We start from the raw sequence: 140,529 nt of genomic DNA, 5'->3' as shown, positions 1-140,529 counted from the left end.
GATGAGGAATGGGGAGCAGGGAGGGGGAATGGGGAGCAGGGATGAGGAATGGGGAGCAGGGAGGGGGAATGGGGAGCAGGGATGAGGAATGGGGAGCAGGGATGAGGAATGGGGAGCAGGGAGGGGGAATGGGGAGCAGGGAGGGGGAATGGGGAGCAGGGAGGGGGAATGGGGAGCAGGGATGAGGAATGGGGAGCAGGGATGAGGAATGGGGAGCAGGGATGAGGAATGGGGAGCAGGGAGGGGGAATGGGGAGCAGGGAGGGGGAATGGGGAGCAGGGAGGGGGAATGGGGAGCAGGGATGAGGAATGGGGAGCAGGGAAGGGGAATGGGGTGCAGGGAGGGGGAATGGGGAGCAGGGAGGGGGAATGGGGAGCAGGGAAGGGGAATGGGGAGCAGGGAGGGGGAATGGGGAGCAGGGATGAGGAATGGGGAGCAGGGAGGGGGAATGGGGAGCAGGGGGGGGGAATGGGGAGCAGGGATGAGGAATGGGGAGCAGGGATGAGGAATGGGGAGCAGGGGGGGGGGAATGGGGAGCAGGGGGGGAATGGGGAGCAGGGAGCAGGGAGGGGGAATGGGGAGCAGGGATGAGGAATGGGGAGCAGGGATGAGGAATGGGGAGCAGGGATGAGGAATGGGGAGCAGGGATGAGGAATGGGGAGCAGGGAGGGGGAATGGGGAGCAGGGATGAGGAATGGGGAGCAGGGATGAGGAATGGGGAGCAGGGAGGGGGAATGGGGAGCAGGGATGAGGAATGGGGAGCAGGGAGGGGGAATGGGGTGCAGGAATGGGGAGCAGGAAAGGGTAGGGGGCCCACACTGTCCCACTGTCCCCAAGCTTGGGCCACTGCACTGTTCCACTCAGGCCTTTGGCTGCCTCAATGACCCGAGCAAGAATTCGGGATTGAGGCCTGATGATGACTCAGGTGAGCCTCAGGGCAAAGGCAGGGAGGAGCAGAAAGGTCTTTCCATGGTGGCAGATCCATTTAGGACACAAATGTGCCTGGTCTGGAGCTGCTGGAGTTGATTTAATGCCCAGGGTGAGGAGGAGGAGGAGGAGCAGGAACTCACCCCAGTCCTGTAGTCCCGAGTGCTGAACTGCAGGTAATACTTGTGGCCAGACTCTGGGATGTTCTGGAAGAGAGAAGAGGGAGACAGCAGTGGAATTAAATCCTTCTGTGCTGCAAGGAGCTCTGAGGAGGGAAGGTCCCTTCTAAAATTCCCTGGTTTTGAGTGCAACATCACTGATTTTCAGTCTTTCTTGGTGTTTAAGTAAAATTCTGGCAGTTTGCAGGGCCCAAAACAAACTTTTGTGTGTTATTTATCTAACCCTGAGCCTTCCTGTTCCCAGCACACTTTTCCCAGGAAATTTTTAATGGTTTAAGGTGAGAGGAGTTTCATATCCACAGCAGATCCTCAGCTCAGCACCTGCCTGTGGTACCTACTCATAGCTGCAAAATACAGGTAAAAAATTGCTTTAGTCACTCTATTTTTATAAAATCTCCTCCTGGAGCTTTGGGATGAGGCAAGTCCAGTGTGGAGCCAGATCTCCCCATGAAAGAGATGCAGGAAACAGAGAGGATGAGCTCAGATCTTTTGATAATTTATTTCTTCTCTGCATCCTCCTTCTCCCCTTCTGCCCTTTTTGTGTACTGCCTCAAGTATCATCCTCAAAGTGACAGTGGGACATGGGCAGAGTAGTGAAAACTGACTTTGAAATGCAGGATGCAATGAAATTAAGTTTCAAAGGGCCTCAACTTGTGCAATAACCACATTGAAGTCTAAGATTCTAACTGTTGTAAAGCCACCCAAAATATGTTACTGCTATGGTTTACAACACCCCTAATCTGATTAAATTTGGGGGTTTTTGCAGTGACCCAGGATTACTCCTGTATGTCATCAATCCTGCAGGTGAGAGAAGCTGAAATAGTCAGCAGGACTTTTAAAAGAGCACAGAATTCTGGGTTTTGAAGCAGAGATTCCCTCCTGATTTGCAAGAACTCCCCCATAGTACTGCTAGTAGGTACTACCACCCTACTACTGCTGCCTAGACAGCTTTCAAATGATGCTACACAGCTAAAACAAATACTTAGTCTGGTGTGAACACCTGAGGCTTCCTGAGCTCACCAGGGAGAAGGGAGAAGCTCCATTTGACATGAAATAATTGTACAATAGTCTTTGTAGTCCCGAAGGAAAACTTTAATTTCCACTATTTTTCCCACTCTCATCCCAAAATGCCATTACCCAATCCCAGAGTGTGAGCTGAGCAGATGTCTGGCAAGCCCCAGGGAAGCAGCCAAAGATAAAAGTGTCCAAAAAGAGCAGAAAACAAGTGAGTAATTCATTTTTCCATTCAATATCTGGGTCACGGGATTCTTTTACTTCTGGGCTCCAAAGTACTGCAACTTTCCTGACAGATTTTTAGTCCTGGGAAGATCAAAAGAGCAATTTCAGAGCAGCTTCACTGCAGGTCCCCAAGGAAGCAGTTTCCAGTCAGTTTCCAATCGGTTTCCATCAGTTTCCACTTCCCTCACTCCCCATGGGCACGGAAAGGGAGGATTCCTCTCTCCCCACGCCCTGAGGAGGTTCCCATCTCTTCCCCTCTGTTTTCCCAGCAGGATTTTTCCCCTGGGATCAGTTTTTGCCTGGATCACTGAGCAGGGAGAAGCTGGGAAAAGGAGTCACAGCTGCCCCTGCCACAGATTCTGCCTTTCCCACCAAACATGGGGCTCTGACTGTTGGAAATTAATAGAACATTTTTAATTGGCTTCTAATATTAGGGAGCAGAGCTGTGGTGTTGCACTGTTTGTGTCCAGGTGAGGCTGTGAAATGTCCACCTGGATATGTGAAAATTGGATTTTCTAGTCCAATTTAAGCAAATGTTGCACGAGGTCACTTGGCTCCTCCCTTTCCCCTGCTCTTGAATTAGGATTTCCAGGACAGTTTGGGATGGGGAATTGCTCCCAAAAGCTTCCCTTTAAATTCTGGGATCTTCAGCTGGCAAAAACTAATGCTTTATTATCAAAAGTGTATTTTAAAGTGTAGAACAACAACTCCAGGAGCTGCTGTTTCCTAGAAGCTCCTCACTCAAGAGAAAAGAAGGGACAACAAAAATATCTGCATCCAACAGCAAGGTAAGGATTATTCCAGGTTTGGTATTTTGTTGACAGGAAAGAAAATCTCATTTTACCTGAACTTGAAAGATTTTTCTCCTCTAAGAGAGTTCCCAGTCCTGTTTCCAATTATCAGTTTCACCAGCTCGTGGGCTAATAAAGTTACTATTAAATTACAATGCTCGTTATTAAATTTCATTTTAAAATTATCCTGATTTTACAAAATCCACTAATAGAGTAACCAATAGGAAATTAGCTCACTTTCAAAAATAATTAAAAACCAGACAACCCTAAAAAAAACCCCAAAAAACCACCAATCCAAACATTTCTGCCTCTTGCCTTCACGAAATACAACAAATTCCTTCCAGGAAATTCTTTTCATTTTTTTCCAGGGGAGGACAGGAAAGAAGGAAGTGCCCACTTTTAGTGCATTTCTCCTCTTGTTTTCACAGAGTGTGCAAAAAAAAAAAAAAAAAAAAAAAGGGAAATAAACTGCAGAAAGTGATTCCAGGGAGCTCCTACAGCACACTGTGAGGAAATAAGGAACAATTTCACTTCTCTATAATGAGGCAATTATTTCCCTTCCTGTATCAGGAGGCAGGTGGCTGATAGAGTGTGGAAAAACCCCTTTCCCTCCCCACAAATATTTACTTATTCTTCAGGCGGGCACAGGTGTTTATATATGGAAATATTTACATGTAGACATATGCAAAGTGCCCAGGAAATACAGAAGGAGAGCGTGTGCTTTTGGAGAGCATAAAATAACACAGAGAATTCCTGTCATAGGTGTTTGTAGCAATTTCACAGGAAAACTTAAATATCCCAGGAGTGTGTGTCCATGCTCAGCACCCAGTGATCTCTGTAATACAAGGGCTGCATTAATTAGTGCATCTGAAAGATTTCTGGCTGGTTTGGAATATCTTTTTTGAACGGGAGGGATTTAACACTACACCCTCTGACTCAGTTTTAGGAGTTGTACAGGACGAGTGATGGAAGATCTCCAGATCCTGGAAAGGATCCAGTGGAATCCAACGCTGCCTTTGGCACCTCAGACTGGGAAGGGAGAACAAGCAGCCCTTGCTCTCAGGAGCTGCCCAGCAGAATCCAGGATCCAGAATTTGTTGTTCTGGGAAGGCAGAACAAGCAGCCCTTGCTCTCAGGAGCTGCCCAGCAGAATCCAGGATCCAGAATTTGTTGTTCTGGGAAGGCAGAACAAGCAGCCCTTGCTCTCAGGAGCTGCCCAGCAGCGGGAGCACAGGGCTGGATTTAAATCCCATCCCTCGGCTCTCCAGGAAGGTGATGCATTCCTTCCAGGATCTACAGCCCGGGACAAACATTCCCCAGAAGTTTTTGCCTGATCCTGTACTTTCAGAAACTGAATAAGCTGTAAAAAAAACCCCAGACCTGGAGGAGGAGAAGGACTGTACCCCGAGCACCACCTCGAGCATCCCCGGCAAGCTCCCCATGACGAGAAGGCTCTGTCCCCGTAGCTGCTCCTCTCTGGGACTCCTGTCCTGTTCTGTCACCTCAATTCGACGAGATTTTTGGAAGATGAAGGTGTGTTTTCTGGTGGGAACTGCATCGCCTTTAGCTGAAGCTCATGGTATGAGGGAAGGATGCGGGACAGCAACTCCTGAGGAGAGCCTGGGGTCCCACGAGAGACTTTGGGACAGCGGTCCCTGAGGACACCCGGGTGTCCCTGAGGAAGGCACAGATGGACAGCGGTCCCTGAGGACACCTGGATGTCCCCGAGGAAGGCAGAGATGGACAGCGGTCCCTGAGGACACCTGGATGTCCCCGAGGAAGGCAGAGATGGACAGCGGTCCCTGAGGACACCCGGGTGTCCCTGAGGATGGGGCAGCGGCTCTGGAGGGACGCGGGAAGGCGCCCGCTGCCCAGCGTGGGAGGGAACGCGCTAAACTCACTTATATATAGCAACACTAATGTAATAATTACTGTTAATTACACTTTCCCAGCGTCCCTGGACACCCCGCCGGCTCCCCGCTCACCTTCAGCGTAGCCTTGCGGACCTGCCTGAGCGTCCTGAGCCCGCCGAGGGATCCCGCCTGGAAGTTGTGGTACTGCAGGGCCACCCCCGCCGCCGTCAGGGCCGAGCGGCTGCCGGGCTCCAGCTGCTGCACGGCAGGAGCGGGACTGCCACCGGGAAAGACGAAGGCGAGGAGCAGCAGGAAGGCGGGCGGTGAGGCTCGGAGCCCCGGCATGGTGCGGGCAGCGGCGGGCACTGGGGCGGGCTCGGCCCCGCTCCCGTACAAATAGCGGGGCCCGGCCCGCTGCTCCCGCCCGCCCTCCGCCCGCTGGCAGCGCCCGCCGGAGAGCCCGGCCCGGCGGCGACTCCCCTTCCCTCATCAGCCCTCCCACCCCAGGGCTTCCACGGGCCGGGGGCTGAGGGGAACTGCGGGCTGAGAGGAGCCGAGGGGCTTGAAGGGAGCCGGGACGTTATGGGGACCCGGAGATTTAAAGATGCTGGGGGGATTTGAGAGGAGACGAGGGGATTTGAGAGGAGCCCGGGTATTGAGGGGACACAGGGGGATTTGAGGGGCTCTGAGGGGAGCCAGGGGGATTTGAGGGGAGCCAGGGGGATTTGAGGAGCTCTGAGGGGAGCCAGGGGGATTTGAGGGGCTCTCAGGGAACCCAGGGGGATTTGAGGGGATTTGAGGGGCTCTCAGGGGACCCAGGGGAAGCTGAGGTGTGCCGGGTACTGAGGGGAGCCAAGGGCACTTGATGAGAACCAGGGGTTCTGAGAGGAACCAGGAGGATTTGAGGGGGACTGAGGACTTGGGGAGCAGCCAGGGGACTTCAGAGAGACCAAGGATGTTAAGGGGAGCCAGAGAGAACTGAAGGGAGCCTGAGGGGGACCAGGGGATCTGGGGGGGTCAGAGAGGTTTGAGGGGTGCCAGGGTCCTAAGGGAAGCCAGGGGGACTCAAGGGGGACCAGGGGTTCCGAGTGGAGATGAGGGGTTCTGGGGGTACTCGAGGAGGGCTGGGAGCCACGGGGACTTGAAAGATGCTGGAACTCGAGCAGGTCTGGGGGTTCTGAGGGGAGCCAGGGACATTGAGGGTCACAGGATTTGTGTGAAGGGATCCTGCAGCTCGAGCCAGATGTGTAATCCTGACACTGATCAGAGCAAACGCAGGTAATGGCTGGAAAAACGCAGTTTGCTCCTTCTCAGCGTTACCACAACTCAACACCTCCCAAAACTCCAGAGCCTCGCTCAGACCGTGACACACTTTGCCTGGGACGCAGGTGAAATACTCCAAATATAATGCACAAGAAGCATTCATCTCTGGAATAAATCTCACTTAGTGAAGTTTTTGGAACCAGTACAGTCATGTCTTGGTAATGTTAAGAAAATTGACAGAGAAAGCAGCCAGATTCCCTTACAATGAATTTTGGGACACAAGTGGGCTTGTTGCCTTGCTCCTCCTGGAAGCATCTCTTTTGGAGATACTGAATGTGGTAAAATGCAGTGCTGCAGCACTTCCTGTGTTAAAAAAAGCTGATTTTTAATGACCTGCTGTATTACCATCCGAGCAGACAGGGGTTTGTATGTGCAGCTGGGAATCTGTTTTTGTGCTCTGCATGAGTATTGGGGCAGGTTTCTGGGCTGGGCCTCAGAGAAATAAATCAAAACTAAACCAAATCTCTGGTTAAGGCCTCAAACTGTCTCCTGTGGGGCTTTAAGTCTCTCTTTATTACTGGAATGCTTTTTCACAGAACTGGAAGTTCAGTATTTCTGAGGCTTTCCTAAGTGAGGGAAAGAATTATTGCAGTAGAGGTCTATCATTCTTTATTACAGTTTTTTTAATACCACCCAGCTAATTTTCCTGAATTTGTTCATTATGATTTTCCCTCCTGAAATAGATTCTGTAATTAACAGTTTGTATCTTTACATTCACGTTTCCCACAGGCCAGGCTGGAGGGGGCTTGGAGCAAGCTGGACTCGTGGAAGGTGTCCCCGCCTGGTGTCCAGGTTAGCTGGAGGATGATTTTTATCTTGTCGGGACGCGTGCCACGTTTGTCTCCAATATTTTTCTGGAAGAAATCAAACTTTTCTGGTTTATCCTCGCAGCGGTGACAGCGCTGATGTCCCTTTCAGACTGAAATCCGCAGGCTGATTGCCCTCGGCTGGCACTGGCGGGGTTTGGGCAGTGCCAGCTGTGTCCTGCTGTCCCCTTCCTGCCCTTCCAGCAACACCCTGGGCGTGGGATGAGCGCCGAGGATGCCGTGGGAGCGCAGGAAGCGCAGATCCGTGGCGAGGCGAGGTGGAGCAGGGATGGGAGCTGAGATTTGTGTTCAGGATGTCGGGCAGGGTGGGAGCGGCTTCTCCTGCTCGCACTGCTCAGGGAAGGAGTGAAACCCACCCTGCGCAGGGCTTGCACACTCACAGCTTCCGTGTCTTTGACTGTGGGGCTGTTTCTTAAAAAGAGGTGAAAGCCTCTAAATTGTCACAAAAAGCCTGCCAGGCTCAGAGCCCAGCCCTGAGACGCTGCCCCCATCCCTGACTTTGGATGCACTTCCTTTTCCCTCGCGTTCTCCTCCTTTTCCTGCTGTCCCAGTGACAGGGCAGTTTCCTTCCTCCCGAGAGCAAGCAGGAGGCTGTGAGTAAGCGAGAGTCGGTGTGACAAGGGCACTGAACCCCCGTGACAAAGCAGAGACAATCCCAGGGCTGCTTCCTACACTTCTGCAGAGATCATGTGCTGTTGATCTGAATTTACAAAACAATTTGACTTGGGGAAAAACAAAAGTTCAGATGCTGAACAGGTCCAGGTCAAGGCTGGGGGATGTTTGTAAATGTGTACAAACACGAGGTATTGTGCTTCCACAACATTTAGGAAATGTATTTGTTTTAAGCTCCGAGGGTTTTGGACCCTCAAAAGCTGGAAGTGCATCCTCTGCAGTGTCAGAGCTGAACCAAAGGAGCTGCAGTGAATTACCTGGCCTGAAGAGATGTGTCACTGCTGGAGTGAGGGGAGCACCAGGATGATCAGAGGGACGGAGCAGCTCTGCTGGGAGGAAAGGCTGGAGAATTGGGATTGCTCAGCTTGGAGAAGCTTTGGGGTGACCTCACTGTGGCGTCATCTGAAGGGGCTGCAAGAAGGATGGAGGGGGACTATTGACAAGAGATGGAGGGACAGGACACAGGGAATTGCTTCCCAGTGTCAGAGGACAGGGAGAGATGGGATATTGGGATGGAATTCCTGGCTGGGAGGGTGGGCAGTGCCTGGCACAGGTGCCCAGAGCAGCTGTGGCTGCCCCTGGATCCCTGGCAGTGCCCAAGGCCAGGCTGGACACTGGGGCTTGGATCTACCTGGGACAGTGGGAGGTGTCCCTGCCATGGCAGGGGTGGGATGGGGTGGGATTTAAGGTCCTTTCCAACCCAAACCATTCCATAATTCCATGATTCTGTATATTCTGGTTAATTAGAATGCGGTGCAGGGAGGTTTTGTCCTTTACAGTATTTTTCCCTCTCATCCCACACAATTTGCTCCAGCCCCAGAGAGGATGGTGCTGGTGTCAGTTCCATCTCCCACAGCCTCTCTCCTTCTCCCATTCTCTGTTCTCCTTTAGGAACCAGGACATTCTGGGAAGCTTCCCAAGGTGGTTTGCATCACACTTTTGTCACAGCTGACTTGGACCCTTTGGAACTGGAAACGAGGCTTGGTTCGGGCAGTGCCTCTAAAAAGCATTCTGAGGTTTGCATTGTCCTTTTTCATACATCAAGTGCTTGTTTAGAGGCCAATTTTTCTGAATTTGTTTTGTATTTGGAGGCTTTTGCTATATCCCTGTACACCCCAGACCTCACTGGCTCACAATCATTACCAGCTGACTGTAATTTAATACAGTGAATTTGGACAAAATTCACTTTATTTGGTTGTGCAACTTTCCCAGTTTCAACTTCACCATCTTGCTGTAGTTAAGAACAAGTTCTGATATTTGATTTTATCTGATGTGGGATTTATTCTCAATAATTAATCCCAAGAATTTATTTTCAATTAGCCTCCAGATATTTTGCTGGGTAAATCAAGAACTGGTCACCTTTTAATACATTTCTGGGCTGACCTTACCTACAGGAATAAAATATGGGTATTGCTTTAGTGTGGCTCATTTTTTCCAGGAAAATTTGGGTTTGAAGGCTTCTGATTATTTTAAAATCAGGGATAGGATTTATTTTTTTATTTTATTATTTTGTGCATTCTTATGCTGGGTTTGAAATGTGTGCCAAGATCCCATACAATTGAAATGGCATCAGGAGGTTTCAGAGCTCTCTTAGCTGCTGTTCCTGCTTTTCCAGTGAATTATCCATGAGCACTTCTGCTCCTGTTGCTTGGAGGCTCCTCCAGCCTGAAGGTTGATGGTGTAAAGTCACCTTCAATGCCCCATTTCATTTGATTTGGTGTTTTTACTGATGTATTGGTTTATATTGAATCAATAATTTTGCAGTGTTGGACATTCCCACACAGAAAAGTCCCCTTGTGAACCCAGTGAAACAGAGAAGCACAGAAACTCCCAAGCACGTGAGCATTTACAGGATCCTCTTTTATTGCACTTCCCCAAATGCTGTTTTGCAAGGAAATGGGAATAAATCTGCCATGACCTAATCCCAGGAAAGTGAAAGGACGTGGATTATAAACAGGGAGTCAATCATTGCAGATGATCACTGCGATTCTGACATTGGAGAGACACAGAGCATTTGGCAAACCTCTTTTGGATCATTTCATTCTGGAGCTGCTATGGAACAGAGAAACCTCTCCATACAAACAAATCCCTTCCATGCCCAGTGAGATCCCATCACCCAGAGCCAGGAATAAACAGGGGCAGTAAATAATCCCTGTTAATAACCTGAAATCACCCTGCTGCCTCGGGAAACTGTAACAAATGCATGTGGGATCATGCTCAGGCCTGTTTAAAAACAAACAGTAATTAAAGCAGCCCTTTGGAGCTGAGCTGCTGAGGGGAATATTTGCTTTTTGGAGTGCTTGATGGCTGTCACAGGGGAGCTCAGCTGGGATGTTTGGTTGTTGGGCAGCTCTTGCAGCTGTTCTGTCTCTCCAGAGATGTTTGGGCAGATCCCTAAAAGATGGGAATCTGAAATGAAGCCTCTAAAGCACGGTTCAAATGGAATTCCTGGCAGATCATGGATGTGGAGGCACAACCCCTCACCCCATAAATCTTTAATTTGTTTGAGGCTAACATTTACTTACCTGATAGCAATAAAAATCCCCTTGTAATGCTGACTTTTTGACACTGATTCTGTCAAGATTCAGTGCATGTCCCTGTGAAACGAGGGTTGCAACAGCACAGCACCTTGGGAGGTGTTTTGGTTGCACAATGTTTGGAGAAGGCATTAAATATTTGCACAACAAGGGGGTGATGGCTCAGGGATGTTTGAAATAAGGTGAGGACAGGAGAGGGATTCTCACCGAAATTCCTCAGTGTTGTCTCACCTCTCTGCAAGGTGAGAGTGGGCCCTCAGAGAGGAAGCAATTTTGCATGTCCTGCTCACTGGGTCCCCTCTCTGTCCCTTTGCAGTGCTCTTTTCCAGGAGCTGGGATGCTGAGCTCTGGGGTTCCTTTTATCAAAAGCCAAAAGGGACAGAAACCCCTGTGGGGACAGCCCTGCACTGACACTGCTCTGGGCACACCTCAAAGGTGATCCTGACATTCTTTATTTCATCATTTTCATCATTATTTCATCTCTTAGACAAAAACACAAAAACATTCCTCATTGAGACCTTCCTTGAGTAATGGGGATGTTATTTGGAGTGGAAAACAAGTGGAATTTATTGTTAATTCTGTTCTAAGAATTTGTGTTGCAGAGATTAATTAATTTAAATGTGGCATTTTTTTCTTCACATATGAATTTTGTACTCAGGTTTTTTAAAGCTTTGCTCCAAGTTACACACTTATAGCCTGTATTATGTCAGTAGATACATTAATTACTCATGGAATTATTCATTGAACTTGATGGTGTGGGGATCTTTTCTAGCCTTAATGATTCTGGGATTCTATCACTCAATTTTCAGCCCACCCTATAAAATGTGTGGTGACAATTTGCAGGTTTTTAGTTTTACTCTTCTGCAGGATTCCCAGTAACCAGGTGATTGAAGCAGATTCAGCACCCTGACAGCAGGAAAGGACAGCTTACTCTTCAGGAACCCCTACAGTTATTTCAAAGAACAAATCAAAATCCACACTGTGGTTTGTTTGTATTGCAAAGTTCATATTTGATTATTGTAGGCACCACTTCGGGGACTTCAAAATCAACTAGGATTACATTTTAACCTGAGTATTAGATGGACATGGAATTAAAACATCAGAGTAGCTATGTCCAGTTCTTTAAGTAGTTAATGTATAGAAAATCTCATTTCCATACTGATGAACGGTTTGGTTTCTCTCACCTCTCACTGATCAGTGAATTATCTCACAATAATCTTGTTTTGCTTGGTTGTGATTAGCAATAACTCCTCCTTTGTTCTTTTCTGCATCACTGTGTGTTCCCAGAACTTGTGAGAAAACGATCTTTTTCCCCTGGATTAGTCACGGTGTTTTGACAAACATGGCCTTGTTTCCTCATGAAATGTATCAGCACCACTCTGTTTATTTCTCCAGTCTTAACCAGCAGGAGGATGGGGGAGTCCAGCTGAACATTTAGATGAAAAAATCTGGTGAAATTAGAGTTTTTACAAAGTTCAGTGTGGTGCTTTTCATGAGTATTGCAGTGCCTAACCAGTGTTTATCCTGTAAAAACTCCAAGGGACAGGCGAGAGCTGTGAGCTCAGCGTGGCTTTGATCCAGTCATCAACTGCCCAAAGGACTTCCAAACATTCTGAGCTCAAGGAACAGTTTGTGAGGAGCAGGAGAGGGGCACAGTCATTCCCAGCAGCTTGAATTCCACTTGGAGGGACTACAAGGAGAAAGCTCTTCCACCCCTGGGGAAGGGGAGGGAGGTTGTGTGATCAAACACATCAACAACCCCATCCCAGAGAGGGAGTGACCATGGCTGTGCTCACCATTCCTGTGTTCCACTGGGAAATGGATCAGAAATGCTGGAATGGGCACTAATGTTCAGTGGTTTTCCTGTAGATTGAGAGTTTTCAGGAGAAACAGCAAATGAAAGTTGGGGAAGTTTCATGTCTAAATGTCTATTTAATGTCTAAATGATGCTTCTGGCTTGGAAAACCAAGCCTTGGGTACCTCCAAATGTTCACAGAATCATGGAGTTCCAGACTGGATGGGTTGGAAGGGACTTTAAATCTCTCATTAAACTATCCCAGGCTGCTCCAGCCTGGCCTGGCACACTTCCAGGGATCCAGGGACAGCCACAGCTTCTCTGGGAATTCCATCCCAGCTCCTCCCCACCCTCCCAGGGAGGGATTTGGATTATAACATTTGGGTTTGGCTTAGAATATAAAACCATGGCCAGGATGGGTTTGTTAATTTTTTATTTTTTTTTTTTCCAAAGAAAAAAATGCCTTCAGAGCTGTGGGATTTTATTCTTCCTGGTATTGGTGCTATAGAATGTGCTGAACTATTTGTATGGATGAAATGAATTAAATTATCCCAGATCAAAGAATTTGCTGCCAGCTAAAAGCCTGGTGCTATAATTTTTTATTAAGTATAGATCTCTTTAGATTGGCCATGTGTTCCCAAACAACACAGTGCCACATCCATATAAATTATAAATAGTTATGTGTACATAGTGAGAGAGATGTAACCCATGATTGAAGTGATGCTGTGGCTGAATCCCTGATACCATCCACCTTTCCCTCTGAAAGGATTTCTAATTGAGTATTTAATTGTCCAAACAAATACAGAAAGTTTAGGGGAAATTCTTACATGCAGGAAAAAGGGAGAACTTTCCCTTTTTTTTTCTGTGTAAGCTGTTGCAGAGTTTCTCTGCAGAAAGCTCCAGCCTGTATTGACATTTTGGTTTCCTTTTTTTCCCCTAATCCTGGCTGCCCTCGATTCCAGAGGAGAACAATGGGAGGGGAGTGAGTGCTGAGGGTATTTAAAGCACAATCATGGGAAATGCTCCCATCACCACAGAGCCCTTTTCCTTCCCCTGGCAAATCCTCTGGCCATGCTGCAGCCTCTGGATGCACGAGCCTGTTCCCTAAGGGAATTGTTAACAACATGGAAAACTCTTCTATTCCAGTGGCAGCGTCAGAAGGGCACAAGGGGACCTCATCCAAGGCCCCAGATCCACCTTCCTGGTGCATTCAGAAGGTGCTGCTGGGGGAGTTAACACTGATTTTAAACCTCTAAAGGTCAGAGATTTATTTTTAATGAATTATTTTTCCCAGGCTTCTTAAATCTAATGATCAACTGTCCATATTTGTAGTGATTGCAAGGTTTGAGAGGCAGCAGAGTAAATCTGGTGTAGGTATAAATTGTCTTTTTTTGGCAATTTATACCTCCTTGGAAGGGAGGGGAGTGACATTAATATTTCATGTGGTTGGGAGAGGAAATGCCTGGCAGTCCCAGGGGAAGAGTCACAGCACCTGTGCTGAGCTCACCCAGGTTTTTTGGCAGGAATGATCTGATTGCTCATCATGAATGGAACAGAAAATAATTCTGACACGAAGCAAGAGGAGCCTGGCTCAGGAGGTGCCATCGCTGCAATCAGAGCGGGTTTCAGTGAGCTGGAGAAGGTAACAGAAATAGCTTGTGTGTTAAAATAAATGTGAGGGGGTACAAGATCAGTACCAAAAATCAAACCAAATTAATTCTTCCTTCTTTCATTTTTGCTGTGTTTCCATCTTTCCATTTGCTGTGTTTCCTTTGCAAAGCAAGGAAGGGACAGGAGTTTAGGAGAGTCTGGTTCAGGTCAGTCTTGCTGATAAAGCAATTTGGGTTTCCCTGATCAATCTGTTTCATTAACTAAAAATGCAGAATTGAAGAAGTTGTTGGATATTTTTGCATTTTTCTGCAGTTGGCTGCAGGAGACTTTTCTCAGACTGTTGGCTGAGGGTTGTCCAGCCTGGAGAAGAGAAAGTTCTGGGGAGATTTAAATGGGGCCTTCCAAGACCTAAAGGGAGCCTGAAAGAGCTGGAGAGGGACCTTGGAGTGCCAGGACAAGGGGAAATGCCTTTAAACTAAAGGGGGAGAAACTTAGATGGGATCTTGGGAAGGAATCCCTCCCTCTGAGGGTGGGGAGGGGCTGGGATGGAATTCCCAGAGCAGCTCTGGATGTTCTTGGATCCCTGGCAGTGCCCAAGGCCAGCTTGGATCAGCCTGGCATAGTGGAAGGTGTCCCTGCCCATGGCAGGGGTGGGGCTGGATGAGCTTTAAAGTCCTTCTATCCCAAAGCATTCCATGATTCCAACCCAAAGATAACCTGGTTATGGAGCCAGCAGTGTCTGGGGGCTAAAGCACCTTCCCAGCTGTCGATCAGAACAGGAATTTGACATCTTATCCCTGTTTCTTCTTGCTTATCCCTTAGCTGAGAGGTGATGGGAACAAGCAGCAGGAGCATCTCCAAGCCCTGGGAGTGGGACCCTTTGGGAGGGGAGTGGGACACTTTGGGAGGGGAGTGGGACACTTTGGGAGTGGGACACTTTGGGAGTGGCACTTTCATAACCATTCTTGGCTTTGTGGCTTATCCTGAGCCAACAGAAGCAACAAGAAATTGTCACTTCAGGGCCAGGATTTGGTGCCAGCTCAGAGAAAAGCAGGATGGCTGTGGCAGGTATTAAACATCCCCAATAAATCCTGGAGGAGGATCCCAGGGTAACAATGCCTGCTTGCCAAATCTGTTTGCAGAGTGCACAAAGCAATGAGAAAAGCATTGCAACAGCACAAAGGTTTTCTGACAGATCCACCACAGGCTGCTGTGTCAGCAGAGCTGTGTGTTGGTGCTTTTCTTCCAGCCCCAAACTGGGATTGAGCCAGGTGCTGCATCCATGGGGATTGGGATGCTGTGGCTGTAGGATAACCCCCAATCGAGGCCCCCAGGGTGTCAGTTGTGCTGTTTGGAACCCATTTATTTTCCCTCATTTCCTTGGAGATGTGTGTGGGGAGCAGTGATTCATCCAGGCCCTCTTCCCAGTCCCATGGGATGTGTTTCTTTCCCATTTCCTGGAAGGACTTGGTGTTTAGGGAAGGTTGCTTGGCCACGAGGAGCTGCTGGACACCATCCACAGCCACTATCAGGCATTTTCTGCTGGGTGGAACTCCCTGAAAATCCCAGCCCTTCAGCCTTGTAGGGAAATCACTTTTCCAGGGGAGCACACAGGGTGTGAGGCTGGCTCTGGGAAATATTCCCAGGGAAGAAAGGCTGGGAATGTGCTGACAGCAGCACTGCTCTTTCAGGTGTCAGTGTAAGAAGCTTATAAAAAGCTCCTTCTTGCTTGGTGAGCAGAAAGTGCAGGAAAATGGGCTGGGAATGTGTGGACTAGAAGCTGAAATGATGTTGGGACAGCTCGGGCTGGAGGCAGGAATGCTAAACAAATTCTAGACAAAAAAAAATGATACAAAGCTGATGAATTATGACCAATTTGCAGCGTGACTTTGGTGAAGTGACTTTGGAAAAGAAGGGTCTGGACTGCTGAGGATGCAGATTTGGGAGCCCTGACTATGAGAGCTGCGATCTGGGTTTTGGTGGTGGTGCCATCCCTCCTGCCCAGCACCACCAGAGCAGGGCTCAGATGTGCCTCGTCCCACCCCTTATCTCCAGCACATCTGCTGGCTCCAATTCCCTGCAAGAATCAGATTTTAAGCAGTTAGAAAAGCCCTCATCAGTTGTTTCCCCTCTTTTGGTGGGGATGTAAACTCAGAGAAGCCAAGCAAAACACCCCAGTGGTTACCAGGGCTCGGACAGAGCCCGAGGGGTGCATTCCCAAGGGAATGAGGAGTCCGTTCCCCCACAGGCTGGGTGGAAATTGGATCCAGGGAATTCAGCTGGAGATCCTGGAGCCAAGACCTGCCCCAAAGCACTTCTTGTTGGAGTGGAACATAAGAAGTGTGAGTTCATAGTTTGCCAGCAAACTTGAACAAGGAAGCAAACACTCCAGCTGCAGGATGGGATGTTCTTACTTGGCATGGCTCTCTAAAGCAGGATTTTTATCTGTTCCCTTTCCTGAGTTCAGTTTTCTCTCCCCATTTTCCATTCCCTATCGCTTTCCAGAGCCTTGCCCTTGGCACTTGTTGTCAGATGTCAGATATTTGAACTTGGAGTTGCATTTTCTATGAATGCTTTGTGGTTGTGGAGCTCAAATTTCCAGGAAAAAAAGAAAAAAAAAAAAAAGGCAGCTGTATTTGCCTTCCAGATAGAGAAAAAAGAAACTTTATTTATTTTCTCTTCAATTTCTTATAATCTGACTTCATCTTCTGGTTACCATGCAGAGAGTGGTGGAGTCCCCATCCCTGGAAGTGTTTAAAAATCCCGAGGATGTGGTGTAGGGCTGGGTTAACAGCTGGACTGATGGTCCTGGAGGTTTTTTCCAGCTTCAGGGATTCTGGGATGGTTCTAAAAGGACAAAGAAGTTGTGGCTCAAAAGGGTTTCAGCTCCTCTGAGTGTTACCAAATCAGATTCCACAGGAGATGTCCATGGCCAGGTCAGCATGGAGGGATTTCCTTCCCCATCCAAGGAGAAATTGGTTTATATGTGCAATTACAGTCATTTAAATATTAATATCATTGGGAATGTTATTCCCAATGGGAGCAGGGAGAGGTAAAATCCCATGTGGCCTTCCCATATCTCTGGGATCCATTCCTTGTGCTGGTAGTAAGGGGTGGATGGAATTCAGGATTTGCCTAAATGGAAGAGGTAAATACAGAAATAAACCAAGCTGTGAGGGAAAGGTTCTTCAAGCACAGCACAATTTCCACTAAAACAATCTGAGAGCTTGCTTTACTCATTTCCTTCTGCTCCAACAAGGTTATTTTCAAAGAATTCTGTTCTTTTCCTACTTTTCAAGGAACATGTGGAGCCCAGGAGCAGCTCTGAGGATTTGTCCTGCCTCGTGGGAAGAAGGTGAGTCCTGGAGGTCCCCTAAGAAATTACAAAATTTTCCAAAATTTTCCAATCTGGAATGACCTTTCCTTGACACTCTGGCCTAGGGAAAATTCCCTTCACATTTCCTGAGTGGGGATGAGCTGGCTGTGGTGCCAGGAAAGGTGAGGGGAATATTTCAGACACTCACCTGTAGGACTTGTATTTATTCACTTGTCATTTATGGGGAACAAGGTGAACCCACTCGTTTCCTTCTCTCAGGCCATGAATAATATTGAGGAAATTGTTTGTACTTAGAAACCACAAGGTGGGGAGCTCAGGGTTATAAAAATGCAAAGAATTGTAATCTGTGAGTGAAACTGGGAAATCAAGTGTTGAGCAAGGTGCTTCTAAAGGAAATGATATATTTTCAGAATTAGATCACAATTTTTTTTTTCTGTGCAAAATAATTTCTCATTCACTCTTTGAAAGAAATAAAAAAGAAAATTGCATTTTATCTCCCTCTCCAACCCTTTAACAAATACTTAGGTAGAACTTCTTGTCCTCTAATTTGAATTATCAGTTTGTGAAATGGTTTTCCCTCCCTTCTCCAGCTTGTTTCCAGTTCTTTGCCTATAAGGAAATAATTATTCTCCCCCTTTCCCACCCTTTTCTCCTGTCCTTGAGCTTTTTGTAATTTTTTCCCCATGGTATCACTTTCTTGGGTTATGAAGCAAAGTCCCATACTCTGAGACAGAGCTGGGTGTGTGGAGATGACTCAGGATTATTGAAATAATTGTGATTTTTCATTTCTGGTTTTATTTTAAACGATGTCAACCCAATGAGAATATTTAACATAACCACGTCAACTACAAAGACAGAATTTAATCGAGTTTCCTCAGATCCAAGGTCTGGGAGAGCTGGTGAGAAGGAATTCCACAGAGGGGAGGAATTAACTTGAAAGTGAGGGATCAGGTGTAGCAGCAAAGGAATTAAAGTTCAGGGAACAACGGGACCACTGAACCAAACTGTTTGCTTGGAAAGTTCTCCAGGCTGCAGCAGGGAGAAGGAAATAAATCCACCCCACTTTAGCCGGGTCTTGGAAAGTCTCCAGCAAAGTTCAGCCCCTGGAGGGCAGAGGAAATGCCTGAGGAGGAACTGCTGGATGTGCAGAAAATGCTCAGCCTCGGGCAGGGGGAAAGCAGGAGGGACAGGAGATCTGCCTTTGGAATGAAGGAGCAGAGGGAGAGAACTCGGAGCTGAGAGGGGAAGGCAGGAGGCTGGAATGAGGAGGTGCTGCCGGATCCGTGGAGTGCCAGGTGCTGGGAGCAGCCCTGGCTTTGGGAACAGGATGATTTCTGTGCTTACAGGGGATGGATGTACAAGGGGATGCTGCAGCCCTGCCATGCAGCCAGGGAGAAGCAGTTCCCTCTCCCATCCATTTCTGGGCTTCCATCACTCCCATTCCCAGAGGATGAGGAGCCCTGGGGACAATGAGCTCTCTTGGCCTTCAGCCAGAGGAGGGAAGCACAGCTCTTGTCCAGGGTGGGAACTTCCTTCATTCCCAGGGCACTGAGGCTGGGTGGCACCAACCTCCAGCACCTGATTCAGGATCAAAGCTTCCTCCTGAAATTCCAGGGTTAGCCATGAAATCCTTCATGTCTGTCCTGCTGGATGAAACAGGAGAGTTTTATGAAGTTTAAATGTTCTGAGAATGCATCTTTTCAAAGATGATCTCTCCAGGAAATGCTTTGCTTCAGTGGCTCTCAGGCAGCCGTAGCTGTTCAGTATTTCCACCAAATCACCTGGGGATTTTTAAAACTTAGCACTGTTAAGATCCACCAGGAATTTGTGTATCCTGAGGAAAACAGGGACAAAGTTGTGCATGGAGCCAGGTTCAAGTGTTACCTAGGAATTCAATTCTAGTCCCCACAGCCTGAAGCTCTGAAATCCCAGAATCCCAGACTGGTTTGGGTGGGAAGGGACCTTAAAATCATCTCATACCACACCTTCCACTGGGCCAGCCTGCTCCAGGCCCTGGCCAGCCTGGCCTGGAACATCCAAAAAATCCTCCTGAAAGTCCTGGCTTGGCTGAGAAGCTGCACATCATTAATGTGCAAAACACTCTCCTGGGAGGTGTTTTCACTCCATTACCTGAGCTGGCTGTTGGAGAAGGAGCCTTGGGAAGAGCTGTGAATTTCAGGAAGGATGCAGACCAACATTCAACAGTGTGGAACAAGGAGCCACAAACCCACCCCACTCAGTGCTCGTGTGACTCAGCAGAGGCAGGAGCTGTTTGCTTTGGCACAGGATCCCTCCCAGCCACAGGAGCTTCCTCAGGCCAGGATCTTTGCTCTCAGAGAGATTTATGGGGCAGAAAAACTTCCTCAGCCTCTTCCCAGCACTTTGAAGAAATCACATTTGAAGAAATCACGCTCATCTTGGGATGCTGCAGAAACTCCCAATAACATTTGAGTGAGACAGAAGTTTGTAATCACCCATTCCTCAGCACAAGGAGTGATTAAAAACTGTTTGTGTGCCTGTGTATGACAGATCCTTCATCCCTTGGGAGGAAACCATGAGATTTTTCCTTCAGAAGATGGACAATGGGGTAATGATGGTGGAGTCAGTTTTACCATGTGAAATACAGCTCCTGCTTCATTGCAGTGTTGAAGCACCTTCCCAAAGCCAGCAATAACGCTGAGGAGCTGAGCCCTGAAACTCATCTTCATTTCCTGGGAATATTTACTGTCCTGAGTGCTCCCTGCATCTGATTGATCCAGGCAGTGCAAGGAGAGGAGGCCACAAGGATTTTATGGCCCCTATAAAGTCCTGTACACAGCTTTTCCTCCATCTGCTGCTGTTAAACACAGCATTTGGGATCATGTGGCACTTTAAGTGCTCTGATTTATGGGGAGGCAGCATCTGTAATAAAAATGCTAAAGCCTGAATTTTAGAGCAATCCACTGTATTTATCTTGGACATGAACACTTCCGTGGCTGAACCCACAGGAACATCACAGCCACGAGCCTCAGGCACAGCAAGGTCACAGCCAAGGTGAAGGTGGAAGTGATGGGGAAGAAAAGCAAATATTGGGAATTAGCAAGTGGAAAACTTGTCTTTTTCACTTGTTAAATATTCTGGATACATGGCTGTAATTTCTTACACTCTGATAATTACTCTGATGTTACACAGGACAAGAGAAATACAACCCCAGGCTCAATCTAGCTTTGCTTTCCAAAGTTATCCATTCTAGCTGTGGATAGAAAAGGTCTCCCTGGAATTAGGAAACTCCAGGTAGCTCTGCAAAGTCAATTAGCTTTGAGCTCCCTCAAGTGGCAATAAAATCTTGGAATTTGTTACTGGAATCCTCGAGTTTGTCACTGGAACCCTCAAGTTTGTCACTGGAATCCTCAAGTTTGATACAGAAACCCTTGAGTTTTTTACTAAACCCCTTGAGTTTGTCACTAAATCCTCAAGTTTGTCACTGGAATCCTCGAGTTTTTTACAAAAACCCTGGCATTTGTCATAGAAACTCTGGAGTTTGTCATAGAAATCCTCAAGTTTGTCACTGGAATCCTCAAGTTTGATACAGAAACCCTTGAGTTTTTTACAAAAGCCCTTGAGTTTGTCACTGAAACTCTCGAATTTTTCACAAAAACACCAGAGTTTGTCACTGAAATCCTTGAGTTTGTCACTGAAACTCTCCAATTTGTTGCACAACTGCTTTTCCACCGAAGCCTTGTAATTTAAGACCATGTTTTTCACAGGCACTGTAGTAAACTGAGATGCTCGGGTTTCAAGGAATCTAAACCAGTTCAGAGCAGTTGAAGATGATTCATTTAATAACACATTTCTCTTTTGGCAGGTCTCTGAAAAGACATGTACCAAGTGCAGTGAAGCGTTTCACGTCCAAGAGGGGTTTGCAGCTGATGCACAACACGATACCTGCATGTTTGGAGGAGTTGTTTTGACTTTCTTTTACGGTTCCTTAGCAAATTCATGACAGAGCAGCTGGAATGTCTTGTTCAGCATCTCTGGTAAAACTCAGCACTTTGCTTTCTACAACTTGGAAAGGTAAATAAATCCTTTGGCTTAAATCACAAGTGGTTTTGCCTCATTAAGAGCAAATTTTGTTCAAAAAGAGCATCTTTTAATCAGAGAGCAATTGATGATGTGCACCAGGATTCAGGTCATTTTTGGTGCAAGATTAAATTTGATGGAAGACTGGAGGTTTTTACAGTTAAAAAGTAGCTTTTTCAAGGATTTGTCTAATATGGCAGGAACCCTTTGGAGCAAACAGCTCAAGAAAAATGACTTTGGAGAAGAGAAGCCTTCCAGTGTTTGGAGCTGGGAAAGGTCCCTTCTAACCCAAACCTGCAATTCCATGATCCCATGACTTTAACACCCAAAACAAGGCCAGTGGAGCGATTTTATAAACTGTACAATTTCCCTGGATGCTTATTGTGGGCTGGTGGCAGCCTGGCCTGCAAACACACATTTACATTTACTCTTACACTTACATTTACAATTACATTTATTCTTACATTTACATTTACACTTACATTTACTCTTACAATTACTTTTACTCTTACACTTAGATTTACATTTACACTTCCATTTACACTTCCATTTACACTTCCATTTACAATTACACTTCCATTTACACTTAGATTTACATTTACTCTTACATTTACACTTACTCTTACATTTACACTTCCATTTACACTTAGATTTACGCTTCCATTTACGCTTCCATTTACACTTCCATTTACAATTACACTTACAATTACACTTACATTTACATTTGCTCTTACATTTACACTTACTCTTACATTTACAATTACACTTACAATTACACTTACATTTACATTTGCTCTTACATTTACACTTCCACTTCCATTTACAATTAAGCTTACATTTACACTTCCATTTGCACTTACACTTACATTTACTCTTACATTTACATGTACTCTTACACTTAGATTTGCATTTACAATTTCTATATTTATTTGATGTTCCTGTTTCCCAGGGCCCCCCGGCAGGCCTCAGGGGGCGCTGCCATGGCAACGGGGTCACGTGCCTGGGGGGCGCCACGCGCGGGGCGAGTCACGTGCTGACGGTCACGTGTGTGGCGATCACGTGTGTGCGGGTCACGTGGCGGGCCCTCACGTGAGGCGGGCGCGATGGCGGAGGAGGAGCGGGCGCTGCTGGGCTCCGATGGCGGCGATGGCGGCGGCTCCCCGGGCCCTCCCCGCGCCCTGCCCGCCGCCTGCGACCCCCGCCGCCTCCCGCACCGCCTGCTCGTCCTGGCCCTCATGTGCTTCCTGGGATTCGGTGCGGGCCGGGGGGCTGCGTGAGGGGGGTTCGGGGTGTGGGTGGCGGGCCAGAGCCCTGAGCCGTGCCCTTCTCCCTGCAGGCAGCTACTTCTGCTACGATAACCCGGCCGCGCTGCAGACACAGGTTCAGCGGGTGAGTTCTGCCGGGGGGCTGGGAAATGCAGGACACTGAGGGAATACCCGGGCAGAGCGGGAGGTGGGAAATGGGCAGGAATTGTTCCCTGGGCACTGCGGGGCCGGAGGAGCTGCGGCTGCCCCGGGATCCCTGGCAGTGCCCAGGGTCATCTGGAGCAACCCGGGATAGTGGGAGGTGGGCTCGGAACTGTTATAGATATATATTATATTGTTGGGTTTTCGAAAATATTAAAATGAGTGTTATATGTATAAAGTTAGAAAACTTCATTATATTAATATAATAACCTTCTATTTCTGTTATTGGTGAAACCTAGAAATAGTTGTATAATATACATATATGTTGAGCTATGGAATAGTATTAAAATAAAAACTACTTTTGTTCGTATAACCCAAAGACTGAAAAAGATAATTAGAGACCCCCTTCCATTCTTAGATTATCTTATCCAGATGAAGACAGTAGTGACCAGAGCTCTTGGGGGGAGGAATTTATTGCATTTCTGTTATCAAGGAATGTAAAACTCAGTGGAGCCAAGAAGACTGATTTATTGGGAAGGGGGAGAGTCAAAAACTAAACAAAGAAACATCCAAAATTTAAGAAGAATGTTTGAATCGTGTATGAGAATTTATGGATATGTAGTAAGGTTCTGTTTTTAAGGGACAATCCTTTGTTAGTAAGGTGAATGCAGAGACACCCAGCCATATCTGTAAACTTTATTTTTATCTCCTAATTGTCTTTCTATTAAACTCCTAAATTCTATAAAAAATACGTGAACCTCGTTTTTCACAGGAACAAAATGGACTTTAAGCCCCTTCCACCCTAACCCATCTGTGAATTACAGAAAATACACTTTGTTTCTAGGTGGTTCTTCCTGAATCCTTTGTGTCCCTGCAGCTAGCTCAGGAATAATGCCTTTTTACATTTGCCCCGTGTTCTGTAGGACATGAAGGTGAACACAGCCCAGTTCATGGCACTCTATGCCTGGTACTCCTGGCCCAACGTGGTGCTGTGCTTCTTCGGAGGTTTCCTGATAGACAGAGTCTTTGGAATCCGGTGAGTGCCGTCTTTGTGTCCCCCTTGTGCAAGGAATGATGAGCTAGAACTGCAGGTGAAGTTGAAGCTTTAGATTATAAAGCTTTTCAAGGTTATAATAAACCTTTTCAATATTTTTTTCCCTATTTTTTTTTAGGATTTTTTAACAATATAGATGAGCTTCCATTCCTTTATAATTTAAATAAAGTTATTTGTGATTTAAATAAATTTCAAAACCACCACCTTGTGCTACCTGTTTTCTGTGGGAGTTGTTGAGCTGCATAATTTATTACAGAGACCTTTTAATTGCCCATCCACCTTCCCTTGTTTCCCTGCTGCAGGACTTAAATAGTGCTTTGTAGGAAAAATAAAAAAAGTATTCCGGTTATGCATGAAATGCATATTATTCTTTAATTTCTTTATTCTTTATTTTAATTATTGTTTCTTAATTTAATTTAATTATTCTTAATTTATTTTCTTTCCAGGTTGGGCACTGTCATATTCAGCATCTTTGTGTGTGTTGGGCAGGTGAGTGCCAGGGAGGGAGTGAAGGATGAGCTGGGTCTGCAGTTTGTGTTTCACCTGAGACAGCTGAGAGCTGGAATGGGAGAAGCCTGGGTTGTACTGGGAAAGGGAACCTTGGAATGTGCCTGGAATTGTGGGAAGGATCCACCTTTTTTATGTGTTTGATGTGAAATTGGTTGAGGATGATGAAACAGCAGAGGGAGCAAAAGCCAAAAGGAGCAGGACTGTGAAGTATTTCTGGGAAGGGAAAAGCATTTTTGTTGCTGTTTTCAGGCAGTTCAGCTTTGTTCCATACCTGAAATGCACAATTTTCACTCTCCCTCGCTGCTGTTTGCAGGTGGTTTTTGCTCTGGGAGCGCTGTTCAACACCTTCTGGCTGATGGAAGTGGGCAGATTCATATTTGGGTGAGTGTGGAAGGGCAGGTTTGTGCTCTTTGAGGTAAGCCCATCCAGAAACCACAAAAACTAACCCTAGAGAACTCTTCTAGAGAAGAGCTGCCACTTGGAATCAAAATTGATGGATTCTGAGACCTCTGAAGTTGAGGAATGCAAGATCTCCCCTTCTTTTCCTTGTGTAACTTAGAAAACAAAACCCAGGACTTTGCAGGTGCTGCTGAATCAAAAATTTTGGAAGCACCAAATCATTCTTCAATCACCACAATTCCATTTTGGAATCTTTGCTTTCTATTGCCTTGTCTATATAAATATCCATTAAATGTGCCTGTGCACAGCCAGATTCCTCTGGAATTCTGCTCTTTCCCAACCCTTTATCTTTGCCTGCTGCATTGGAGATGTTTTGGTTGTTTGTGCAGGATTGGGGGTGAGTCCTTGGCGGTGGCCCAGAACACGTATGCAGTGAGCTGGTTCAAGGGCAAGGAGCTGAACCTGGTGTTTGGATTGCAGCTCAGCATGGCCAGAATTGTGAGTTTGCACAGCTGGGAATGGAGAGAGGAGCTGGGCTCCTCATTTCATGGCTCATTCTGGGGGTTTTTAACCTGTGCAGCTGCTCCCAGCTGGGGCTGGGGGATGTTCACCAGTGCTCAGCTGGTGGCAGCCTTGGCATTGCAGCCATGGGTCCTTCTCTGGGGGCAAAAGGAGGGGAAAATGGGATTTTTTTCCTGGTGCCTGTCAGCTGGGAATCCTGAATTAAATTCAGCTCCATTTCTGGGCTCATGCTGTGGGTTTATTCACTTCTCATAAGTGAGAACTCTCCCAGCCTTGTGTAAAATTTCAGTTTGTGATGTTGCATCGATTCATTTGTTACCAGCCCAGCAGGGAATCATTTCTGTCCTGCTGTAAGTTCCCTGGGTAGCATTTTAATGGTAAACACTGGTGCCTGGTGTTCCCTGGAGCTGGGAAATGCTGGGTGCTTCACATGGCTCTGCTGTGCCTAGGGGAGCACGGTGAACATGAATATCATGGGATGGATCTACTCCAGAGTTCAGGATCTCCTGGGCTCTGCTGGTCCCAGCACCCTCGGCCTGGCTCTGCTCATAGGTCAGTGATGGTCTGGCTTCTGTCATCTGCATGTGTGTTCATTATTAACCACTTCATAGCATTTATTGACCATTTAAAAACATTTATTAACCACTTAAAAGCATTTATTAACCACTTAAAAGCAGCACAAATCTGTTTGAGCTTAGGAAGAGCAATTCCAACACCTTTTGTATCATATTCTCATTTTCTCTCGGGTTACTGCAGCTTCTGAAGTGCCGTGGCATTTTTGGGGTTGCCAAATTCAAGTTTGTGTCTTGTGGAGATGAAATATTTCACATTCTCTCAGCAAAGGGCAGGCTTGAAAATTTTTCTGAGGAGTGTCCAAGCTTGCCTGTGGTTATCTGATTGTAGAAGTGAAATTTGAACAATTTTGGGGTGTGTTCCCTTCCCTCAGAGCCATGGGCATGGAGATTTTGGTGTTGGGAATAAGGCCAGGCTTTGTTTCTGTTCCTGCAAGGTGCAGGTGAGGAGCTTGGCCGTGCTGAGGGCGAGTGGTGGTGATGTTTTAAATAAAATAAATTCATGTACGTGTTTGTGCTCCAAGGCAGGTGTGTGCCACACGTGTCAGGCTTCAGTTTTACACCTGACCCTTGGAGCTGTGCAGCTCTTGAGCCTTAAAGCTGCTGGTGTACCTTGATGTGTCCAACACAAACTGTGCTAATTGGGCTGAAAAATCAAATTACTGCTCGAGTTGTCAGCTGAGCATGTGGTGTTGCCTTCTTCAGGTGGAGTCACTTGTCTGTTCTCACTGAGCTGTGCTTTGATCCTGGCTTACCTGGACAGGAGAGCAGAGAAACTGCTTTGCAAGGAGCAGGGGAAAACAGGTGAGTGCTGGGGCTGAGCTGGAGCTGACCCTGCACTGGGCAGGTTTGCATTTCAGGTCATTCAGGGGCTGCTGCTCAACATCTCCACGGTTCTAATCATCATTTTTTGGTGCCATTGCCACTGGCTCTGGGTTTTCTTGGAGTTGATTTCCTTAAGGGATGCAGAGCCATGGAGCTCTCCCCTGTCAGTGCGTGCTGGGTCAAGTTTTCCATGGGGGAGAACTCAGGCCAATTAAAAATAAACTCAATTTGAGATCCAGTGGAATCCCAGACTGGTTTGGGATGGAAGGGACCTTTGATCTCCAGTCAGGCAGGGGCAGGGATGTGCTTTAGGAGGGGTTTGGGATCACCTGGGTGTTCTCCAGGGGGGGTGAATCCCAGATTTGTTTATCCTGAGTGATTCCATGCTGTGTCTCACCCCTCTGCAGGAGAAGTGATCAAGCTGACGGATGTGAAGGATTTCTCCTTGTCCTTGTGGCTCATCTTTGTCATCTGTGTCTGTTACTACGCTGCAGTTTTCCCTTTCATTGGCCTGGGGAAGTAAGTGCCACTCACTCTTCCAGCAATTCCCTTGGAATCTGGCCAAGCTTTTAACCAAAATGCTTAAAAACTCCACATTTATCAGCTGAGCTTTGTGGGAATTGCCACTCTGAGTTGTCAGAACTCAGGAGCCTGAGGAATGTTTGATTTCCTGATTAAAACTGGGTACAGGTTTAAAACATGGGATTTGGTGTCCTGTAGAATTCCTTCCAAATTTACAGCTCACTATTTGGGTTAAATTTTCATTATGAACTTTTTATGTTTTCCCCAAAGTATAATTTGAATGATCCTTAAATTAAAATCTGTGGAGTCTGATAACAAGCTCCTAAATTAATTATAAATGAGAATCTGGGATATTTATGGCAAGGCTCTATTTAATTTTTCTATAAATGAGATTCTCATGTCTTTGTCTAACTTAATTTTGATTGCACATCCTTCAAGTCTGCATTTTCCTAAATAGATTTTTTTCCTTCCCTCAGGGTTTTCTTTATTGAAAAATTCCGGTTTTCCCCTCAAGAAGCCAGTGCAATTAACAGGTATATTGGGGTTGATTTAATAAGGAACACTGCCAGGTTTTAGGATGTGTTTTTGGGCTCTGGGCAGGTGGGAAGAGGTTTGGGATCTCCTGTGAGCTGCATTTAAGTGGAGAAATAATTTCACAAGACCCAAGGAATAACTGGGAAATGTGAACGTGTTTTTTATTAAAAACAAATGTTCCCATTGGAAAGAAAAAGCCCTGAAGGGTTTTATTTTAGTATTTAGTGATTCTTTGCTGAGTGATAAAAGTTTAATAACAGCAATTAAGGTTTAATAAATAAATAAAATAAAGGTTTAATAACAGCACTAAAGGAACTCAATTTTGGTCATTTGAGGATGAATTTGTGATGTGGCCAAACCCCAAAGCAATAAAACCCCACAAGAAAACCCCTGCTGGGCTCAGAGTCTGTCACTGTTTCCTTGGGTGCTGAGCACTTCCATGTCCTCAAACCTTTGGAAATTCTAAATTATTGGGATTTGGGAGAGGGGGATGTTTTTTCCTTTTGTCCTCAGAGTTAAGAGAGGCCTCTGTGAGTGTTAAATCTCTGATTTCCCTCTGGTGCAGCGTGGTGTACATCATCTCAGCCCCCATGTCCCCGGTGTTCGGGCTGCTGGTGGATAAAGTTGGCAAGAACATCATCTGGGTGCTGTGTGCTGTGGTGACCACGCTGGCCTCGCACATCCTGCTGGCCTTCACCTTCTGGAACCCCTGGATAGCCATGGTAACCTCATTTCCTGGCATTTACACCCAAAGAGAATGTCAGATACTGATTTCAGAAATACAGAACAAGCACTGGGGTTGGCACTGAATTATTCTGTGTGTTGGGAGGTGGAAAAGATTCCTCGCTCCATTACTGAATTCCTGTGCCAGGTGCTCGCTTCTCTCCTAAAAATTCCTCTTGTAATTTATTTCTGAAGTCTCTTACTCAAACTGCTCTCTTTTCTCCTAAAAATTGTTTAGTTTATTTCTAAATTTTATTTCTAGTACTCAAACTGCTCCTTTTCTCCTAAAAATTCTTTCAATTTATTTCTAAATTTTATTACTATTACTCAAATTGCTCTCTTTTTCTCCTAAAAATTCTTCTTTCAATTTATTTCTAAATTTTATTGCTATTACTCAAATTGCTCTCTTTTTCTCCTAAAAATTCTTCTTTTAGTTTATTTCTGAAGCATATTACTATTACTCAGACTGCCTCTGATGTGCTGAATTGAACCTTTGTAAAAACTTGGATTACTGAGAGCAGATTTGAGGAAATATTTCAGGAAATATTTCCTATTTGGAGCTGAGGGTTATGATGCTCACCAGTGGGGCAGGGATTAAAAACTTTGCTTTTCAAGCATTTTTCTAGTGAGGTGCAGCTCTGGGGGGTGTTCAGTCAAAACACAGAATTTATTTTGGGGGTCACTCCAGTTCCAAGTGTGGATATTTGTGTAGAATTTCCTTGCACAAAGTGTTTCTTGAGCTCCTTTTGGGGAAAGGGAAGGGCAATACCTGAATTTTTGGGGTGTGCCTGTGCTGTAACCCTGTTTGTTGTCCCGTGTCCCAGTGCCTGCTGGGTGTGGCCTATTCCCTGCTGGCCTGTGCCCTGTGGCCCATGGTGGCCTTCGTGGTCCCCGAGCACCAGCTGGGAACTGCCTATGGCTTGTGAGTATTTCCATGGATTTGTGCCAGGCCAGAGCTCCAGCAGGAGCTGGGGGTGGGCTGGGATTGTCCCAGGGGACTGGGGACAAGGGATGGAGGGGCAGGACCCAGGGAATGGCAGGGCTGGGTGGGATCTTGGGAGGGAATTCCTGTCTGGGAGGGGCTGGATGGATTCCAGTGCAGGGAGCCCCTTGGCCAAGGGGGAATGGTTTGAAATAAAGGAGAAGAGATTTACTTGGGACATTTGGAAGGGATTGCTCCCTGTGAGGCTGAGGAGGGGCTGGGATGGGATTCCCAGAGCATCCCTGGCAGTGCCAGGGGTGGACACTGGGGCAGTGGGAGGTGTCCCTGCCTTGGGGCTGGGTGAGCTTTACGGTCCCTCCCATCCCAAACCATTCCCTGACTCCTGACACCCTTGAGCCACTGAACCTGAGCAGATCCAACCCACTCCTGGTCCCCAGCTCCTCCAGGTCTGGAGCAGGAATCCCTGACTGCTTTGGGGATGGGATTTGGGCAGAGCCTGGGGCTGGGGACAGGCACAGGAACTTCTGCAAAACAACTGAGCCCTGACTCTGCCACGTCCCTAAACATGGGGAATGAGCATCTCTCATGAGCTCCAGTGGCACTGGGGAGCTTTTCCTGAGCAAACCAAAATCCATTTTGCTGAGAGAAGAACTGAGTGGTGTTCCTGCTGTGTCCCAGCATGCAGTCCATCCAGAACCTGGGCCTGGCAGTGATTGCCATAGCAGCTGGAATGATCCTGGACACCAGGGGATACCTGTTCCTCGAGGTCTTCTTCAGTGCCTGTGTTTGCTGTGAGTGTGGGACGCCCTGGGAATGGCTTCAGGAAGCTCCACTGGGCTTTTTGGGTTCATATTTCCTGGAAAACAGAAACAATTCCTCTTCTAGAGGTGTCAGCTGGGGCAGTGCTGGGATGAACTCACAGCCAGTGGAGTGCTCGGGGTTTGCCTGAAGTGTGAAGAGTTTCAGTGTTTAAAAAAGGGAGTGAAAGTAGACAAATAATGCTTTTCAAGTATAAATTGCTAGTTTAAAATGAAAATAATTTCTGAACGACCACATGCTGTAAGCACAGGGAGATTTCCAAAAGCAGAAAACCCCTCTGAGTTACCATTGAAATCTTGGTTGTGGGTTCAAGCTGTTCATTTCTTGTCCCTTTCCTTTTGCAGTGTCACTGATAGCTGTGGTGCTGCTGTACTTTGTGAATCACCTCACAGGTGAGTCTTTGCAGCTTCTCTTTACCTCTATTTCTACTTCTGTAAAATCACTCTTCTGATTTCTCAGTGCTCTGAGAACTCCTGGGGGGAGCTTTGATACCAAAGGCAAAAACAATCCCAGTTTTAAAGGTCTCAGAGTGCACATTGCTGCTGTTACAGGTGGTGATCTCAACTGGTCTGCAAAGAAAAGGGCAAAACTGCAAAAAGCAGCTGCTTCTGAGTAAGTACAGAGCCAGGAAATGTCAGAGTCCTCGGGAAATGTTTGTCCTGAAGGGATTAAGGAGATCCTTTCTCCAGTCTGATTTATATTGGATTTATTTTCTTACCAGTCTGGTTTAGGATTTCATATCCCTGCCTCCTGTGAATCAATATTTGAGGTAGCTTTATCCAGCTCTCCTTTCCTGGCACTTTTCCTCTCTGTTTTCCTTTATTTCAGTGGGCTCACAACTGAAATGGGGTAGAAAATGAGGTGGTTTGAGTGGAAACCACAGCACTGCTGGGAAAGCCCAGTTTGGGGTCACACCTGTCACAAATCCTCCTGCTGACACAAGTGTTTATTTTCAATAAGAAAATGGGGCAGGACTTTTCAATAAAATGGGATTCAGTTCCTTTAAAAGGAAATGGAGCACTTGGGGTGGCAGGAATGGTTGGGATGGAGAAATTTTGACAGTTCATGGAATAGTTTGGATGGGGAGAGACCTTGAAGTTCATCTGGTTCCCAACCCTGCAGGGACAGCTCCACTGACCAGGCTGGTTCATCCAATTAAAATACAGTTAATTATTCTTAATTTAACATTCTTGTGTAAAGAAATAAATCCATGTTTTGGCAAACCACAGCTTTCAAAACCACCCCTGCAGAATTCCAGCTGCTGCAGTGTGAGGAACATGGAATTTTTCCTTTGGAATATTCTCTCTTCTGACCTAATCCAGCTCAGCTGCTCCCTCACACTTTGGAGGGATTTAAATTTTCCTGTAGTTTCCTTTAGTTTTGTTGGAATTCTTAATTTTTTAATAGGCAATTACATCTCACCTGCAGATGTTCATCACACACCTTAGATATATAATTTTTATAAAATATATTAAACTATTTTTATAATTTTTAAAATAATATTTATATTTATAATAGGTTTGATCCAGGTAGATAATTTCTAATATTTCTCACAAATGGATTTATGGATTCCTGTAAAACTGGGCTGTGTCCATATGGTGCTACTTAAATTAATCCCAAAAAACCTAAGGAAATGAATCCCAAAAAACCTAAGGCACCTGTGAGCAAAGTATCCAGTGACTTGTGGGGTTTAATGTGTTTTTTTCTTGTTTTTTCCATACATTAATCTTGAGGAAAGCTGCAGGAAACCAAATCCACATTTAATTGTGATGAATCTCCTTGAGCCAAAAGGATTTTTAATCCAATTTTTTTTAATACAGACACCCCAAACCTCAGAATTCTGTGTCCAATCAGAACTGCCCCTCACCCATGTGTAACAATTCCAGGGATTCCCTGGGATTTGGGATGCCCCAGCCCAATATTTGTTACCCATAACAATTCCAGGGATTCTGTAGGATTTAGGATGCCCTGTCCCAATATTTGTTCCTGTCCCAGTTCCAGGGGTTCTGTGGGATTTGGGATGCCCCAGCCCTTGTTCCCTGTCCCAATTCCATGGGTTCTGTGGGATTTGGGATTCCCTGCCTGCAGTAACTGTCCCTGTTCCATGGATTCTGAGGGATTTGGGATTCCCTGCCTGCAGTAACTGTCCCAATTTCATGGATTCTGTGGGATTTGGGATTCCCTGCCTGCAGTAACTGTCCCTGTTCCATGGATTCTGAGGGATTTGGGATTCCCTGCCTGCAGTAACTGTCCCAATTCCGTGGATTCTGTTTTATTTGGGATTCCCTGCCTGCAGTAACTGTCCCTGTTCCATGGATTCTGTGGGATTTGGGATTCCCTGCCTGCAGTAACTGTCCCTGTTCCAGGGGTTCTGTGGGATTCGGGATTCCCTGCCTGCAGTAACTGTCCCTGTTCCATGGATTCTGAGGGATTTGGGATTCCCTGCCTGCAGTAACTGTCCCTGTTCCATGGATTCTGTGGGATTTGGGATTCCCTGCCTGCAGTAACTGTCCCATTTGTTTCAGAAAGGAGAGCTGAGTGAGTGGCAGAGCCTGAGCTGAGCTCTGGCTGCTCCTGGAGCTGCAGTTCCCTGCCCTTCCCTGGAGGATCCGCTCACCGGGGCCTTCCAGCGCTGCCTCAGCTCCTGCTTTTTGTTTAAACAATTCCAAAATCCCTTTGTTTGGCTGAGGGTCCTGGCTGAGCTCTGCCACCCCACAAACCCCCAGAGCTCCCAGCTGCAGCTTTCTGTTCTCAGCCAGAGCTCTCCCAGCTCTCTGTCACTGTCCTCGTGCAAAAACCACTTTGGAAATGTGTTTACAGCTTTGGCTTTCCTTTCATCACAGCAAAAAGAGCCACAGATGCTCCAATGGACTTTTTTTTTTTTTTAATAGATTTCTGAATTCTGAGGCTGCTGAGCAGTCTTTTATTGCCTTCTCGATTCTCTTTGTATTGTAATGTTTGTTTTAAGGGATGAAAGTTTGTTTAACAGATAGAAAATTGTTCCAGAAGCTCCCCTGAGCACTTTGTAATCTGGGAAAAGCCAAAAGGTTTCTCTTTCTACGGAAATCTTGGAATGAAATAAAAGGAACCTGCAGAAATCAGCCTCTCTCTTTCTTTACACTCAATTATTGATCCCTGCACATCTCAGGGTGGTTCACCCGATGCCTCAAAACATTTCCTAGGTATTAAAACAACAATAACGATATTAAAATATGAAATAATGCTGAAACAACAACAATTCCCTGCTTGGCAGGGTTTTCCCTCAGGGCAAACATCTTTTGCCACTTTTCTTTTGCAGAGCAGAAGAGCAGGAGAGGCTCAGAAGGCAGAACGAAGATGATTTGACAAAATTGCTGCCAAAAGCTGATGCCTTTAGTTTCAGGAATAAATACCTGTCCAAACTTGGAGCTCAGGTATCACTAACAGGGGTTCATGGACAATTAAAAACCAGAATAACGAGGGGCTCATTAGAATTTGGCTGTTTTTAACAGCCAGCAACTCCACCTCTGAGTGGAATTCCTGGGATTTGTTCTCAGAAAGAAATCTCCCAATAATTAGAAACCTAATGAAGGAAAGGAATGAAAGGCTGGCCCAGCTCAGAGGTTGAGGAATGTCTTGATTTTATTTTTTTTTGCAGCTCCCAGCTCATTACTCCTCCTGTTTCTCCACCCTGGCCCACAGAAGTGTGCTGAAATAGCAGCTTGGCCCTGTGGAACAGCAGGAATACACTGAATTTCCTGGGACACAGAGCCCAGCCCCAGCAGATGCTGCGTGCTTTGCTGCAAGCCTAGCTCCTAGATTTAAAATATTGCCTAAAACTCCTCCTTCCTGGGCAGTCCAGGGATCCTGCTGGAATTGTGGCTCTGCTGGAAGCTCTGGGCTCCTGCTGCTGCCTCCTGCCTCGAGTTCTCCGTGAGTAGCTGAGGCAGGGCCAGGGTTTGATCTCCGGCTGTGAAATGGGAAAATTCCATCGTGGAGTTGCTGGGATGAGCCTGGATGGAGGTGGGGCTTTCCCAGCCTCTCCTCTTGGACACCCTCGTTGCTCTCTTTCCTTTTTCTGGGAGAAAAAGGTGAGGAAAAGCTCCCAAGGGAATATTTCAGAGGAATCTCCAATTCCAGACGTGCTCACCCTGGAATTTCTCCCAGCTCAGGAACAGCAATAACCTCTCCAAGCCTGAATAATGTGAAAACTGATTTATTTTTTAGAGTTGGTGACTAAAAAACTATAAAAAGAATTAAAGCAAGAACTGAATTTTGCTTGCAGAGGGCAAAGCCTTGAATTCCATGGTGGAATTCCTCATTTTCCCATCACTTGACGGGAGGCTCCGTGCTGAGCAGGGAGCTCCCAGAGCTCCTGCAGAGTGAATTTTGCTTTGGTTAATTACTCCTCGAGGTAATTGGGTGAATTATCCCTGAACTGAGCTGATCTTGCTTTAAAGGGCAGGAGGTTTGTGGAGCCCCAGGAATATTCCTGGGATAGCTCCAGGGAATAGGGAAAGCTCAGGAGCCTTTGGAGTGTCCTTGGCATCAGAGAGAGGAGTCTGTTAGAATAAAGATGTTGCATTTCATGTAGAACATTCTTAATATTTTTAATTTCAGCAGAACTCACACTATTAAAGTTGGTTTTAAAGGAGACTTTTTGCAGTGGAGATTTCTTTGGTATCCTTGGAAATTTCTCACCTTCCTGAAGGAACTTTTGGGTGAAGGTTGTGGCTTCTGAAGGACGATGTGGGAACCCAAAGCAGCAGCTTGGCAGTTCCCTGAGCTCTGCTGCCTTTTCCTGCTCCTTCCTGGAGCTCTGAGCTTGCCTGGGAGGTTTCCTCGTGCTCTTGTGTATTTGGGGTGTTTGGATATAAAACCTTGCCTTGGGCACTGGCACTTGTGGCTGCTGGGGGCTCTGGAGTTGTTTTGGGGGTTGTTGGGGCAGTTTTTTCCCTGATCAGGGGGGAGAGTTTGGGGGAAGTTTCCCTTGGAGGATCCAAAGGCAAAGCTGCCCCCACTGCTGGGTTTTTCCCACTGAGGAGTTTTTTTCTGGGGGAGGGAGAGAATTAAATTGAATTTTGCTCTTCTTCTGCTTCTCCTGAGCTCTGGCACGTTTTGTTTGGAGAAGCTCCTCTGCTGTTCCCTCTAGGCTGACATTCCATGTGTGATCCAAGCCTGCAGCTCCTGTTTTCCTGAGCTTTAGTTCCAGTTTGTGAATTCCCTGCACCCTTCAGGATCCTGCTCCAGTCCTGGGGGGCTTCTGCAAAGGGGACAAATCCCCCTGGGAGCTGCAGCCCCTGTGGCTGAGCTTGGAGAGGAGCTTTAACCCTCACTGATGGAAACGCTGATGGAAAACATCTCCAAAAGAGGAATTGACTGGACCGATTTGCCCAGGATGTGCTCTGTGCTCCTGCCCCAGGTGCCTGAGGAACCCTTCAGAAGCTGAAATCGGGAACGGCTGGGAAGGGAGCTTTATCCCAAGGAATCCTCCCTTTTCCAGGGATCTCTCACTAGAGGTCAGCACTGCCTCGGGAATGTTGGATAATCGGGATGGAAACCCTCCAGGCTGCCGGGGTTGGTTTTGGTGCCTGATTCCAGCCCTGCTCCTGGCACAGGGATCACGGGCTTTGGAGCAGCCTGGGATGGGGGACGGTGTCCCCACCCAGGGCAGGGTGGCCTTTAAGGTCCTTCCAGCCCAAACCCATCTGTGATTCCATGGAATCCCATGGAATTCCATGGGAAAAGCACCTCAACCCCTCAGTTCTCTTTGACTGAATCATTTCTGAGGTGAGTAAAGTCTTGGTGTTCTCCATCAGGTTTTGGATTCCAGGGGAGGCTCAGGGTGGAATCAGCAGGAATTTCCCCATGGAAAGGGTGGTCAGGGCTTGGCAGGGGCTGCCCAGGGAGGTTTGGAGTTCCCATCCCTGGAGGTGTCCAAGGAATTCCTGGCCATGTCCCCAGTGCTCTGGGCTGGAGCTTTTCCTGGGCGAGCTCCAGGGCATGGGAAACACGGATGGGGATGGATGGAGCCATCCTGGCCAGGCTCAGGCACCTCCTGGGATCCCAGGGTTGGAAGAGTTGTATAAAATCATGGAATTACAGGATTGTTAAAGCTGGAAATGATCTTTTAAGTCATCATTCCAGCTCTGAGCCAGGCTGGGATCCAGAGGAAATTCTTTATTCCTGTTATTCCTGTTATTCCTTCAGCAGCTCCTGGGGCTGGGGGTGAGTTAACGGCAGCTTGGCATCATTAGGTGTTAATTTCTGATTTCTTTATCCTGGCAGCCTCCCCTGCTCCATGCATCATTCCCAACCAGCCCAGCCCAGCCCAGCCTGCTGCTGAACGAGGACCTGGAGCCAAGTGGGATCTCCCAGTGTTTTCCAGGTGAGTTCTGGAACGTTCCAGGCAATGCTGGGCCACCCTCCAGAGCCTCCTGGTGACATCTGCGCTGTCCCAGAGCAGCTCCTGCTGTTCCCCAGCCCTCTGGGGCTGCTTTGGGCATCACAAACCTCTTCCCAAGCTCCAGCAGTGCTTAAATAAGAGCTGGATCCCGGGAATTGTGTTGTGGGGTGTTAAAATCAGTATTTATTTGTGAGTCACTCATGGAGGGGGCCCTAATTTGGAGCAGGTTTTGTGCTCAGGCTGCAGAACAGGACAATAAAAATCCGAGATTGATGGTTATGAGCAGATTAAATGGGGATCAAAGTTATAAATTCCAGCCCTGCTGGAGCTGGGATTGGCCACCAGAGATCCTGCTAAGTGCCAGCGCTGTTTAATGAGCTCGTTTATTTGCAGGCCTCCAAGTGAATCAGCTCAGGGAGTTTATTGAAAATGTGTTTAAAATAAACAAAGTGCCAGGGGTCAGCAGTGTTGGATATGGGCTGGGACAAAGAGCCCACAGGGAAAAGCAGGAGCTGAAAGCAGAAATTTGGATTTCCAGGGAAGTCTGAGGTTTGAGGAGTGTGAGGGATTCCATCCTTTGGTTCCACACTGCTGGGATTTTGTTTCCTTCTGGTTTTTGATCATTTCAGGATAAACACAAAGCCTCAGTGTGCTGGGTGTCAGGATATTGGATAGGGTTGTGGTGAGACATTCCAGGGGGAAAAGCAGGAGCTGAAAGCAGAAATTTGGATTTCCAGGGAAGTCTGAGGCTTGGGGAGTGTGAGGGATTCCATCCTTTGGTTCCACACTGCTGGGATTTTGTTTCCTTCTGGTTTTTGATCATTTCAGGATAAACACAAAGCCTCAGTGTGCTGGGTGTCAGGATATTGGATAGGGTTGTGGTGAGACATTCCAGGGGGAAAAGCAGGAGCTGAAAGCAGAAATTTGGATTTCCAGGGAAGTCTGAGGCTTGGGGAGTGTGAGGGATTCCATCCTTTGGTTCAAACATGCTGGGATTTTGTTTCCTTCTGGTTTTTGGTCATTACAAGGCCTCAGTGTGGTGTCAGGAATACTGGGTAGGGTTTGTATCTGCTGGCTCAGATATCCCAGAGGGGAAAAGCAGGAGCTGAAAATGGAGATTTGGATTTCCAGGGAAGTCTGAGGCTTGAGGAGTGTGAGGAATTCCATCCTGTGGCTCTGGAATTTTGGTTTCTCCTGGTTTTTGGTTATTTCACCACAGGGACTGGACCTGCAGCAGATGCAGAAGATTTTGGGGTGTCCCTGGGAAATCTCCTTATCCATGGGAATGAAATGTTTCCATTCCCAGCAGCACAAACTTGGAAAAGCTCAGGGAGCCGTGGGGAACTGCTTGGATTAAAGTTGAATTGTTGTTTTGTCCCTGTTGGGAGATTTCCCCGGTGACTCCAGAGCTTCCCCCTCTGCTGATGGAAGGGGAGGGAATGGGGAGGTCTCTAAAGGGCAAAAAATGGGAATATTTGGTTAAATATCTGGAGTTCTTTGGTTATAGCTGGTACAGCAAGGCCTGATTTGAAAAGCACAATATCCACATCCCAGAGATAATTCTGTTCAATTGCTCCCAAACTCCAGAGCTGAAACCTCCCAGAGAAAGGCTGGAACTGAGGCTGCTCCTAGAGGAGACAAAATCCCATTTCCTGACTTGCTGAGGGAGATTTTTATAATTGGGATAAAACTCTGAATTAATCCCAGTGGCATCCAAAGCTCCCCATTGCCTCCTTTGCTAGAGAATCATTTGTTTTACTCCAAAGAGCCCCTTTTTCATTCCTCTGTTAAAAAGTTGATTTTTCTTTAATTTCCTTTAATTAATTTTCTTTAATCCTGATTAAACACCGCACTTCCAAAGCCTTTGCAGGGTTTGGGGAGGGAGAATCCGGGGGGATTCAAAGCAGCCTCTGCCTCTTTCCTCCTGCAGCAGCACTTTGGATAAGCAAAAAAAAATAAAATAAAATTTCTCCCCAGCTCAGGAATAAAGGCAGGAATTCTGTCCTTGCCCAGAGAAGCTGGAAATTCCTGGAATTGTCCAAGGTCAGGATGGATGAGGCTTGGAGCACGCTGGGATGGGGAAGGTTCCCTGCACAGGGGATGGGCTCTGAGATCACAAATATTCCATGATTCTGTGATTCCTCTGGAAGAGTAAAAAAGGGAATTAGTGTTTCCTGGAGGTTGTTCCCTCTGGAGAAGGGAATGCTGCTCCAGCTTCCTGGGAGCGCAGGAAAAGCAACCCCAGCTCACATCCGAGGGAAATAAAGCACCGGAATGATCCCAATAAATTCCAATAATTGTGCCTGGCAGCATGTGGTAATTTAAAATGGATTAATCTAACGAGCCTTAACGAGGAATAAATAATTAACATCTCCATGGAACGGGAATGCTGCTCCCATTCCCTGGGCCTGGATATCCATGAGTGCTCAGAGAGCGCTGGAAAATCAATCCGGGAGGAGAAGGAAGGAGGAATTAACTGAAGAAATCCATGAAAAGTGGGAATGTGGTGCCTGGAATGGGAAGCAGGTTTGGAATGAGGGTTGGGCTCCCGGGGCTCAGGTGGGATTTTGGATCCCTCCTTTCCTGGCTGGAGCTGGGATTTCTCCATGGAAAATGATGGAGCTCCAGGTGGCTCTTGGCACATCCATATGGAGCTGAGATCCAGGGATAAATCCCAGAGGAAACCTCCCTCCGCTGGAAAACCAGGAGCAGGCAGGTTCCAGTGGGGGTTTTTCCCTGCTCCTGGATTCCCTGGGATGGGATCTGCCCCTCGCAGGGTTTGGATGCTCTGATCCAGTTGGAGGCAGGAATTCCGTGCTGGCAGCGCTTCCCATTCGTGCTGGCAGCGCTTCCCATTCCCAATATTCCAGCAGGGATGCTGTGGGGAGCAGCCCGGATAATGGGATGTGATTGAGCCCCACCGCTCCCTGTCGTGTTCCTGCCTTTGGATTGGGATTCCCTGGCTCTGGAATCGCAGCTCAGGATCCGTCTGGGAGCTTTTCCTCATCTCCCGGCTCCGCTCTCGGGTCCCGCTGGAATCTCCATAGTAACGGAGCAGGGGGAATGTCATTCCTGGGAATTTCATCCTGCTGGGAATATCAGGGCTGGCCGATATTTGTGTTTATTTGTCTCTCCCAGCTCCTCCCGGGGCTGTGGATGCGGCTGGGATGAGCCTGGGATGCTCTGGGAATATTGGGAGCAAGGAGAAGCTCCTGGCTCCAAATGCTGGGGATGAAAAGGGACAAATCCCGGATTTCTGGGAGGATTGAGGAGGGAAACGATTCCAGCGGGATTGGGAAGGGATTCCTGAGGATGAGGAAGGCTGGGATGGGATTCCCAGAGGAGCTCAGGATCCCTGGAAGTGCCCAAGGCCAGGCTGGACCCAGCTTGGAGGGGATGGGAATGGGATGGGAATTCCGGGGAGCTCTGCATGACCTGGGCTCGCTAATTAACCCATTAATCAGTTAATTAATGCTGGGGGGTAATTGGGTTTTATGAAGACGAGTTGGATTTTTCTCATTTCTCTGCGGCATTTGAAGGTCCTGGGGATGAACAGGAAATCAGTAATTAGCAATTTTTAAATAATAAGGAAATGATTGGAACTCAGCTTATTGTAATTAAGCCATTAGCTAATGACTAATGAATGTATTTATTCAACTTTTCTCTCTTTAGCTAATTGAGCTGATTTTTGTCCCTTGGGAGGTTTTTTGCACAATCTCCTTTGGAGCTGTTGTTTTACCCAGGAATGGATTTTTACCTCCATGGCTCTTGCTCCTAAAAATTGAATTTTCTGGGAATTTCCCGGTTCTCACTTGGAGCAGCCGAGCTCTGTTTGAGGAACATTTTTTATTTCAGGGTTTTTGTTTCTTTGTACCGGGGGAGCTTTCAGGTTCGGCCTCTTCTGCTCCTTTTTCAACCCAAATTTGTCAAATCTCGCAGGTGAAAATGCAAAAATTTTCACCCAATATTATTATTTTTTTAAACAAAAACATAGCTTTAATAATATATATAATATATTTTTTTATATATTTTTATATATATGAAATATTATTATACATTATATATAAAAAGATATATTATATATTACATATATTGTACATATTGTATATATTATATATAATTATATATAATTAATTTAAACTAATTCTATATAATATATAGTAATTCTACACAATAAATATAATATATAGTATAATACTATATAATAAATAGAATATAGTAATTCTATATAATTCTATATAATTTATAATTATATAGGCTACATAATGATATATAATAATTCTATTGATATATTAATTCTATATAACTGGATGTAGAAGAATTATATAAATTCTATATAACTGTACACAGAATAATTATATCACTATATTAATTATATGTAATATTTCTTTTAAAATAATTAATTTTTTTTACTAATTAATAATTATTATACAATTCTTTGATCCTTTCAGGTAAGGAAGAAGGAAAACCAGAAGGGAAATGTTGTCCCAGAGCTGAGATTTAAGGTTCATTATTATTATTAATAATATTATTAATAATAACACTGACAAAATTAATAAATAACAATAATTTTGAAAAATTATAATATTTATAACCTTAAGATATTTAATATAATTTTAAACTTCATTAAATAAATGAAAAATACAGACTGTATTAGATATTTTATTACAAATAAATATAATACAAATAGAATAAATGTTAAATATTTTGTATAAAATGAATATTTTAATTTATTAACTATTACATTCAAATGTTATTTATTGGAATTTCTATTTTTCTATGAATAAAAATGAATATTTTTTATGAATTGTTTCCGGTCTTGAGCTGCTCTGTTTGGAGAAATAAAACAGGAATTCAATTTCCTCCCTTGCGCTGCCGGGACCTGGGGGAAACATTTTGGGATTTTGGGCTCCTGGATCCGGATTTTGGGGCCGCTTTTGAAGCATTTGGGGAATTTTCTGTTAAATTCCAGCGTGGGAAGTGATGGGGAAAGATTTAAAATAATGAAAAAATTCTGAACCGCGGAACAAAGGCTCAGATTCAGCAGGAATGAGAGGGAAGGAAAGGAATCCCAGGGAATTCATGGAAGAGTCTGCAGAGACTGAGAGTTCTTGGGTGGCAATTCTAGAATAAAAGAATTCATTTTAAAAAAATATTTATATTTATATTTATATTTATATTTATATTTATATTTATATTTATATTTATATTTATATTTATATTTATATTTATATTTATATTTATTTTTTATTTTTATATTTTTATATTTTTATATTTTTATATTTTATTTATATTTTATTTATATTTTATTTATATTTTATTTATATTTTATTTATATTTTATTTATATTTTATTTATATTTTTAGAATATATAATATAAATATATATAAATAATTATATATACATACACACACATATTTATGTATATATACATGTATATATGTGTATATATAATTTATAATTATATATTATTCAAACAACTTTTAATATATATTTTATATATATTTATAGATATAGATATATATAATATTATTATTTATTATACATAAATATTAAATTATATAATTATTAAGCGATTAAATTATATTATTAATATATATCATTATATATTATTATATATTTTATATTATGTATAATAATATATAAATATATATTTAAATATATATTTTTAGATATATATTTTTATATAATGTAAATTATATATTTTTATGTATAATAATATATTTATATATAAAAAATATATATAATATATAAAAATATATAAAAATATATAGTAAATATAGATAGATAGATAGACAAATATATTATATATATATATATATATATAAATATATATATTTAGATATATTTAAATTTTGAAATATTTATATGTGTGTATAACCCCAATAGCAATTCCAGAATTCCATAATGAATCCCTCACAATTCCAGAGGTGAATCCTGGGAATTGTTTGTGTTTTATCCCCGGAGCTGAGGAATTCCGGGGGTGAATCCCTGGCTGCCCCTGGAGCGGGAATTGAGGCTCCAGTTCCGAGGGGATCCCGAATTCCCAAAGCTCGGGAACGGGGAAAATGGGATTAACGGGGAAAATGGGATTAACGGGGCCGGGGGGGTCATTCGGGGTCATTTTGTGGTCATTTGGGGTAATTTTGGGGTTACTTTAGGTCATTGGGGTCGTCCGAGGTCATTTTGGGGTCATTTTGGGGTCACTCGGGGTCATTGGGGTCGTTTGAGGTCACCGGGGTCACTCGAGGTCATTTTTGGTTTTTCGAGATTTTTGGGATCCCTGCCCGGGGTTACTTTAGGTCATTTGAGGCCCCGTTTGGGGTCATCCGAGGTCATTTTGGGGTCACTCGAGGTCATTTGGGGTCACTCGAGGTCATTTAGGGTCATTTTGGGGTCACTCGAGGTCATTTTGGGGTTACTTGAGGTAATTTGGGGTCATTTTGGGGTCACTCGAGGTCAGAGGGGTCATATGAGGTCATGCTTTGAGTCACTTGAGGTCATTTGAGTTCCCAATAATTGAGTGAGGGCTCAGAGCTTGACTTTGCTTTAATTAATTCTCATTTAATTGATTTATTTTTATTTTTATTTTTTATTTATTAATAAAAAAAATTTATTTATTAATAAAAATTTTTATTTTTATTTTTAGTCTTCTGTCAGAGGCGCTGGTGCAGAACTCGGGGTGAGGCTGCACAAAAATAAAATAAAAATAAAATAAAATAAAATAAAATAAAATAAAATAAAATAAAATAAAATAAAATAAAATAAAATAAAATAAAATAAAATATTCCTCAGGGATCTCTTAATGGAATTCCCTTTTTGGGTTTCCTGTCCCACATTCTGGGGACCCTGGAGCCCCCCCGGTGGTTTTGGGGTCGGCAGCCCAGGCTGGCAGCCGGAGAACATCGGGGTCCCCTCCTTGCAGCTCCTAAAGGGGAAAAAAAAGGGGAAAAAATGAGGGGGGAGATGGGGAAAATATGGGGGGAAAATGGGGAAAAAATGGGAAAACAATGAGGAAAAAATGGGGAAAAAATGGGAAAACAATGAGGAAATAAAACAATGAGGAAAAAATGGGAAAACAATGAGGAAAAAATGGGGAGGAAATGGGGAGAAATGGGAAAAAATGGGAAGGGAAAGAATGGGGGGAAAGGGGGGAAAAGGACAGAAAAGGGGGAGAAAAGAAGGGGGAGAAAAAGGGGGAAAGAAAAGGGGGAGGAAAAAGGGAGAGGGAAAAGGTGGGAGGAAAAGTTGGGAAGGGGGAAATTGGGAAAAAACGGGGGAGGAGAAATGGTGAGCAAAGAAATTGGGGCAAGAAATCAGGGAAAAGGGAGGGGAAAAGGGAGAGAAAATTGGAGGGAAACAAGGGGGAAAGGGGAGAAAACAATGGAGAAAAGGGGAGAAAAAAGGGGGGAAAGAAGAGAAAAAATAGGGAGAAAAAAGGGAGAAAAGTGGGAGAAAAAAATGGGAGAAAAAGGGGGAAAAAGGGGGAAAAAGGGGAAAAAGGGGGAAAAAAGGGGAAAAGGGGGAAAAAAAGGGAAAAAGGGGGAAAAAAGGGGGAAAAAGGGGGAAAAAGGGGGAAAAGGGGGGAAAAAGGGGGAAAAAGGGGGAAAAGGGGGGAAAAGGGAGAAAAAGGGGGAAAAAGGGGGAAAAAGGGGGAAAAAGGGGAAAAAGGGGAAAAAGGGGGAAAAGGGGGGAAAAAGGGGAAAAAGGGGGAAAAAGGGGAAAAAGGGAGAAAAGGGGGGAAAAGGGGGGAAAAAGGGGGAAAAAGGGGGGAAAAAGGGGGAAAAGGGGGAAGGGAGGGAAGGGTGGAAAAAGGGGAAAAAACAGGGACAAAAGAAAGGGAGGAAAAAGAGGGAAAGAGGAAGAGATAGAAGGGGGAAGGGGTGGAAAAGAAAGAGGGGAGAAAAAAGAGGGGAGGAAATAAAAAGGGGGAGGAAAAAGGGGGAGAAGGAAAAGGGGGAATGGAAAAAGGGAATGGAAAAGGGGGAATGGAAAAGGGGGAATGGAAAAGGGGGAATGGAAAAGGGGAATGGAAAAGGGGGAATGGAAAAGGGGGAATGGAAAAGGGGGAATGGAAAAGGGGGAATGGAAAAAGGGGAATGGGAAAGGGGGACTGGAAAAGGGGGAATGGAAAAGGGGGAATGGAAAAGGGGGGAATGGAAAAGGGGGACTGAAAAAGGGGAATGGGAAAGGGGGACTGGAAAAGGGGGAATGGAAGAGGGGGAATGGAAAGGGGGAATGGGAAAGGGGGATGGAAAAGGGGGGATGGAAAAGGGGGGATGGAAAAGGGGGGAATGGGAAAGGGGGAAATGGAAACAGGGGGAGCGATAAAAGGCGGGGAAAGGGGGCAAATGTGGGGAAAATTTGGGGGGAGAGCAAAAGGGGGGAGGGAAATTGTCCCCAGCCCTATTGAACACCCCACACTCACTGTCAGCAGCCAGCCAGGGATGCTCTGTCCCTCGTGGATTTTCTCCTTCCGGCCTTTGCAGAATCAGGGATGAATCCCTTTCTCCTGGTTTGAAGGACAGGAATCTCCCCAGGAGGGCAGGAACTGTCCCTGGAATGGAAAACACCAGGAAAATCCTCTTCTCTAACTCCGAAATTACGGATTTTCAGGAGAAAATGTGGGGAAATGAAAGGCGGTTCTTTACCAGAATGTATAAAATGAGGAAAACAAACAGCAGCCGAGGCATAGAGAATTCATCAGCAATCCCAAAAAACTTTCCCACCCTTTCCCCCTTCGGTGCGGCCGTGGGAGGAGCGGGAGGGCCGGGGGATGTGGGGTTTGGGTTAAAGTGGAACAAAACCCCAAAACAGCAGCAGGGGCTGGGAGGGAGGGGGAGGAGGAGGAGGAGGAGGAGTTGGGATTTTTTTGGGATTTCCTCGGGTTCTCACCTGTCCCGTGCGATGTCCTGGGGGTGCAGCAGAGCTGGGAGAGGCTCCCCCGGAGAGGGGTCGGGGATTGGGGTCTTGGATTTCCCCTAAAGCAGCGAGCAGAGCCTCAGGGATCAGGGATCAGGAATTGGGGTCTTGGATTTCCCCTAAAGCACCAAGCAGAGCCTCAGGGATCAGGGATTGGGGTCCCGGGTTCCCCCAAAGCACCCAGCAGAGGTTCGGGGTCCCTCCCAGCGGGGTGGGAAATCTCCGGTTCTGGGGCAGAGACTCCCCCGGGGCAGGAGGGCCGTGAAGGACAGAACTCCGAGCTGGCAGCGGATTTCTGCCCCCGATCCCTGCCCCAAAACCATCGCTGTACCCCCAAACCCCCACCCCCAAAACCATCCCTGTCCACCCAAACCCTGCCCCAAAACCATCCCTGTCCCCCCAAACCCTGCCCCAAAACCATCGCTGTCCCCCCAAACCCTGCCCCAAAACCATCCCTGTCCACCCAAACCCTGCCCCAAAACCATCCCTGTCCCCCCAAACCCTGCCCCAAAACCATCGCTGTCCCCCCAAACCCTGCCCCAAAACCATCCCTGTACCCCCAAACCCTGCCCCAAAACCATCCCTGTCCCCCCAAACCCTGCCCCAAAACCATCCCTGTCCCCCCCAAACCCTGCCCCAAAACCATCCCTGTCCCCCCAACCCCCCCCAAAACCATCCCTGTCCCCCCAAACCCTGCCCCAAAACCATCGCTGTCCCCCCAAACCCTGCCCCAAAACCATCCCTGTCCCCCCGATCCCTGCCCCAAAACCATCCCTGTCCCCCCAAACCCCCCCAAAACCATCCCTGTCCCCCCAAACCCCCCAAAACCATCCCTGTCCCCCCAAACCCCCCCCAAAACCATCCCTGTCCCCCCAAACCCTGCCCCAAAACCTTCCCTGTCCCCCCAGACCCCCCCAAAACCATCCCTGTCCCCCCAAACCCTGCCCCAAAACCATCCCTGTCCCCCAAAACCCCCCCCAAAACCATCCCTGTCCCCCCAAACCCTGCCCCAAAACCATCCCTGTCCCCCCCAAACCCCCCCCAAAACCATCCCTGTCCCCCCAAACCCTGCCCCAAAACCATCCCTGTCCCCCCAAACCCCCCCAAAACCATCCCTGTCCCCCCAAACCCTGTCTCAAAACCATCCCTGTCCCCCCAAACCCTGCCCCAAAACCATCCCTGTCCCCCCAAACCCTGTCTCAAAACCATCCCTGTCCCCCCAAACCCTGCCCCAAAACCATCGCTGTCCCCCCAAACCCCCCCCCAAAACCATCCCTGTCCCCCCCAAACCCTGCCCCAAAACCATCCCTGTCCCCCCCAAACCCTGCCCCAAAACCATCCCTGTCCCCCCAAACCCCCCCAAAACCATCCCTGTCCCCCCAGACCCCGAGACCACCCCCCAAACCCGGCCAAGCCCCCAAATCTCTGCCCTGCCCTAGGAACGCCCCCAACCCCAAATAAAATCCTACAACAGCTACAAAATCCCCATCCCAACCGCGCCTTTTCCCTCCTCGGCACCTCCTTCCCATCCCGAGGCTGCAAAGGGCAGGAAAAGTTCCTGGGAGGAAGAAATTAAAAAAAAAAACCATTAAAAAAAGGAGAAAATGTAATTTTCCCCAGCTGTTCCTAAGCAGAGCTGGGGGGGCACAGGTGGGATCTGATTCCCCTGGGCAGGGAGGAAATGGCAGCACCAAAAGTGCAGCACCTCGTTTAAATTCAAATATAAAGGTCAGAAAAAAACACCTAAATGTCCTTTCATACAGGAATTAATTTGTTATTTAACATACTTTTTTTTTGTACCAAAAATGAAGCACCAAAAGAGAGCAGCACTTAATTTAAATAAAAATATAAAGGACAGAAAAAGCCACCCAAATGTCCTTTTATACTGGAATAGATTTGTTATTTAAGGTCTCTTTTGTACCAAAAATGCAGCACTAAAAGAAAGCAACACCTCGTTTAAATTAAAATCTAAAAGACAGAAAAAGGCACCCAAATGTCCTTTGATACAGGAATTAATTTGTTATTTAACTTTTTTTTTGTACCAAAAATGCAGCACCAAAGCAGAGCAGCACCTCATTTAAATGAAAATATAATTTAGATGGTTTATATAAATATTATATTATATTATATTATATTATATTATATTATATTATATTATATTATATTATATTATATTATATTATATTATATTATATTATATTATATTATATTATATTATATTATATTATATTATATTATATTATATTATATTATATTATATTATATGAAGAAGCCACCCAAATGTCCTTTGATATAGGAATTAATCTGTTATTTAGCAGCCCTGTTTTAATGCTTGCTCTGAGCAGAATAAAATGTCTATTTTGAAATAAACCTCACATGGAAATCCTGGAAATGTTTTTTATAGCCACAAGTCGCCTCTGGTTTGATGTCCATGGTCTACAAATTCCCAAAGGAAATTATTCCTGCTTGGCTGTCACGGGATTTTTGTTCCCTGTCCTTGGTTTTGGGGGGGTTTTTGGTGCCCCTAAAATCAGATTCCATCTCTGATTTGGTCTCCATAATCCAGTTTTGGGCTGTTGGGGGAAGGAGAACGCAGATCTCAGAATGAAAATAACAATAATCCTCAAAAATCAGCCAGGATTCCATCCTGGAGCGCTGTTTGCAGCGGGAAAGGGCAGCTTCCTCCAGGAATTCCATGGATAATGTGCCCATGGTTCATTCCAAGCGGGGTTTAACTGCTGGGGATGGGTTTGGAGCAGCCCTGGAAGCTCCTGGCAGCCCAAAATTCAATTTTTGTGGAGGTTGGGAAGGCAAAAATCGACATTTCAGAATAAACGTGGGGGGCTGGGGCTTTATTGGGGCTTTGGGATCAAACTGCTCCGAGGATCCTGGAATTATGGAATATCCCCAGCTGGGAGGGACCCACAGGATCCAGCACAGGATCCCAGCTCTGCCAGCACGAGGCCTTCGGGAATGCAGGAAAATTCCCTTTTTTTGGGGGGGTTTCCATGCCCTGAATCCCCCTGAATCCACCAGCAGAGCTCCAGTTCCAAGGTGTTTTTTGGAGGAATTCCCCCAGATCCCAGCCAGGCTCATCCATCAGTGATAATTCCCAATTTTCCTTTGTTTGGACCGATGCAATCTCTGGAATGTTATAAATCAGGAGAGACCATTTATTTTATTCCCCTGGCAGCACTCATGACTAATTAAAGCCCGTAATTAACTGGAGCAAGCCCATGAGGAACAGCAGGAATGCCATTCCTGGACAATGGGAAGAGCTTTTCCCGCTGGATTTGCATCCTGAGAGCTGAGCAGGAATAAAAAAAAAACTGATTTTTTTTACTATTTGCTGGCCAACATAAAGATTTCATATTTAAATACAATGATTAATTTTTCCAGATGAATTCTGGCTCAAAATTGGTTTTCCTAAAGCACCGGAGCCAATGGATACACTCTGTTTTTTCCAGGGATTTTTCTCTCAACAGCACCAAAATTCCCAAATATTTTATGAATGAACCATGAATTTCACCTCCAGATAATCTCTCACATTCCCTCACAAATCCCTGGAGTTTCAGCTCCTTTAATCCCCCTGCTCCTGGAGGAAAAGGCTGGAAAGGCCTTTTTTTAAACATTTAAACATTAACAATTTTAAACAAGTCCTGTCCATGGGAAGCAGGATGGGATTTGGGAATTTTCCCATTCATTCAGGCTGATGGATTCTCAATGCCTGGATTTGATTTAAGCTCTGTGGGAGTCGGGATTGGGTTTTAAGGGAGCAAGGGCAGCTCCCTGGGAAGAAAAACGGATTTTCCAAGAGTTCCACTCATCTTGCACAGCACAAGGACACTCCAAAGAAACATTTTGGAGAGATTTGAGGACCTAAAATCCATAATAAATAATCCATAAATAATAAAATATATTTTATATATATATATATGTATATATATATAATATTATTATATTATATAAATTTATTATCCATAAATAATAAAAAATCCATAATAAAATCCATAATTCACTGCAGGAGCTGCTGGTTCCTGCTCAGGGAAGATTTAAATGGAGCAAAATCCACAATAAAATGGGGAAGGGGATGAACAGACACAAGAGGTGTTGGGCAGAGCAATTAATTAGGGATAATAAAGGGGAGGGAATGACAGCATCCAATTTAAGGAGAAATTAATGGGAATCTGCAGAATTCCTGCTGCTTTTCCTAGGAAAGATGTGCTTTGCATCCCACAGCTCTGCTCGGGATGGGGAGGGGAGATTGTGCCTTAAATTTTTGGGGATTAGAACAGAGGCATTGAAAATCCATCATTTATTTCAAAAACTCTGGAATTTTTGCTTGGACCAATAAATATTTCCCAGCCTGAACCAGGACCTGTATCCAGGGAAATGCCTCTAAATTAGCCATGGAATTAGAATAATTAAGAAATATTTGCTTACTGTTCTATCCCATCCCCCTTTTATTTTTATGCTGCGATTAATTAAATTCCCAGATTTCCTCGTAGTTTCTGAATAAATTACACATGGAAATTAATTTTCTCCAACAACTCATTAAGGCCCCCAAATGCTGCAGATCCCACTTGGATCAGTTATTCCTTACTTTGCATTGGAAATCTTTCCATGCACATCCCTCAGGCCCAGCTCCCACATGGAGCAAACCTCAGGCAAAGCCATTTTCACTGAATTCCAGGGAATTTATAGCGGAAAAAGTTCATTTTTGGGATATTGGGTTTTATTCATTGACCAGGTAGGACTGAAGGGGGAATTTCCCAGCACCAAAATGAAGTGCCCAGGATGCATCCAAAGCCATCTCCAGGTGTTTCCAAGGATAAATTCGGTATTTTCCAAGTCTTTCCATGTGGTTTTATTTTAAAATAATTGAATCATTAAGAATTCTTGAAATGGTATCATTTGAAAGTAAATTGGTGGTTTAAAATTATTAAAATAATAATTAATAAAGATTTTATTCCAATGCAGAAGTGCTTTTATCTGGTGCAGGAAATGGGGAATTTCCCATTTTCATCCAGACCAGGAATCCAAGGCCTGGAAGTGGTGAGCTCTGGGAATGTTGGGATGGGGTTTCTGCTGCCTGGGCCCATCGTGTCCTGTCAGGAAAGGTGAGGTTTGTATGGATCCCCAATCCACCCCTCAATCCCATGGGAAATCAGAGATGGGATCCCCATTTTATCACAAAGTCACGGAATGGTTTGGATGGAAGGAACTAAAATCCCATCCCATTGCACCCCTGGCACTTCCAGGGATCCAGGGGCAGCCCCAGCTTCTCTGGGAATCTGTGCTCACCCTCCCAGCCAGGAATTCCTTCCCAGTTTCCCATGTAAATCCCACCTCCACACACAGCTGAGGCTCCCTGGTCCGCAGTCCCCTGCATTTTCCTTTCTTCCCCTTTTTGAGAGCAGGAATGATGTTTCCTCATCTTCATGGCTACTGGAAATCTGCATTTTAGGCTTCACTTTGCCAGGAATTTGAGGTTCCTACAGATCCCCCAGCAGGAGCCACATCCAGGATTTCATTTTCTCTTGGATAAATCCCTCTGAAAGCGACCCAGCGTGGGTGGGATGAGCCAGCTCCAGCTTAGTCCAAAATTTGACCCAGGCTGTTCAATTATTTCATCCTTAAATATCTGGGAATCTGTTCCTTGAAATTTGGGGAGGCCGTGGGAGCCCTCCAGGAGTGGGAATCCCCAGGAGAGGCAGCCTGAGATTGATGGGAACCTCCAGCAGGTGTTTCCACACTAATGAGCTCCCCGGGGAGGGCAGATGGGAGCAGAGGGAGCCAGCTCGGATCTTCCTCCCCATTGGCATTCCGGGAGCGTGGAGCTGCAAATCCTGGAGCTGATCTCCATGAATGATTCATTGTTTATAGGGGCAGTTTTATCCTGGGTTCAGTCAGGAAAGCAGGTTTTAGTGGCAGACCCCTCGCTAGGCCCAGTTTTAGTCACAAGCCTTGAACAACTCAACTCTTGGGCTTGGTTTGGTGAGGGTGGGTGGCACAACGCCCCCAGCACGTCCTGATGGAGCATGAAGAGCTTAGGCCTGGCCTGAGGACACACAAGGACTGGCCTAAAACTGCCCCTGATGCTTTGACAGGGGACAGACGGGGCTCAGGAGCAGCTGTGCCCTGGAGAACAGGGCTGGGATGTGACCGGGAGCTGGGAATGTTCAGGGGCATCGTGGGCTGGATGGAGCTCCCTGTTCCACATGGATCACCTTGCTCCAGAGGGATCATCCTGCTCCAGAGGGATCATCGTGCTCCAGAGGGATCATCCTGCTCCAGAGGGATTGTCCTGCTCCAGAAGGATCACCTTGCTCCACAGGGATCATCCTGCTCCAGAGGGATCATCCTGTTCCAGAGGGACCATCCTGCTCCAGAGGGATCATCCTGTTCCAGATGGACCATCCTGCTCCACAGGGATCATCCCATTCCAGAGGGATTGTCCTGCTCCAGAGGGATCATCCTGCTCCAGAGGGATCATCCTGTTCCAGAGGGACCATCCTGCTCCAGAGGGATCATCCTGTTCCAGATGGACCATCCTGCTCCACAGGGATCATCCCATTCCAGAGGGATTGTCCTGCTCCAGAAGGATCACCTTGCTCCACAGGGATCTCCCTGCTCCAGAGGGATCTCCCTGCTCTGTCTGGATCACCCCACCCCACCCCTGACCAAGCACTGAGAGCCAAATCCCCACAGCTCCTAAAACACAACAAATCCTTGGTTAAATCCAGCAGATGGGAATTTCTGGAAAATTCTGGTTAAACCATCCCAGCCCTTCTGAAATGCCATGGATGGACGTGGGGGTTGGCTGGAGCATCCCATTCCAGATCACAGCAAATCCGTGGTCAAGTCCAGCAGACGGGAATTGATCCTCCAGAAAAATCCTGATGAAACCATCCTGGGCTGCTGCAATTCCATGGATGGAATGTGGGGGCTGGGTGGGGATTTAGTGCAGCTCTGAGATCTCCTCACAGTCCCAGATCCCACTGATCAGAGAGGAAAATGATCCCTTTAGCTTTGTGGATTTCATTCCTGATTTAATTCCTGGGTTTGAGGCTGTTCCCAGGCAGCTCTGGGAATGCAGGAGCTCCTGGATTTTGGCTGCTTTAAAAGCCATTGGTTGGGCAGGGAGTGCTCATTATTCCAGATTATTATTCCAGTGCTAATTATTCTCATTATTCCAGTGGGAATTGATAGAGGAACATGTCCAGATCCTGCTTTCCCAGGCAGAGCTCTGTGTGTCCTTCTCTCTCTCCTCTCTTGTTCCATGTGCCCAAGGCCATCCATCAGATCCTGGGATCCTGGGATCAGCTCCAGGAGCACAGGGAAGGACAACCCCGGCTCCTGGGAAGGGCTGAGAGGGTTTTCCTGCAGGGAGAGGTGAGGAAGAGGGGCTGCAGCTCAGGAGACCAAATAATTCCATGGAAAACTGGAGTTTGGAGCACCAAGGGTTGTTGGTCTGAGCCTTCCAGAGTCTTTTGGCCTAAGAAAAATGGGAAATTATGACTATTTTGGATAATTATTTATTTTCCTTTCATTAGGAAAATGATTTATTTTCATTTCATTAGGCTCAGAGCACTGACACTTTACCACGTGCTGGAAATCCTTGGAATTACCCCTGGAAAATGGATTTTTGGCAATATTAGGGAAAAAAACCCTTAAAGAATTTGTTGATGAGCCTGAAGAGCATCATAAACCCCAGTGAGGCCACTGGGATGCAGAATTGGGATTGGAATTGTGGATAATAAAATTCCCATCGAGAAGGTGATGGAATGAACTCTTTGGAGTTTGTGCTGGCACCTGGGTTTATAAATATAATATATAAAATAATATAAAAGGTATAATATATAATATAAAATATAAGATATAAGATAAAATATATATAACATATAACATATAATAGATAGCATAACATATTATATGTAATATGTAATATATAATATATAATATATAATAGATATATGATATATGAGATATGATATATAATATCATATAATATATAGTATATAATGTATAATATAAAATATAAACCAGTAAAAAATAGAATATAGAATCGATAAAATAAAAGGTAGAAAATAGAGTATATAAAGTAAAATATGGAATATTGAATATAGAAATGAGAATATAGAATACAAAGTACAGAAAATAGAATATAGAAAATAGAAATGAGAATATAGAATATACAACATATAAAGTAGAATATATAAATGAGAATATAGAATACACAGTACAGAAAATAGAATATATAAACGAAAATATACAGCATAGAAAATAGAGTATAGAAATGAGAATATAGAATATACAACATAGAATATAGAAATGAGAATATAGAATACACAGTACAGAAAATAGAATATAGAAATGAGAATATAGAATATCCAGCATAGGATATAGGAATGAGACTATGGGATTGCCGTGTTTCTGTGAGCTGCACACGCCCACCCCGCCATTCCCTTTTGGAGCCAGCGTCGCTCCCCGCTGGATTCCCTGGAAATCGCTCCTTGCAGGGATCAGAGCCTCCCGTAAATGCAAGTTTGGCTCATTCCCATGGCTGGGAATTCCAGCGGATCCATCCCTGCGCTGGAGCCGTGCCACAAGTTTCTCATCTCGCTGCCTGCGGGCTGGCAGCTCCCGATCTGCCTCTTCCCGGTTTTTCCCCTCTCTCTTTGAGGATTTTCTGGTGCCTTCAGAGTGAGCTCAACTCCAAGGTTTGCAGCTTCCCCGTCTATTCCGGCTATTCCACAGCGCCGGGAGGAGCCGCATTCCTGCCTCCCTTTCCTGGGAAACTTCAGCATGCGGCTGGTAAGGGATTGAATTCCTGAATAAACCTCCCTCCGGTGCAGCTCCCTCGGGAATAATCCAGGGAAGGGATGCAGGGGGTGTGGGATGCCCGCCGGGACGCGGATGGGACTCGCTGTGGGATGCGCAGACAGAATTCCTTAAGGAATTTGGGATCCGGGGAGGCTGGAGAGGATTCCTGACGTGTGTAAGTTTATGAAGGGAATGGAAGGCTCCGTGCTCGGGAAGCGGGGAATCATCTCCGGGTGATAACAATTCCAAACAGCGCTTGGAAAAGATGCCTGAGGATTCTCAGGGATTCTGAGCCGCTGTGGCAGAATTTCCCTGGATTTCACTCTGGTTTTTACCAAAACAGCCTTTTATTCTTTTGGCTGTGCAATTCCTGGGGAAAAACGTGGCTGCGCTTCCCGGGGGGAACAGCCCGAGGCTCTGAGCCTGGGAATTCCGCAGGGATTTCAGCTCCTGGAATTGCCGCTGGATCGATTCAGGGCTCCAGGAGTTCAGCTGTTTGTCAACATGGAAAAGCTCCCGGCGCTGCCGGCTCGGGGCTGGATCCCGATGAAATCATCCCGGGAATGCTGCGGGACCGATCCGGGCTCTGGCGGAGGACCGGGATAATTCCTCGGGGCCGGATTGATCGGGGGTTTTTGGCGCTCCTGCCGGAGCAGCTGTAGCAGAGCTGGCTGGATTGGGCATCCAGGATCCCTTCCCAGCACCTTGGAGCGGAGATTCCCTCAGGAGCAGATTCCATAGGGTGGTTCCTTCCATCCCAAACTCCATCCCCTCTGCACTGGGCACACACAGCCCTCGAGGATTTCCAAACCTCATTCCAAGGTTACCCATGGGGATGTGATGGATGGGAGTCATATAAACACCAGAGGGTGGAAATAAAACAGGGAGAGGTGGGAGGAAACGCAGGGAATTGGGAATGTTCCTCAGGAATTCCAAGGGTAGGGAGGAGACCCTCGGGTGAGGATCCATCCTGCACATCCCATTCCTCACGGGAGGAGGAGGCTGAACACTTTGGGATTGATGGATCCTCTGCAGCTCCGGGTTCCAGAGTGGGTGGCTGAAAATCAGCAAATATTGAATTCTCATTTCTCCCAAGCTGGAATTAATCCAAGATTCTCTGTTTTCCAGGACAACTTGTCCAACACTGGAAACTCATTTGTTAAAGTGCACAGGGTAAAAAAGGTTGCATTAGGAATATCTGCCTTACCTGGAGCTGAATTTATTTGGATTGCCTTTGCTGGTTCAAGTTTTTCAGCTTCCCAAAAGGTTGGAGAAGCTCTAGACGAGTCTTTTAATTAAAATAAATCCAGAAGAATTTCCCTGAGCTGTAGGTGCTGGGATTCACTTCATGATCCCAATGCAGCCCTGTCAAACCTCTGGAATTGTGTCCAATACTTTTGTCCCCTGCTTTTCCTGAGAATTCCAAGGCACAGACAGAATTGGGAGTCCTTTCCCTGCTTTGAATCTCTTAAAACTCAGATTTTCTGTCACGAGGCTCCTGCAGGTTCCTGCTCTGGCAGTTTGGGGATTCCTGGAATCCCAATAAAACCAGGGAGACTCTTTATGTGCCCAAGGGCTAAAGCCTGGCTTTGTGTGCAGAAGCTTGTACAGACCTGAAATACAGGGAAGAGATCAAACACCAGGGAATGTTTGTAATTCCAGCAATTACCCTGGATGCCAAAGAAAACACAGGAATCAATGACAAACTGCTTGGGATGAGCTCTCTGAGGGGGAAGTTTTCCTGTTTCAGGGGGGCTTTTAGAGACCTGTGGCTCTCAGTGTCCTGGTTCCAGCTGGGAAAACACAGCAAAGCCAATATTCCATATTTTCTGCAGCTGGAAAACCTGAGAGCAGCATCCTGGATTCAGGTGGGCAGGAGAAGTGGGACACTTCCAGGTGTCATCCCAGATTTCAGGGCTGGGACCTGAGTTCCAACTCACTCCTCTACAACAGGTGGGATGAGTAACTACAGGGTGTAAATACAGAGAGGAAATGCAGAATGGAACTCCAGAGAGTAAAATCACCCAGAGAAAACATGGAAATGTCTCCTGAAACATGGATCTTAATCCGGTGTTTTACTGGAGTTTGGGCTGCTCATCCCGAGTTTTCAGCAGGATCTTGATGTGGGAACATTTCCATTTAGCCAGGTCAGAGCCTTTGAAGGGTTCAAGAGTGGTTTTGAGGGAAAACCAGAGAAAATATCCACGAGGAAAAGGAATTCTCAGCTCTTTCTCTGTGAGATCTGGAGACTGAACCGGGCAGATCCCTCATTCAAAGGGATGTCAAGGGAGTGGAAACAGAGCTGATTCCAGAGTGGAAACAGGAGAAGTGTGGAAAAGTGGGAATTTGAGAACAAATCTGACACTGAACTGGGCCAGTGAGCCCCACTGGGTGATCCAGGCTGAGCTGTTGGGAATAAAGAGCTGCCATCCCTCAGGAATGGGAGATGATTTCCCATTCTGTTGGATTCCAGAATACCCTTTCCCACCTTCAATAATTCCGTGATTCGTGCTGAAGGAAGCTGGATCTGCTCTCCCAGCTGCAGGAATGCTGCCATTAGCTTTGTGTGTAAATCCAATTACATCCCCCGGTGTTTTTTGCATTTCCCTTGTTCATGATTAATTTATTTGCCCTCAATTTCACCAAAATTCAGCATTTTCTGTCAGGTTTCACTGAATCCTGGTGTCACCTGCAACTCTTTCCCCTTGCTGCTCCTCTGCTTTTCCCACATAAATAATTAAAGGGATTTTTGGGAGCTCTGGGAAGCTCTTTTCAAGCTGTGCAAGTTGAGCTCATTTAATTCCTGAAGGCTGCACATCCACATCCTGATATCCAGGCAGGGAATTCATTTACATGCCATGGATGGCTCAGCCACCCCTCAACTGCTGGCATTTCGTCCCTGCTTTGGAATATTATTTACATTTATTAAAAAGCAGTTGGAGAATGTTCAACTTGGTGCCTTTTAAAACAATGTGGAGCGGCTGCTTTCAGAAAGACATGGACGAGGGTCTTTTATTAATTAATTTCTTGTTAATCCTTTAAATTCCTTCAATTATCAAGCATTTAAAGTGGTTTTTATGTGCTAATAACTGAATGAGAAGTGTGGAGCGTTCCATTTTTCCAGGTGCCTGAAATTCAGGGTGATTTTAAATCATCTCCTGTCTTGTTTTCCCTGTCCAGAAAACATCCCAAGCTTTTATCCCGTCCCCTTCCTTCTCTCCCTGAGGAATCCGATGATTCCCAGCAGTGCCTGACGGGAATTTTCCATCGGAAAGCGACGTTGTTGTGGTGGCCATTGATTGGAATCCTGATGGAAAATGTCCACTCGCAAAGGGAGAGATGCCAGAGGAATCTGGGAATGCTGGTGGGGTTTAAGCTCAGCCTAAAAGCTCCCCTCAGGATTATTTTAGGTCAGCATTTCAGCAGCTGGTTTGTGTTAAACTCCTCATCCCAAAGTTCTCACAAAAACGGGATCTGCCTACACCTAAAAATAAAGACCCAAATTGGGTACAATTAAAATTAAACCCGTATTCAAACTGCAATATATCCCAGGCAAAACAAACTGAATTATCCATTTACAACTGATTTTAAAGTGATGGTGGCTTTGGGCAAAGCCATCTTCCATGGAAAAGGGAAAGAGGGGGAATCTCTCCTTTAGTCCAGAGAACAGCAGGGAATGGAAGCCACTGGAGAAGGGAATTTCATGGATGATGTGCAAATGAAAAGCTCCTTTCTCCTCGGGTTTAGGATTTGAAGGAAGGATCCTGAGTGCTGTAATTAAAAGTGGAGCAGAGTCCTGAGGGTGATGGATGTGATTCCCACTGAGGAACCTCTGGGGTTTTTCCCTGGCAGAAAGTTGATGGGAATTCACCATCAGGACAGAGCAAACACATCCACAGTGGGCTGGGGGGAAGGAATTGCACTGGGAGTATTCCAAGGCAAATTTTAATTGAAAATACGGAATTAATTGCATGGAATTTCATGGTCACTTCATGAGGGGATGGAGGAATTCCCTGCCTGGGGATGAGGTGGCCTCAGACTTGTGGAGCCTGTCCCAGCCCCACAAACAACAGAATTAAGGAATTAAGGAATTTAACATCTGGCAATGTCTGTGTCTTAGTGGGAAATGTCTGTTTTTTAATGGGGAATGCCTGTGTTTTAGTGGGGAATGTCTGTTTTAGTGAGGAATGTCTGTTTTAATGGGGAATGTCTGTCTTTGAGTGGGGAATGTCTGTGTTTGAGTGGGGAATGTCTGTGTTTGAGTGGGGAATGTCTGTTTTAGTGTGGAATGTCTGTGTTTCAATGGGGAATGTCTGTTTTAATGGGGAATGTCTCTGTTTTAGTGGGATTATTTTAGGATTCAGGCTTCTGTTGCGGAGTTCTCTGGGAGAGGGATCCGTTTGCATTCCATGTTTGCCAGCACATTTCTGCTCTGAGTGCTTCCATCTCTCAGTGGCTCCTGGGTGTATTTTGGGACACAAACTTGTGTTTGGGATAAACTGGAGCCTCAGGAAGGTGAATGATTCATTTTTGGGAGGGGCTGCATCCCAAGTGACCGCGCACGTTGGGATCAATGTGTGTGCTGTGAATCCCAAAGAGGCGATTCCAGCCCTCTCCCGGCTTCTGGGGACTGGGAAGTCAGGAAAAAGAGATTCACTGACCATGGATTCATTTCAGCCTTCTTGGAACACCCCCAAGGTTGTGTTTGTCCTGGTGGGAAAATCCAATTTCGTCACCAGGAGCTTTCCTTGACCTCCTCACCCCAGAGCAGCCGCTGAGCTGCTGGAGTTCAGTGCAATGGTGCTGTTTGGAGCACATTCCCCTGGGAATTATTATTTCCATGAGGAAATATTTCTGATTTCAACTCTTCCCTGTGCTGTGGCTGAGCCAGGCTTTTCCAGAGTCAGCTGCAATTCCTGGGCACTGCCCAGGCCTGGCTGTGAGGAGCTGGAAATCAAAGCCCGTGGTGTGTTGTGCTATAATTTATGCCAGGAAGCAGATTTAAATTATGCAAATTGCTGTCTGCACTGAACCTGCCATCTGGAAAAAGTTCTGCATGCAAAAATCTGTTGGGGCAAGGCAAGGGATGAGGGATCATTGGGAAGGGAGAGCTGATGGAATGAAAACAAGCTGCTCCCAGAAAATTGGTTCCCCTGCTCCAGTCCAGTGGCAAAGCCGCTGTTCTGTAGGAGCCAGATTAATAAAGTAGGGATAAAATAATTGTTTAAAGCTGCTTTGGAGCTGGAAGAATTCTTTGTCAAGATGGATAAAATGCAGGTTAGGAGGGAAAGGAGGAGCCCAAGGGAAGGGTGGCACATCCAGAGCTGGAGGTGGGCAGGGATCAGCAAGGAAAGGCTGAGGCTGAGAGAGGAGATGTGGCCAGGAAATTTTGGGGAATGGGATAAATCCCGGAGCCATCCACCATGGAATATTTCTGTAATCAATGGGAAATTGGAGAGGTTGAAGGATGCAGGATTTGCTGCCTCTCCAGTGCTGAATCTCAGGGAAAGGTTCTTCCCCCAGAGGGTGCTGGGCACCGCCCAGGCTCCCCAGGGAATGAACGGGCACATTCCCAAAGCTGCTCCAGGAGCTGTGGGACAACACTGCAGGGTGGGATTGTTGGGGTGTCTGTGCAGGGCCAGGGGCTGGACTGGATAACCCCCGTGTCCCTTCCAGCTGAGGATATTCCAGGATTTTATATTTTCCATCAGAACAGACTTGTGTGACTCCTCCTCTCTCAAAGCCAGACCTCCCGTGGGGTCACATCACCTCCTGGGGTCAATTTTCTGGGCAATCCCTCTCTTTATGAGCAGGAATTGCCTTTCCTTGTGCCCCCAGGATGTCCTCAGGTAAAACTCTGCAGAGCCCTCTCCAGAAACCGCTGTTGGTGGGGACAAGGCCTTGTGGAAGTCCCTGGAAAGGCAGACCTTGGTTCTCCACACCCTCACAAACAGAAAACCTCGTGGCTTTCTCGTGTCCATGGAGCCCTTTCTGTGCCCTCATTCTGGGGGAGCAGCAGCGGTGGCGGCACCGTGTCCTTTGTTGGTTCTGTGACATCGGCGAGGCAGAGCAGTAATTACAGAAAGCTTTGTCACATTTTATTCTCTGCTCCTGCAAAGAATCCTGAGCACGATGCCAGGGCTGTGGAGAGACCCCTCGCTGCCTGCACTCCCATTAACTCCATAGGCACGGCGTTAATTTGGAAAAATAACAGTTGGAGGCTGTCAGGGATGCTCCATAAAAACCCCTCCAGCTCGTGCTGCAATGCAGACAGAAAACAAATGGTTCCCATTTCAACTTGGCACGCTGTAACCCCACTGAGCTGACTTCCCAGGATAAACGATTGCCATGGAATTGTATTCCCACAAGCAGCACGAAATCCCGTTTAAAAAGCATCACACAAGCCGGTGTATTCCTAATTATTTCTGTGATGAAGGAAGAAACGCTTCAGTGCTGGTTTATTTTTGCTCACCGTCCTCATTGCTAAGCTGGGAGTGCTTTTCCTCTTTCCATGGAATATTGGGAAGGAATTCCTGGCTGGGAGGCTGGGGAGGGGCTGGGATGGAATTCCCAGAGCAGCTGGGGCTGCCCCTGGATCTCTGGAAGTTTCCAAGGCCAGGCTGGATGGGGCTTGGAGCACGCTGGGATAGGGGAAGGTGTCCTGGGTGGAATTGGATGGGCTTTAAGATCCTTCCCAACCCAAACTATCCTGGGATTCTCCAGCAGGAGAGTCTGGCTCTCAGGAGTTCCTCGGATTGGGATGGCACAGCTTCACAGTCCTGCTGCTTTGATGTTTTCTGTTGGTTTCTTCTGTCCATGAATTTGGTTTTCCAACAAGGAAGAGATCACTGAACCAGGGAGCCAGGTGATATTCCTGGGATTAACCCCTAAATGTCAGGCTCGTGGTTTATGTTGGTGTTAATGTTTCACATGGGATGGAGAACCATGCACTTCAAATTCCCCATCCCAGCTCAGTGTCCCACTGGTGAGCCCAGCACAGAGATGGGAGCGCTGGAATTCCTTCCTGTGACAGGAGCACAGCCCAACACCTGGGCAGCCAAAGCACCTCTGCACCATCCCCAGGAGATTCTCCTGGCTCAGAGATCATCATCACCCACCTGCCCTTTCCTTCCTTTCCTTCCCACAGCCAGAGCTGATCTCCCTGGAAAGCCTTTCCCTTGATTTGACCTTCACCAGCCCCAGCAATCCCTGACAAAGGCAGCAGGAGAACACCCAGCACCAACATTTGTATCTTTTTTTTTTTTAAAGCAGATTGTGACAGATCCCTCCCGTGAATGCTGCAGCTGCACAGCATTAAAGCATTTCCAACAGAACATTTCCAGAACATTTCCTTCCAGCTTCCCCCTCACCCCTCCACGCACACACGGAATCCACAGGGATGCACTCCCTGTGCCCGTTTGACCTTTTCTGCCGCTTTTCAGTTGATAAAGTTCACTCCTGTGACCTCGGTGCAGCTTGGCAGTGCTTGTGTGTTGTTTCAGTGGTGTTCCTGACATTCCTGTAGCGTTAAACCTGGCAAAAATGGGACGTTTCATTCTAAGGCTCGGCTGTGAAAGGTCTTTGGTGTCATTGTGAACTTTGAAAATTAAAGGTGTTCTAAAAGCAGCTGGAAAAAAAGAGATTTAATCAGTGAGATGCTGCCATGGGGGAGCCCAAGGGCTCTGCCTTGCTTTTGGATGACAGAAAAGTTCAAAGCTCTGGTGAATTGAGTTTCTGTCCTTTCTGCCCCTTGGATGGAGGGAGGATGGAGACATTTCAAAGGAAAGCTTTTGTGGTTACTCTTTATTCAAATTCAGTTTTAGCCTTGGAAACCCAGAGCAGAGGCTCTTTCCCAGCACAGACTGCAGGGAGAGCAGACACTGAGGGAAGGGGGGTTCTCATAATTTTTGGGGCTCCTTTTGCTCTGAATAATTATGCAGCATTTTGCTTTAGTTTGGAGCAAGGTCCTGGAAGGGCAACAAAGCCGATGTAATTCCACCCCCTTCCCATAGCCAGGGCCTCCTTGCATTATCCCAGGTTTTGTTTGTGAGCTCTGGGATTTGATTTGCTTTTTGATCTGATCTTGTGATGTCTGGGAGTTGAGACCTTTAATTTCCTGTCCTGGTGGATGTGTCTTTGAAATCCTCCCAGGGATGTGTGTGTCTGCAGGAAACTGGGACTGGGAAAAGGTCTCTTCCCTCTGTAAAGATGCACAAAAATCCTCAGCCAGGGAGGGCAGAATTAACAACCCAATCAAGGCAATATTGTTTCACTCAGTTCATTACAGGCTGACCCCATCTGACTGAATTATCTGAGGATGCTGCAGGTCCTGGGGTCACCTTCACATTTCCCAGAAAAGAAATTCCATGGGGCAGGACCAGCTGCTGCAGAAAAACAGGAATTTGGCTCTGGGATTGAAGAATCAAACTTCCCTGGATTATTTGCTCTCAGCTGAGCAGCACCAAGAGCAGTTCCATGTCTCAGAAACTTGCTAAAAAACTTTAAATCGGTATCTTTTGGTCATAATGGGGATTCCCAGAAAACCAGCTGGGGTTCTAATATTTATTTTTTTTTTATTATTTTATACATACTTATATAAATGAGCGGCAGGTTTCACTTGGAGAATATTCCAGAAAAAATCAGTGTTGAGGCTGGGAGTTGTGTGGCTGCCTGGGTAGAAAAGCTGGGAGGAATCAAAGCTTTTCCAGCTTTTCAGGATGGAGCAGCCACTGAAATCAGAAGGAAGAAAAATTGGATGTGATGTTGAACGAGTTCTCCTGGCAGCTCCTGTGAGCTGAGGAGCAGAATTAGGGAGAACTGGAGATTTGGGAAGCAAAGCTCAGTTTTAGTTTGCCTCCAGCGTTTGTGATTAACCTCTCCTGCCTCTTGCTCTTCAGGGCAGCAAGGCTGCCAAATCCAAAGCAAACTGCTCCAGAGACAATTCCATTTCCACTGCCCGTTAAATATCCCGTTAAATATCGGGATATTTCTTTATTGGAACGAGGTTGATGGGAATTTTGGATGTCTGTGGCTGAGCTCAGGAAGATTAATTAATGGGAGCTCCATAGATGCCATGGCTGGGGTGATATCGAGAAATAAAGCCCCACCTGCCTATTTTTTTCCGAAGTGCTGTTGAAAAATATCCAAATGTTTCTTTGGAATTCAGAAATCCAGCTCTGTCCCAGCATCTCAGCACTGGAGTCACATTCCCATGGATTTTCCACAGAATCAGGCACAGCAATGTTGATTTGGGAGCTGTCTGGGGAGCAAACTCAGAGTGCCAGAACAAGACTAATCCCCCTCTGTGTTTTCTCTAATAAAAGGGAAGAACACTAAATAATTAACGTCAACAAATGAAAACTAATTTGCCGATTTTTAATTTTCCCCCCCATTGTGTGATCCCTGTTAATGAATTATTTACCAGCCAGAGATGAACATAAAATGAAAAGATTTCTCTGGGGTCTGCTGTGTTCTCTGAACATCCAGGCTAACTGTTTAGATATACATATATATATATTTAATTTATTTTTTTTTAAGAGTGAAAAATAACCCCAGAGAAAACAGCATTCAGCAGGAACCAGGCAGGAATAAAAAGAGCTGCAGCCTCCAGAGGTTTTCCCATTTCCTCCTAGACCTGAGATCATTTGTCTGAGGCTGTTTGTGAATTATTCATACCAAGTGGAGCTCTTTGCTTTCCCAGATTGAATGAGACCGGTTTCCATCTCAGGGCTTCCTGTGCTGTGTTTTTTTGTTTGCATTTCGGGTTTTCCTGGGATGCCCTTTATCCCAAAGCCCTGTTGGATGCTGGGGGATTCTGTCAGTCAAACATCCAGAACCTGCTCTGAGCTCCACGCCCAGCGCTTCCCGCAGCACACGAGGCAGCTGTGGGAATGGGAATGGGATAACTGAGGAGTGAAAAACCCTGGGAACGGTGCCGTGGTTCTGCTTTGACTTTGGGGTGTGACCTCCAAGGGGAAAACGTTTGTTATTTTAGCTCTGGGTTGATTTTAAGGGTCCTGTGCATCCCAATCCCTGTGTCAGATCAGCAGGAGCATCCCAGTCCATGGAAGTGTCTCTGCTCGTGGCAGGTGATGGAATGAGATGGGATTTAAGATGCCAGTTCAAAACGCTTCTGCTTCAGCTGCCACTCGAAGCCTGCTTAGGTTTGGTTGTGTTAAATAGGATTGGGAAAAGAGATCCAGGATTGGGAAAACAGAGCCAGAACTGGGATGAACTCCAGTGTGTGTTCCAAGGCTTCCTTGGAGTTCCCAGCCCCACCAGCCTCCAACATGAGCAGCATCTCCTCACCCCATGGGCACTGGGGCAGTCTCATGCCATGGAATTCCAGACTGGTTTGGTGGGAAGGAGGAGGAGGAGAGATGAGTTCCACCTGCGGCTGAGTTTCCTTGGCTTTTCCTGCTGCTGGGCACCAGAGACACAACTTGAGGAGGAGCACTCGTGGCTCGATGCTGTCGTTGTTCCCTGGCCCTGCTCAGGTTTGGGAGGAGCCACCCTGGTGTTTGTGTGGAGCCATCCTGATGTTTGTTCCTGAGGAGCCATCCTGGTGTTCATGTGGTGCCATCCCAATGTTTGTGTGGAGCCATCCCGGTGTTTCCCTGCTCCAGGTGAAGAGTGGCACTGCTGCACACGGGATGAGGTTGCCGAGCAACCGCCCGCAATCAAAAACATCCTCGGAGCCATCGGCGGCGTCTGAGAGCGGAGATTTCGCTCCTCAGCAGCTCCGGAGCCTCCTCCTTCCATCTGTGCTCGCTTCACCTGGAAAGCTTGGCAGGATTTCCTTCTCTCCAGTGCTGTGGTTTGTGCACAGAATCCCGGGATCATCAAAAGCCCTCCAGCATCCAACCAGTGCCCAATCCCACCTTGTCCCTGAGTGCCACATCCAGGAGTTCCTTGGACACCTCCAAAGATGGGGACTCCAAGCCTCCCTGGGCAGTTCCGAGGCCTGACCGCCCTTTCCATGATAAAATTCCTGCTGATTCCAGCCTGAGCCTCCCCTGGCCCAGCCTGAGGCTGTTCCCTCTCCTCCTGTTCCCTGGGAGCAGATCCCAATCCCAATCCCAATCCCAATCTGGCTGTCCCCTCCTGTCAGGGAGTTGTGCAGAGCCACAAGGTCTCCCCTGATTCTCCTCCACCCCCCCAGGCTCCTCAGGTTTCCTCCTAAAATCCCAGGAAGAAAATAATGTAGGAATAATATTTGTTCATAGATGGGATTGTTATTTTTTACAGGAACCTTCTGATTCCCAAACTTCATCCCTCTTTTGGGAGAATTACAGACATTCTCCCATGCTGAAAAGCTGAAAATTGGATTAATAGATTTCCTTTCTGTTTTCAAACACTCCTCTGTTGTTGTCACTAAAATTATCAGGCTCAGGAGCTATAAAAAGAGTTTCCTGCTTTTTCTGGGGAAAATCCCTCCCCTGGGAATTCAGAAATGGATCTGTCATGTGAGATTTCCCCCTGCCTCCCCCTCCCTGCCGTGCTGGAATTTACCCCTCCTGCGTTCCAATCTCCTCATCCTCCTCTCCAAAGTAACCCAGACTCAAGTGTGTCGTGCAATTAAAGCAATTTAAAAAATATGAAAAAACATAAAATTAACAAACCCCAGGGTGCTGGGTATGCTCAGGCTGAAAAATAATTGATGGATAAATGGAATGAGCACGTTAAGGACTAGGAAAAGACACTTCAGATTGCTCTGAATGTGCTCCTCAAGCTTCCCTGGATTTTTTTTCCCTCAGTGTCTCCATGTCTGGAGCTGCCCAATCCCTGTCCACATCTGGATCCAGCTGAAGGAGGGAAAAGAAGAGCCCAGGAAGTTTCAAAACACATTTGTTTTATCCGGGCAGTGAGAGTCACCATAACTCATCCTGAGTTCCAACCGGAGCGTGGATCCCTCCCAGTTTAATTCCCTGGAGATTGCAGGCGGCTCGCTCCGGGTGGGATGTGGCGCTGGGGGTGTCGCTGTCCCCTCGGTGCCCCTGCAGCATCCAACCCCTTTCCCACCCCTTTTCCATGTGCTCAGCACCACGGGCAGCTCCATCAATCCCGCTGCCAGGAGCACGGATCAATATCCCACGCTTAATGACGCCCAACTGGAATTAGGATCGATTTCCTGTCTCCTCCTCTTCCCAATTATGCAAACTTCGCTGTGCCCTTCCAGAGCCGCTTTTATCCCGGCTTTTAGAGGCTCTGCCCAGCCATGTTTAATTCAGAATAGTCAAAAACGTCACAACCAATTTGGGCTTTTGCTTTTTTGCTCTGTGTTCAGTCTTCACCCCGGGGTTAATAGAAAATGATGTCAAACACCAGGAGTGATTTATGGAAGTCAGGCAGCTTTTGGCACCCTGAGCTATGGATAAAGTCAACTGCAAATTGTTTTCACATTCTAAATTACTGTACCCAGCTCTGGAGGAGGCTGGAAAAACTGCCAGAGGGAAAATGCAGGAGAAGGAAAGGTTGTGTGGTTATCTCTCAACTGAGCTGTGCCTCCCAAAAATTCCATTTTTTAAGCCAAACCTCTGTGCTGAACTCCAGGGATGTTTTTTTCCTGGGAATTGCCAGGGATGTGGGGATTCCCAGCTCCTCATCTGCCACATTACCCTGGTGCCACCTCTGCTGCTGGAACAGGAACTGGTGCAGGCTGGAAATCTCTTGATTAAGAGCCTGAATAGGTTTTGATTGCAGAACAAAGTTTCTGGAAGCAGGAGCTGGTGCTTTTCCCAAGATCATCTCTGGAATCAAAGAATTTCTTTCCAGGATGGGAAAGAAAACTTCCCTCTTTTACTCTGTGCATTATTTTTTGTAGCTCTGATATTTCCTTTCAATCTTGTGCTGGATTATCAATAAAATATCGGTTTCTTTATCATTATTATGGATTTCTAGGTTTAAAATCTCACAGGTGGCACTTGAGGGATTGTTTTTGTTTCAGGGTTGACTCAAAACTTCGTTTGTCTTGAGACTGAGAGGGAATCTCCAAGGGCTTCCCATAAAAAATTGAATTTTTTTTCCTCTCTGTTCTTGCAGGAAGAACTCAGGAGGCTCCAGCACACCCTGGAACAGGGCAACGATGGCAAAGACTCACTCCAAAGGTAAACGCACTTTTTCCAAAATATCTCACCCATGAGAAAGTGAAATGGATTTTCTGAGGTGTGAAACCTTTGCTGAGGGATCCTCTTTGTCACAGACAATATCCCAAATTTCTCCTTTCTCCCATAGACAATCCCTGTCTTCAGTTACAGGAGGACAATTTCTGACAATGACACCATTGAGAGCCCACTAAAGTCTCCAAACAACTCCACAGCTTGGGGTCTGATCTCCCAAATTTCCCAGCCAAGAGCTGCCACTCAATCCCTGCTGCTGCTCCCATCCAAGGCAGTTCCCAGATGCTGGATTTGGATATTCCAGCATTTTCAAATTGCTTTCTTCAAGCCATCATTTCCCAGCAGCAATTCCTCAGCCATCATTTATTACAAAGCATTTATTCTTCACCCCCCACGTGGCTTTTGCTGCTGTAACTCATTTGCTGCCAGCATTCCCATTGTTCCCTTCCATTTCCCTCTCCAGCTTTTCCAGCGTGGCCGTGGGGATGGATGGAAGTTAATTTAGCAGGAATATCTCTTAGATTTGCCAGGGTTGTGGGTTTTTTTTATTATTTACAGCAGCTCTTTGCTGGTTGTACCTGTCCCTGGAGCTGTGGCAGATGGGAGATTTAAAACAGGGATTCAAGCAAGTTCCCACTGGAAAACTGGATCCAAATTCCCATTTTTTTTGGTGGGAGCTGGACACAAAAGCACAGATAACTTTCTTCAAAAACAGCAACACCTTGTGATCAGCAGCTCTTGTTTGTTCTTGTCCAGATTCCAGAATTCTTTCATAGGATTTCAGGAATGTCAGGCTGGAACACATTAAACTCATTTCCTTTTCTCTCCCACAGCCATCAGCTCGCTATGGATGAAGAAAATAATATCCAGGAATATCCTATCGACCTCCAGCCCTTGGAATCCAAAGTGAAAATGTGAGTAAGGAAAAGTGTTGGGTCTGTCTTGGAACACAGCTGAGGGTGTCCAATTCCTGAGCTACTGGATCCATCCTGGATTTCTGTGTAACTGCATAAAACAGCTTCCAATTAGCAAATTAATTAAGTTCTCTATGTTTAAACACGTGGAGCTGAGAAAATTGGGATTGTTCAGCTTGGAAAGAAGAGAAGGATCCAAGGTGACCAAATTGTGACCTTGCAGAGCCTGAAGGGGCTCCAGGAGAGCTGGAGAGGGATTGGGGACAAGGGATGGAGGGACAGGAGCCCCTGGGATGAATCAGAGTCACACAGAGTCCCCTTGAACTGAGCTGCAAACGTTAAACATCGGTGTTGCACTAATTTTGTTATTTCCTCTGTGTAACTAAAGAATATTTGGGAATCTGCTGGATTTTCCCATGAGAGCAGAGAAGCCAGAGGAGGGAAGCGCAGCACAGAGCCTTTTCCGCAGCGTTTTTCCCATCCACCATCAGTTTCCCAGGGATCCCCTGAGAAAAGCAGCCCTGGAAGTGCAGAATTCCTGCTCTGGGTGTGCAGCACAGCCCTGAGGCTCGGGAAAAGCGGGATTTCCTCGGGAAGCAGGGCAGCACATCTGTGTGGATCAGGAAAATCGGGATTTCCTCGGGAAGCAGGGCAGCACAGCCTGAGGTTCAGGAAAATCGGGATTTCCTCGGGAAGCAGGGCAGCACATCTGTGTGGCTCAGGAAAATCGGGATTTCCTCAGGAAGCAGGGCAGCACAGCCCTAAGGCTCGGGAAAAGCGGGATTTCCTTGGGAAGCAGGGCAGCACATCTGTATGGCTCAGGAAAATCGGGATTTCCTCGGGAAGCAGGGCAGCACTGCCTGAGGCTCGGGAAAATCGGGATTTCCTCGGGAAGCAGGGCAGCACAGTTCTGAGGTTCGGGAAAAGCGGGATTTCCTTGGGAAGCAGGGCAGCACTGCCTGAGGCTCGGGAAAATCGGGATTTCCTCGGGAAGCAGGGCAGCACAGCACTGAGGTTCAGGAAAATCGGGATTTCCTCGGGAAGCAGGGCAGCACAGTTCTGAAGCTCGGGAAAATCGGGATTTCCTCGGGAAGCAGGGCAGCACAGTTCTGAAGCTCGGGAAAATCGGGATTTCCTCGGGAAGCAGGGAGTGCTGACCCCTGGTGCACCGCCGGGAAGGGAGGGATGCGCATCCCGGGGCTCTGGGAATGAGGTGATTTTGGGAATGAGCTCCCGAACTTCCAGATGCCACCGAATCATGGAATGTTCGGGTTGGAAGGGATCTTTAAAGACCTTTTATTCCAACCCTGAGCAGCGATAGCTTCAATTAGGGCTCGTCAGCCTGACTTGGGGTGGTTTTAGGGAAGGGGCATCTCCCACCTCGCCAACCTCATGGAAAAAAATCCTTCCTCGTATCCTAAATCAACCTTGGAATTCTAGAATAATTTTAATTTTTGCTGTACATTGCATTCTATGGAGTTTCTCCTGGGATCAGTTATTCTAAAAGCCTTGATTTTAAATAATTAAAACTTGCCCACATTTTTATCAGAGTCCAGGATTCCTTTTGGAGCCTCTCCCAGCACGGATCCTCCAGCCCTGGAGGAGGAATCGCCTCCATCCAGCAAACACTGCCTCACTTACAGCCCATTCAAATATTAATGCAATATAATATTAAGATATTAAAAGGACATGAAGTTTCAAATGAAAACTCAGTGTCTTTTAAGCTTTTGGTCATGAAAATAAAAGCCAGATAAAAGAATCCATTTTCAGGGAGCTTTCTAGGAGGGTAATTATGGCTTAAGCTCAGTCTATTCTCCTGCTTTAAAACAGAAATACATATAAATATAAATATAAATATAAATATAAATATACATATACATATACATATACATATACATATACATATACATATACATATAAATATAAATATATAGAAGTAGAAGTAGAAATAGAAAAAATAGAAATAGAAATAGAAATAGAAATAGAAATAGAAATAGAAATAGAAATAGAAATAGAAATAGAAATAGAAATAGAAATAGAAATAGAAATAGAAATAGAAATAGAAATAGAAATAGAAATAGAAATAGAAATAGAAATAGAAATAGAAATAGAAATATTTGTCATCCCAGTGAATAAACCCTCAATTGCTCTAAAAATCCTACAAGGAGCTAAGCCTGCAGAGAATTTGTGGATGCTGGAATTGTTCCAGGCCAGGTTGGGATAGTGGAAATTGTCCCTGCCCATGGCAGAGGATGGAATGAGATGACATTTTCCAACCTAAACCATTCTGGGATTCCATAATTCCATGATACTTCTCTGGGTCTCAAATTCCAGTTGTATCTGAAATGTAGATGGGAAGTAGAAGGTTGTTAATTCCCTTAAATGAACAAATGGATATTTTTATTTTGATTATGGGATGTAGGAGTAATTCCGGCTTCTGGATGGCCTCAACTGAGATCACTTCCGTAGGTTTTGGGGTTGGGTTGGACTCTGAGGAATGTGGAAGGAGTTTGGAACCAGATGAACTTTAAGATCCTTTCCAACACAAACCACTACAGAATTCCCTGACTCTCCTTAATAAATTCCCTAAATTATCCCAGTGGTGCCTTATACAAACCCTACAGAGGTAACTCCACGTGATCCTCATCCAGCCAGGAAAACTAAACACAGGAACCCCCCAACCCCAATGTTTTGAGCCAGGGATCTGGATTGAAATCCTTTGTTCCCTCAGCATCCAGCGAGCGTGGCGTGAGCACCTGCAGCGCCAGGACCTGTGCAGCCCATCCCCAACGTCACCAACAATGTCCCCAACATCGCCAACGTCCCCAACGTCATCGACCTCGGGCAAGATGAGCAGGTCTGTCAGCATGAACACCTTCTCCGACAGCAGCACCCCCGTGAGTCCGGCTGCAATTCCTCCTTTTTCCTTTGTTGCCTTCTTTTCTGGGGTTTGGGATAAGTGGAATCTCAGATGTGGGTTCAGCAGGTTGATAATGGGTTAAAAAGGGATTTTGGGGTGTTTCAAATGGCCTCCAGACAGAGATTGTTCTTGTAGGCTCATCAGGATGTGTGAGTGTGGATATCAGACCTGGATTTCAGCAGGTTTTGGAGGTGTTCTTGCTGGAAAAAAGGTGTTTCCAAGTGGTCTTGTGTCCTGTGTGTTTAGGATATTGTGTTCCCAAAAAATCCTCAAACTGTGGTGCTTTTCCTGCAATGAAATGTGTTTTCTTGGCTGATTTTTTGTTTTGTTTTGTTGGTTGATTTTTATACTTGTTTAAAAAGAGTTTGAGAAGTTGATTTAGGGGTTCAAAATTAAATTTTGGAATAAATATTCCAGCTCGACCAGTGGCTGGAGGCTGCATTTCTCTTTTTAAGGTGACTCTAAATAAACCCCAAATACAGATCCCATTTTTGGAATACAAACAGCTCTGTGACTGTCTCTGAATCGGGATTTTTAGGTCAATAAATAAATAAATACAGAGTCTGGAAATGTTGCCTTCAGCTTTGTGATGGAAGAACAAGGAATTACTGACTGGAGTTCGTGGAATAATTCAGGAATTCCAGCAATTCTGGTGTGGTGTGTGGTGCAGGAAGTGTCTCCCTGCTCCTGAGGAGGGAACAGGCTGGTTGGATCCTTGCTGTCAGTGGATGTTTCCACTCACAGGACAGCATTTGGTGTCTTCTGAATCCCTACAAAAATCTGGGAATCATTGTCAGTGGTGTTCTGTAAGCTGAATAAATTTAATTCTACCTTCAGTTGCAAAGTTGGAGCGATTTTAATCTCGTAAAGCCCAAGGCACTGATCAAACAGCTTTTCCATGATAAAAACCCTGATCATGGAATTTTGGGGATAATTTGGCACTTTCAAGTGTTGATCCAGGTGTTGATCCAGGCCCAAAGTGAAGCTGGTTCCAGCAGGTTTATTTTGGGACACAGTGCTTGACAGAATTTAATAAAATATTCCTGAGGGCACTGCTTTATATTTAGTTGGGAGCTGGAGAGCAGGAGGATAAAGTGGGCTGGAATATTGGGTTAGACACTGATGTCTCATGGATTAAAGGGGTTTGGTTCCTTTAATTAGAGGAATAGATGAGGATATAAATGTTTATCTGCCACTGGAATCTGCTTCCAGCAGAGGTCCCTCGTACCCTGTGCAGGGACGCTCGCGGGTGCTCCAGAGCTCCTCCAGCACGAATCTCGTTTGGAAAATGACGTTTTTGGGATGTCTGGGGGTTCAGTAAAGGCATCCAGGAGTTCTGTATTTGTAGGGAGAAGGTGATGGCTCCATCTCTGAGTGTTTGTGGGTAGAACACGGGGTTCCCCCGGACCTTCCCCGTGGAGAGAGCTGATGGAACGGGTGGAATGTCAGAGCTTGAGGGATGAGATGAGAAACAGAGAATTCTTGTTTGGCTGCTGCTTTGTAGCAAAGAAAGGTTTGTGTGTGTGTAGTACAAGCAGGTTTTTAACTGTTTTAACTGGAAAAGATCTGATCACTGATCAGATTGTGGGATGAGGAGCACACAGCCTGGAGCTGCGTTGTCCTCACTTGCTTTTGTTTTCCTTTTGCATCTTAATTCTTGCTAAAAGGAAATCAGAAGACAGACGTATCACAGATTTGAAACAATGTTCTTCCTTGAAAATGTTTTTAATTTTGTTACTGTGTAGAAAAGTGCCCAAACTTCCCTTCCTAGATGGGTTTCTGCTTCTTTCCTCCAAAATCTCTGAATGGTTTGGGTTGAAAGGGACCTTCAAGCTCATCCCACCCCTGCCATGGCAGGGACACCTTCCACTGTCCCAGGCTGCTCCAAGCCCCTTTTCCATTCCCTGGAAATGTCCACCTGGCCTTGGACATTTCCAGGGATCCAGGGGCAGCCACAGCTGCTCTGGGCACCCTGAGGTGCCCACCCTGTGCCCAGGGAACAATTCCTTCCCAGTATCCCATCTAAATTTCCATTCCTTCAGCTTGAAGCCATTCCCCTGTTCTGTCACTCCAGTTCCCAATGAAGTCTCTGTCCTCTGTCCTTGTATCCCCCTTCAGATTCTGGAAGGAGCTCTGAGCTCTGCAAACAACTTCCACAAGTTGTTTGGAGAAGACTCCAGGCTGAAAAATTCCACTTTTCCCAGCCTGTCTCCACAGGGGAAGATCTCCAGTCCCCTTGTCAACGTCATGGCTTCTTCTGGACTTTCTCCAACAGTTCCACGTCCTTCTCACCGTGGGGACACCAGATCTGGGCGCAGCATTCCGGGGGGGTCTCGGGAAGAATTCCATGTCCAGGAGGATGTGCTAGGCCAGCTCCCACCCTGCTGGGCTGCCCGGGAGAGGAGCGGGAGCCGCCCGGGAAGCGCTGGCGGTGCTCGGCCGATCAGCACCGCGGGCAGCGGCGGGGCCGGGCCCGCTCAGCACCGCGGACAGCGCCAGGATCTCCCGCTCCTCTCCCAGCTCGCTGCCCTTCAATGGGGATCTTACCCCAACCTTGTCACTCCTGACCTCCCGTCCTGTCCTAAAAATCATTGGGATGCTCGTGAGAATGGCAGGAACTGATTTCGTAAAATTCCCTTTTTTTTTGCTTGAGCCAAGTGCTCCAATAGGCAACTTCCTACCAATAAACGTTTTTTTTAGAGGTGTAACCACACAAAAGCTGCTTTTCCAACCGGGAATGGTTATTTCCCTACCCTTTCTCCATCAGTTGATGCCACAGAAATATCCAGTGGGGAAAAGAGGCAGGATTGAACTCCTCTGCCCCAAACTCCACTTTGTTTGTCCTTCCTGCCCCATGGGGCAGCTTCAAAGCTGGGACCTTTCCCAGTGATTTATAAAGGTTTGGTGCTAAAATAGAACAAAATCTCCCTGCAGCCTTTTTGTGTTCTTCGGTCTCCCAGGAAAATCCCATTTTCCCACTGGTGTCTGTGACATTCCCAGGTGTGTTTTGCACCTGCAGGAGAGATGGGAAGTTGAGGAAGAGGGAAAATCCATGTGTGGGAGGCAGTGAAATCCTAACAAGCAGTGGGGTGTTAATTCGGGGAACATTCCCTCTTTCCTGCGAGCCTGAATTCCCAAATCCATGAGCAGCAGAGTGGGAACCATCTGATAAATATTTACAATGTGGTTTCTATATAATGTAAAAATGCAAATCCTTGCTCTTGAGCAGCGTGGATGGAAACATAATTAAAGATGAGGGAGACAAATCCAACTGAGATGAAAAGGCCTTAATTAGAAATCAAATATTTGATGGGTTGGGGAGAAACATTAACGCTGATGTGGCTGTCAGATAACACTTGGAATGAAGGGAACATGGAAAAAAATGTTGTTTTCAATCCTTCCCATTGGCTTTGGATAATCTCAGCTCTGAATGTGAGCAGGGAATTCACAGTGCTGTTGCCTAACGTGGAATTTGTCATTTAAATGGGTTTTTATGGAGAAATCGTTGTTGAGTTTGTGTTTATTTGTGTTCATAATCATCCCCAGTGATTATCCAAGTTTAAATCCCTTACAAATATTATCCCATGGGATTTTAACTGCTGGGATACAAAAGGACCCTCTCGATCCTTTCTGCTGGTGGGAGCAGAACACCAATAATTTCTTCTTTTTTTATGCTGTGTGTATTGAAGGTTGGTACTGATGTGATTATTGATGCCAATTTGAGTCCTCGTGGTTTAACAGCAGCAAAATCAATCCAGAAATGATCTTGGTTGATGATAAAATCACTGATAAGACATTTCTGATGATGTTTCTGTGGGAATATTCGGCTGTTGGAGACACTTGAGAACAGTTCTTGGAGTTCTGGGGTGGGTTTAGCTCTGTGAAGGTTCATGGTATCGATGAGAGGTCTCAAAAATATTTTTATTTATGTCCTGCTTCAGGAAATTTGGCTGAATCCTTTATAAATCCTTTCTAAGTTAATTCTATGTACAATATCTCATTTATCCCCACAGCAGGGAAATTCCACAAATTTCTTCCTTTTACAAAGCCAGGTCCCCAAATGAAAATAATATTAATGAAGACTTTAATGCTTAATTAAACAGGGGGGTGCAGATCAGATCTGCACCAGCACAGGAAGTTCTTGGGGGGTTTCTCTCCAGCCCTGTGGCAACACACTGAAAATCCAGAATTTCCTTTGTCTGAGGAACTTCCAGAGGGCAGGAGTGGATGGGATATCGGGAAGGAATTCTTCCCTGTGAGGGTGGGGAGGGATTTGGGTGGAATTCCCAGAGAAGCTGTGGCTGCCCCTGGAATCCAAGGCCAGGTTGGACAGAGCTTGGAGCAGCCTGGGATAGTGGAAAATGTGGGACTGGATGAGCTTTGAGGTCACTTCCAAACCAAACAATTCCATGATTCTCTGCCCTGAGCAGCAAGCTTTGCTGATGGCATTTGCAATTCTTTGGGAATGATGACAATGGGATGATTTCCTTAGGCTGGAGAAGATCCCATCTTTTCCTGCTGTTTAGGATGCACAGCTAAAATATCCTAAAATATGTCGAGTTTCCAATGAGACCCTCTAGGATCTCAGCTTTGGGTGTTGGTGACTCGAGAGCTGGGAACAGATGAGGACACAGCAGAGCACACCAATAATTCCTAGGAATTATTTGGAATATCAGGATCTGGCAAATCCAAAATTACGACGCCTTTTGTTGTCACCCTTCCCAAGTGCTGACAATGACAGAGATCAAACAGCTCAACCCAGAGTCAAATACTGGAGCAGTGCAGGAAATGGGAATGGACTTGGAATGGCAAGGAAAGACTGGGAATTGGTGAATCTCCAATATGGAATTATTTGAGACAAGGAGATTTCCAACCACAGGTTTCCCACAAGGAATTATCTTCACTGGCTGGAATGGATTCTATTTTCATGGGACCAAAATAAAATGGGGAAAACGTAAGAAATTTAAGTAATGGACAATAAAGTCATGATTAGAGCAGTAGGAATTAGATATATAAAATATATTTAATAGAAATTTACTGGGATGGAGGGAAAATCCAATGGAAATTGTCCCATCCTGAGCCATTAAATTATTTTCGCTGTTCTATCAGCACTGAAATGTGGCAGCAGCACTTTAATGGGGTCTATTACAGGACAGTGGATCTTCCCAAATATATCCAGATTATCTCCTCCCAAAGGGCAAAGTATTGATTTCTGCTCGTAAAATGAATTACCAGAGTAAATACACCAGAAAAGTACATTTTTGTGGGAATAAATATGATTTGAGCTATTTCACTGCTTGGAATTAAGGCAACGAATAATAATTATTCTGTTTTTTGGGAGATTCTGACTCTCTTTCAGTAACTCCATTTTTGGAGGCAATTTTCCACCTGTGAAATGACTTCTTAGGGTCAGCTAAAGGTCATTAGGAAGCCATAAATAACATTTTAGGGAAATATTTAAGGAAAAAGCCATGTTTTCTTTGGGAATTTCTTGAAGGGAGTGAAAATTTCACACGGGGGGTAAAAAAAAGGCATTTGAATTTTAACAAAGAACCCAAAGTGAGCAGCAGGGAGGTGCCCTGGTGGTGGTGGTGCTTCATGTCCCACCTGCTCTGCCCATCCTGGAGCTGAGCCCAACCACAGGTGATGCTTTAGGGAGGAAGGTTGGGCAGCTTTGCCCCTCAACAAACCAGTTTTAATGGACATTCCCACATTGGAGTTATTCAGCTCTTCAACAAAACCTGATTAAATCCTGTGTTAATGGAGATTTCCATGCTGGAATTATTCAGATTTTCTCCCAACCCCATCTCTCACCAATTATTTTTGGCAAAGCCACCCTTTAGCAAAGGTCTTTAAGAGATCAAAGTCCAGCAGTGGACTCTGGGGTTTATTCTGGATTATTCATTACTTCCACAATTTGTTTGATTGCATTACTTGGCTCTCCCTTTTTCAGCTTCTGCTGCTCTTGTCTCCCTTTCCTTTAAAATATCAGCCTCTGTGAACCCCCAAATTCCCCAAAGTTCCTCTGTCCTATCCACGTAACAGTGAATTTTGGAGGGGTTTCCCATTTCTCAGGCTCTTCTCTCCAGCAGGATTTTGTTTAGCAGTGCCAGGATCACCTCATACCCCACTTGTGTCCTTATCCCTTGGACTGTGCTTTAAACTTTCCTTCACTGCTGACTTCGGAAATTTTGACCTTATTTTGCCCTTTGCTGACACTGAATTAAATATTTTTTCCTCCTGTTGGCCAGGGCAGGAAAATTCTGGGAGCTGAGCAGTTCTGGGAACACCAGAGCCAGGTGAACTGTGGAATATTCCTGTGGTTTATTACACTGGACATTTTCCTGCTGCTCTGATAACGCATTCCCCACACTGTGTGTACACCAGTCCTTCACTATTTGAAAATTTAGGAGCTCTTGTTTTTCCAGCTAAACCCTTGTTTCCAGTTCCTAATTAAGGCGCTGCTTTAATTGCATTAATTCCTCTCATTCCGAGCCTGAACGTGGAGCTTGGAACGCGCGTCTCCATTCAGGTCAGCAGCCACGCTTTGGCTGTTCCAAGGTATTTAAAATTCCATCGCTGTTCCAATAAAGCTCAGCCAGTGGATTATTTCTCATGGACAGACAGTCCATCCTTCTCCTGGGGGTTTTATGGACAGAGTGTATAAAATGATAACACAATGAATGGGCCACTTGCCATCCTCTATCAGCTGCTTAAATCAGCTGCTCCAGACAGGAATTCAATGCAGGAGAAGCTGTTCCAAATGGATTTTTCAGGTACAAGGCATAACAAGGAATTTCAGGAGTATTCTTGATCCATTGGCACTGAGATAGCTTTAAAGACATTTATGGGCCTTCAATAAAGATGCTTTCAAACCATCTACAGAATAATAAAATCGCTTTGGTGCTCTGAGGAGCTCAGGAGAAAATCAAATTATTGTTAGATTTGATTATGCCAGTGTCCAGAAATCCCAGATATTGGATAAAATCCGCTGAGAAGCAGAAGGAGAATCTCATTCAGGGAGGGAAAGGAAGAGAAGGTTTTGCATGTAGGAATTGAATATTCCCCTGTAATTTTATTTTTATGTAAATTATGTAAATTAGATGAAGATGTCATAATATTTCCCATGCTGAATTTGTGCTATTTATGAACACTGCAGTGCTGTTTCCCCCTCTCCTGTAAAAACCTGCGGTGCTTCCCAGAAAGCCGGGGATTTATCTCATCTCCTGTGTTTAATTTTGCAAAATTGGGATGCAAACTTAAATAGGAAACCTCAAAGCCAAATTTCAGGAACAGATTTCCTACCTTGAAGGAAGTGGAAATGGAATACAGAGGTGCTGTGGAGAATTCAGTGGTTTTAATCCAGAGCTGTGTTTTTTGGGATGTAGAGAAATTAAATTAGGCTGCCCAGGCAAGTGGTGGATTCATGGATTCACCATCCCTGGAAGTGCCCCAGAAAATGTGTGGATGTGGCACTTGAGGACATTATTTAGTGGTGAACGTGGGCTGATGGTTGGATTTGATCTTGGGAGTCTCTTCCAACCTTAAGGATTCTGTGATTCCATGAAATGATGGCCTTGGTGTCTCTCCCAAACCTGGGGATCCTGCTGTGGCTTCCTGCCCATTTGGGGCCCATTTTGATGTTTCTCTTCCTGATGGCCAAATATTTCCTGGATTTTCTTCCAAAACAATTCTAAATTCGTTTTGTGGTGGTTGTAGGGCAGGGATGGACTTTTGTCTGTCCCTTCCCATTTCTGGGGGAAAAAAAAGCCCCAAAGCTTTGATTGACCCCCTAAAGCTCTTCTAGGACAACACTGAGGCTCTGAAGAGCTTGGAATTTGCAGGTACAAATCCCAGCCTGGCTTTTCCATGTCCCAATTCCCATTCCACTCCTTTAATCCTGATACTCTTCTTTGTTAAATCCATCTGCAGGAACTCCTTCATTCCCTTCTAATGGAACAGATCCTTTGCTGCTCCTTATCCCCAAATAAAGGGAACTGGACAATTTTGGGCCTGGATTGTGACCTTTCCCTAAGGATTCTTGCTCCCTCTTGGAGAAATCTTTGGGAGGGCAGTGATTCCCTGCAAGTCTGAGCCTGACTCATCACATCATCAGAAATGCTGTAAAAATATCCCAGAGTTCCTTAACTCGTTTTCCAGGGGGTGTTTAATGATCCAGAAAATTAAGAATATTCACTTTTTTTTACCCAGTGAGAAGATATTTTAATTCCAAACGTTCCCACTTAATTTCCCTCAGAACAGAAACTCAGACCTTCCGTGGCAATGTCCTTTCAGCTGTCCTTGCTTTTGGGATTTATCTTTTCCATGCTTTTATTTTAAACCCTGCTCTTTGACACACAAAAAGAGAATTATTTCATTTATTAAAGGCTGTGCCCACCATGAGATAATCATGGCAAAGAAATGAGAGGCTGTCACCGACTCCTCTCTCCATGAAAAAGGAATTGCAGAGCTCCTGGCTGTCAATGGATGCATTTTCCAGCAGCACTGAAGGGCTTTATTTGGCTTTTTACAGCACCACTGTCCTTTGTTTCCAGCCTTTGCCACACAGAGGAACTTTGTCTGCTGGAAGAGTTGATTCCAATGGTGGAAAAGGTCCTAAAAACTCATGGAATTTCTTTGGGGATACATGAGCCTCAGTAAAGGTTTCATAGCAGGAGCATAAAGAGAAGGAAGGTTGGAGAAGGGTCTTGCTTAGAGTGTGACAGAACAAATGAGGTTGGGGCAGGTTTGATTCAGGTAAATCTGGGTTTAATCCCAAACTGGGGCACTTCCAAGAGGGATTATTTTTTTTTAAATGTACAAGTATAAACTCTAATTAAATATTTTTTTTTTAAAGTGGAGTTAAAGGTCATTTTTAGCATAACCTGATGTTGGGGTTTTCCCACTTAATTAGGGCTGAACAGGAACCTGAGTATGGGATTGGTTTATGGTGTGTTTTCCTTTTAATGGTTTATTTTAGTGTCTTCTCCAGTCATGGAGCAGCTGAACCAGTGGGAACGAGCTGGGTTTGGCTGGATATTCTGGATTGATCCACGACAGAAACTTAGATGTCTACAAGTGAACACCCAATGTGTTGGATTTTTTGTTCCTCCTGTGTTTTCCTAGAATTCCAGGATGATTTGGGTGGGAAGGGACCTTAAATGCCATCCCACCCCATGCCTTGGGCAGGGACACCTTCCACTGTCCCAGGGTGCTCCCAGGGATGGGGAAGGTGTCCCAGAATGTTGCTCATTTCCTTGGTTAAATCAGTGCTGGAGATAAATTTAATTCCTGTGAAATTTCACTTAAAACACAGAAATTACCTGAGGCTTTGGGAATTCACCTTGATGTAAATGGTAGCTGTATCCTAACATAAATATTTCTGTGTATGAAGTAACTTATAATTGCATGATCCAGATGTTTTCCTGTTCCATAAAACCCGGATGGACACATGTGAAACACAAATATCCTGTATCCATCTGCATCCCAACTCCTGGATCCCTTGGCACAGGGATGCTGTGGGATCAGTCCCTAAATGAATCTCTCCCTGCCTCCATAATTTGGGGATCTTTCAGAGCAGCCTGACTTTTCCCACTGACTGATAACTCAACTTCCTCCCCTCCAGCACCTCAACTAAACCATGGGAAAGCCTTGCTTTGTCATTAGGATGAAGAATCTAGGATTGGAAATTGTTGCTTATTAAATATTTCTTTTAAAATGCATCATTTTTAAATGTAGCTGGTTTGGGAGATCAGCAGATGGAGAAGGAGCAGTGAACCTCTCCTGATCACAGCCAAGATGCCTGGAAAAATGTTTCCACAGTGACACTAAAATCTTAATAACCTGTCAAAGGGGCTGCTCAGGAGAGGTTTGGGATGAAAAATAGCTCCAAGATTTCCAGCTGAACAATGCTGGGTTCATGAAACATCCATCAAAACCCAAAGTGAAAGTTAATTTACCTCAAGTCTTGCTGCTGAGCAAAGCCAGGGCCTACTTTTTAATTTTCTAGGAGAAAACTGGGCATTTCAGCCAGGACTTTCTGAGAGGTCAGATCTGTGAGGAGCAAAATCCCAGTGGAGAAAGACTGGGACTGATCAAATACTTGAAGGTGCTGTTAAATCTCAAATAATTGTGACCTCAACACAAAAACTGGAAAAAAAATTAAATAAGTAAAAGCAGAGCCTAATTAACCTGACAGATTAATTAACCCTTTGGGGAAATTTGAACAATTGGCTCAGGAAAAACTGAATTGGTTTTGGACAATCTGATCAGGAGAAATTGAAATCTCCTGGCATTCAAGACAGCCTGGACACTCAAATTGTTCAATTTCGGGTGGCCTTCAAACAATCAGACAAATAGGAGCTGTTCCCAAGGAATTTTCTCCCAAAATATGAAATCCCTGCCTCTTCCTCTCACAGCTGCTGTCCCAAACCCTGCATTTCTCCCCATCACTGCAGGTTGCTGTTGCTTTATTTTGGCGGAGCTGATGTGGTCACAGAACCAGTTTTGGGGTTTTTTTTAGGTTTGTTTAAAACAGGGCCCTGTGGAAGGAAAGGTGAATTTGAGTTTTGCCATCCTATCTTTAAGGGCACAACTGGTAATGGCCCAGCCTGAGACAGGCAGGAGAAGATTTCCTCGTGCTTTAAAGGCCTCTGAGTTATCCAGGATTTTCTGGGAATCAACATAAGGAATGTGGGGACACCCTTTAGGAGCTGATTGGAGCTGTTATGCATTTAAATTGTCCCATTAGGGGGCCAAGCTCCCCTGGCTGCCAATAAAGATCAGTCTCAGGAGAGCTATGGAGGCTATTCCAGGAATTATTCCTGCTATTTCCCACCTTAATGGGTTGCTTATTTTGGGAAAACAATGATTTTCTCCAAATGAGACAGCCTGAAGTTTAACCTTTGTGGGCAGGTATTTATTGGCTGTGATGTTCTTATGTCTTATCAGAGATTTATTCAGTAAATGAGTTTATACCAACCTGATTAGGCCCTGCATGGATCCAGATTCCTGAATTCCTTCTCAATTCCTCCATTCCCTGCTCCTCCCAAACCAACAGGAATTCCAAGGAGACAGTTAAAAACCAGAGGTGGGGACACAACCATTTCCTGCAGTGGCTTTTGTCCATAATGAATAATAAAAACTAAAATAGAAATATTAATGGGTGCCTCTAATACTCAGCTCTGCTTCACTTCCAAAGGAACAAATTTAAATTGAAGATGGAATATTTAAAATATCCTAAAAAAAATATTAATACCTGGATGAACATTTTTTTAAAAATACAAACGAAAAGAGGTTGATAAAACAAAAAAAAGGGGGGGGGGAAAGAGTGAAAATATTTCTATGAAGGGTTAAGACATTTCCATTGGCATTTACCTTTAATTTTCAGATTAATTTTCTTGCCAGGGTTGTGATTTCACTGCGATGGAGGTTGGGTGTTAAATCATTTTGCCAGGATCTTCCTTTAAATCCTTCCCCCTTCAGTTGTCTGCAGGGAGCTGATGGAATTAATGAGGGATTATTACAATATTCTAGATTTGAAACATTAAATAACAATCCCTCCCTCTGCCCCCAGGACATCTGACTTTTATTAACAATTCCTAGAAAAGACTGACACCGGGAAGCTGCAAATCCAGCTGCAAATCCTCTTCCCAGGAATAGGATCTGGGAAAAAGTCAAATAAAAAACTCAAATAAATTTATTTTCCCACAAATCTGCCAGATCTCATTTGAAAGGTTTTTGTGCCCCTCACTATTTTGGCTGACAGGAGTTGGAGAAATGGAAACCAGCAAAGAAAATCTGGATTTTTTTTTTTTTTTCCCTCTCCAGTGATAAAAAATCATTCAGCAATGCTGCCCTGAAAAGTTCTTTATTCTTCATTAAATTCTCTCTGCTGCCACCTCATATTTTGGGATCCAGGAGATCCTGGCCAGAGTTTGTGCTGCCACTGGATTTTTATTCTGTTTCCTGGGAGGGGAATTTATCCTGCTGCTGTTGTTCATGGGATGAGAGAAGCCTTGAAATCCTTGGGTTTTATTTGTCCCAAGCCAGCTGTGTCCAGGTGTGGGATTGGGGCACCCTCGAGGTGTCCATGGATAGATTTTTTCCTGTGACCAGGGGTTTGCAATGTTTAATGTGGTGAAAAAGAAAATAGAGTTTAAAAAAAAAAAGTTAAAAATTAAAAAGAAATTTCAAAACTATTTTTTTTTAATTTAAATAAATCTAAAAAAAAAACTAAAGAAAATTTAAAGATTTAAAAATTTAAATTAAAAAAAAAATTAGAAATAATTAAAAAATTTAACAAGTGTCACCCCAGTTAAGAACTTTTTGGGATCAATTTGCAGTTTTAATGCTGAGGGTTGGCCTCGGATCAAAGCTGGGGGGGTCTTTTTGGTTCTGGTCTCCACCAATTTCACCCAGCCCTTCCATTCCCTGACCTGAAATGCAGGAAATGACACAAAGCAATTATTGATGCTCAAAAAAAACTCGTTTTCCAAGCCAGGGATTGCTTCTTCCCAGTTGGATTTGTGCTTAGGGAGCAGAATTTGGGATCAGAGCCACCCCTCTGGAGCAAAGGGAATTTGGGGAGCTGCTGTGAGACCCTTCAGGGAAGGCACTTTGGGGATGGTTTTTGAGGAATGATTTAATTTCCATAATTAATTCCTGTTTTGGGAATGGCTCCATGGCACCTGGGGTCCCTGAGCCATTCCTGACGCTGGTTTTCCTCCTACCACGGGGAAATTCCAAGGATTCCCTTTGCTCCAGGGTTCAGCTCCTTCATTCCCATCCCGCTCTCATCCATGAAACCACACTCCAGGAAGAGAAGAGCTCTCCCAAATCCATGAATAAATCCCAGATTTTGCTGTGTCACCGCTGCCGAGTGATGTCACTGCAAAAAATGCAAATTAAGCCATGGAATGAGAGCTGACTCCGCTTTTCCGAGCTCACCTGAGCCACTCCCAACCCAAATTTATCCCTCTGCCAGAGCCCAAAATCCGACTGTTGTCCCAGAAGGAATGTGCATTTCCAGGAGGGATTTCTTCTGTTTCCCAGCGCTGATTTTATTGTCCTCGCTGATAATCTCTTAATTAGCCTCCCATCAGCGCTAATCACTTGTTTCCTCCTGATTAGGGAGACTGAAAAATAAATACGGGATGGGGAATAAATTAGGAGCAGGAGGTTGGGAATAACCCGCGTTCATTCCAGAGGCACCGGGAAAGGCAGAGCAGCGCGACTCCAGGAATAAATTAATTAACGACGGCTGATTTTAACCACCTCATGGATATAAATGGAGATAAAATCCCACTTTTAGCGTAAAATAGGGATGGAAACGTGTCCTGAAGAGTTGGAATTGCGGGAGAGGGAGAGCAGCAGCTCTGCTGGGCTCTCCACATTCCCTGTGCTTCCACATCCTCTCCAAAACAGGGAGCTCCTCCTGGCCCATCATTCCATGATATTCCAGACTCAGGAGGTTGGAACACCCAGTGCTCATTCCAGAGTCACCAGGAGTGGAACATCCCTGTGGCTCCAGGAATAAATTAATTAACGAGGGCTGATTTCATGGATATAAATGGATATAAAATCCCACTTTTAACATAAAATAGGGATTGAAACATGTCCTGAAAGGCTGGAATTGCAGGAGAGGGATTGCTGGGCTCTCCACATTCCCTCCTCTCCTGCCTGAGCCACTCATCCCCATCCTTCCCTCCCTCCCTCCCTCTCTGGAACATTAGGAAAGTAAAGAAAGCTGAATAAATGAAAAGCCCTGTGAATTATTTATCCCTCTGGAGCGGCTCTTCCCAGCTTTTCCAGAGCCCTTCCTCCCCCTCTGCAGCTCAGCTCTGCTTTGGGTTGATTTTAAATTATCCAAGGTTTCGTTCCAATTTTAATTCTCCCCTGTTAATTAATAATTAATGGCCTCACTTGCTCTGGAATCTCTTTTTTTCCAAGCAGGGATTCAGGGAAAGGGAACAAGGCTGATCCTACCCCAGCTCAGGCTCCACCACTGCCTAAGTAGGAAATAAATTCAGATTTAAACTTAAAGTTGTCGGTTTTTTTAACTTCTTGGTGTACTTTCCCCCTTCTTGGTGTGTTTTTCCCCTTTTTCCTGTATTTTTTCCAGTTTTTGCAGCGTTTTCCCACCTTTTTGGTGAATTTTTTCCCCTTTTTGCTGTATTTTTCCTGTCACTGTGCTCCTACATTGACCTTCCCCAGGTTTTTTTTCCTGGCTGCTCAATTTCTTCCCTTCAATCTCATTTTTTGGGAGCTTTTCCTTCCAATTTTTGCCTTCTGCGCCGCCATCCCCATTGATTTTTTGGGTTTTTTTCCTTTTTTAATATTTTTCACCCCATTTTTTGCACTTTCTTCCATTATCTCTGGGTGTTTTTCACTCCAGGTTTGCTCAGGAGGGTTTTTCCCCCAATCTGCCCCTGCTGGAGGTATTTTACAGCCAAAATATCTTGAGGATCTTTCCATATTTCCAACAGCAGATGGACCTAGAATGCCAAATTCTGGGATTTATTCCCTTTTCCTTTTTTCCTGGGATTTATTTTCCTTGTTTTTGTTTGAGGCAGGCATAATTTAATCCTTGAAAATGTAAAATTCTCTCTTGAATATTCCTCACCTTTTTTTGCCTTGTGGCTCTTCCTGGGAGCAATCTCCTGAGGATTAACACATCCCTGAGGAACTGCAATGGGAAAAAACGAGGGAAAATAAATATATTTTTATTTTAATCATTCATTTCCTGGAGGAGACTTGCAGGGAGTACTTTGTGTCCATTTTCCAGCTGTGCTGATCCATGAAAAAATAAAATTTACCTAAAGCAAGGCTCAAGGCGGGAGCTGAGGACGCCTCTCCCGGGATTCTCCCGCTCCAAGTGTCAGCCTGGATTTCCTGTCAGGATGCAGAACATCCCAACAGCTGCTCCTTTTAGTCCATTAAGAAAGGGAATTTTAAAAGTCAGGACAGGTTATTTAAGGGAATAACCCCTGATGGGGGTGAGATTTCCAAGCTTTGTTATAGAAAAGGGAATTATGACAAGTGGGAATTTAAGAGGTAGAATGGAAGTAAAGGTTGGAATATTGGTTGGAATATTTATTCGTGGTTTGACTTGGAAAAAGGGGGAATTCCCGGTGTCCCCGGGGTCACCAGCAGGGACACTGAGGTCACTGTCCCCAAGGTCACTGTCCCCAGGTCACTGTCCCCAGCAGGGACACTGAGGTCACTGTCCCCAAGGTCACCGTCCCCAGGGTCACTGTCCCCAGGTCACTGTCCCAGCAGGGACACCACAATCACACCAGGCTGTCTCCAGTACTTCTCTCCTGCGAGGTTTAGGAGCAGTCAGGGGCAGGAAACTTCACTGCGTCACAAACCTGAGGGCGTTTCGAACTGGCTTTGGGGTGTGGGCTTTTGGGACCTCGTGCCTTTTGCTTTTTGCCTCTGGGGCTTTTGGAGTTTATACTTTCGTCATTTTGAGGGATTTTGAGTGTTACGCTTTTTGCCCTGACCCCGGCCCCAGCGCGTATTTTGTCCCTTTAACTCGGCCTACCTTCCGGCTCTCTGGCCCTCGCTGGCTCCGCCTCGCCCTCACGGCTCTCCCGTCTCGCCGTGCTCCTCACTCCCCTCACATCTCCCCGTGTCCCTCACGGCTCTCCCCGTGTCCCTCACGGCTCTCACATCTCTCCGTGCCCCTCACATCTCCCCGTGTCCCTCACGGCTCTCACATCTCTCCGTGCCCCTCACTCCCCTCACATCTCCCCGTGTCCCTCACGGCTCTCCCCGTGTCCCTCACGGCTCTCACATCTCTCCGTGTCCCTCACGGCTGTCCCGTCTCCCCGTGTCCCTCACGGCTCTCCCCTCACTCCTCTCCCATCTCCCCGTGTCCCTCACGCCTCTCACTCCGCTCACATCTCCCTGTCTCCCTCACAGCTCTCACATCTCCCCGTGTCCCTCACAGCTCTCCCATCTCCCCGTGTCCCTCACAGCTCTCCCATCTCCCCGTGTCCCTCACGGCTCTCACATCTCCCCGTGCCCCTCACGCCTCTCCCCTCTCTCCTCTCCCCATGCCCCTCACGCCTCTCCCGTCCCCCCGTGTCCCTCACGGCTCTCCCCGTGTCCCTCACGGCTCTCACATCTTTCCGTGTCCCTCACGGCTCTCCCCTCTCCCCTCACGCCTCACTCCTCTCCCCATGCCCCTCACGGCTGTCCCCTCTCCCCGTGTCCCTCACGGTTCTCCCCGAGCCCCCTCACTCCTCTCCCCATGCCCCTCACTCCTCTCCCATCTCCCCGCGTCCCTCACGGCTCTCCCATCTCTCCGTGTCCCCCACTCCTCTGCCATCTCTCCGTGTCCCTCACGGCTCTCCCACGTCCCCATGTCCCTCCTGCTTCGTCCCTGCTTCCTTCCCGAGCCACCAGGCTCCAGCCCTGCCTGCCCCTGAGGCAGAGCGCTGCCCATCCCTGCCCGGGTGTCCCCTCAGCGAGCGTCCATGGCCTCCGGAGCCATCCCCGGCCTCGGGGACACGGCCAGGACTGGTATCGCCCTCTTCCTCCTCTTCCTCCTCTTCCTCCTCTTCCTCCTCTTCCTCCTCTTCCTCCCCTCCCTCCCTCCCTCCCTCCCTCCCTCCCTCCCTCCCTCCCTCCCTCCCTCCCTCCCTCCCTCCCTCCCTCCCATTTTTCTCCCCCTCGCTCTGTTTTTTTATCCCTCTTTAGCAGGGTAACTCCTTTTTTTAAAGTTTTTTCTCATTCCCAATAAACGGTTCTCAGACACGATGTTTTTGCCTCGTTTGGGTTAATTTCCTTCCCCACCGCTTGTTTCTAAAAGAGCTGCTCGCAGTTCCCCACAGCAGAACGTGGCCCCGCTCCAGGTGGATCGGGGTGCAGTTCCCAGCAATGCTGGATTTAGGGATTTATTTTTTCCCCCAGGTGGAATCTGGAATTTTCAAATCCCACTAAATTCTCAGAGTTCCCAATCCCAGAGCTGGCTCCTGCTCCAGCCCAGGACAGCCCATCCCAAAGTGCAGCTTCATGTTCTCATCCATAGGGAAAATATTTCCAATATTCCCTTCTTTCCAAAATCCATGAAAAAGGGATTTTGTTGCAATCGGTCTGTTCCTATTTTGGATAAACTGGAGCTGCAGGAACCTGGGAATTCCATGCTGGGATGGCTTGGGTTGCCCTTCACCCTTCTCCTCTCACACACAGTCCAAGGTTGCAACAAGCCCACCTTAAATATGGAAAAGAATCCATGGGATAATAAACACAAGGAATTGAGGCTGGGAATTCATTGGTTGAGGTTCCCTGCTGCTGGAATGTCATTTAGTTCAGCTAACAGGGCAGGAATTCCGACTTGTCCAGCTCTGGTTTGAGCAGAGGGAAGCGTTAGTGATGAGATAATTGCTCATCCCAGTTCCAATGGAAAGGCGTTTTCCAAGGGAAAGAGTGAATTTTGGGGTTTGGCCACTGTGGAGCAGCTTCAGGCACCCCAGATTCCACCTGATCTCCATGAGGAAGTAAACAGGATCCTCTGGACACTTTAATTCATTTCCAGGATTAAATCCCATCTGGGATTGCCACAACCAGTGAAATTCCAGGGATAAATCCCGGTGGGAGCCACAGAGATGAAGCCAGCAGGCACCACAGGGAGCAGAGCCCGGCCTGGCCACCACCCTCAACACCACCAGGATCTGCCAGGATCTGAACTCCTTAAAAAGGACAATCCCACGGTTTTTCCTGGAATTCCCAGCAGTTTTTCCTTGCGGAGCTGGAAGCCTCCCCTGCATTCCATGCCCAGGCAGGCCGGGAAGTGCTGCCAAAAGCAGGAGCTCCAGCTGGATCCAGCCCTGCTATCCCTGTTCCCGGAGCTGTTCCTGTGCTCATTCCCACTGGGAAGCGCGTGTGAGAGGCTGGAGATGCCGATTTGATCTGGGAAATCCCAGGAATGCTGATGAACACCTCCAGGATGGTGTGAGTTTGGAAAAGGGGGAAAAATAACCCCAAAAGGACAGAAAGTCATGGCATAATAATGCTTGGAATTGCCTGCTGGAGCCGCACGGGAAGAGGGATGAATAATTCAAGGCAGACAGGATTTCCCTGCCAAGGTCGAGGCTTGTGAAGGGAAGGATTTTTTTGGAGCCAGCAGCATCCTGCTTTCCTTGGGAAGAGATCTCCCTCCATCCCAAGGGTTAAGGCCACTCCAGGAACCGTCTGGATTTTGGGAGATTCTTTTGGAAGCGGCTCCGTCGGCGGGACAAAGAGTTCAGCTGGGATTTTGGATGCCAAAGGAATTCAAAGTTGATTTTTCAATTCTACAGGCGAATCCCAGAGGAATGGGCAGCAGGAAGGAAGGGGGGAAGTGGGGCTTGGGTTCCTGACATCCCAATCCCTGGTCTGGGAATTTGTTGTCGACACTGGGGTGGCCGGAGGGCTCCGTCCTCCATCCCTGATCCAGTGCTGCTTCCCAGGCATTCCTTTTTCCTGGCAGTTATTTGGGGCCATCTCCTTTCTCCCAGCACCAACATCCTCGATTTTCCCTCATTCCCATAATTAATAACGAGCTCTCTGGTGTTAATTGCAGCCTGGCACAGCCCTGCTAAGAGCATTATCCACTCTCTGTTCCCGACTTCCCATTCCAGGGGAAATCCGGCAGCACGAGGCCATTCCCAAAGCCTCAGCTGCAATATGAGCTGTAAGTCATGGAGTCATGGGAAGGATCATGGAATGGTTGAGGTTGGAAGTGACTTTATATCTCATGAAATATATTTATAACACAGTCTGTGTTGGTCTGGGGAGATGCCTTGGGTTTTTCTTTCCATATAATGTGGGATCAGGCTTTATTCCTTGGAAAGCTGGGCCTTATCCCTGCTGCCTGGGCTGTCTTGCAGGGGAGTGGGAATGTTTGGAACAGGATTTGGGAGATTTAATTCCCATGTAATTCCCATTTAAGCATTGCCTGGATCACAAATTGAGGAGTCTCAGACCAGGCTGGATGGGGTTTGGAGCAGCCTGGGCCAGTGAAGGTGTCCCTGCCCATGGCAGGGCTGGCACTGGATGGAATTTAACGTCCCTCCAACCCAAACCATTCCTGGATTCTCCAAAGTTGCAGCAGAAGCCCCATATCTTGCAGCAGTTCCTGTGTCCTGCAGTGTTTCCCATGTCCTGCAGATTTTCCCGTGTCCTGCAGAGATTCCCGTGTCCAGCTGTGATCCTGCAGGCACAGATCCCACTCCAGCTGTTCCCTCCTTGCTCCCCTGGATGCTGCCAGCCCTGGGGGCTGTACCCATGGCTCGGGGCTGGGCTGGACCATCCCTGCTGGCAGGAATTGATAACCATGGACAAAGGGACATCCTGCAGCAAAGTTATTCCATGGCCAGAGTCCCCCTGGCTGGGATTTGGGGCTGGAAAAGCCCAAACTGGAGCCGTTTGTGTGAGGCACCGAGATGAAAAGAGCAGTGAGAGATAGAACAGAGCAAGACAAAGCCAGAGCAGTTGCTTTCAGCCTAAAATGTAGATTTATGCAGAAAACAAATATCAAGAGCTGCATCTGTTGTGGGTGAAGCACAATTCCTCATCAGGGAGCAGAGCTCATTCCTTGCTGCTCCATTTGCTGCTGCCACAGATTTTATTTTCCCTGGATTTGCGTGTCATAAAGGAGTTTGAGGCTTTTTTGAAGTTGCATTTATTTTTTATTTTTTTTTTAAATAAATGTGTATAAAAATATTTCCCTGGGCCGGGGCACCACATTCCTGATGTGGCACATGAGGAATGTCTGGCCATCCATGAATTTGGGAAAACCGAGCAGGGAAAAGCCAGGGAAGAGCCTTTGGATGGTGCAGAGTGTTTGGGGTGAGAGCAGGGATGGCTTTCCCAATCTTTCCCTGTGTGCAGCCTGCATCCCAAGGGATGGAGGAGGGAAAGTTTCCCGCAGCAATTCCCCCCTCCCAGGTGGCTGTTCCACTCTTGTTTATTTTGGAGAGCAATTCTGGAGCGTCTGAAAGGAATCTGTGCCTGTGCAGCTGCGCTTCTGCCACCCTTTGCTGCCTCTCTGGGCTCCTGCGCTGCTCCTGGGAAATCCTGGGAGAGAGCAGCTGGGAAAGGGAATCAGCCTGGAGAAAAGGGGGATCAGGGGGAATTTCTGGCTCTGCACAACTCCCTGCCAGGAGGGGACAGCCAGGGGGGATTTGGGATCTTATCCCAGGGAACAGCGACAGGAGGAGAGGGAGGAGGCCAGGGGAGGACATCAGCAGGAATTTCCTCATGGAAAGGTTGTTAAACACTGCCCAGGGAGGTTTGGAGTTCTCATCCCTGGAGGTGTCCCAGGAATTCCTGGATGTGGCACTCAGAGCTCTGGGCTGGGGACAAGGTGAGGATCAGGCCCAGCTTGGGTGATCTTGGAATCTTTTCCAACCTAAATAATTCCATGATTCTGTGACTTTGGGGGATAACTGCAGGGAGATGCTTGAGGAGGCCACCAGAAATGGATCAGGGATGATACCTTCCCAAAAGCAGCTCTTGGAATTCCAGAATCATTAAGGAAAAGAAATCCCAGAATCGCTAAAGAAACGGACTCCCAGAATCATGAAGGAAAAAGAATCCCAGAATCATTAAGGAAAGGAATCCCAGAATCACGAAGGAAAAAAATCCCAGAATCACGAAGGAAAAAGAATCCCAGAATCATTAAGGAAAACAGAACCTAGGATCATGAAGGAGAAGGAATCCCAGGATCATTAATAAAAAGGAATCCCAGAATCAGTAAGATTGGAAAAGCCCTCCCAGACCATCAAATCCAACCTTTTCATCCCCCAAAGCAGGAGAAGAGCCAAGGAAAGACACACACACACATCCAGGGAATGCTGTGACCATCCCAGGGACCATCCCACACACCCAGCTCTGCCTCTGGCAAAGAAATGAGAGGAAAACAGCGCAGGGAGTTTGGGCCTGGCCCTGAGATTTGGAATAAAACCCAAAATTGAGCCCAGAACAGTTTGCTCTGAGCCCGGTGATTGAGCGGTGCTGCTCCCATGGCTCCTTGGAAGGGCTGATTGAGGATCTGGGGAATCATCCTGGAAAAGCAAAGCTGCAGAACGCCCTGGGCCAGAGCTGAACCCATGGGAACGGGATCCTGATGGGGCAGAAACAGCAAAGGAGAATTGTCCTTGATGGGAACCGGGAATCAGCAACAGCTGCTGGCTCAGAATTCACTGGTAATGGAGCAGATTGCTGGGATTTGATCCCAAGCCTTGAAGAAGGAATTCCTTCTGCACCTTCCCCTCTCCTGGTTTGCTCCAGGCTTTGGCTGCTTTAGGCTGGGATTAATTATCTGTAACCTGACTCAACCCCTGAGCCGGGCTCAGGTCACGGGGATCTTGGTGAGATCACAGATTGTGGGAGGAGTATCCAAACTTCATTTTTCCAGACCTCTGTGCCTCTCCTTCAACTGATTTGGACAAAAAATGATTCAATGTAAAATATTTACATTCCCAGAAAATGTACAATCCTCAGGCAGCGAGCTGGATCGTCCAGGATGTAACAAAAACTTGGAGAAATTCCTAAATGTTGGTTTTTGATCCAAACATTCCCGGTTTCAGGCAGGTGGATGAACCCTCCTGGGTTCTGCTGGAGCTGAGCACGCCCCTCCCTGCTTCTGTTGGACTCCCAGTGACAACCAGAGAACCCCAAGGTGATTAACACACTCCTTAATTAAACTGAGACTTCCTTTAGGGGCTGGTTCCTTTCTACCCGAAGGATCAGGAGGAATTTTGGGGGAGAAATGCTGCAAAATCTTCCGTGCACAGGCTGGAATTCGGGAGTTAATGCGTTTTAGAGGAAGAAACGTAAATATTGAGATTCAGCAGGGCTCTGTGGATTCATGCATCTGAAATATTCCAACTATTTCCCTGCTCACATTCCTTACCCACGTGCCTTCCAAAGCACTTCATTAAAGGGCATTTTTTTCCCCCCTGGCCTTGATGGTTACGCGGAATTCCAGAGGCTGTTGGACAGATAAGGAGATTCCTTTTGTTTACTCCAAGGATTTTGCTGCTCCTCCTGTGTTTCCGGGCTGGGACAGGCACAGGGGAAGCAGCTCCATCCATGGAATTATTCCAGGTTGGACAGGGCTGGGAGCAATCTGGGATAGGGGAAAGTGGCCCTGCCCATGGAGAGGGAATGGGATGAGCTTTAAGGTCCTTCCCAACCCATTCCATGATTTTATGATTCACCCCAGAGGCAAATAACTTCGAGGAAAACCAGTCTGGGCAGGAGCAGCTCTTTCATCCTCCAATTTTTCCAAAGGGAAAGAAACAACGTGGACTTTGTGGGTGTTTTAGGACGTGGGGAAAACTTCTGGGAGTCAGGGAAGGCCTGGCAGAGGTGGAGCCATCCCAGCAAACATCAAATCCCAGTTTGGAGAGCTGGGGACTGCCAGATCCCAAAATGCTGAACGTGGCCTAAGAGGGATCAGTTTTGGGATGCTGCCCGAGTCCCCCTCCTGTGCCACCAGCAGGGCTTTGGTGGCGGTGCCATCGCTCTGAGTCCTGCTGTCATTTCCCTCCCCATCAGTCCCCATCTAAATGAAGCAAAGGATTAATTGGCTAGATTGAATTTGCTAAATTTAAGGAGTTAAAGCCACAAATGCAGGTGGTACAGGAGCAATGCCCACGGGGGTTTTGCCATGGCAGCTCTGTGTCCTCCAGCTCCCTGCCGAGGATGCAGCATTCCAGAGGGGAATTCAGCTGCATGGATCCTATCCCTGCACCCCAGGGAGCTGCAGGTCAGTCCCCACCGTGTCTATTTTTAAATTAATTTGCCTTAATTTGGTGTTTCAGGGGTGGTGTTGGGTTTGTTGCTGGAATCTCAGGGATGCACAGGGCTGGAAAACCTGGAGCAGTGCAGCATCCCAGTGCTCCCAATCCCAAAGGCAGGGATTGGGATAATCAGAGTGCACAGGGACTGCAGGGTGTTACTGGGATTTTTGGAGAGGAGACAACTTTTCTGTATGGATAAGCTGTAGAATATTCCACTCTGCCTGAATATTTATCCCAGAACCATCAAATCACAGAATTCCACAACGGTTTGGGTTGGAAAAGACCTTAAAGCTCATCCAGTTCCAATCCCCTGGGCAGGGGCAGCTCCCACTATCCCAGGTGAACTCTGACAGCTTTTTTCCTGCCCATGGAATCACAAAACCCAGGAATATTCACAGAGGGGTTGCAGCAGGAAAAGGAAATGTGCCCTGATCTCAGTGCAGTCCTTTTCAGGAAAGGGAAATTCTTTGTGTTCAGAGGAAACTTCCCTTTCCTGCTTTATCCTGGGGACATTTTTATCCCAGCATCATTTCCCTGGCAAATCCCACCTGGGCAGGGACAATGCTCAGCTCTGTGTGGGAGTCAGTAGAAGAAAAAAAAACCCCAAAACCCAATTTTTAAAGTAAAAACACAAATGGGCAACTCTGGGTGGACATGAGGGTGTTGGGATAAAGACTCAGCTGGCAGAAATGTACCCATATTTAGGGATTTATGGTGTTTTAAGGGTGATTGTGACTTCCCTGCTTTCCTCCTTCTCTGACCCAAAAACTTCTGCAATTTAGCAGGAGAGAATGCAAGAAACCCATTTTAGAATGGGGTTACAGCAGTGCCAAAATAGAAAAGTCAAATCAATTTAATAGTTTATGAAAATCAGCAAAATGCCTTTTAAACCAGCCCCAGGAAAAGAATAAGAATCTTATTTTTGTGATATATTTCTGCCTCAGAATCAGCCCCACAAGCCTTGTTTGTGTTCAACCTCCTTTGCACTGAATAAAAGAGCTGTCAAACAGATTCCCTCAGCTCCAAGGGTTTGTGTTCACACCTTTGACAATCCCTACAAATCCCAAGTTTTCCATGGTTTTGGAAAAGGGTTTGTGAGAGAGAGAAATGCCATTTGGAATAGCAAGAGCTGGGTCCTTCCTGTGCAGGGTCGAGCAGAAATGTGTTCCCTGTGTATAATTAGAAGTGGAGAGGGTTTATTATGAGGTTAAAATTACTGGATCTGTTTGCAGTGAGAAGAAAAAAAAGCAAGAGAAACTTGGAAAAATCCTGTGTACGATGTGTTAAACCTTTTAAGAAAATAAATTTGTCTGAGGACAGGGCAGCAGGGAGGGATTTTGGGAGGACTGGCACCTTAAATTGTGAATTGAATGAAGGCTGAAACAGCTTTATCCCACTAAAACAGGAAAATTGGGAATGGGAAGTGCCTGCCACTCGTTTCATGCCATTCCAGATGCCCACACTGGGAAATTCAGGGAGAGGGAAGCGCTCTTATCCTCCACAAAACGTTATCAGTGCACTCGTGGTGTTGAGGGAAAGAAAGTTCCCCAGTGAAGATCCTATAAATCAGATTTTCCTGGGAGCAGTGAGGCAGCTCCTCCTTTGCTCAGCGAAAAATTCCTTTTGGGGCTGGTGGTGACGTGAAACCAGCCCCAAATAAAGAATTGCACCATAAAAATTGTGTCAAATGCCACCCCCTCCTAACCTTGTGGTGAAACCTTTTCCCCGTGTAATTCATCTCGGGGATTTTGCTCCTTCCTGCCATTTGCTGGGATTATTTTTAAAACTGCACTTTGCAGTTCCTGATTTTGTGGAGTTTCAGCCAGCAGGCAGTCTGGGAGGGAAGCAGGGATCAGCTGGCAAAAGGGAGGGATTCAGCTGCTCCTGGGGGTCAGGAGAGAAAATGGGGATAATCCAGGCTGAGCACCTGGAGGAGACACCTCAAGGGAAAGGTTAATCCCAAATAAACCATGTGCTATTCCCTGTGTATCCCAGCACATTTATCCCTCTAAAGCTGCACCTGGGAGTTGGAGTCTCCTACAGAAAAGCTGGAAAGGGATTTTTAACCAGGGTATGTAGTGGCAGATCAAGGGGGAACAGCTCCCCACTGCCACGGGGATATTGGGAAGGAATTCCTCCCTCTAAGGGTGGGGAGGAGCTGGGGTGGAATTCCCAGAGGAGCTGGAGCTGTCCCTGGATCCCTGGCAGTGCCCAAGGCCATGCTGGACAGGGCTTGGAGCAGCCTGGGACAGTGGGAGGTGTCCCTGCCATGGAAGGACAGGGACAAGATGAGTTTTAAGTTCCTTTCCAGCGCAGACCTTTCCATGAGTCGGCGATTCCCATCCCAGGGAGGAGAGGGGATGACTCAGGGCTCTGTGTCAGTCTGTGTCCTATTCCCAATGTTTTTCCCATCTGATGTCGGTGAGTTTTGGTACTCCCAGGACGCCCCAGGAGGGGGATGTGGGGTCAGAGGTGGCACAGGAGGCTCCTCCTCACCTCCCCTCCCCTCTGTCTCCTGGGGATGAGCAGTTCAGGAGTGCCAGGAGTTAACAGGCTGCAGATGTTCCCCTCTCATCCCTTTGGAATTCCTGACCGACCCAGGCCGAGGGGAAGCACCAAGGGGCTGAGCTGTGCCCCGGGGGTCTGTGCCATGCCCACCTCAGCCCTTGGCATCGCCCCCACCCTGCACAACAGGGAATTCTTATCCCTCCGGGATGCCTTTGGGATAGAGTTAATTTTCTCCCACTGGCTGGAATTGTGTTTTGGATTTGGGCTGGAGACAGAGTTGATAACACAGAGATGTTTTGATTGTCGCTGGGTGACCTCAAGGATGTTTCTCACACAAAATCCTGCCACAGAATCAGCTCCTGAGCCAATGCAATGTTTCAATACAATTCTAATTAAGAGTTGCTGGTTCTCCCCTGGCCCCGAGCTCTCCCCCTCCATATCCAGAGGGTTGGGATTGCAGGGATCAGAGGGCAGCTGGCTGCTGCCACATCTCCCAAACCCTGTGTGGAATCTCCCGATCCGTGTGATTGATGCTCCCCATTTCAGCCACACCTCCTTAAAAGGTCTCCTTGCCGTGGATTTGGGAATGGGAACATTTGCGTGTTAAACTTGGCTTCGGTGACCCAGAATACAGAAACTAGATTAGTTTTTTTTAGCGGAGTTATTTATAGGCGACTCTTAACGAGTTAGTTTAAATTACTTTTAGAGAAGGAAAGGAAGGGAGAGGGTGGAAGCAGGGATTTGAGCCCTGTGGTCCCTGGGGCCGTGGGAGGGAGGATGTCACTGCTGTCACTTCCTGCAGTCACCCACAGCCCCACATGCCACTCCCTCGCCAAAGCCGGTCATAAAATCATGGAATTGTTTGGGTTGGAGGGGACCTCAAAGCTCATCCCATTCCACCCCAGCCATGGCAGGGACACCTCCCACTGTCCCAGGCTGCTCCAAGCCCCAATGTCCAACCTGGCCTTGGGCACTGCCAGGGATCCAGGGGCAGCCACAGCTGCTCTGGGAATTCCATCCCAGCCCTTCCCCATCCTCCGAGCCGGGAATTCCTTCCCAATATCCCATCCAGCCCTGCCCTCTGGCACTGGGAGCCATTCCCTGTGTCCTGTCCCTCCATCCCTTCTCCCCAGTCCCTCTCCAGCTCTCCTGGAGCCCCTTCAGGCCCTGGAGGGGGCTCTGAGCTCTCCCTGGATCCTTCTCCTCCCCAGGTGAGCACCCCCAGCTCTCCCAGCCCGGCTCCAGAGGGCTCCAGCCCTGGAGCATCTCCCTGGGCTCCTCCGGCCTCTCTCCAGCAGCTCCTCATCCTCCTGGTGGAGCCCCCAGATGTGGGGTCTCACCTGAGCGGGGCAGAGGGGCACAATCCCCCCTCTCCTGCTGCCCTGGCTGGGGCCCAGCCCAACACGGGGGGGATTTTGGGGCTCTCAGTGCCGGTGGCCGGGGCAGGCTGAGCTCCTCTTCCACCAACACCCCCAAACCCTTTCCCTCCGGGCTGATTCCATCCATCCTCCAACCAGCCTGGATTTATGCTTGGGATCGCTTGGGATCATCCCGACCCAACAACCGCTGAAATAAAGAGTAACAACCATTTATTTTTATACAACGAAAAAACAGTTACAATACCTACTACAACAACACCAGCTAACATCCAAGCTATAAAAAACCAATAACAATAATAAAACCAAAACAAGAATAATTAACTAAAACACCAAGAAGACGGGATTTTGTGCCGCTCGGAGCGGCGGTTCCTTGCCGGCAGCCGGCGTTTCCCGCAGCTCCCGAGCGGCGGAGCCGGAGCCCGGCCCCGCTCCGCCCCCGCCCGCTCCGCCCGGGGCCGGCGGCAGCTCCGGAGCGCGGGGGCGGCCCCGGGCCGGCGTTTCCCGTGCCCGGCGGGCAGCAGCGCTCCGGGCATCCCTGACACGCCTGCCCTCCGCTTCTCTCCGCCAGGATTCCCGGGAGGATGGCATGGATTTAGGCAGCGACGCCGGCAGCAGCCGCTCCAGCTCGGAATCCAACTCCAGCAAAGCCACGCCGTGCTCGGAGGGCAAGTCCTCGCCGTCCCCCAGCAGCCTGGACCTGGCGGCGCTGGACGACTCGGAGGAGGAGGAGGAAGAGGAGGAGGACGGGAGGTCCCCGGGGCGCTGCCCGGCCGCCCATGGGCGCCGCTGCGGCCCCGGGGCCGGCGCTGCCCGGCGCTGCCCCCGCCCGCGGCCCCCGCCCCGCTCGGAGCCCCCGCAGCGGCGGCGCGGAGCGGCCGCGGGGCCCGGAGGGCGGCGGAGCGCGGGGACCAGGCCCCCCCGGGACCCGCAGCCCCCGGCCATGGACTGGGCAGCCCTGGAGAGGCACCTGGCCGGGCTGCAGTGCCGGGAGCAGCAGCGCAAGCCGCGGGCCAGCCCCGCCTCGGTGAGTGGGGAGCGCTTTGGGGGGCGCGGATGGAGCGGGGATTGCTTTGGGATGCTGGGAGCACACCCGGAGGGATGCTGCCGGGGCTGGCGGATCCTGCAGGAGGATGGGGAGGTGCTGGAGAGAGGCCAGACGAGGCCACGGAGATGCTCCAAGGGCTGGAACCCCTCTGCTCTGGAGCCGGGCTGGGAGAGCTGGGAATGTTCACCTGGAGAGGAGAAGGATCCAGGGAGAGCTCAGAGCCCCCTCCAGGGCCTGAAGGGGCTCCAGGAGAGCTGGAGAGGGACTGGGGAGAAGGGATGGAGGGACAGGACACAGGGAATGGCTTTAAGGTGCAGGATGGTAGATTTAGACTGGATTTTGGGCAGGAATTGTTCCCTGGGAGGGTGGGCAGGCCCTGGCACAGAGTGCCCAGAGCAGCTGTGGCTGCCCCTGGATCCCTGGCAGTGCCCAAGGCCAGGCTGGACATTGGGGCTTGGATCTACCCAGGATAGTGGAAGGTGTCGCTGCCCGTGGCAGGGAATGGGATGAGCTTTAAGGTCCCTTCCATCCCAAACCATTCCATGATTCTCCAATTTTCCCGGAGCATCCTTGACCACTGGTGGGGCTGGTTCCCTGCAGCTCCAGGGATGTGGCAGGGGCTGGTGTCGAGGTGTCACCAGCAGCCTTTCTCAGAGCTGGGTCCCCTTGGAGAATCCAAGGAATATCAGCTTTTCCCAGGCTGGGAGCGGTGCCAGGCTGGCGCTGTGTGCTCTCCTTTGCCCCAGGCCCTGGTGTGGATCAGAACAAACCCCCCAGTGCTGTTTGACAGAAACCCCTGAGAATCGTGGCCTGATCCCATTCTTTAGGGTGATCTGGGAATCGCACAGAACTTCTGAGCTGCAGTGATGTGAGAGGAACAAGCACTGCAGACACGCCGGTGACACGGCAGGGCTGAGGCTCTTCCATAATGGATGAATTCCAAAGGAATCCACCAAACCTCTCCTGGAAGCTCTGCAGGAGCCTTTGGATGGCTGAAAAACCCCGTGTTCCTCTCCAGCCCTACCCCGTGGCCTCACCTCCGGCACACATGATTTTTTTTTCCATGATTTTTTTGTTGTTTTAAAGACATTCCATGCCCTAACTTCCTGTGAAGTCACCTCGCTCAGGGAGGTGGGGATTTCCCCCTGAATCCTTGAATTACAACTAATTGGTGACAAATCTGGGTGGGTGCTGGGCAGGATGAGTAAGCTGAGGGATGAGTGGGACTGCTGCCATGCAGGGATGCGTTTTTCCAAAGCCTGAACACTGGAGCCTCAGTGCCTTGAGGAACTGACAGGTAACAGCTTTAATTACAGTCATTTGTGCAGGAACTCAGCCTGAAAAAAGGAAAAAAAAAAAAACCAAAACCTACCTCATTTTTGTGGTTTGGGAGCTGATTTCTCCAGCATTATCTGATCAGCTCTGCTGGCACTGCTGGAAACTCTTTGCCTCCAGGCATGAGTTTAACCAGGTGAGCTGTCACCGAAGGAATTCTACCCCTGTCAGGATTTTCCTCCTCCATCCTCCCATTCCCTCCTACAGGCACAGAGGCCCTGCAAGGAATTCAGGCTGCCTCACGCCCTGACTTGTCCTGTGGAGAGTTGTGCTTGGAGCTTGTGCTGTGCAGATCCGGGGCTGGAATGAGCCTGGACAGACACCTGGATTTGGGCTTGGAGGAGCCCAGGGCATGGAGAGCATCTCCCATGGCTGGGACTGAGCTCTGGGTCTCTTCCCTCCCAGAAAATGGAGTTTTCCACCCTGCAGATGTGACTTTCCCAGCGTTTGTGGCCCTGGAGAGAGTTTCCTCAGCTCCCCAGCTGTCCTGGAGGCACCTTTGCTCCACAATTCCCCTTCCTTGGCTGCCAGGGATGAGGAGGAGGAGGAGGAAGGGGTGTTCCAGCTCTGTTCCACTTCCCACCTGGATCAAAGGGAAAAAGCTGCTGGGAAGGGACATTTCCCCTCCTGGCTGCCTGGGAAGGGGTGTTTGATATCCCCATGACACCTCCTGTCCTCCCTGGCCATGTCTGGAAGCTCCCAGCCTCTCCCACCAGGACCCAAAACCTTCAAGGCTGAACCAGACCAAAGTGCAAATCCCTCTTTTTATTTTTGTTTTCCCTGCCCTTGACACTTCCCTGCGGTTCAGTGTTTATAACAAACCCTTGCCTTGCCCTGCTGGAAGCCCAAGTGTTTGTAAACATGGGAATCATGGAGAGGAGGCAGCCAGGGAGCAAATGCAGGGAAATGCTCTGGACTGCTCCCACTGCTTGCAGGATACCTCAGGAAAAAAGGGAATTTCAGTAGGACAGGCCTTGACTGGGGTAGGGAATTAGGATGGGATGGGGAAGCAGCTTGGAGTGGAGATGTTTCCTAGGCTGGTTGCTGTTCCCAGGAATCCAGAGAGATGTTTTATTAAAATGATTTATTAAGATGATTTATTAAGATTATTAAAATTGAGATTTTTTTTCTGCTGTCAGGATTTTCTTGGGGTTTCTCCTGCCCCAGGTGAAGGCAGGGCAGGGCTCACCCAGGGGTGACCCATCAGGGGCCCGTGTGGCCTCAGCTTTGCTGCTCCCTGGGGCTCTGCTCCTTTCCTTTGGATCCCTGCCTGCTCCATCACTCCTCCCTGGCCCTGCCTGAGCATCCCAGCCCGGATTCAGGGATCTCTGCTGATCCCAGGGCTGTGCTGGGATCCCCCTGACCGTGCTGAGGCTCTGCTGGGGGACACAGATCGTGCTGGAGCCTCGGGAGAAGGAAATTCCCACTCCTAAGGAAGCTCTAGCATGGTTTTAGGAGATTTTCCCAGCCAGGAGGATCTGGGCTGGAATGCAAGGAGGGGTTGGGAATGCTGCAGCTGCACTAAATGAAAGGTTTAAAAGATGAGGAACCTTTGGTCACATCTGTAGGTGCAGAGATCTGCCCTGAGTTGCTGGAAAGGCTGGAAAAGGGAATATTAATGATATTAATGCCATGGGAAGAGCTGCTGCTCAGCTTCCAGGTGGGATTACACGGCACAGACGGGATGTGAGGGCCAAGGCTGCTCCCTCAGGCTGCAGACAAGGGCGCTGCCGCTGCCTGAGAAGCTCCTCGGAGGAAATTTGGGAAGGATTTGGCTTGGCACTGGCAGCTGCACTGCTGAGAGATCCCAGGGGGGTGGGATGGCCATGGCTGTGTCCATCCTGGCTGTTCCATATCCGCTGCTCTGGGGCTCCCTGATGTCCCCTGGCAGGGTCCCTGAGGGCCAGGTGGGCTGATGCTGTCTAGAAATGGAGAATATTCCTGCCTTTCTCCCCCCAGGAGGGTGAGATGACTGTTTTTGGAGCTGGATTCGTTGGATGAGGTCCTTCCAAACCCGATGGGCTGTGTCAGGTGATCCTCGAGTTTTCTGGGCTCCACCTAAGAGGAGGAAGCTCTTTCCTGAAGGCGCTCGGTGCTCGGAAGGTTCCCTATGGAGATGCTTGACTCAGTCTCCTCACCCAGCTACAGGAAACCACCCCCTCCCTTTATTTTTTTCATTTTTCCTCCTTTCCTCAACTCCTGGCTGCATCCAAAGCGGTACCAAATGTGCCATGGGATGATTTATGGCCCTCAGGAGCCGTGGAGGTGCCGGGGAAGCGGCGAGGCTCCGCTTGCCGTGCCTCTAATGGCTCGAATCAAATCCAAATCAGCCTTAATGGCTTTAATATTCCTCCCATCACCTCTCCGAGGATAATTACAATCAATAGGATGGATTGGCTGGGAAGAATACCTGCAAATTCTGGAGTCAATTAAAGAAACGCTGGCAGGAGGGGCAGCGGCTCCGGCAGACTCGGCTGGGCAGGGAGGGAGGGATGGAATTGCCGAAGGAATTTTGCTGCCCTCGAGGCTCAGTGCAGGCAGTGCTGCTAAAAACTCATCCCTGCAGCTTCCAGGACTTCTGCAGGAGCTTTCTGGATGGGGAAGGATGTGCTGGAGTCTCTGTTTTATCTCTTCATCCCTGGAATATTCCTGCTGTGAGACGGATCGATGCTGGTTATCCCTGTGGCGGTGAATCCAAGGAATCATCTGTCCAGACACTTGCACTCCTGCATTTCCAGTGTTTCAAGAAGTTAAATTTGTGTCCTTTGGGCTGTTTTGGTCCTCCAGGCTGTCCTGAGCCTCTGGAGGTGGGCATGGTGCTCCTGCTTCCCTCAGAGCTGTCCCATCGGTGTCCGGCTGCCCACGGAGCCACCCTGGAAGGCAGCAAGGAGCATCCAGAGTCCTGAACTTGCCCTGGGGAGGTGGAAAAGCTTCAGGTCTGCGTTTGAAAACAGCTGGAAACCTCCTGGAGATGCTCAAAAAATGTGGAAGTGGCACTTGGGGACGTGGTTTAACAGCAAAGTCGGCAGTGGTGGATTAATTTTTGGATTTGGTGGTCTTAGAGAGCTTTTCCAATCTTAATGATTCCATGAAAAGACTTCAGGGTTAACCCAGGATATTCCAGAAGCTGTAGGATGGAATTTGGACCACGTGAATAACTCTTTCTTGCCTGCATCTCTCTGAAAATTTAAAACTAATTCAGAGCATGGAATAAAATCTTGGAATCATTTCATCATTGGCCATGGGCAGGGATTTGATTTTCATGGATCAGAGCAGCCAGAATGGAAGGAGAAATTCATGGACCAGCTTGGCAAGAGGGAGGAGAGAAATGGAGCCAACAGGTGCTTGTTCAAGCCACGTGGGAGTATTGGTGGAGCAGGATTTTTGGGAATGTGGGCTGGGATGGAGCCCAGACCTTTGGTGTAAAGCCTTGATCCACTTTGGAGCACAAATCTGGATCCACTTTGGGAGCAAATATTGGCTGGGAGTTAAAACAAGTGATCACTGCTTGATGGAGCCGGCCTGGAGCCGTTCCCTCCTCCCCAGGGATGTGATGATGTCTGGGAGCAGGGAACAGCCAGGGATTCGTGCTGGAAGGAATTTTTCCAGCCAGGAGCTGTCAGTGTGGGAACTTCTGCTTTCCAAAATCCAGCTTGGGGCTTGCAGGAAATTCCATTTCTGTCATTGCTCAGCCAGACCTTGCCTGTCCATCCGACAGCTCCGGTCCCTGCTGGATCTGAGCAGCAAACTCCTCCCCAGGCACCTGCAGAAGGGAAATCCCTGATCAGGGAGCTTCTCCTGGGTAATTCATTCATTGGGAGGCTTTGACGTGGAAAACCAACCTTTGGAGTGTGGAAAAAGCTGGAATTGTGGATTGTTGCAGTGTTCTGGGAGCGGGATGAGCTGCAGGAATGATCCTTCCCTGCTGCTGGGGGATCAGGAGAGCTCTGGACTTTGGTCACTTCCCACCCAGCTCAAAGGTTGGAGATTCTGATCCTGCCCAGGAGAGCAGGGCCGTTCCCTTGGGAAAACATCCAGAGGGATTTTCAAGCTGCTCGGTGGGAATTCCATAGATTGGAGGGATGGGCCTTTGTTTATTCCCAAACCAGGCCAGGCAAAACTGCCAGGATTAAAAATCCTGAGGAAAAACTTGATTCCCATGGCCTTTCCTTAAAGGAAGAACCAAACACAAGAGGGAACAGCCTCTGGATTCTGTCTGGGTGGATGATTCCCCTTCATCCCAGTGCTGCCAGAATGGGAATTCCTCCAGGTGATGGAGCCAGCTCGGTTGGTGAGTGAATGTTTCCTGTGGGATGTGGAAAAGCTGGAAAAGTTGGATTTTTCCAGCACTAATTGTGGTGCAGGCAGCAGAAAATCTCCCTTTAATGCCACGCTAAGGGATCATTGTTGGGATCTGGCTCTGTGAAACCAATAAATTTATTATAAATGAGTATTTTTGGTGTTTGGGAATCACAAGCAGGAAATCCAAAGGGTTTCCAAGGAGAGGAGTGAGCATTTATGCCAGGCAAAATTTGGGATATCTCAGAACAGTGGTTTGGGTTTGTTTTTTTTTTTTTAAATAGGGAGATTTTGGAGCCTTGCACCCCTCCCCTAATTCTTCAAATTCCCTCTTGAACCCACGTGTCTCAGGTTGGAATAGCAGCAGGCAGCAGGAATTTTGATTTCCCAGGATAATAATTATGTGCTTAGGCAAATATTCCTTGCTTATTAAGTGGGATAAATGCATGGCAGGGGGGTTTTAATTCTCACAACTGCCCTGTGCTGTGCAAAACCTGTTATTTTCCCTATGGATGGAGAGGATGGATGTGCTCTGCCTGTAGGTGGGGAACACCTGGAATTGTGGAAAATCCAGGTGCACCTGGGGGGAAAAACTGTGGGCAGAGGAGATTTAAAAACCAGAGGAAAAAGGGTTTATTTTTATTTATTTTTATTTTTATTTTTATTTTTATTTTTATTTTTATTTTTATTTTTATTTTTATTTTTATTTTTATTTTTATTTTAATTTTTATTTATTTTTATTATTTTTATTTTTATTTTTATTTTTATTATTTTTATTTTTATTTTTATTTTTATTATTTTTATTTTTATTTTTATTTTTATTTTTATTTTTATTATATTTTTATATTTTTATATTTTTATATTTTTATTTTTTATTTTTTTATATTTTTATATTTTTATATTTATATATTTATATTTTATAGATTTATTTATTAGTGTGACCCCAACCACGTTGAAGATCTGCTGAGGAGCATTGGAAAAAAACCAGGATTGTCCTGACTCCAAAATACCAGGGAGCTCAGGGATGTTCTAATTATTCTAAATGATTTAAATATTGTTTAAATATTTAAAGATTTATTTCAATATTCCAAAGAATGCTCCAAATATCCCCCACACCCTCACAAACAGGAGAGTTTGTTCCTGTGAGCAGCAGGATTGCCTTAGCAGTGATAAGAACAGCAGAAATTGTGATTTATTTCCTTCTTCCTCTCTGCCTGGATTTAAGGTGGTTTGGATTTAACCTGGAAAAGCAGGTGCAGCACTTGATTATTTTTTTTAAAGTTTGTGTAGAAACTGTGAAGAAATTGCTCAAAGCATCATTAATGCTCCTCCTAAGAGCAAAAAAAATCAGGAAAATCAATATCAGTGACAAAAATCTGTGTCCCCATCTCCTCAGGATGTGCTTTAGGCCAAAGGAGCTTTAAGGGAGCGTCAGATTTAGTGGGAAAAATGGATTTTTTGGAGGAGAAAACCTCTTGAAGGGATATATAAAAATCCCAATGTAATTCACCAAAGTTGGGTGTAATCCCCACTGGGAGGAAATGTGATTTCCCAGCCTCTCCCAGTGTCTCACTGTAGGCATTAATTGAATTTTATAAAAAGGAAGCTGTTTAAAATAATCCCATCATCTTCTCAGTTCAGTATTTTCCAAGGCTGGACACCACGATCCAGGAATTCCTGTGGAATTCTGGGCACAGTGACACTGCTGAGGGGGCTGAGGAGAACCAGAATTTGGTGTGTTCGTGCTCTTCAATCTCAAATAATTCTGCTTTTGTGTAGGAATTTCTTTAGTTAGAACTAAAAACCATTAAAAATCTCTGGCTCTGAAATCAATCCTGCTCCAGCAGAGCCCCCGTAGATTCAGTGGAAAAATGATTTTCCCTCTTCCAATTATCCTTTCACATGAGGTGCTCCATAATCCCTCTTCCCCTGGAGCTTCTCCAGCTTTTCCAAGCCCTCAGATCATTTTGGGGCACCTCATCTTTCCCTGTGGAGTCGTTTGCGTCACCAGAGTGGGAGATCTTATTTATAGCCCCCATCTGGGAGCGCAGCTCAGTGATCTATAGATCTCCCAAAATGAGAAAATCACACCCAGGGCTCCTCATTCCTGCTGCTTCCTCTGGAAATCCGAGAGGAAATGGGATTTCCATGGAAAGAGAAGCGCCAGGCTGAGATTTAATCCTCTCTATGGTAGAGGCGATGTTAAAAAAGAAAACTCTATTAAAGCTCTGGATTCTTTATGCACACAAAAGCTGCTGGTGTGTGAGGCCCATGGGGAATCCAAATGCTTTTAGTGAGTTATTAAAAATTGAATCCAAACTTTTTATTCCGTGTAATTCCTAGATTGGATTTATTAAAGAGGGATTTGGGGAAATAGCAGCGTTCTGTAGCAGGGTCATTCCTTTCTCTGGCTCCTTGGCCTGGCAGGTGTTGGATGATTTGGTGTTCTTAGGAGTTCCGAGAAAAAATAATTGTGGGAATCATTTTTCCGTATGGAATTCTCTGTGTTTTGTATTTGCATAATATCCAAGCTCTTGGAGTTTTTCCTGGCACACTCCAGCTGGACTTTCCTTTCTTCTGCTGTTTTCTTATCTATTATTACTTGGTTAAAAAGCAGAAAGGCGACTTTTAGCGTGCAAAGATCCCAGAGGCCTTTTCCTGGGAGGAAGATTCCCAGCTTGGGACTTCCCTAGGCTGGTCTGGGAGCAGCTCCAGGACCTTTTTTCCAGGTTTTTCTGCTGGAAAAACACCTCCAGGACCTTTCCCAAGTGTCTGTTTCTGGGAAGGTGGAAATCAGGGCATGCTCCTGCAAACCTTGCCTACAGCCTTGACCCCCCCGTTCTCCTGGAATTCCTTTGGATCCATCCTCAAGTGAGCAAACTGGCCAATATTTCCATATATTAATAATATTGAAATGGCTCAAAACAGGTGCTCAGAGCTGTAGGAATGATACCTTTTCCCAGGAAACACCAATCCAGGCTGTCCATAAATCACATGGATGAGGGTTTCCCACATTTTATACTCCATGTGCCATATTCCATGTAAATAAATATATTTTGCAAGATGAGTTTGGCTGATCCTGGGCTGTTCCCCATCCCACCCCTCTGGAATGGAGCAGAAATCTGTGTTATTCCCAGGAAACTGTGCTGCTGTTTGGGGATAGCTCCGTTTCCAATCCCTCCTTCCTTGTTATCCGTACATTTCGTACTCCTGGAACAGCTGGGATGTGGAATTGGAATTGCTGCTACTCTGAGGAGATGCTGGAGAGCTCCAAAAAGAATTCCAGGGGCTTCCACAGCTGGTCAGGGGAGTTCTGGAGGCTTTTGGGAATTCTGGGAGACTTTGGGAATCCTGGAGGCTTTTGGGACCTTTGGGAGACTTTGGGAACACTGGAGGCCTTTGGGAACTCTGGGAGACTTTGGAAATGCTGGAAGCCTTTGGGAATGCTGGAAGCCTTTGGGAATTCTGGAAGCCTTTGGGAATTCTGGAGGACTTTGGGAACGCTGGAAGCCTTTGGGAATGCTGGAGGCCTTTGGGAATGCTGGAAGCCTTTGGAATGCTGGAAGCCTTTGGGAATGCTGGAAGCCTTTGGAATGCTGGAAGCCTTCGGGAATGCTGGAAGATGGGAATGCTGGAAGCCTTTGGAATGTTGGAAGCCTTTGGGAATGCTGGAGGCCTTTGGAATGTTGGAAGCCTTTGGGAATGCTGGAGCCCTTTGGGAATGCTGGAAGCCTTAGGAATGCTGGAAGCCTTTGGGAATGCTGGAAGCCTTTGGGAACTCTGGAAGCCTTTGGGAATGCTGGAGCCCTTTGGGAATGCTGGAGCCCTTTGGGAATGCTGGAAGCCTTTGGGAATGCTGGAAGCCTTTGGGAACTCTGGAAGCCTTTGGGAACGCTGGAGGCCTTTGGGAACTCTGGAAGCCTTGGGAATGCTGGAAGCCTTAGGAATGCTGGAAGCCTTTGGGATGCTGGAGGCCTTTGGGAATGCTGGAAGCCTTTGGAATGCTGGAAGCCTTTGGAATGCTGGAAGCCTTTGGAATGCTGGAAGCTTTTGGGAATGCTGGAGCCCTTTGGAATGCTGGAAGCCTTTGGGAATGCTGGAGCCCTTTGGAATGCTGGAAGCTTTTGGGAATGCTGTGGCTCGGAGCCAGTGCTGCCTGCAGGGTGCCACCCTCTCCTAAGGCCCCGTTAATGTCCTTTAGCTCCTCTGGGGTTTGTGTTGGACCAAATCAATCCAGGAGCAAACCGGGGTGGTTTGAGGCCTGGATCCAACCTCGCTGCTTTCCGTGCCCTGATTCCCAAGGAAACCCCAGGGATGAGGTGGCAGTGAGGCTGCAGCTTTAGGAGAGGATTTTTGGTTGTTACAGGGATGGATATGGAGGGAAATCAAAGCATGTAACTGCTGGGGAAATAAGATTCCTGGAAAATAAACTTTCCTTGGGGAAAGCCATCCCTGTGCCTTGGACACGCTGCTGCTGTTTCCAGCCTGGAGATGAGAATTCCTTGGGGAAGCTGAGCTCTCCTGTGCTGCCCAGCCCAGCAGGGAATGGAATGGAATGAAATGGAATTCAGAGCTGGAATTCCCTGCTGTAGCAGCCAATCTTTCCACTGCCATCTCTGGGTGCCCCCATTCCCTTTCTCCGCTTTCTCCTGAAAATCCAGCTGTGGTTCCAGAGCCAGGCTCAGCTCCAGCCCAGCCTGAGCCACCCCTCCTTCCTAATCCCTCTGCTCTCCTGTGGCTCCACGCCAAGATAAAACTGCAGCTTGCACCTTGCTGTCATCCCAGTGAATCCTCTGGGAGCCAGCACCACCTTTCCTGGGAATTCCTGCCATGGGAACTCCATGGCTCAACTCAAAGGCTCAATCTGATGGTGTCAACGGAAAAAACAAATCCCAAATCCAACCTCTAATAACCCCTCCCGTGCCTGTCTGTAATGAACCACCCTGGATCTCCATCCTGGGGAAAGAATTCAGGAAAACTGAAGGAGCAGGAAAAGCTGCAGGCTGCCAGAGCAAGAGGAAAAGAATGCCTGAGGTAGAACAGGAGAGAAAAAAAAGGAGATTTAAGAGGCCAGGGTTGTTTTCTTGCTCTTATATGGTGCTGCTGTGCCACCAGCAGCTCCCTCGCTCCATGACTAATGAGGCTCAGCTGGGATCCACCCTTGCTTATCCCGTTATTTTTAGCTTTTTCCAGCCTCCTGCTCGCTGTGTCTGCCCTGGCTTATTAGAAATACTGAGTCTGCACCCTCAGTGCTTGTCCAGAGCAGGCAGGAATGGGATTTCTCATCCCTGAGGGAATTGTTTTTGGAGCTGGCAGTGAAGAGGAATCACCTTTGTGACCCGGACAGCTCCAGACAAGAGGATTCCTTTTTTTCCTTTCTCCCAGTCACCCTGGGGTCGGGAGACAAACTCCAAAAAATCATCTTTACACACACTTTTTAAAGGCTGGAAATTGAAAATTAGCCTGAAAGCAGAGCAGGGATTCTATGGAAATGTCACTGGGGTGGGAGCAGGTACAGAAATCCCACATCCTCTCCTTAGCAACCATTAACTTCCTGGTCTGGGGCCAAAAGCCATTTCTGGATGGAATATGAAGCCCTTGGAATTGTGGCAAAATCCCTGGAATTGCAGGCTGGCTGTGCAGACAGAGAGGACAGAGCTGATTTAAATCCAGGACCTTCATTAATTAATTAATCCTGAGTGTGTCTGGTGTGCTGCACCCACGTTTATCCAGCCACAAAAATCAACCTGTGCTTGCTCCATCCTTCCCAAAATCCCTGATCCCAGCAGGGTCTGAACCTCTCGGATTTGGATGAAGCCCCCTCCAAAAGAGTGGATTTCTGCCAAAACCTTTGGAGTTCTGGGCATCAGCCTTCAGAGCTGAGGGAAAAATCCCCTTCTATTTTTGTCCTGACCATGACTCAGAGGAAGATTTGTCCCTGCAAAGTCATTCCTTTTTTGAGGAGGCATTTAAAGGCCGCTGCTGTCACCTGTTTGGCTCAGGATATTCCTATTTTTGATGTCTGGCTGTGTTTAAAAACCCAATTTTTCATTCCACATCCACTTTGTAACGTGCTGTGTTTATTTTTTCAGCCTGCAAGTCCCAGTGCTGGGCTTTTGCCACCTCTTTTGCAATTAAAATTACAAAATAAAGCCATAAAGAAATGAGGCCTCTCGGCTGTTGCCACCAGGAAGCACAAAGGGAATAGAAAAGGATGGATGGGCTGGAAGTGAGAGCAGTGGGATAATCCCATCCTCATTCCCAGATTTTGCCCTCTGGCTCAGTGCTTTATTTATAATTAATAACTAGATTTTTGTTGCTGGCTGAATGCAGGTGCAGCACACCGGACACTCAGGACTAATTAATTAATGAATGCCCTGGGTTTAAATCAGCTTGGCCTTCCCTCAGCCTGCAATTCCAGGGATTTTGCCACAATTCCAAGAGCTTCATATTCCATCCAGAAATATTCCCCTGACCAGTAACTTAAGTGTTGATTAGGGGACATGGAATTTCTGTTTGTGCTCCCAATCCAGCAAGGTTTCCAAATAATTCCTGCTGTCCCATCCTGTCCTTCATCCTCAGGGAAAATCCTTTGTTTGGACCATTTTTCCCCTCTTGGAAAAATCCATTAATTCCTCTCCCTGCTGCTCTTTTAATGGGGCTGAAGGGGAAAATTTGTATTTTTCAAATCTCTTTTCAAATAGAGCAAAATTATTTCAGTTTGTGATTTAAATTTTTTTTAAATTTTGTAAATTCTATAAATTTATTGGAAAAATGAAAATGAACCAAATAAATGGGAGAGGAGGGATAGGGAAATTCAGCTGGACAAGCCTGGATGTGCTTCCCATGGATTTGAGCAGGGCTGATAAAAACTCCTCCTAAATCTTAGCAGAGATCAGATGAGGGTGTCACTTATGGGTCACTTTTAGTGATTTTGGTTTATTCTGGATAGTGAATTTGTGATTTTGCTTGAAAATGTGATTTTTAGTGATTTTGGTTTATTCTGGATCAACCCAGAAACAGCTGAAACTCTGGGAATCTTTCTGGGCTTTGGGGGTGGATGGGTGCATCCTGCTGCTGCCAGCATCCATCAATCCAGCCCAGCTTGGAGCAGAAAATGGGATTTGGAGGCAGAGTTGGATCCCTGGAATTCCGTGGATGTCCCGGCTGGCGGTGCCAGGACGCTCCTGGCACGGGGATGAGCTCGGGCACAGCTGCTCCAGCCTGGGACACTCTGTGATCCTCAGGGAATGGCAATTCTGGGGGAACAGCTGTCCCTGCTCTGCCTTGGGTGAGGTTTCATTTGGGTTCAGATCCCAGCCAGCCCCATCCCTGTGTTTTCTGGGAATGTCAGGTCTGCACTGGCTGTGTGTGCCAGCCAAACGTGGGGAAAATCGTTTGGAGCTGATGGGATTTGCTACAAATCCTCTCCCAAATTGTGCTGCAGAGCGAGGAATATATGAATTTATTGATGCTCAGATAAAAAGTGATTTTTCCTGCTGAAAAGCTGGTGTTCTCCATAGATTCTGCTCACTGGGAATGCTGCATTTCCAGAAGAACTGTTTGTTCCTAACAATAGAAATAAATCAAATTGCAAGGAGGCAGCTGGAGCTTTTCTGTGCTGTCTCCTCACACTCCTGAAGTGCTGGAGATAAATTGCTGCAGACAGGGAATGCTTTGGGTGGGAAGGAATTCAAAGGTTATCCAACCCCAATCCCTGCCACAGGGACAACTCCAACCATCCCAGATTGCTCCAAGCCCTGTCCAGCCTGGGTCTCTAAGCTTCCAGAGATGGTGAATCCTTGGGAAAATCCATCCCAGGGCCTCACCATCCTCACAGGGAAGAATTTCTTCCCAGTATCCCGTTTAACCTCTGGCACTGGGAGCCATTCCCTGTGTCCTGTCCCTCCATCCCTTGTCCCAGATCTCTCTCCAGCTCTCCTGGAGCCTCTTTAGGCCCTGGAGGGGGCTCTGAGTTTTCCCTGGATCCTTCCCTTCTCCGTTCCCAGCAGTGAATCCTTGGTGGGCTCAGACCTCACCATCAGAGCTCCTCGAAATTCCCTTTTAAGCACTTCTGATCCAGCTTTAGAAATTGTCCAACTGAAAATGAAATCAGTGTGGTACCACTGAGCCTTCCTGGATGGCTTCCATGGAAAAATCTGCTTGTTTTCCATATGTTTGGTGGCTTTTATATCACTGGAGAGTTATAAATACTTGGGTGGTTTAAATGAGTCCCTGCAATTCCCTGTGAAGGGTTTGACATGGGAGGAATCAGGATGGGGAATTGCTGTATCCTCCTGCTCCAGGGTTTTTGGGAAGGGGAAATCCTGGTTGGGTTGTGTGGTTTTTATCCCAAATCCATCTCTGGTGCTTCAGGTGGGGCTGTAAAGGTGCTGCTCGTAAAGGACTCCCAGAAAATTCCAGGGAAAGAAAAAAGGTGTGGAAAAGGGAAGGACATTGGGTCCTTAACCTGCTGGAGGTTTATTCCCACCTGGAGCAGAGGAACACATCCAAAATGAGGGAAAACCCCTCGGCATCATCTTCCCTCAATAAAAAAGGAATAGTGCAGAGCATTATCCATGGATGTAATCCAAACAAATACTCCCCTTTCCAAGCAGATGTCGAGTATTAACTGATTAAAAATAATCGCTTTTTTCTTTATTTTTCTTGCTGGATTTAAACCCAGGGAAAGCTTTAGCTGGGCTTAAAGAGGAGCTAAATCCCTCATTGCCAGGAAATCATCAGCAAATAGAGCTGAAATCCCGGGATGCTGGATGTAATTCCTGCTTCCATCCAAGCCTTTGGGAGCATCCTGGAGTGCTGGGGTTTGTTCCCTGCCTCTCCCTCTGCTGGGGGTTTTCCCTGAGGATTCCAGGGAGCTGCTCCAGGGCTGGAGCCGGGCTGGGAGAGCTGGGAATGTTCCCCTGGAGAGGAGAAGGATCCAGGGAGAGCTGGGAATGTTCCCCTGGAGAAGGGAAGGATCCAGGGAGAGCTGGGAATGTTCCCCTGGAGAAGGGAAGGATCCAGGGAGAGCTGGGAATGTTCCCCTGGAGCAGGGAAGGATCCAGGGAGAGCCAGGAATGTTCCCCTGGAGAGGAGAAGGATCCAGGGAGAGCTGGGAATGTTCCCCTGGAGAGGAGAAGGATCCAGGGAGAGCTGGGAATGTTCCCCTGGAGAGGAGAAGGATCCAGGGAGAGCTGGGAATGTTCACCTGGAGAAGGGAAGGATCCAGGGAGAGCTGGGAATGTTCACCTGGAGAAGGGAAGGATCCAGGGAGAGCTGGGAATGTTCACCTGGAGAGGAGAAGGATCCAGGGAGAGCTGGGAATGTTCCCCTGGAGAGGAGAAGGATCCAGGGAGAGCTGGGAATGTTCCCCTGGAGAAGGGAAGGATCCAGGGAGAGCTGGGAATGTTCCCCTGGAGAGGAGAAGGATCCAGGGAGAGCTGGGAATGTTCTCCTGGAGAGGAGAAGGATCCAGGGAGAGCTGGGAATGTTCCCCTGGAGAAGGGAAGGATCCAGGGAGAGCTGGGAATGTTCTCCTGGAGAGGAGAAGGATCCAGGGAGAGCTCAGAGCCCCCTCCAGGGCCTGAAGGGGCTCCAGGACTGGGGACAAGGGATGGAGGGACAGGAGCCAGGGAATGGCTCCCAGTGCCAGAGGGCAGGGCTGGATGGGATCTTGGGCAGGAATTGTTCCCTGGGAGGGTGGGGACGCACTGAAATGGATTTTCCCAAGGATTCCCATGGATCCCTGGCAGTGTCCAGGGGTTTGGAGCACCCTGGAATAGGGGAAAGTGTCCCTGCCCAGGGGTGGGGCTGGATGGGCTTTCAATTCCTTCCAAACCAAACCATTCCACGATCCCTCAATTCTCTGAAAACTGAGACAAAACATTTTCCCAAGTCTTGAACTCCTCCCTGATTTTCACCTGCTCCACGCTCCAGCCGCGTATTTATTTTGGGATTAAAACAAAACCAACATTAATTGAGCCTGGCTTTTGTATCAGCCGGGTGGGTTGGCCAACACCAGCCTGGAAAATAAACCTTCCCACCTGATAAGGCCCCTCTGGGAATGCCTGTGGGCAGGAAAACATTTCCTGGTGTTCCCAGCAGGAATTCTGGGCTGCTTTGCTGCCGCTCCTGCTTTTTTTCCCTTCCCATTCCAAAGGTTTGTGGATGAAGCCTTTGAGCGCGACACGAGTGTGTAAAAATCAATGTGTGTGAGGATGGGAAATGCCAAAAACGTCGGGAAAAGGGCTGGATGTGGCTTTGCTGGGAGTAATAATCCGGGATCCTTCCCTTCCCTCCCTCCCTCCCTCCCACGGTTCCCGGCACGGGGAATGGGAGGGATCGCCTTCCCTGCCCGCTTTTATTCCTTTGAAGGAGTTTTCTTTTCCCAGCGGGAGTGAGGATGGGAGAGCCGATAACCTCCCTGTGCTCCTCCCTCCGCCCTGTTAATGATTTCCTTGGAGCTGGGGCAGCCAGGGAAAGCAGAAAACCTGGGAATTCTCTGCCAGCTGGAGAGGGACAAGGCTTGGGATGTGCCAGGGGGCAAAAAAAATTCCTAAAAATACAAGCACAGAAGCAGAAATTCCCTCTTTCCCCCCAGAATTTGGGATACCAGGTATTTCCTCCTTCTGCAGAGGAATAATTAAGGAAATTCCATTGTTTCCCTGGAAGAATTTGAGTGTTGGGTAAAGCTGAGTTCGTGTCCGTGAGCAGGGCTGTGCTGCCTGTGCCATGGGATTGAATTCCCGGTGTCCTGAGGCTCTGTGGACACGCAGGAATCGGCTCTGGCTCATTCCTGGTGCCCAGCTCACCTCCAGGACAATCCCTGTCCAAAACATCACCTTCCCCAAATCCCTCTGGACCGGCCCTGGAGGGGTCTGGAGGGAAGGGTTTCACCCCAGGGTCGTGTGGGACCCTCTGGAGATGTTCTCCAGGGATTTCTGAGCTGCACATTCCTAATCCAAAGCTGGTTTTGGGGAAAGCTTCGGGAAAACTTGTCTGGATCATCTCCCAAGTGCTGTCAGACACCTTAAATCAGGGAGATTTAACACAAACCACACAGGACAGGCACCCCCTGCCTTTCTTTTCCCAGCTGGGAAGGGGCTGGTGGGGCTCCCAGGAGCTTCCCACTGGATTGTGGCTCCATGGAAAGCAGCAGCCTGTGTTCATCCTTCATCCCAGAGCATCGCTTCCCGCTGACCCAGCTGGAAAAGTGCCAGGAGCCTTTCCCTCCGTTTAATCCCTCCCAGCTTTAATCATTACCTGCCCACCTCGTTCCTGCCGGGAATGCAGACAGAGCCGGAGCAGAGGAGCAAATCCAGAGGCTGAGGATAATTCCTGGCCTTTCCCACCTCCGTGGCCTGGGGGGAAGAGCCTGCCTGGAACAGGTGGCTCTCTCTGGGATCGTTTTTCCAAAGGGAAAAGCTGTTGGTTCCTGGGGGATCCACTCCAGCCCTGGGAACGGGGAGGTTGGCACCGAGCTTTGGGGTCACCGCTGGAATGAGGGGGGGAATTGGGAATTTTCCTCGTGAGGCACAGAATGAATGGAATTTGAGTTTCTGTGAGGCATGGAGCCGCTTTTAGCTTGCCACAGATCCGTCTCCAAACAAAGCCAAGGTTACACAGGGAATGGCAGAGCGGGGATGATTTATTTGGATCAATCTTTATTTTGATGTCTGCTTGAACGGGATTCTCTGCAGATCCAGAAAAAAACAAGGATGACTTCACCCTCTCTTAAAAATTTATGCAGAATATATTAATTTTTTAATTCTTTTTTTAATGAAGTGCCTTTATTTATTTTTTTTTTCAAGCTCTTTGCTGCAGGGAAGAGAAAACACTGGGAATGAGGGTCTGGGGGACTCCAGGGATTCTCCATCCATCCTCCCACAGCTGCTCCAGCCTGTCTGTGCTGGTGGGAAGCTGGGAAAGCTGGGGCAGGGTGATGATCCCACAAAAGCCTTATTTTATTTTTTTTTTCTAGAGGCACATCTGGTGTGGGGGAATCAAATCCGAGCTGCCCTGAGCAAGTGTTCCTGCATTTCAGTCATGTGAATGGCTGAACAGCTGGGCCTCGGAGCAGGATAAATCCCTGTTTGCCGAAGGAAAATAGGGAAGGCATGGAATTCCTGGCTGGAATTGCACAGGGCATGGGGTGAGCCCAGCCTGCCGCTGTCTGGGTGTTCTAGTGCCCCTCGGATGAGCTGTGTCCAGACAAAACAAGCACTGGGAATGGGATTTAGTGTCTGCACCTCCAGGGAAACTCTGGGAAACGAGGCCGGTGGGATTCGTGTTGTGGTCGGGATCTGCTCCAGGATCCCCCAGCGCTCACTGCACCACATTCCCGATTCCACTCGTTTCTCCAGCCTTTCCAGGGATGCAATTCCTCGGGCAGTCCCTTCCCACGCCTAACCCACCCTCCAGTGCCGGAATTTTCCCGTTTATCCAAGCCGGGCCCTGCCCCGAACCCGGCCGGGGCCGAGCTCCGCTCCCTCCCCGCCGCCGCCAGGAGGCAAAAATAACCGGGAATGTAGGGCACAGCCTCTCCCAGAAACTCCCGCTCGGGATTCCCGAGGCAGCAGGCACAAGGAAGGTGTCGGGAGCTGTTTTTTCAGGGCTGGCAGCTTTTGGGTGCCGCGCTCCATCCCCGGCCGGGCGGTCCCGGGGGGTTCGGGGGGTCCGGACCTGCGGCTGCCGCAGCCTGGCCGGGTCCGGGGGAGCCTCCCCGGTTTGAGGCTGGGCTTTGAGGGGTTTTTTCCCCCTCCTGGAGAGGAGCGCGGCCGCAGCGGCCCCGCCCGGAGCCCAGCGCGGAGCGGGCGGAGCGGCCCCGGCCCGGCCCCCCCGCGCTCCCGGGGCCGCTGCGCAGGCGGAGCAGCGCGGCCGCATCCATCTTCCCTGGCTGCCTCCTCCTCCTCCTCCTCCTGCTGCTGCTGCCTTCTCCCCATCATCCTCCTCCTCCCCAGCCTCCTCCTCCTCCCCCGGCGGGGCTGCGGGCGCTGCCGGCGGGGCGGCAGCGGCGGATGATGCTCCGAGATGGTTCACCAGGAAAATTGCTCCTACCAGGTAAGGGGCGAGCGCGGCCTGGCCCCCAGCCCCGGGCAGCCCCGGGCATCCCCGGGCAGCTCCGGGCACCCCCAGCCCCGGTCTGTGCCCCCCATGCGGCTGCGGCAGCGCGGGGCCGCTGCTCCGGCCTCGCTCCGAGCATCCGGGGATCCGCTCCGAGCATCCCGGGGTTCGCTCTGAGCATCCCGGGGTTCGCTCTGAGCATCCCGGGGTTTCGCTCCGAGCACCCCGGGGTTCGCTCGGAGCATCCGGGAATCCGCTCCGAGCATCCGGGGTTCGCTCCGGGCATCTCTGGCTTCGCTCCGAGCATCCGGTGGTTCTGTCCGGGCATCCCGGGGTTCGTACCGAGCACCCTGGGGTTCACTCCGAGCATCCGGGGATCCGCTCCGAGCATCCCGGGGTTCGCTCCGAGCTTCTCTGGGTTCGTACCGAGCATCCGGGGGTTCTCTCCGAGCACCCCGGGGTTCGCTCGGAGCATCCCGGGGTTCGTACCGAGTACCTCGGTGTTCTCTCCGAGCATCCGGGGATCGCTCTGGGCACCCCGGGGCTCGGCAGGCAGAGCAACCCCGGGGCTTTTGTGCTCGCCATGTGATGCTCGGAGGCGCAGCGGGGCCGGGGATGCGCTGCCTGCATCCCTCTGCCCGCATCCCTCTGCCCGCATCCCTCTGCCCGCATCCCGCTGCCCGCATCCCTCTGCCCGCATCCCTCTGCCCGCATCCCTCTGCCCGCATCCCGCTGCCTTCCTGCCGGGATAAAACCTCTCCCTGGAATCCGGAGAGCCGCGGGATCGGGTTCCCGGAGCTGCTGCAGTTCAGGGATGTCTTTTTTAAGAGCATTTCCTGCGCTTCCCACATTTCTGCGAGTGCGGGCCGGCGATTCCCGGGCTGCGGGCTGCTCCCGGTTCCGCAGGGAGCGGGGATGGGGGGGAGCCCCGGGGGTCCCCGGCTTTGGGGAACACCCGGATTGTTTTCCTGGGGAATTGGGAGCTGGGCTGGGCTGCGTTTGGGGTTTCATTTCCCTCTGAAGAGAGGATGGGAGCTGTGGGTGCACCTGCACGGGCAGCGGCTCCCTGCGGGATCGGTGACACATTTTGGGGTTCAGTGGCACATTTAGGGGCTCCGTGGCTCATTTAGGGGCTCGATGGCTCATTTAGGGGCTCGATGAGGGGTTCGATGGCACTTTTAGGGGCTCAGTGGTACATTTAGGGGCTCGATGTCTCATTTAGGGGCTCGGTGGCTCATTTAGGGGCTCGATGTCTCATTTAGGGGCTCGGTGGCTCATTTAGGGGCTCGGTGGCTCATTTAGGGGCTCCGTGGCACATTTAAGGGCTCCGTGGCACATTTAGGGGCTCGATGAGAAGCGCCATGGCACATTTAGGGGTTCGATGGCTCATTTAGGGGTTCCATGGCTCATTTAGGGGTTCCATGACACATTTAGGGGCTCGGTGGCACCGGTGGATTATTAAATGCACCAACACCTGTCCCTCTGGCACGGCGATGCTGAGAAATGCCTCGCTCACGTTGAGTGAGGCTGTTTTGGAAATCCCTCATTCCCAACCATTCCCAGACCCTCAGCAAGCAGGGCCTTGCCCAGGCCAGCTCCCCATCCTTGTTTCCCCTCCATTCCCGTGTTTAATTCCAACTTCAGGCCGTGTTTTCCAACAGAATATCTGCAAAATCCCTCACGAAGGGAGGCGATACCAAACGGAGAGGAGCTGAGATGATTTTCCACGGAATATTTTCAGCCGAGCAATTCTGGAAGTGAAATCCCATTTTTTAACCCGTTTGGAAAAAAAAAAAAAAAATATCCCGGGTGGATTTTTAAAATTTTTTGGGATTTTTTTTTTGTTATTATTCTTTTTTTGTTTTTTTTTTCGCAGCCTTTTGGTTTCCCTGCACTCCGAGCCTGTTGCTCTGGACAGGCGGGATAAATAATGGTGCCATTGTTTGGGAGCAGCGGATGTTTTCCCAGCATACTCAGGAGCTCAGGGGTTAAAGGTTGGGCATTGTTTCCCGGCTGGAAGCGGCTCCGGGGGGTGGGATGATGATGATGATGGTGATGATGATGATGGTGATGATGATGATGGTGATGATGATGCGGCACAGGCCTGGCCAAAATCCCTTGGAGTTACTGCGACAGCTCTGCTGCCTTTCCCTGCTTCCACCCCCTGCTTGTTCATGGATCGCTTCCTCTCCTCCAAACCCATCAAAATTAGAGGGAAACCAGCCCGAAACCACGCAAATCCCAAGGAAAAAAAAATCCAGGGAAACATCTTTTCAATGTAAATCTGTTTCCAGACCTTCCTAGGGCAGAGATTAGGAAGAACCCAGCCCCCTCCCAACCCCATTAACCCAAAGGTCGGGTTTTAATCCTTTTGTGGATCCCGGGATTTGGGATCACGCTGGAATCCAGCAGTGATGGGATTTTGGTGGCACTGATTAATCTCTGCTCCTTCCTCACACCCCCTTTTTTATTTGGAGCTGTTAAACTGAAAATAAATCAAAGAGAGGAACAAATCAGTGCTTGGGAATGCTCCAGAATGGTTTGGTTGGGAAGAATTCCAGCAGGAAAACTCTGCTGGGCCCAGGTCACCAAAGGCATGGCAGGGAGGGAGCTGGGAGTGGGGCAGGTGCTGAGGAAGAGGAGGAAATTCCTGTCGTGTTCCATTCCTGCCTCAAATCCCCCAGGATTGGGCTGTCAGCCTGGCTCCTGAGGTTTGCAAGTGAATTCCTTGAATTCAGGCTGGAATTTCCACGGTCTGGAGGCCCCAGCACCTGCCATCCTTTCCATGGATGCATCCTGGAATCAGGCTGGATGCTGCCACTCTCCGTGCCATGGATTTCTCTCTTGATTATGCTGCTTTTCTTATTTATTCCAATTTATTTCCCCAGATCAAACATTTTATTTCGGGCTCCACGATTCCTCCTGCAGTGTGACCAGGAAAACCTTGCCTGGTGCCCACTGAGTCATGTTTTGTGAGCTCCTGAGCCCACATGGAATAAAAATCCGGCGTGCAAATCCAGGCTTTAGCCTGGAAATAAAGCTTTTATTCTGCTGTGTGGTTCAGCTGGGCTTTACTGGCCCTCAGCCTCAGCCAGGCCTTCAGTTTGCTTTGTAAATCTGTATTTTCAGCAGGGCCTGACAGATCCATGGAGCACTGCTGGGATCCTCAGCCTCTTCCTGCTTTAATCCGTGGTTTTTACCCTCGCTGTACGAGTGGGTGATGTGTCTAAACCACGGATTTTTAAATTGAAATATTTTAAATTTAAGTTTTTTTAAATTTAAATTTTTTAATTTAATTTTTTTTAATTTATTTTTTTAAATCTAATTTTTTAAATTTAATTTTTTAATTTAAATTTTTTAAGTTTAATTTTTTTAATTTAAATTTTTTTAAATTTAAATTTTTTAAGTTTAATTTTTTTTAATTTAATTTTTTTAAATTTATTTTTTTTAAATTTAAATTTTTTAAATTAAATTTTTTTAAATTTAAATTTTTTAAATTTAAATTTTTTAAGTTTAATTTTTTTTAAATTTAAATTTTTTAAATTTAATTTTTTTAAACTTAAATTTCTGGTGAAGAGCAGAGAATTCAGGGGCACCCAGTGGCAAGGCAGGAGGCTCCCAGTTGCCCCTGGGAACAGGATTTGGCTGGGTGTTTTGGCAGCAGGCAGGGGCTGAGCTATCTGCTGGCAGCAGGGTCGCTCTGGAGATGGTTCCAGGCTCCACACGTGCGAGGAAAATTAAAAAGGAAAAGAGATCTGAGGAGAAAAGATATTTTATTGGCTTAGAAATCATCTCAGAGGTGGGGCAGGCTGGGATCTGGGGGTTTTTCTGGGATGTGGGATGTGTGCAGGAGTTGGGATTGGTTTGGTTTGGTTGTTTTTGAGAGGGATTTGTTGGCACACCCTGTGTCAGGTCCCAGGGGTGAAGCAGGAGAGGCTGGAAACCCCCCCAGGAGCCCAGTGAAGCCCAGAATTCATCCATAAAATTCACAAGCTCGAAATACAAAGTGCTCCTTAAAGAAATGAAAAGAACTGGAGACTTCAGGAGATTCCTTTGGTTTGATCCCAGAGGGGTTTGGAGGCTCCAGAAATCAGCTGGCATCGCCTTTTCCTTTAAAGTCAGTGCAAATTCTGGTGGCAAAATGTAACTCCAAGGGACAAGCCTTGGGGAAAAGCTCCAATTCCATGAAAATCCGGTGTGGAAAAGCTGGAGAGCTGCTGGCCAGGCCTGGTGGCCACGGAGAATGCTCCAGGCTGGCCCAGCTGAGGAGGCTCCGTGTCACTGCCCCACGTCCCACAGCCCTGACAATGATTTTTCACACTCAGATCCCAAAAAAAAGCCCTGGAAAAGCACTTGGAGTGTGCCAAAGCTCAGGGAAGCTTCACCAGGGGGAGGCCTTGGTGTCAGCTTGTGAAAAATGAGGTTCACATAATTTTTATAGAATTTAGAAGTTTAATAAAAAAGACAATTAGGAGAAAAAAATAAAGTAAATTATACAGATCGGGCCGGGTGTCTCTGCATTCACCTCACTGACAAAGGATTGTCCCTTAAAAACAGAACCCTACTACATATCCATAAATTCTCACACATATTCACACATTCTTCTGTGGATCTTTGGTGTTCTTCTGTTTAGTTTTCTCTTGCCCCCTTCCCAATAAATCAGTCTTCTTGGTGCCATTGAGATTTACATTCTCTGATACCAGAAATGCAATAAATTCCTGCCCCAGAGCTCTGCTCACTGCTGTCTTCATCTGGATAAGAGAATTTACAAATGCAGGAGTTCTCCAGCTATTTTTCTTTTTCCTCAGTCTTTGGGTTATACAAACAAAAGCAGTTTTTATTTTAATACTATGCCATAACCTAACATATATGTATTATACCACTATTTCTAAATTTCATCAATAACAGAAATAAAGGAAACTATATTAATACAACAAAATTTCCCATTCTTATACACAAAACATTCATTTTAATATTTGTGAAAAGCCAACAATATAAAATGTATCTATAACAAGCTCATCCCTAAATTTTATAGACTTGCAAACGCCTTGTGCTGGGAAGGGACTGGTGGGAGAGGTTGATTCCAACATTTGTGATAAAAACAACGTTGTGTGGGATGGAATCACAGAATGACAAAATAATTTGGATTGAAAGGGGCCTGAAAACCCATCCTGATGGGCAGGGGCACCTCCTGCTACCCCAGGCTGCTCCAAGCCCCATCCAAGCTGCCTTTGGATGCTGCCAGGGATCCATCCCAGGGCTTTCCCACCCTCCCAGGGAGGAATTCCTTCCCTCTATCCCATCCATCCCTCCTCTCTTTTCAGTTTAAATTATTTTTTTTTTAAGTTTAAACTCTTAAACAAGTTTTAAACCGTTTCCCCTTGCCCTGTCACCCCATCCTCTTGTAAAGAATCTCTCCCTGATAGTTCTGGCAACTTGAGATTCCAAGATCCTGGAATTTACCCCAATCCCCAGAGTGCTCCTTGGCCGTGATTTTGGGAGCTTGGAGGGTTTTCCTTGAACTCTGCTGGGAATTCAGGGGGATCCTCCTCTCCCTTGGGATCCAGGGGTGTTTGGGAGCTGATCCCAGCAGGAACTGGGAATTCCTCCCCCTCTGGAGCACACCCCAGCCCTGAGGGGGATTTCACTGACTCCATCAATGCTTTGATGCTCAGGAAAGGGGAATTTTGCTGCTTTCCTGTCCTGGAGCCATCGAGGGGCGTTCCAAGCACCCCAAACTCACTGTGCCCTCTTTCCTCACCTCACTCAGGGATGATTCCAACATTTCCATGCCCATCCCGGCGTTCCTGGTGCTGCTGGCTCCGTGTGCTCCCATCCCAGGGATCCATCCCCAAGCTGACCTGCTCCAGATTTTGGGGCTCTGAGTTTTTCCTTCCTGCTGGAAAAAGGAAATCAGGTTCTTCCCCCTCCGGCACATGGAGAGAGGGAGTGGGATCAGCATTCCTCAGGCACTGGGGACAGCGTGGATTCCCTTTTTTTTGGGATGCTCCAAGCAGAGGATGATGATGGCTGCGGGTCAGGCAGCCCATGGGGAAGGGGTTGACCACCGTAGGATTTGGTTCCTGTGCTGAGACAATCCCAAAATTCATTTTCTTTTTGATATCCCGGATTTCAAGCGGCCTTTTCCATCCCAAGGGAGCAGGTCCTGGCAGGGAGGAGGGCCCCAGGTGTCCCCAGCCATGGTTCCAGCAGCTCCCAGCTCTGTTCTGAGCCAGCTCTGGGCTTTCTCCCGGTGCCTGGAACAGCTCCTGGTGCAGGATTTGGATTTTCCCTGGAGACTGGCTCAGCTCTGTGGGATCAGCTCTGGGATTGCCCCTGGAGCATCCCAGCAGGGCAGGGCAGAGCTGGGATGGGAATAAAAACATCCTCCAAACCCTGGCTGACAGGGGTGGAATGGATTTATTTACATTCCTATTTTTAGGGTTGTGTCACTTCCTCCCCTCGGGGGTGGCTTTGGTGTCACTTTGCAGGGGCGGGGAGGGGACAGGGATTGTCACAAAGCAGGTGACAAATGCCAGGCTCAGCCCCAGCCCCTGCTCCTGGCCACCACATCCTTCCTCTGGGATTTATTTGGGATTTATTATTATCATCATCATCATCATCACTATTATTATTATTAGTATTAGTATTATTAGTATTAATATTAATATTAATATTAATTTATTAAGTCTGAGGGATTTATTTGGTGGTGGTATTATTATTATTATTATTATTATTATTATTATTATTATTATTATTATTAAATATAATGATAATTAATATTATTATTATTTATTTATTAAGCCTGATGGATTTATTTGGGATTTATTGTGCCAGGATCCACCCTGAGCTGGGAGAGGATTTAGGCACAGCAGGAAAGGACACAATGAGTCAGCGGCGGGGGGGAACTGAAAATCAGGAAATGTCCAGAGAACGACTTGGTTATTTTGGGAATTACAGTTGCAAAGCACCATCGGGACAAAAATGGGATTAAACTTTTATTATCACTGATTTTGCCCTGAAAATTCAGAGTAGGTTCATGCTTGGGTGTTGTTAGAGCTGGGAATTTCCCTGGAATTTGCATTTGGGGTGGGATGGTGTTGGCATGGCTTGGATATCTCATTAAACATCATAGGGCAATTAAAATTAGTGATCTATAATAAATATAATATATTTAAATATAATATAATATATTTAGATTATATAAATACATATTATATATATTATATATTTATTTATATAAATATAAATTATATAATATATAATATATAATATATATTTAAATATAATTATAATATATAATTATATTTAAATATAATATAATATAATATAATATAATATAATATAATATAATATAATATAATATAATATAATATAATATAATATAATATAATATAATATAATATAATATAATATAATATAATATAATATAATATAATATAATATAATATAATATAATATAATATAATATAATATAATATAATATAATATAATATAATATAATATAATATAATATAATATAATACAATACAATATAATACAATACAATATAATACAATACAATACAATATAATATAAATAATTTTTGGTGTTGCACCAAAAATCAGGATTTTTCTTGCTGCTGAGCCAGATTTTGGGGAGAAATTGTGACATAATTCCATTTTCCCAAGGATTCCTTTTGGGAATTCCTGCCCTGGGGATGAGCTCTGCCTCTCCCTGCAGCTGATCCGGACAAACCTTTCCCGCTGGGCTGGGATCCTGGCAGGGATGGAGCAGGATTTGGGTGGGAAGGGCTCAGTGGTGGCCTTGGGAAGCCCGGATCTCCAGGCAGGAATGCTGGAGGCAGCAGCTGGAATCCCCCCAGGAGCCAGGGATGGAATTTTTGGGGATCCCCAGGCTCTCCAGTTCCCACAGGATGGGAAGCAGGATTGGTTAATTCCAATAAATTCAGGACTTTTTGCGCCTGGAAAAGCCGATTTATCCAGGGAACATCTCCACGGGGTCCTTTCAGGTGGGTTTTGCATCAAATTCCATCTGGAACGGAATAAAAACGGGGTAAAAGCTCCCATTGCTGGCGCTGCTGCGATGGATCCAGGGAATCCACTGGGAAAACTTCCCTGGGGAGCAGCCCCGGGAAGGACAAAGCTCCCTGCTCCCGGCCCGGCAGCCCCGCCAGGGATTTTGACATCAGACACCGGGATTTTTCCTGCCCTTGTGGAGCCGCTGGAGCCTCGGGGTTATTTTTATCCGGCAGCGACTGGAGAAGGACGCGGCTTCCCAGCCTTCGCTCCCTGCGGATCCCTGACTTTATTTGGGAAAAGCAAGGTGCTCCGGGCCAGCCGGGAAAAGCATCCCGGTGCTGGGAAGGGAGGAGAAGGGCAGCGAGCCCTTGGTGCCATGGTGGCGGCTGGGAAGGCAGGGAAGGAGTGAGATGTCCCGCCGGGATCGGGATCGGGATCGGGATCGGGATCCGGAGCGATCCGGGAGATGGACCGGGAGCGGGATGATGGAATGGGTGACATCATCGGGAAAGCAGCCCCGCCGCCCGGGGAGGGCAGCTATAAAAAGGTAAAGGGACAAAAAGTGACAGAAAGGAGCTTTTGTGTGGCAGCACAGCGGGAATGCTGCGGGAATGCTGCGGGAATGCTGCCCCCATCCCGCCGAGAATCCAGGGATTTTTAAAGTGCTGCCGCAGGGCAAACCTTGCTCCTCATTTCCCTATTTCCCCATGATAAAACATCAGGAGGAGTTTGCAAAAGCTTTCTCCTACTTGGAAAACCCCGGGATTTTAAGGTATTTTGGGACGTGGCTCGAAAAGTTTGACTTGGGTTTGCATTTCCCCCAGGAAGGAAAAAGGAGATAAATCCACATTTTCTGTGATCCTGCATGGTTTGGAAATCCCAGAATAGCCCTGGTGTTGTGCAGAGATAAAATGAGAGACTGGAACGGCTCTGGGAATTTAAATATAGCCCTGGGCTGGGGCTGGAAGTGACAGAGCCGGGCAAAAATAACCCTGGTGGCCTGGCCCAGTGTCCCAGTGCTCCTGCTGGGTGTCCCAGTGCTCCTTCCCAGTGTCCCAGTGCTCCTGCTGGGTGTCCCAGTGCTCCTGCTGGGTGTCCCAGTGCTCCTCCCAGTGTCCCAGTGCTCCTGCTGGGTGTCCCAGTGCTCCTCCCAGTGTCCCAGTGCTCCTGCTGGGTGTCCCAGTGCTCCTCCCAGTGTCCCAGTGATCCTGTCCAGTGTCCCAGTGCTCCTGCTGGGTGTCCCAGTGATCCTGTCCAGTGTCCCAGTGCTCCCTCCCAGTGTCCCAGTGCTCCTGCTGGGTGTCCCAGTGCTCCTGTCCAGTGTCCCAGTGCTCCTCCCAGTGTCCCAGTGCTCCTCCCAGTGTCCCAGTGCTCCTGTCCAGTGTCCCAGTGCTCCTGCCAGTTGTCCCCAAGTGTTTGGTGCCAGAGGATGGCTGGGAAGGGATTCTCCCCCTCCACTCCCCTCTCCTGAGCCCCTCCTGCAGGGCTGGGCCAGGGCTGGGGCTCCAGCAGCACCTGGAGATTCTGGGGAGAGTCCAGAGGGGAGCCTGGAGCTGCTCCAGGGCTGGAGCCGGGCTGGGAGAGTTGGGAATGTTCCCCTGGAGAGGAGAAGGATCCAGGGAGAGCTGGGAATGTTCACCTGGAGAGGAGAAGGATCCAGGGAGAGCTCAGAGCCCCTTCCAGGGCCTGAAGGGGCTCCAGGAGAGCTGGAGAGGGACTGGGGACAAGGGATGGAGGGACAGGACACAGGGAATGGCTCCCAGTGCCAGAGGGCAGGGCTGGATGGGATCTTGGGCAGGAATTGTTCCCTGGGATGGAATTCCCAGAGCAGCTGTGGCTGCCCCTGGATCCCTGGCAGTGCCCAAGGCCAGGCTGGACATTGGGGTTTGGAGCAGCCTGGGACAGTGGGAGGGGTCCCCATGGCAGGGAATGGGATGAGCTTTAGGGGATGGGATGAGCTTTAATGAATGGGATGAGCTTTAATGAATGGGATGAGCTTTAATGAATGGGATGAGCTTTAGGGAATGGGATGAGCTTTAGGGAATGGGATGAGCTTTAGGGAATGGATGAGCTTTAGGGAATGGATGAGCTTTAGGGTCTCTTCCAACCCAAACCATTCCAGGATCCTGTGACGTGTTGGCTTTTCCCTGGAGCAGCCCCAGGCAGGCTGGACACCGTTCTCATTCCCGGCTCCTGCTGCCCTTCCGAGAGGGAAGGTCGAGGGGAAGAAGGAAAACATCCACCCTGGATTGTTTTGTTTTCCCCTTAAAAATCAAAAGCAGTTTTTGTTTAAAACCATTGTGAGAACTGAATTGTCCTCAGCTCTGCATAGAGGAGAAATATATTTATTTTTTGAGTCAGTGCCAAAATACACATTCAAGTACCATGGGGTTATGTTTTCCTTGGAATTACCTTTGCATTTTGAGGTATGAACCATTATTCCTTCTGTACCAAGTCAGAATATTTGATAGTCCAAACCTTCCTTGCTGTTTCCCTTCTCCATTTCTATTTTTCCATCCCCAGCTCTGGATTTTGAGCGCAGCTGTCAGGTAATTTATCCAAAGGCTGAAGTCCAGCTCCCTCAGGTATATTTTATTTCTTAGTAACTGCTCCCCATTTTATAATAACAAATAGGATTCTGGATTTCTTTATGGTTTATGGCTTGGAAAACGGGATATTCCCAGCTCAGTCCTGGGAGCAGAGTTATTGAGAATCCTCAGTAATGACCTGCTGGAGAAAACAAATTGCACATTGATTAAATGTGCAGGTGTCAGCCTGGGAGCAGTGGGAAACAGCGAAATTAAAACAGATCTGGAGAGATAGATGGGTCAGGAAGGAGGGAAAATGTCCAATTCTGCCCGGGTTTAATGGGAAAGGAGCAGATTTTGGTGGCCAGGGAGGGGTGGGGATGCTCTGAGGAGGAGAGGTCCCAGCTGGAGAGGTGGGGATGTGCTGTGGGAGCTGGATTTCACTTGGAGCACAAGGAAAATCAGATTTAGATGGGAAGATGTGGGACAGGATCACCTGAGCTGGGAAAGGGGAAATTTCCAGGGTTTGGTGGAATATTGGTGCGAGGATGGGCGCGAGGAGCTGGCACCAACCTCCCTCCTTCTGCTTCCACTTCATTCAAAAACTCTCTTCGCTCATTTTTCCTTATTTTACTTTCCCTGTTCTGCCCTCCCCAGCTTTTAATCCTAAATTTCCATGTGATTGAGGTATTGATTATTGAAAACTTCAGAAACCTGGAGCTCAACCCAAAAACTCGGTACCGCTTGGTGCCGTGGGGTTTACTTTTATTATTTATGGGGTTTGAAATAAAAGGAATGAGGTTAGAAATGGATTATTTTGGTAAGGGATTGACAATTTAAATGCAAGGTAATAATGTGTATAATCAGCACCGGAGCTGGAATGAAATCATGAGTTATTTTGGGTGAATAATTTGTGTTTTGTCACACTTCCTTGTACAAAAAGGGGTTTTATTTTTCCTGAGGTGGGATATGGGAAGCACAATTCCATGAATTCACCCCATGGAAGCAGCCCAGCCTTGCCTGCTCTGTTTCCTTGTGTTGTGTTCTCTGCATTGGCTATTAAGTGTTATTTTATAATTAAAAATTTGAGGCTTTCCAAGTGTTCCTTCCATCAATAATGCCCTGAATTTGTTGTCAGCGTTGGCACATGACCCATTAGTGACAGACTGGGGGAGATTCTGAATCCAGATCTGACATTTGAATTTGTATTTGTATTTATATTTATATTTATATTTATATTTATATTTATATTTATATTTATATTTATATTTATATTTATATTTATATTTATATTTATATTTATATTTATATTTAAATTTATATTTATATTTATATTTATATTTATATTCTGATCTGAGATTCTGAATCCAGATCTGACATTTGAATTTATATTTATATTTATGTTTATGTTTATGTTTATGTTTATGTTTATGTTTATATTCTGGAATTTGAATCCAGATCTGAGATTTGCATTTATTGCACATTGATTACACAGTTACTGATCAGGGATTAATTGCAAATCGTTTTGTTGATTGCTATTTTAAAGCTCCCTTACTTATATTTATATTTATATTTATATTTATATTTATATTTATATTTATATTTATATTTATATTTATATTTATATTTATATTTATATTTATATTTATATTTATATTTATATTTATATTTATATTTATATTTAATTCACTTTTATATTTATGTTCACGTTTATATTTATTCACGTTTATATTTATATTTGTGTTTATATTTTTATTTTTGTTATATTTATATTTATATTTATATTTATATTTATATTTATATTTATATTTATATTTATATTTATATTTATATTTATATTTATATTTATATTTATATTCTGATCTGAGATTCTGAATCCAGATCTGACATTTGAATTTATATTTATATTTATATTCATGTTTATATTTATATTTGTGTTTATATTTTTATTTTTATTTTTGTTATATTTATATTTATATTTATATTCATGTTTATATTTATATTCATGTTTTTGTTTTTATTTTTATTTTTATTTTTATTTTTATTTTTATTTTTATTTTTATTTTTATTTTTATTTTTATTTTTATTTTTGTTATGTTCATATTTATATTTATATTTTAGTTATGTTCTTATTTCTATTTACATTTCTAAACCCGGGGATAATTTGCTGCCAATGGTTCAGGGTCCATCCCTGATCCCTCTGGCAGGAGAGGGATTTTTGTGGGGCTGGAAGCTGCTCAGGGAGGCAGGAGCTGCTGCTGGAGGAGTCTGTGTGTGGATGTAGGCACAGAAATTGGGGAATAAATCAGGATGTGTGTGTCAGAGCTCAGGCTGGGAGCAGATGGCCTTGGAGGACCTTTCCAGGCCAGGCCAGGCTGATTCCATGTGGAGAGAGCCTGGGGGTTCCCAGCGGGATGTGCTGGGTGCCTGGCCCTGCTGTGGATGGGCTGAGCTTGGTGGGGCTGCTGGGACAAATCCCCTTCCTGTGCCTGGCCTGGCCTTCATCCCTCCCTGTCCCTTCCTGGGTCTTCATCAATCCCTGTCCCTTCCTGGATCTTCATCCCTCCCTGTCCCTTCCCAGATCTTCATCCCTCCCTGTCCCTTCCTGGGTCTTCATCCCTCCCTGTCCCTTCCCAGATCTTCATCCCTCCCTGTCCCTTCCTGGGTCTTCATCAATCCCTGTCCCTTCCTGGCCTTCATCCCTCCCTGTCTCTTCCCAGATCTTCATCCCTCCCTGTCCCTTCCTGGGTCTTCATCCCTCCCTGTCCCTTCCTGGGTCTTCATCCCTCCCTGTCCCTTCCCAGATCTTCATCCCTCCCTGTCCCTTCCTGGCCTTCATCCCTCCCTGTCCCTTCCCAGATCTTCATCCCTCCCTGTCCCTTCCCAGATCTTCATCCCTCCCTGTCCCTTCCTGGCCTTCATCCATCCCTGTCCCTTCCCAGATCTTCATCCCTCCCTGTCCCTTCCTGGCCTTCATCCCTCCCTGTCCCTTCCCAGATCTTCATCCCTCCCTGTCCCTTCCTGGGTCTTCATCCCTCCCTGTCCTTTCCTGGATCTTCATCAATCCCTGTCCCTTCCCAGATCTTCATCCCTCCCTGTCCTTTCCTGGATCTTCATCAATCCCTGTCCCTTCCCGGATCTTCATCCCTCCCTGTCCCTTCCTGGATCTTCATCCATCCCTGTCCCTTCCCAGATCCTCATGCTGTCTGTCTGTCCTGGATCCTCATGCTGTCTGTCTGTCTGTCCCAGATCCTCATGCTGTCTGTCTGTCCCTCCCAGACCCTCATGCTGTCTGTCTGTCCATCCCAGATCCTCATGCCGTCTGTCTGTCCCAGATCCTCATGCTGTCTGTCTGTCTGTCCCAGACCCTCATGCTGTCTGTCTGTCCATCCCAGACCCTCATGCCGTCTGTCTGTCCGTCCCAGACCCTCATGCCGTCTGTCTGTCCGTCCCAGACCCTCATGCCGTCTGTCTGTCCCTGCAGGCCCAGAAGAATGAGCGTGAGTCCATCCGGCAGAAGTTGGCTCTGGGCAGTTTCTTCGACGATGGCCCCGGGCTCTACACGAGCTGCAGCAAGAGCGGCAAGCCCAGCCTGTCCTCCCGGTAAGCCAGAGCCCAAAACCAGCTGGGAACTGGGAGATCTCCCCAGTGGGACAATCCAGGATCGTCCCTCACCCTTTGCTCCCAAACATATTCCGGAATTTTCCATTCAGAACCACATCCGATACCCGTGTGTGGTGTGAACGCTCGTCGGTGGCGTGGGGAAACTCCCTGAACGCTGGGCAGGAAACCTGGGATGTTGAGGGGATAAAGGAGAGGAAGTTTTCCGAGTTAGGTTTTCCTTCAGGTTTTCATTTAGGGTTTGGAGCAGCTGGGGCTGCCCCTGGATCCCTGGAAATGCCCAAGGCCGGGCTGGGTGGGTTTGGAGCAGCCTGGGACAGTGGGAGGTGTCCCTGCCATGGATGGGCTTCAAGGTCCCTTCCAACCCAAACCATTTGGGAATTCCAACCTCCATGATTCTGGAATTGTGGTTAACGACTGGGAAAGTGATTAATGCTCAGGAAGCACCAGAGGATGGACAAAATAAGCTTTAATGTGCATTCCTGCCTCCCCTCCACTTCCACGAGCTCTGCTTCCAGACACGGCTCCATCCCTGGAGCTGCACGTGGATTCCTCCCTTGGATTTTTAAGGTTTTCACATCAAATACACTCCAGAAATTCCTGGTTATGTTCAGCTGGGTGGAACACACTGGGCAAGAATCAAACCCCTCCCGTGCTGGGAGTGAAGCTCTACCTGTTGCCATGGTCTGGGAGGAGAAAGGAGGTTTAGGGAGGCAGAAATCCAGGAGGAATCCAGGGGAGAGGTGCAGTTGTGGAATTAAATTGAGCTGCGGCTCATTTGAAAGGGAAAACAGCTTTGCTGAGTGTAGTTACAGCTGAACCAGGAGCTGCTGTCTGGTAATTAGAGCACGGCTCTAATTAACGCAGCTCATCAGGGTTTGGCAGCTGTGCCCCCAGAAATTGCCAGCTGTGCCTGAAGGATTTGGTGGTTGTTAATATTTATAATCCAGGAAGAGCATTCCCTGTTCCGGGACCTGCAGGAACATTTGCAGGACGTTATTCCCGTGTTTGTCTCTGTAATTACAGAGTGGGATCACGGAATGTTTGGCTTGGGAGGGACCTTAAAGCTCATCCAATTCCCTCTCCACGGGCAGGGACTGTTCCACTACCCCAGGCTGCTCCAAACCCTGCCCAGGCTGGCCTGGAACAATTCCAGGGATGTGACAGCCGCAGTTTCCTCACCAGGATCTCATCACCTTCGTGAATAAACAATTATTAATTCTGTTTATTTTGTGGTAATAGTAACTAATGAACTGCACAGAAATCAGGAGTTTGCTGTTTCCCACACTGGGAATGAGGAATAACGGGATGTGGGGATGGATTGGGATCTCTCACAGCCTGCACTGGCATTCCCTGATCCTGGATCAGGGGAACAGAATCCTGGATTTCTCTGCATCCAGAAAAATATCATTCCTAGGGAGGGGAATGTGGCTGGGGTTAATCAATTTATTCTTTATCTGTAAATAATTTTTATGGTTTTTTTTATATAAAAAACAATAGGTAAGGTATAATAAAAGGTATTCCATACCTTTTATTGTTTTTTATAGATTTTATATTGACATGTGTGCTATTTATAGCCTTATACATGACTCCTTAATTTTTTATTCTTTAAAACATAAAATACATAGTGGTGGCACTGAGGGGATGGTGACACTGCAGGGATGGTGACACTGAGGGGATGGTGACATTGAGGGGATGGTGACACTGCAGGGATGGTGACACTGAGGGGATGGTGACACTGAGGGGATGGTGGCACTGCAGGGATGGTGGCACTGAGGGGATGGTGACATTGAGGGGATGGTGACACTGCAGGGATGGTGGCACTGAGGGGATGGTGGCACTGAGGGATGGTGGCACTGAAGGGATGGTGACACTGAGGGATGGTGACACTGAGGGATGGTGACACTGAGGGGATGGTGGCACTGAGGGGATGGTGGCACTGAGGGGATGGTGACACTGCAGGGATGGTGACACTGAGGGGATGGTGACACTGCAGGGATGGTGACACTGCAGGGATGGTGACACTGAGGGATGGTGACACTGAGGGGATGGTGACACTGCAGGGATGGTGACACTGAGGGATGGTGACACTGAGGGGATGGTGACATTGAGGGGATGGTGACACTGGGGATGGTGGCACTGAGGGATAGTGGCACTGAGGGGATGGTGACACTGAGGGGATGGTGGCACTGCAAGGGTGGTGACAGTGAAGGGATGGTGGCACTGAGGGGATGGTGGCACTGCAAGGGTGGTGACAGTGAAGGGATGGTGGCACTGAGGGGATGGTGACACTGAGGGGATGGTGGCACTGAGGGGATGGTGACACTGAGGGGATGGTGACACTGAGGGGATGGTGGCACTGAGGGGATGGTGGCACTGCAAGGGTGGTGACAGTGAAGGGATGGTGGCACTGCCAGCCCTGGGACATGTCAGTGCCAGCTCTCTGTGTCCCCCCAGGCTGCAGAGCGGGATGAACCTGCAGATCTGCTTCGTCAACGACAGCGGCAGCGACAAGGACAGTGACGGCGATGACAGCAAGACAGAGACCAGCCTGGACACACCCCTGTCACCCCTGGTGGGTCTGGGATCCTTCCTTCCTTCCTTCCTTCCTTCCTTCCTTCCTTCCTTCCTTCCTTCCTTCCTTCCTTCCTTCCTTCCTTCCTTCCTTCCTTCCTTCCTTCCTTCCTTCCTTCCTTCCTTCCTTCCTTCCTTCCTTCCTTCCTTCCTTCCTTCCTTCCTTCCTTCCTTCCTTCCTTCCTTCCTTCCTTCCTTCCTTCCTTCCTTCCTTCCTTCCTTCCTTCCTTCCTTCCTTCCTTCCTTCCTTCCTTCCTTCCTTCCTTCCTTCCTTCCTTCCTTCCTTCCTTCCTTCCTTCCTTCCTTCCTTCCTTCCTTCCTTCCTTCCTTCCTTCCTTCCTTCCTTCCTTCCTTCCTTCCTTCCTTCCTTCCTTCCTTCCTTCCTTCCTTCCTTCCTTCCTTCCTTCCTTCCTTCCTTCCTTCCTTCCTTCCTTCCTTCCTTCCTTCCTTCCTTCCTTCCTTCCTTCCTTCCTTCCCTCCTTCCCTCCTTCCCTCCTTCCTTCCCTCCTCCAGCTGGGAATCACTCTGATTTTTAAAGTCTCTGATTTTTAAACTCACTCTGATTTTTAAGCTCACTCTGATTTTTAAAGTCTCTGATTTTTAAAGTCTCTGATTTTTAAGCTCACTCTGATTTTTAAGCTCACTCTGATTTTTCAAGACAATCCCATGGATTAAGATCAGCAATAACTCCATGCCCTTCCCAGTTTCTGTAGGATAAAAAGCACAGGATTAGGTCCAACTCCGCTGTGGCTTCTTTGCTTCCCCAGAGCAAGCAGAGCTCGTCCTACTCGGACCGAGACACGACGGAGGAGGAGTCGGAGTCTCTGGAGGACATGGATTTCCTCAGCAGGCAGAAGAAGCTCCAGGCTGAGGCCAAGATGGCCCTGGCTATGGCAAAGCCCATGGCCAAGATGCAGGTGGAGGTGGAGAAGCAGAACAGGAAGAAGTCACCGGTGGCGGATCTGGTGAGAGAGACCGGGAGAGACAGCGGGGTGACCCCACTGGAGCAGGGAATGGCTCCAGGAATGGCTCTGGGAGCAGGGAATGGCTCCAGGAATGGCTCTGGGAGCAGGGAATGGCTCTGAGAGCAGCTCTGGGAGCAGGGAATGGCTCTGGGAGCAGCTCTGGGAGCAGGGAATGGCTCTGGGAGTGACTCTGGGAAGAGGGAATGAGATGCTGGAGCAGCTGTGGGAGCAGGGAATGGCTCCAGGAGCAGCTCTGAGAACAGGGAATGCCTCTGGGAGAGGCTCTGGGAACAGGGGATGCCTCCAGGAATTGCTCTGGGAGCAGGGAATGCCTCTGATAACAGCTCTGGGAGCAGGGAATGAGATGCGGGAGCAGCTCTGGGAACAGGGAATGAGATGCTGGAGTGGCTCTGGGAGCAGGGAATGGCTCCAGGAGCAGCTTTGGGAACGGAATGAGATGCTGGAGAGGCTCTGGGAGCAGGGAATGGCTCTGGGAACAGGGAATGAGATGCTGGAGTGGCTCTGGGAGCAGGGAATGGCTCCGGGAGCAGCTCTGGGAACAGGGAATGAGATGCTGGAGAGGCTCTGGGAACAGGGAATGGCTCTGGGAACAGGGAATGAGATGCTGGAGTTTCTCTGGGAGCAGGGAATGAGATGCTGGAGTGGCTCTGGGAACAGGGAATGAGATGCTGGAGGGGCTCTGGGAACAGGGAATGGCTCCAGGAGCAGCTCTGGGAATAAGGAATGAGATGCTGGAGTGGCTTTGGGAACAAGGAATGAGATGCTGGAGTGGCTCTGGGTGCAGCTCTGGGAACAGGGAATGAGATGCTGGAGTTTCTCTGGGAGCAGGGAATGGCTCCAGGAGCAGCTTTGGGAACAGGGAATGAGATGCTGGAGTGGCTCTGGGAGCAGGGAATGGCTCCAGGAGCAGCTCTGGGAACAGGGAATGAGATGCTGGAGGCTCCAGGCTGCTCCTCCTCTGGCCTGGAGCCTCTCCCTCCCATCCTGGAGCTCTCCTGCCTCACTCCAGGGCTGCCACCATCACCCTCAGCAACAATTCCAGCAAATATTCCCATCCTGCTTTGGTGGTGACGGCTGAAATCCGCTTGGAGGAATCACTGTGAGGGGGGAATGCAAAGCTGAGGGGACAAACTGCTCAGAACCAGAAATAATGGGAAGGAAACAGAAAAATATTGAAAGATTACAGAAAAATATTGGAGGGAAACAGGAAAATATTGAAAGAAAACAGGAAAATATTGGAAGGAAACAGTAAAATTTTGAAAGAAAACAGTAAAATACTGGAATTAAGCAGTAAAATATTGAATATTTCTTTCCAGCTGCCACATTTGCCTCATATAAGTGAATGCCTGATGAAGAGGAGTTTAAAACCCACCGACCTAAGGGACATGACCATTGGGCAGCTACAGGTGATAGTCAATGACCTGCACTCACAGATAGAAAGTAAGTGGTAATTAATTAAGGCCTAAGCATTAATAAATAATATAATTAATTAATAATTAATAATATAATAAATAATATTAATAATTAGTTATAATGTTAATAATAAGTATTACTATTAATAATTAATTATTAATATTAACAACTAATTTAATTATACTATTAATTATTTTATTCTCATATTCTATTATATAATGATTATTATAATTATACAATATATATATAATATATAATATAATATATTATAATATATATAATTATATATATTATATATATATTATATATATTATATAATATATATATATTATATAATATATATATATAATATATATAATATATATAATATAATATATATATATAATATATATATAATATATATATTATATATATATATATATTATATTATATAATTATATATTATTATATATATAATATATATATAATTATATATTATATATATAATTATATATATATTATATATATAATAATATATAATAATATTTAATTATTATAATTATATAATATAAATAGTAATTAATATAATGTTAATAATATCAATAATTAATTTTAAAATAAATTAATGCTCTATATTAAATTAATTATTGATTACTCAATTGTTAAATAATTCAGGGTGAATTATTCTGGGGTCTGTCTCCTTTAATTAAGAACACTTCTCTGGGATAAATAAAAATATTCCTCATGGAGAGGGGTGTCCAACCCTGCAGGGATTTAAAAACCCTGTGGATGTGGAAGCTGGTGGGGGAAATCCCCAGCTGGGATTCCCCAGGACATCCCAAACTGATCCCGTTTTCCCTGGGTCAGGCTTGAACGAGGAGCTGGTGCAGCTGCTGCTGATCCGGGACGAGCTGCACACGGAGCAGGATGCCATGCTGGTGGACATCGAGGATCTCACCAGGTGAAAATGGAATTTCTCTCCCCTCACAGTTCCCTTTTTGCCAGCAGCACCACCTGGGGGTTTTCCTCCAGCAGAATTTTGGGAATAAAGCTTTTGCCATCTGGGATGTTGGGAAGGAATTGTTCCCTGGGGAGGCTCTGGAATGGAATTCCCAGAGCAGCTGGAAGTTCCCAAGCTTGGAGAGGGATCTTTGCCATCAGGAGGGCTGGAGAAGGAGGAGAGCTTTGGAATATTAATATTTGATATCTGCTAAAACAAAAAGCCCTGCAGGATCCAGGGAGGTTCCCTTGAGGGCTCCATCCCCTGGCAGCGAGGCCCAGGAGGAATTTTCATTTGGAATAATTAGGGATGGGCTTCAGAAATAGAAAATGTTGAGAAATATTCTGAATATTTCGTTCAGAAATGTAAAGATTGGGGATGAGGGGAGCTGGAGAGGCCCTGGGTGCTGTCAGGACTGTGACTCCAAACCGAAGCATTAACCAGGATCAAGTGGAGAGGGGGAAGTTTGGGATGGGAGCTGGAGCTGGCAGTGCCTCCTCCTGCCCCAGCTTCTCCTCCCTTGCCCTGGGAAGTGCTTGATTTCCTGGCAGCTCCATAAAATGGCATTTTTTGGGAATGCTGGGGGTAAAGGTGCTGGCCATCCCTGTGGGAAGGGAGGGAAAATCTCAGATTTTCTCTCTCCAAGCCACTGCAGGGTTTAGAGAAAGCCAAAAGGAGCTTCCCTGGCCTTTCACCCGCCCTCCTGCCAGGAGGAGATCCACAAAAACCTCATTTTTCCCTGGGAAAACACAATTCCCAGCTCCTCCTGGAGCAGCTGGCTTGGGTTTTCCATCTTTTCCCAGGGAATAACATCCTGTTATAGATACATATCATATTGTTGGCTTCCAAATATTAAAATGAATGTTATGTGTATAAGGTTGGAAAATTTTGTTATATTAATATAGTTCCTTCTATTTCTGTTATTGGTGAAACTTTGTGGTATAATATACATATGTTGAGCTATGACATAGTATTAAAATAAAAAAACTACTTTTGTTTGTATAACTGAAGACTGAAAAAGATAATTAGAGACCCCCTTCCATTCTTAGATTATCTCATTCAGATAAAGGCAGCAGTGAGCAGAGCTCTGGGGGGAGGAATTTATTGCATTTCTGTAATCAGGGAATGTAAAACTCGGTGGATCCAAGAAAATTGATTTATTGGGAAGGGGGAGAGTCAAAAACTAAACAAAGAAACATCCAAAATTTAAGAAGAATGTTTGAACATGTATGAGAATTTATGGATATGTAGTAAGGTTCTGTTTTTAAGGGACAATCCTTAGTCAGTGAGGTGAATGCAGAGACACCCAGCCATATCTCTAAACTTAATTTTTATCTCCTAATTATCTTTTTAATTAAACTTTGAAATTCTATGAAAAACATCTGTGAACCTGTTTTTTCACAAGCCTTTTTTTCCCACCCCAGGCACGCCGAGAGCCAGCAGAAGCACCTGGCAGAGAAGATGCCAACCAAGTGAATCCTTCCTCTTCCTCTGCCTCTGCCCAGGGAATTGCAGAGTCCCACTCCTGCTCATTGACCATGTCTGAAGCTTTGTCTGGTGATTGGCCTCTTGCTTCTTAATTTATTTTAATTTTTTTACTCGTGCCACTAAATATCAGGCGTTTTAATTAATAATAATAATAATAATAATAATAATAATAATGTTATTATTATTCCAGAAACAAAGAGAATTGTACAGTACTTATAACATTATAAATCATGGGCGAGAAGAGAGGGTAGTTTAACTTTATTTTTTTGGTTGTTTAGAGATTTTTTTTTTTTTTTTTGGGCTGGATGATATTTTACCATTGACTACTTTTTTATTCCTCACTGTAGTTTTCAAATAAAAAAAACCTGTTCTTGACGGTGCTATACAAGTCAACAACAACAAAAAAATCCATGCCTGCCTCGTAGTGACGTCGTAGCTTTCAGTAATTTGTACATTTTCCTCAGTTCTCAGCGTTTTGGGGATGTTCTCTCCCTGCCATTCGTTTTTAGGTGTGCTATTAACACGAGCTGGGGCGCAGAGAGTTGGAAGTTTTTCTGTAAAAAGCTGTAAAATAAAAATTACCACCATTGTTTCCTATGACACGTCTGTTTGTTGCCAAGGGGGTGAATCCTCCCAGCTGAATGTGTCATTTATCATCACCAGAAAAAGCCTTTTTTGGGGGTTTTCTTTGGGTTTTTTTTTTGCCTTGCTGATCACACGAAACTGAGAGAAGAGAGAGAGTTTGTAGAGTAATTTATTTGTAAGTTCCTAATTCTGTTTCACATGGACTTCAAAGATTCTTCTTTATCACTTTATCTTTATTTGTGATGGTTGGAAGCAGCAAACACAACACCCCAGGTGGGCTTTTTAATATTTCCTTGTCCGGGCTGAACATTTAAATGAAATTTTAGGAATGAAAAGAATAATCTGTGGTGCAAAACGGGCAGCAAATTAAATGGATTAAATCTGGAATTCCTCCCTCTGCCTTCAGGAGAGGCTCAGAGCTGAGTCCTGGCTGTAGGGGAGGGGACACTGGGACAAAAGAAATTTGTCTCCATCCCTCTTTTATTGGATTTAAGGCTGGAAGAGCCCAGCCTGGTGCTCCCAGCAGCTTTTTACCTTTTAATTCTCATTTCCTTGGGGGCAAATCCATCCCAGCCAAGGCTCTGCCTGATGACTTATTCAGGGTGTTTGCAAAAAGCCTCAGCTGCATTAAAATTTCATCTCCTGCCAGGAATGGCTTTTATTAAAGCTCTTTTTTTTTTATTAAATGAGGTTTTTTTCTCCTTTTTTTTGTTTTTGCAGGAAGGGCAGGGTTGGAAAGAGCCCTTGGAGGGGTTTGGGGGCTGGGATGGGGTTTGGTTTAATTTGGGGAGCGATTGGATGGATCAGGAGCCCTCACCTGCAGCCCAGGGATAAATCAAC

The 140,529-nt window shown here is 47.1% G+C and overlaps 4 protein-coding genes and 2 long non-coding RNA genes across 13 annotated transcripts in view; 4 read left to right on the top strand and 2 right to left on the bottom strand.

The window, feature by feature from the left end:
* LOC131581702 (ovocalyxin-32-like) overlaps positions 1-5,436 on the bottom strand; it is a 9,132-nt gene extending 3,696 nt beyond the window's left edge. The window contains exons 1-2 of the mRNA XM_058844263.1: positions 5,122-5,436; positions 1,071-1,133 (exon numbers count right to left, since the gene is read on the bottom strand). Coding sequence (XP_058700246.1) covers positions 1,071-1,133; positions 5,122-5,334 — 276 coding nt within the window. The 5' untranslated portion in view covers positions 5,335-5,436. The remainder of the gene's footprint in view (positions 1-1,070; positions 1,134-5,121) is intronic.
* Positions 5,437-6,035: 599 nt separating this feature from the next.
* LOC131581707 (uncharacterized) lies at positions 6,036-17,270 on the top strand. Its single transcript, XR_009278129.1, has 6 exons — positions 6,036-7,104; positions 8,703-8,827; positions 9,576-9,649; positions 10,665-10,783; positions 13,290-13,785; positions 17,054-17,270. It is a non-coding gene; the product is annotated as an uncharacterized LOC131581707 (long non-coding RNA).
* LOC131581706 (uncharacterized) lies at positions 14,655-20,784 on the bottom strand. Its single transcript, XR_009278128.1, has 3 exons — positions 20,667-20,784; positions 17,279-20,541; positions 14,655-16,889 (listed from the first exon to the last, which is right to left on the bottom strand). It is a non-coding gene; the product is annotated as an uncharacterized LOC131581706 (long non-coding RNA).
* A 1,458-nt stretch (positions 20,785-22,242) lies between these two features.
* On the top strand, positions 22,243-41,047 carry MFSD1 (major facilitator superfamily domain containing 1). 6 transcript variants are annotated; one of them, XR_009278126.1, is made up of 17 exons: positions 22,243-22,404; positions 22,487-22,539; positions 23,480-23,592; positions 24,057-24,099; positions 24,434-24,501; positions 24,909-25,017; positions 25,491-25,593; positions 26,319-26,417; positions 26,846-26,957; positions 27,437-27,493; positions 28,060-28,216; positions 29,042-29,139; positions 29,839-29,951; positions 30,324-30,371; positions 30,531-30,591; positions 35,065-36,346; positions 40,816-41,047. XR_009278126.1 is itself a non-coding variant. In XM_058844242.1 (17 exons), the coding sequence occupies exons 1-17, from the start codon at positions 22,254-22,256 to the stop codon at positions 33,674-33,676; spliced, it is 1,560 nt and encodes a 519-aa protein (XP_058700225.1). In that variant the 5' UTR covers positions 22,243-22,253; the 3' UTR covers positions 33,677-34,612. The 6 variants fall into 6 exon arrangements, 5 of the variants coding, with proteins under 5 accessions (XP_058700225.1, XP_058700226.1, XP_058700227.1 ...); XM_058844242.1 differs by lacking the exons at positions 35,065-36,346; positions 40,816-41,047 and adding exons at positions 33,278-33,392; positions 33,617-34,612; XM_058844243.1 differs by lacking the exons at positions 35,065-36,346; positions 40,816-41,047 and adding an exon at positions 33,617-34,612.
* A 13,047-nt stretch (positions 41,048-54,094) lies between these two features.
* Positions 54,095-75,018, top strand: IQCJ (IQ motif containing J). The gene is made up of 5 exons (XM_058843438.1): positions 54,095-54,103; positions 67,154-67,218; positions 68,064-68,144; positions 70,876-71,041; positions 74,971-75,018. The coding sequence occupies exons 1-5, from the start codon at positions 54,095-54,097 to the stop codon at positions 75,016-75,018; spliced, it is 369 nt and encodes a 122-aa protein (XP_058699421.1).
* A 23,191-nt stretch (positions 75,019-98,209) lies between these two features.
* SCHIP1 (schwannomin interacting protein 1) lies at positions 98,210-139,701 on the top strand. 3 transcript variants are annotated; one of them, XM_058844266.1, is made up of 7 exons: positions 98,210-98,774; positions 131,528-131,646; positions 134,122-134,239; positions 135,006-135,203; positions 136,541-136,664; positions 137,484-137,577; positions 139,041-139,701. In XM_058844266.1, exons 1-7 carry the CDS (start codon positions 98,337-98,339, stop codon positions 139,090-139,092), a joined length of 1,143 nt encoding a protein of 380 aa, XP_058700249.1. In that variant the 5' UTR covers positions 98,210-98,336; the 3' UTR covers positions 139,093-139,701. The 3 variants fall into 3 exon arrangements, with proteins under 3 accessions (XP_058700249.1, XP_058700248.1, XP_058700247.1); XM_058844265.1 differs by lacking the exon at positions 98,210-98,774 and adding an exon at positions 117,209-117,491; XM_058844264.1 differs by lacking the exon at positions 98,210-98,774 and adding an exon at positions 125,726-126,062.
* The last annotated feature ends 828 nt before the right edge of the window (positions 139,702-140,529 follow it).

The sequence above is a fragment of the Poecile atricapillus genome, chromosome 8, assembly GCF_030490865.1.
Source record: "Poecile atricapillus isolate bPoeAtr1 chromosome 8, bPoeAtr1.hap1, whole genome shotgun sequence".
Classification (NCBI taxonomy): domain Eukaryota; kingdom Metazoa; phylum Chordata; class Aves; order Passeriformes; family Paridae; genus Poecile; species Poecile atricapillus.
The sequence above is the reverse complement of the archived record's forward strand: the minus strand, read 5'-3'. Positions and strand labels throughout refer to the sequence as shown.

Coding starts and splice junctions, on each gene's coding strand:
- SCHIP1 (XM_058844266.1), top strand. CDS start 98,337: ATGGATTTAGGCAGCGACGCCGGCAGCAGCCGCTCCAGCTCGGAATCC. Junction 134,240..135,005: donor ACACACCCCTGTCACCCCTG/GTGGGTCTGGGA, acceptor TTGCTTCCCCAG/AGCAAGCAGAGCTCGTCCTA. Junction 137,578..139,040: donor GACATCGAGGATCTCACCAG/GTGAAAATGGAA, acceptor TTCCCACCCCAG/GCACGCCGAGAGCCAGCAGA.
- MFSD1 (XM_058844242.1), top strand. CDS start 22,254: ATGGCGGAGGAGGAGCGGGCGCTGCTGGGCTCCGATGGCGGCGATGGC. Junction 22,540..23,479: donor TGCAGACACAGGTTCAGCGG/GTGAGTTCTGCC, acceptor CGTGTTCTGTAG/GACATGAAGGTGAACACAGC. Junction 29,952..30,323: donor CTTCAGTGCCTGTGTTTGCT/GTGAGTGTGGGA, acceptor TTCCTTTTGCAG/TGTCACTGATAGCTGTGGTG.
- IQCJ (XM_058843438.1), top strand. Junction 67,219..68,063: donor GGCAAAGACTCACTCCAAAG/GTAAACGCACTT, acceptor TCTCTCCCACAG/CCATCAGCTCGCTATGGATG. Junction 68,145..70,875: donor TTGGAATCCAAAGTGAAAAT/GTGAGTAAGGAA, acceptor TTGTTCCCTCAG/CATCCAGCGAGCGTGGCGTG.